Source organism: Lampetra fluviatilis, chromosome 11 (assembly GCF_964198595.1).
Source record: "Lampetra fluviatilis chromosome 11, kcLamFluv1.1, whole genome shotgun sequence".
NCBI classification, from domain to species: domain Eukaryota; kingdom Metazoa; phylum Chordata; class Hyperoartia; order Petromyzontiformes; family Petromyzontidae; genus Lampetra; species Lampetra fluviatilis.
This window is the reverse complement of record NC_136285.1, coordinates 9,456,213-9,558,871: the sequence shown is the minus strand read 5'-3', so window position 1 is coordinate 9,558,871 and position 102,659 is coordinate 9,456,213. Positions and strand designations below refer to the sequence as shown.

At 41.8% G+C, this 102,659-nt stretch overlaps 3 protein-coding genes across 5 annotated transcripts; 1 reads left to right on the top strand and 2 right to left on the bottom strand.

Annotated features, from left to right (window-relative positions):
• Window positions 1–987: 987 nt before the first annotated feature.
• On the bottom strand, window positions 988–25,428 carry LOC144934696 (cadherin-related family member 3-like). Its single transcript, XM_078860743.1, has 21 exons — window positions 25,377–25,428; window positions 25,259–25,261; window positions 24,459–24,485; window positions 23,844–24,028; window positions 20,487–20,646; window positions 19,639–19,730; window positions 18,945–19,055; window positions 17,095–17,198; window positions 16,446–16,579; window positions 15,572–15,752; window positions 15,243–15,399; window positions 14,812–14,917; window positions 13,522–13,734; window positions 11,583–11,722; window positions 8,777–8,924; window positions 6,972–7,210; window positions 4,290–4,423; window positions 2,977–3,048; window positions 1,902–1,974; window positions 1,730–1,757; window positions 988–1,162 (listed from the first exon to the last, which is right to left on the bottom strand). Exons 1-21 carry the CDS (start codon window positions 25,426–25,428, stop codon window positions 1,107–1,109), a joined length of 2,415 nt encoding a protein of 804 aa, XP_078716869.1. The 3' UTR covers window positions 988–1,106.
• A 3,543-nt stretch (window positions 25,429–28,971) lies between these two features.
• On the bottom strand, window positions 28,972–65,605 carry LOC144934899 (cadherin-related family member 4-like). The gene is made up of 24 exons (XM_078861168.1): window positions 65,489–65,605; window positions 64,401–64,520; window positions 64,143–64,252; window positions 62,254–62,399; window positions 60,156–60,341; window positions 58,826–58,917; window positions 58,548–58,667; window positions 48,363–48,472; window positions 45,837–45,982; window positions 44,520–44,705; window positions 43,719–43,810; window positions 42,937–43,059; window positions 42,343–42,455; window positions 41,933–42,078; window positions 39,855–40,035; window positions 38,395–38,551; window positions 37,061–37,166; window positions 35,486–35,701; window positions 33,568–33,713; window positions 32,642–32,783; window positions 30,733–30,986; window positions 29,808–29,941; window positions 29,219–29,284; window positions 28,972–29,047 (listed from the first exon to the last, which is right to left on the bottom strand). The coding sequence occupies exons 1-24, from the start codon at window positions 65,603–65,605 to the stop codon at window positions 28,972–28,974; spliced, it is 3,285 nt and encodes a 1,094-aa protein (XP_078717294.1).
• Window positions 39,682–100,949, top strand: LOC144934783 (semaphorin-3C-like). Of its 3 annotated transcripts, none has more exons than XM_078860928.1 (19): window positions 39,682–39,761; window positions 80,254–80,362; window positions 84,792–84,952; window positions 85,295–85,357; window positions 86,921–87,040; window positions 88,145–88,238; window positions 90,402–90,521; window positions 90,696–90,835; window positions 92,781–92,895; window positions 93,444–93,513; window positions 94,020–94,164; window positions 95,114–95,336; window positions 95,481–95,569; window positions 96,082–96,123; window positions 96,317–96,474; window positions 97,032–97,099; window positions 97,354–97,487; window positions 99,501–99,914; window positions 100,160–100,949. In XM_078860928.1, the coding sequence occupies exons 2-19, from the start codon at window positions 80,266–80,268 to the stop codon at window positions 100,214–100,216; spliced, it is 2,310 nt and encodes a 769-aa protein (XP_078717054.1). In that variant the 5' UTR covers window positions 39,682–39,761; window positions 80,254–80,265; the 3' UTR covers window positions 100,217–100,949. The 3 variants fall into 3 exon arrangements, with proteins under 3 accessions (XP_078717054.1, XP_078717053.1, XP_078717052.1); XM_078860927.1 differs by lacking the exon at window positions 39,682–39,761 and adding an exon at window positions 79,401–79,678 and having other exon boundaries at window positions 96,323–96,474; XM_078860926.1 differs by lacking the exon at window positions 39,682–39,761 and adding an exon at window positions 79,401–79,678.
• The last annotated feature ends 1,710 nt before the right edge of the window (window positions 100,950–102,659 follow it).

The following is a 102,659-nucleotide window of genomic DNA, read 5'->3' as shown; positions in this document are numbered from 1 at the left end:
GATAAGAGGAGTTGTATGTACGTGGAACTTATTTCGCACCGTACACAGCCAACCGCGGTAATCAGAGGTGCGAGTTCTACTGTCATCATCACCGTCAGCCATGATCAATCCACTGCTGGATGAAGGCCTCCACAAGCCACCGCCACCTCTCACGATTGAGCAACGCAACAATTCATCTCGCACTCGAACTGATCTCATTCCTCCATCTCCTCGGCGGACGTCCTCTTGGATGAGGTTCATTGCGTACCTGCCATGTTTATCCTGCCCAAGCCACAATTGTTTATCTAAATAGTTTTGACGATGTCATTGACATGTGTGTGCTCTCTAATCCGTGGGTTCCACCGCTTGTCTCGAATACAATTTATTGAATCTAAATGTCAACTTTTCGTGCACTGCTCGGTGTTCAAAGGTTCTGACGTCAACATGAGAAGACAAACTTGGACTCAAAGATAGCATTATTATTGTCCTTAAGTGGGTGTCTCTTAGCCATGTCTAAGAATGTTAGGGGTGTCCGTGCACCCACGCCACCCAGTGGCTATGCCCCCATCTGATAGGTCCTCCCACGACTGATGTCCGTAAAGGGAGGGGGACACAAAACTATTTAAAAATTAAATATGGACATTTGTATCATCTAATGTTAGATTACAGTGCTTTGAAGTGTTTTGTAAATTACTGTGTAGTAGTTACAGCTGATGAAAAGGTGTTTGGCTACACATTCGAAGAAAAAAATCTTATGAAAACAAAGCCATGGCAAAATAATAATTTTAATTTTAAACATGAAAAGAAGAAAATAGATTGGTCAATTTCACAAAAGTACACACACATTTCATACAGTAAAGTGCATGGGTGGTAGAAACATACATTTGTTTACAGGTGACTTTCCATCACTCGTACTTTAAATGGGGCCATATATTGGTCATTTAACTTATCTTTTTAAAATAAGTTACATTCTTTTTTGTGATTGCAGAATATGGAATTTGTGTTAAACATATTGTCAAATACCAACTGTAATTCAATCAACCATGCAAAATATTTATTAGAATGATGATATCTATGAGTCGAATCCTTTGTTTGGATTATACTTGCACACAAAAGGAATCCTAAGCTTAAATCCAGCGTCTTTGTCCAGTCACCGAGTTGAAAAGATATTCATTTCCCGTCACTGTAAATTAAGAAATGCATGTAAATAAAAGTACAGTACTTTAGTACAATGCATCATTAACACATTTCTTCCTGCATAATCTCTTTTTTCGCTGGGAATTAAATAAAAATGTTATTCTCATCAACTATATTATATATTTGTTTTGTAATTACTATATTCAAATTACAGCAATTTTTAAATCAACTGCTGAATAAAAGCCTTCTAACACTTTACAAAGCATGAAGGTGGTTGGATAATACTTCATCATTCTGGTCGGCATAGGTTAGCGAAGGGGAGGGCCCAGGACAGGTTCAGATACCACTCACCATTTACGTTAGCCAAGGCTGGATATCAAACTTACTTGACTAAAATCAAAACACAGTGGGCTAACCATAGTGCCACCACGCCACCCCCTACAATAGTTTAAGTGCTGTAATTGTAAAATGTTGTAATCCTTTACTGGATCAACAATGACTGTATTGAAATATAGTCGATTTGCAAAGTTATCGCAGCCAAACGCTGTGCCTATTATTGTGTACATGTACGCATGTTGTGTATTAAGCTTAAACTGCAAAATAATGATCTTACTTGGATCTCTTGCTCTTCCATCAAACTCCTACAGTAAAACAAAAGTGTTTTTTGTAACGTGTAAATTAAAACAATTAAATATTTAGGAGGTATATAATATACACAATATACAATGGTGTATGTGTAATCACAGGACGACATTTTGATGCTTTGCCAGGTAGACATTACTTACAGGGCTACTTAATGGTTTCAGCACGTTTTTGTGAGCTTTTTCCTTCTGAGATGAACTGGATAAGTCAGTTAACCTGTACCAAATATCACACAAACCTTCATTTTAGAAAAACATTGTTTGAAGGATAAATCACCGCAATGCCTCCTGGAAAAGTTTTGAGACTCATTGAGGTTCTCTCTGGGATAATCATTGTCATGACGCATAATATTCTCATTGCGTTGTGTTCAGTAAATGTCTCATCTTAAGTAAACTTTTCAAGGGATGATTGTAGTTTGACGTTGTAAAGCATCTAAATACTAAAAGCATGTCAACATACAAGGCAAACATACAGAGCATATGACAGACAATTAATATTACAATGCAACGCAAATGCTGTGAGACAGCTTGGATACATTGAGCAGTAGCACAATAGAAGGAGTTAACTATTCAAGTTGTAGATGCTTAGCCCGAGCCCTCATTACTCTGATAGTGCATTGTCATTGAGCTGTACGCCTTTTGGCGTCCTCTGAACTAGCACCAATTGAGACGAGGCTCAAAAGAAAGCCGTCTCTGGTGTGGACCAATCAGTTTCAAGGACAATGCATATATTATCATAGTGTGTTTTTGTTTGCATTTTGACCACAAGTATTGTGAATTATGCACACGTGATTCATTTTAAAAAGGTTTCAGTTTTCTTCCCAGAAAAAAGGGGAAACACCCTCTTCGTATAACTATTCAAGTGTTTTTTTAAATAGGTGAACAGGTAAAGGTGCAGCCCTGCCTGACATATTGGAAGGCTTCGTCATTACCCCCACGATACCCCACCACATCGACTAACTGTGGTGGACCCATTTATACTGCTGGGTGGATCGAGGCGTGCGGGATATGAGCAACTTTCCTTTTGTTCAAATGCTATGCTAGGTCAAACTGGCGACCTCTGCATTGCAGGTTCGGTGTGCTATCACAGCACGGCAACACTTCCCCAGTGTTTTTAATACAAGAGCTACATTTTGAAGGGTTTCTTTCAAAGTAGGATTTAACAGCACACGTTAGAAGTGTGGTTGTGCGAGGAACTTAAGATGTAGCAAGCACTGACTCATCGGCCTTCAGCAGCGGTGGGTCCTTTACGGATGGCGAGGGCTTGCAGAACTTCCAACAGCAGGGCATGCTGGGACACAAATATAGAACGTACAAAATAAAGAAAACAAATAAGGGAATGCACTGTCAGTGATTTGCAAGCACACAAAAGAAAGAACCACTGGCAAGTGTCAGGCTACTATTTATATGAACGTGTTTGAATTGTTTGTGCTTATGCACCAATTCCAATGCTCTATCACCAAATTATTAGTTTACCGTAAACATTAATATTATACGGCAATGTTTTTGATGGATGTATTGTGTGTTCGTGATATGTATCACTGTGGTGGCGGGAAACAGACTCTTTTGGAAGAAGCGTGTCTGTAAAACTAGACCACTGTAATATTTATGAAGGACCATTTATATAAAAAGCTTTCCACTTGATGGTGATACTTTGCGTTAATATAGATGTGAAATGTTAATATATTTTCTGGACAAGCGATGGCTTCCCTGTTCAATCATTGGCTTACCTGCTGCGAGATATTTATGAAAATATACATAGCTTACCACAGCAAATCATCCATATAATTTCTTTTGTAAAGTAATATTTTATTCAAGTTATCTAATTGTATACATCTTTAGGCATGCGTACACACAATAGTGGAGCATGCAAATGTAATTATGTTTATGGATTTTGCGTAATATATTGCTGCAATGTGAGCAGGGTCTTATACCTTGCAGTATACCTTCCAATCCATGGGAGACTTAAAGCAGGCCAGACATTAATTTCACGATCAGGAATAATTAAATGTTTGCTTTTTGGAAAACGTGAGTAAAGTCATTTGTAAAGTTGGAGACAATGCTACCATCTTCAACAATGTTCTTATATCATGTGTAACAACCATGTACAACCGTTTAATTATCAGCACTTTGCAATGCAAATTTCATGCCACAATTCCACGGCACTGTCCTCAAAATATATTTATCACAGGAGCTGATATGTCGAAATTATTACCCAGAAACCGTTTGATTTAACGGTGTTAAAAAAGTGAATGTTGTTTACTGGCTCTCAACATATAATATATGTGTGCATATGTAACAAGTACGATTTACGGAAGTTATGCTGCTCGTGCTAATATTTACAATTTACAATATTTACACTAATGGCGGTGGGAAACACAGTATTGCTGGTAAGAACATACGATTTGGGCAAGTGTGTTATAGGTATTAACAATTTGTTTTGTAAACATTCGTTCACATGTAGATCATTTATCAGTGATACTTGTACATTTTGTTACATCGTTCGAAGGTTGCACGATGGCATGCTCATACCGTTTCCAGCAGAAATATGAAATCAAACCAATGATTGCCAAGAGTGCCAGTGCAATGATTGTCATCACTGCAATAAACCAGCTTTCAGGCTTCCAGTAGTAGTCAAATATAGTAATGATTCTTGTCGTGAAAACCTGAAAATGCAACATTTTAGAGCAATCAAAAAACATAGAAGTGTCAATTGAAATATATTTATTGTAACAAATGTTATACAAATGTCATTGACTGGTGCACAAGGCTGGATGAGACTAACTTACAAATTAGACCCTAGTATTCACAGTGACATTTAAGTGGTTTCCCACTTATGTAAATGTGGGGCCAGTGCTGTTCTCCTGTTCACAATCTTGAACTGGTGGTGGAAAGTCCACATTAAGGGCTAGAGGTGTCTGTCTACAGCACGATTATCGTTGACTTCCTCCACAAAGCGGTACCAATTTTATCGACCCTTGAGGTATGAAGGGCTGTGTCAACCGTCGACCGGGATTGGAGCTTGTTCCAAATGCATTTTGAAAACTCTACTCACGTGCTATTTTGCAGCATTAGACGTTGACATTAGAAATCAAAGGTATATTAAATCGACAAAAAACGAGTGGAGACAGAAAAAGTACACTAAATACACAGGCAGAGAGAGAAACCAAAAAAAACCTCTCTGCCTGTGTATTTAGTGTACTTTTTCTGTCTCCACTCGTTTTTTGTCGTTCTTATGTTCTGCTCTGTCTGTGTGTCTCCGTTCCTCTTGTTTTATGTTTTGTCTTTCTTTGGAATTTTCACACTTAAATTCTAACTTAGCAATCTTTGAAATACGTAATCGACCAGGCTATGCGTTGTGTGTTGACCGACTCTCTGTGTTGTATTACATAACATTTCGATATTTTGCTAGGTTATTTAATTTAGTGTGTTCTTTCTCCCTCTCTCCTAATGTTCAGCTTGCGTACTTTACTACCACGCGTCGCCGTACTCATTGACATGTTAATTTCTTCTCTAACCCCTCCCTCTCTCTGCCCCCGCCCCCCTCTGTCTATTTAAGGCCTCGCCACAGAGACGATCTCCCTCTCTGTGCCTGTGTTACTCTCTCTCTCTCTATGTATCTTGGTGATATCTGTCTGCTTATATGTCTGTCTATAGTTTTCTGGTTAGATTTTTTGTTGCTATTTCATTTATACCTGATGATGATTGCTTGTGTTGCAATCGAAACGTCGTATGCAATTATTTAATTTATTATTTAATCTTTATATGTGAATTACCGAAAGAACCAAAGAGTAATTCCTGCAGTCACGAAAGCTCTAAAATTAAGACTTAAAAAAACAATGTTATAGATGATATTGGTCGCGAAAGCCTCCTACGTGTTAAACTACTCTTTTTTTTTTTGTCGCTCACATGGTGTGGATAGCCGGACTGGTTACAACCCTTTGGAGCGGTTTTGCCGGTTTCGCCGGATCGACCTGGGACTGCCGAATAATGTTGGGAGCAGCCGGGTAATCGATGATCGACTGTATGGGGTTTCCAAATGGCTTGGCACTCTACTATTTGCCTTCTCGATCTGGCACTCAGGTGTCCGATAATTTATCCAGCATGTTCACCCAGGTCTGCATAGATGGGGTGGGGGGGGTGTGTGTTTGTCAATTGGCTATGATTGTTCTCTTGGCTGTTACGTTGGGTATCACTAACGAGGGTGTTTGCACCTTTCCATATTTTTGGGACTTCCAGGCCAAGGAGAGAGAGGTGTCCAGCGAGCGGAGAGTAAATGTTGGGCCTGGTGTATGTATGGTTAAGGTAGTGGGTTATTAAATGATAGAATCTCTGAATATCGGGACATTCACAGAATGCTTTGCCTGTGTGTCTGGGATATATCTCGGGTGTATCTGGGAGGAAACTGGGTGAGTTGTTTTTTTTGTTATCATATTTAGATCGAGTGTAGTTCGTTAGATAATAATCCTGGAAATGATTAAATTGTATTTCTCTCAGTGGGGCACCTCAAATGACCCTTCTGAGCAATTCTAAGTAATTGCCAGTCAGACTGTGCTCTGCCCAGGGGAGTGATCAACGTCTGTGAGTAGTGCGAAACTATTTGAGATTGTATCCTGACTATGATTGCATTATAAGATGTCATAATACAGTTAGTTGTCAGCAGAATAGATAGCACGAAAACATTTTAAAAAATTACAGTAGTTACCAAAATATGTTTGGGATCATTATAGTACATTTCAGGAGTTATAGATATACACAGGAATATAGTACATACACGCAGGGACACAGGGTCATATTTGGAGGGACATAGAGGACTTAATGTACTCCATCGGTGTACCGATGCATCGATCTTCAGCTCATGATATACATGCATCGAATCGTCTGTGTAATTATCGATTTTCTTCAGTTCATATGAAATGGATTCTCGTGGCCACTTAGGCCACAAGAGCCAGCTACATGCACCAGAGAATTAAAAATAATATTAATGGATCAAATTTCGACCCTGATTCGCGACAATGAATTGAACAGCGAGGGGAGATAATTATTATACTCCCCACAGTCCTCACCCACAGGATCACGAAATCACAAAATCAACATTACATTAAATAAGATACAGGAACATAGTGTATTGCCATAGTGACACAGTGTAAACACGATGGGCACACAAGAACATACAGACGGCCAATAGTGCCAGTCTCTGCTGAATGGTCTTACTGTGGTCGTGATGGTAGTGGGGGCCGTTGTGATCCAGGGAACCACGTGGATGAGGACAGTGGCTGTGCTGCTCAGTCTCCTCGTCTTGTCTGCAGATAAACCTTCATCGCTGATCTTCACCAGCAGCTGGAAGTCTTGGGGGTCATTGATGCCACCAAGATTAAAGTAACTGAACGTTGAGAGAGTCAACACCGAAGGTGGCTTTGCATTGGACAGCGCGAAACGGCCGTTTGTGTTACCTGGCGTGGGACAGCGAATTTGATTAAAATACTGTATTGTGATTTGTTAATCCTTGATGCAATGGTGGGAAATGGGTCCTGAATGAAAATTCAAGTAATAAAGTACTGATTTTAATAAACCTGATATTATGAATTCATAGACAGATTTAACAAATACTGTAAGTATTTTTTAAAAATAACTTTTAATTTACGTTCATTTCCTCCATTAAAGCCGCACTAGGAGGATATACAGTATTTTATATATCATGCAAAGATAGTTCATTACTGTCTGTAAATCATATTTTCTTTCGGACAGAGCACAAATAAGCTAAATTAATTGGAAATAACAAAACACATTAACTCGACATTCATCAATAACACTGCCCTCAAAGGACACATACAATACATCACGTTACGGGCAATGTGCCTTCTTCATAAATGGCGAGGTCAGAGAGTGTTGTAGACAATGTGTGTTGAGTATTTTGTTAGTAGTATATTTTTGTGCACCAATGCCAAAGCTCGTATCATAAAATTATTCAACCATAATGATTTTTTTGGGTTAGATCGCGTAAATACGTTGGGTTAGATCGCGTAAATACGCGATCTAACCCAACGTAAATACGCGATCTAAACCAACCCCCCCCCCCTCTATTATGGATGATATTGGTCGCAAAAACCTACGTGTTAAACCAAAATAATTCAAGTAATGTGTATCAGTCAGTAACTTCAACCAGTTGACGGTAGCTGAACGTTTCCAGAGTGTATTTGATTGGTGGAAATGTAGTCACCACAAAGCATCCATTAGTGGCATTAGTGGTACCTACAGTTCACAGATCCGGTACAATCTAGGGATGCGTTTTGGAATTAAACATTACATTTTTCTGACTATCATTTTGTAGATTTGAAGCTTTCGTGACTGCAAGGATTCATATTCTTAGGTTTTTTCGGTAAAGTCACGTAGGTAAAACATCAAAATTAATAAAAATAAAATAAAATAAAAATCACGACGTTTCGGAGGCAACACAAGTCTCCGTCATCAGGTGGGACCGTCACAGCCAGATTAGCTGCATCACTTGATGACGGAGACTTGTGTTGCCTCCGAAACGTCGTGATTTTTATTTTATTTTATTTTTATTAATTTTGATGTTTTACCTACGTGACTTTACCGAAAAAAAACCTAAGAATATCATTTTGTAAAGAACTATTTAAGATATTTTCTGGATTTTAAGATTTTCGGATAATGTACATTGAGTTATCATTTCGATTGTCCTTGTGCTCACCAAGTGACACCACATTTTGGTTGGAAAAGTCAAACAGTGACACAATGTAAGTGGTGTCATATCCTGTGATGCCACAATTTGAGATCTATCCCAATCTTTTTCTTGTATCATATCAGATTCATCTTTATAAGATTAAGAATGAAATAGGCTGCTTAATGTGGATGACATTAAATGAAACATTGCAGGCTGTTGTAGAGAATCAAATATAGCTTACACATTTATCAGTGTTGTGTAGAATGGCAGAGGCCATGACTTCATATAAAAACATAAACTTCAAAATTATAAAAATGCAACAATCGCTGCTTACCACCGACAATTCCATATTCAAGTTCGCCGTCAAGAGAGTCCACATCATCACACTTAAGCTGTACAACAGATCCTCCTGCTGCCAGCGTGGAGTACATAGTGATGTCATAGAAGCCCGGGTCACACACGGGAGGCTCATCGTTCACATTCTGTGCAAGAAAACACAAAGCAAACAAAACTCGGTTCCGGGATAGGGTTTCAGGAAATTACAAAGGCTTATACTCCCAGAAACCAAATTCTGTAGATATCGTGCCAAATTTATATTCACGTGTGCCCTGATCAACACGCTGCTGAATAGTATTCAAGGAGGATTAATCATTTGTGATTAAATATAGTGTCCGATGAAAACAAGGCAAGGGATCTGTAAGGGACAAAGGTGGACTTTCAAACATTTTAAATATTTTTTTTGCATGGTCTTAAAAAACTGCTGCCATCGTTACCACACTGGAATTTAAATTCAGAGGTCGTTGGTTCAATCCCTCTGCGTGGAATTTGAAACAATGTGCTCATTGAATGAATCCATCCTACCACTGTTCACCCAGCAGGATAGCTGGGTGAATCACAGGAAGTACTTCCACCTCTTACACTAAACGCCTGGTCAGCAAGAGTAGACCAAAATACCCGATAGAGGGGCTCTGTAGAGTTTCCTCTCGTCGAGGCCTTTCCACCAGCAGTGGCATCAACAAGACATTGTTGATCTTTCATAAATAGAGCAGTGGCGTAGCTAGGATATTTTGCGCCCGGGGACGAACTATAAAATTGGCGCCTCCCCCCCCCCCGTTTAATCACATACCAAAATGTAATTACATGACATGTAGGCTGTGTGTGGCAGAATATATATCAACTTTTAGGTTGAGGTGTAGATTTGTGCAGTAGTTTCAGGCTGCCGCGCCCGCCGCAATAAGGTATAATGTAACGTTGTAAGCCTCATTTTGGCGCCCCTTTACCTTGGCGCCCGGGGACATATGTACCCCCCTGCCCCCCCCCCCCTAGCTACGCCTCTGAAATAGAGTACTGTGTTTTTTTTTACTTTGGATTTTAGTCGACATTCTCATTATGATGTAATAGTAATTTAACACAATACATATGCATAATTCTAAGCTCCTTATCAGTCTAGTACTGGATGAAGTCTTTCCCACGACATGTCTGTCTGCCATGCGAATTGTTTGACCACGATGTCGGTCAGTATATGTCGCTGAAGGGGAAGACTAGGACCAGTTCAGATGTGACTGCCACTTATTTTTATATTCCATGGCAAGGCGAAATGAGAAACGTTATCTGTGTGCACATCGAGGCTATTAAGCCATTCAGTAGCCTCTGTGGAGGCTTGGTGGATGTCGGTCATGTTGGCCATGAATGAGCGGTGCAGGCAGTGTGGGATCACGTGATCCAATGTGACTGCAGTCACATTGCCGACTGTTCTTCATTTTCCATCAATGAAGCGATTTAGAGCTGACCCCTGTTTCCTGGGTAGGTCAAACCCCATAAGTCCTTGTGTGGGGTCAGTAACCAGCTTCATGTTTGTGACGGTGGTGATGCGCCATGGTTACCGTCACTGTATTATGGCCACTGATCAACCGAGTGAGCTGAGTAATCTTCCTGGTTATAGCTACATCATTACTGCCACTGATGTTACGGCTATGAACATTGATATAACTCAGCTCACTGAGTTAGTCATGTGATGCGCAAACCACTGCACCATGTGTCCACCCCAATGCAGATAGTAGCTGTGAAATTGTTTTGCAAAGCTGCATAATTTACTGAATATATTATAAGTAGTGTTGTTTTAGTTATTAGATATTTTTATTGTTACAAGCTATCACGTTTTTTGTTTCTTCGGAATACCTTACTTGCTTTAAAATTGATAAACAAAATTAATTACTGAAATGCTGTATTTTGTCGTGCATTTAAATATGTGATGACACATTCCTATTCTGTAATCATGCCACAGCCGTTTCTATATCATTTAATATTTGGCATTGAAGAGTTTCAAACCCATACCGTTTCAGAAAAGAAAATATGTCTCTCTGAATTTGATACCTCTGCCTATAATACGGGGAAAAATATGAAATAATAGCAATATGGATTAAATTTGTAAAAGTGAATGTGATAATAAAATGCTGCATGCCATTGTACCTGAACGAGAAAGTTTCAAACAGTGCAAATGGCCTCCTGTTATGTATGAATCAAAAACATGGACACTGCCAAAGAAAATGTGACGCAAAGGAACGTTCTAAAACGTTTTCAAAGAAGCATGGATAGATGCATATCTGGAAATTCAATTAGAGATATATATATAAAAAAGAGGAGCACATGGACCAGGGAACGCACGCAAGTCACGGGTATTAAATTGGCTGTCAAGAAAAATGGGCCTGAGCAGGACACATCACTAGAATCGGATGAGGGGCGATGGACAAGACTGCGGACAGAATGTCATCCAAAGGAGAGAACACCCCAAAGAGGTTGGCCACGGGGGAGCTAAAACGACGAGGACATCAGGCAATGTCAAGGAGTGCGATGGATTGTGGCAGAGCAGGACCGCGACGACTCGGGGGAGGCCTTTGTGCATCGATATATAGACAATGGCTGATGATGAAGATGATGATGAATACCAGTACACAATGAGCTACACATTGTGTGCGTGTGGGGCAAAGTTGTGAGTGTGTGTGGTGCGTCTGCCACTCACCAAATCTAATTAACCCATACCGATTGTGACTGTTCTGTGGCCTTCTCGTGAAGTGTTACATCGTTTTACATATTTGCAAATGCGTGCGGGCGACTTTTAAAACATTCACATGTTTTCATACCAGTATTACGATTTGATAATCCTGCAAGATAGTCTTAACGTTTGTAGTATCCGTGTCTTGGTCAAAGTCCTCCACCTTAATGGTTACTCGGTATGTGGCTTTTGTCTCTCTGTCAACTGGGTTCAACAGTTTAATAATACCTGTAAAGACAAACATAGAGCGTATGCTTACTCAAGTGGCACTCGTTATAATATTCATCGTATCCGAGTGTCATTTATACAACCGAGAAGGCTCCCAATCATGATTCAGCATTTCTAATTGAATCCCATCCTCAATATGCTCTTTTGATCCACATCACGCAGCACATCCCCGTGCTTAATGCCTTTAGATGACCATTGAGGCAATGCTCATCTGCTGTTTACAAGCCTGAGCCAGTGGTGGAAATTCCACATTCCTATGAATGGGGCGAGTCTCTCCATGGGACAACAATTATTCATTTCCCCACAAAGTGGTACTCGTGTCATTCGTCCATCAGGGATAATGGGCTGGGTCTACCCCCCCCCCCAAACTTGGATTTTGAACTCACAATTCTATGATTAGGTGCCTCTCAGCCTTGCCGCCGAACCACTTGATCGGATTGAGAAGCAATGCTGAACTACATGATGAAGTTTTCTTGGTTCTTTCGGTAAAGTCACGTAGAAGGGAAGTAATAAAATAATAAAAATTAAACATAATAAAATAATATAATTAAATAATATAATAAAATAATATACGTGACTTTACCGAAAGAACCAAGAAGATGAATCCCTGCAGTCACGAAAGCTTTAAATCGAAATACATGGTGAAGTTTTACAATTAAAAAAATACTCTCTGTGCTTGTCAGGCAAGCTTTTTTATTCGGGCTAAAATGACAAGAAATCCATTGTAAATTGTGTTGTTTCTGTCGTTTCTTTTACTCCAAAAAATGACTTGCGTAGCCAAATGCACCATGAAATAAGTTCGATGAAAGACATATTTTCGACTTTCACAACTGGTTTTATTTTGACTGCTCACAGCACACAAAAGCCGAAGGCGTCATGGGCCACTCTGTTTGGTTGCTACGTTAGGCAATGTTTATGCACGCAATTGCCTTGTATGTGGAGCATTTGTACAATATAACCAACACTTCACAGTGCAAACATGACCTCAGGGTTATATAATTGGGTTCTTAAACAGCTCTGCTTGATCCTTTCATGGATGCAGCTTTGATGTCAATGGCAACCATGTGAATTCCTATTTTCACAAGTAAATTCTACAAGTGTTTGTTTTACTTGGTAGAATTGCACAACTTAATAATGAAGAGAATATTATCCATTTGAGTGGATTCAAAGTTAAAAGATTCAGGTTTAACTTCAGCGGCCTTACTTTACCAGATCTGATGCCATTGTTATGTATGAGGGGTAAGTTTATAATGTACGAGTATTAGATTTCAGATTTTCTCATTTGTTAATACAATTAGAAATATTTTTACATTTTTCACTTATTTTTAGTTAAGTACAAAAGTAAACTGTCTTCACGCTAACCATAATAGCATCACCAGATGCCACGTGACAGAAGTGATGTAATGTTCGTGACGTTACTTCTGCTTTTCAAATCAATCAGAAACAAAACATCTGATTAATCTGAAAATCACGAGCACATTCCTCTTATGCATGTTCAATTCTCTGCAGATCATCACACACAAGGCAAGTATGGCATGTATTAAAAATAACAGCAGATGCTAGTTTAGCTGACACACTCGGTAATGCTAAGACAAAGGAAGTTTAAATAGCCTATTATCATGGCCACCGACACTAACAACTTGCAATCCACCTGGCTGGTAGGTTTTCATGCAGGAATATTAGAAAATTCTCCTCATAAAATGTAAATATAAGCACTCATCTATGAATGCTCAAATAGCATGCACATTCTCACTCTTGCACATGAACACAGGTACGGAATATAATTTTAAAAAACTGACCAGTCTTGGGATCGATGTAGAAGTGGGCTGAACCATCGATCATCGAGTAGCGCAGATTATCCAATGGATAGTCCTGGTCTGTGCACGAGGGTTTGCTCGGAGAAACACTGTCACCCACCTTCTGGTCTTCGAAAATAGAAAATCTCACTGGCCCCGTACATACAGGTGAAAACTCATTCACGGGGGTCACCACTACGATCACTGTCACCGTCGCTGTGTGTGAGTGTCAGGGAGGCACAGGCATGATTGTGTTAACATGAATAACGATGTCATAATTCTCATACATAAGCATTGCATTTCCTATATTATTCATCTGTTCCATCTGTATGGGATATAGTGTTGCCCCCTCATACCCGTGGGTTTTCTCTGGGTGCTCCAGTTGCCTCGCACATGCTTAGACACTTTGGCTGAAAATATCTTAAAGTATATTCAGGACTCTTTGGTTCTTTCGGGAAAGTCACGTAGGTACAAAATATTATAAATCACGACGTTTCGGGCGCAACACAAGCGTCCGTCATCAGGTGGGAAACCATGAATTCTCATACACCTGATGACGGACGCTTGTGTTGCGCCCGAAACGTCGTGTTTTTTTTTATTTTTCTACCTACGTGACTTTACCGAAAGAACCAAAGAGTATGGATTCCTGCAGTCACGAAAGCTTCAAATCAAGATTGTATTCAGGACCACAGCGCTTGGACAATCGTCGGTGCCGGACCATCGTGCGACGACCTGTCAGCTTGTCTGTGGTTCATCGCGCCTTCTCTCTCTCTCTCTCCGAAATTAAGCAAATGCAGTACTGTGTGGCATGTGACAAGTTGATTTTAATAAATTTTCATATATATAAAATAAATTAGCCATTCAGGGTGGCTTGGGATCTTTACTCCCACTACTCTTAAACCATTTAATTCACTGAATTTTTTTATATACGAACCTTAAGAATTAGAAACATAGTCTGATGCGACCTTGGCAACTTGCAGTGACCCACGGTTTCAACTACACCGGTTGCGACGATATTTTTAATGCATTTTAAAAAGAAAATTACGATGATATCATCAGTCGTTGTATTCACTTACCTGTCACAATGTCATTTGTCACAATACCAAGTATTACATTTCACGACTTGGTGATTATCGCAATATTAGCTTCCCTAAGTTTGATCTAGATTTTCACATTTGCTCTCTATATGATCCCCAACAAAAAAATTACGTAACTCCCTGCAAAATAAACTGAAAGCAATTAAATAATTTTCAGAAGACTGATATATTTTACGTAAAAAACGAGTTTTCTTACACGTCAGTGAGATATTAACTCCAAGGTCATAAACCTCTATTTTCAGAATGTACTTGTAGTCCACAGATGCCAAATCTGCCGTGTCATAATCCAAACTTGAATTTATCTGAGAAAAGAAAACGAAACAAGGTCATGCCACCCTCCGATTAGCATGGTTTGGCTACGTATGCTGTGAAAGAAGTTCAACATACATACATACAACATGCTACTGATTGCCTTGACAAAAAATACAATTTCATGACGTCGAGAGGATACTTTAAATCATTAGCTTCCCATTACTCCCATTGAAATATCATATTTATTAAGGTGACAGAGTAATGCAGTTGATCGAAACCTAACATGACCATGCAGTGCAATCTGTTACCACTGATGTTTTGTGTTTCTCCTCCATAAATCAGTGCAGCTCAGCAACAGGCAGCTGCTGTAAATACCTTGAGAGTAGCTTCCGTCATTGCAAAGCGCCCTTCTGAGTTTGCGTCAGTGCTGAGACTATATTTCAGCACATTGTTCGGTGATGTCACATCACGATCTGTGCAGGATACATCCACGACAGCAGAATTTTCAGGCGTGGTCTCTGGAATCCGCAATCTTTACAATGGAAAAAACCACATGAGAAATAGATGTTGGTTAACACTACACAAAGGCATCCTTAAACAATTTTAGGTTTTATGTGCGTGTACAAAGCTGCAATAAAAAGAGTTCGTATATATGGGTAAGTGTTGTTCTCTCACGTGCACTATCTACGAGTCGTAATACGTACATGCGTTGGTAATAAGAGCAGACTGGCGGATTGTCATTGATGTCCATCACGTAGACTGTGAGATTGAGCGTAACGCTGCGTTCGTGAATGTAGTTTGTCGCCCGAACCAGTATATAGTTACTCTGGAGCTCAGGTTTGTCGTCTACGTCCAGCTTGAAGGCTGTTTTCACTTGCCCTGTGCCTAAAAGAGCCGCAAAACAGCCACTTAAAGCGGGCAATCAATAATTGCGATGTTAGGTCAATTAATTTTCTTAAGGAGTGTTTTTTTGCATGTGTGAGGAAAGCAAAGAGTGGGCGGGGAAAACCCACACGCATGAGGGGGCGACACTCAAAGGTCAACCACAGGTGGGGTTGACACAGATGGGTTTTCACAAACCATATTTGTATCCACGAATTAAATTGTGATCCACCAACCGTTACCCCCAATCGACTGGATTACAGACAATCTACCACTACGCCCAGCTACTTGAGCACATGAAGTGCGCTGTCAGATGGCAAAGCAAATGCAATGTATACTGCAATGGCCTTCACCTGCAGTACAGATGAGCAAGCATCTTGCACGCAGGTTACTTCTCACGAGTTCCGCCCCACGAGAATAGTCCTTAGGCCTAGGTTTTAGGCATCATTCTTTCATTACTCGATCATAATGTACATATCGGTTACTGTCTGCAAATCAGCTGCAGAAAGGGAACAGTGAGGTGGTGGGGGGGATAAGTTCTTTTCAGGCGGAAGTGGGATGTGAATGGAGATGTATGTTCTCGAAAATAAATGTTCTCATCTCTCTCTGTGTGTTGCTCAGCAAAAACATCGATAGGGCATTCTAACATTATTCTCACATTAATCTGAGAGGCGTGTTTAGTGCAGTCCGCTTCACCTGGAGTTATATAAAACCCTTCCACATGGTTCACAAATGAAAAGAACACCTCGGTATCGTTGACTGCAACTACAGTCACCAGATGGTCTTGAGGTTCTTCTTCTGAAATCCAAAAGACCCTCTCTGATGGAGCCCTAAAGAAACATCGACGCACATTCGAATGCATGTTGTGATTAAGCCGCATCTGGTTGGTAGAGGTGGAATATTCCTTTTGCTGATTTTCTTTATACATAACACCGGGATAGTGCTGTGAAAGGTTTGACTTTTAAAAGCCATATGTTGACTTTTGCTTGATGGCAATATAATTCATGTTGTGATTTGCTATAGTGGTTTTGCAATACATGATATAAAACTAAGTTTGTATGGCAGATTCAGTAAATATAATAACTTGAATGGTTTGATGTACATCAAAGGTGAACATAGAGCAATTCGAAAACATTTGTAGACACAACTCTACACGGAGATGTTGCACATATCATTGTGCATGTACGAATTATACATCTTCTTCAAAGTAACACCCAACATGAGCAATAGACTATTTTTTTATATGATCGTACAATGACGTGGGCCAAACATGACCGAGCTTCACTCCATTATTGCTTGGATCCATGAAGAAACAGTGTGTGTGTATCCGAGCTACATATCTTACGTAAAGACTAGATCGTTGTCATCCAGATTTACGACTGTAACTGTCAGGGTTAGGTTGCACGAAAGGCCGTTTTGGTCCTTGACCATAATGTCCAGCAAGAAATTCTGAAAGATAAAACGTGACAATGTTTGTGCACAATAACCAAAGTAATATTTACATTTGACTATCTCAATAAAAAAACATAATTATTTTGTTTTTTTCCTTTAATGTCAATTAAAGCATCAATGTTATCAGTTTTTGTGTTTTACGTAATTCTAGATTTTTAAATTTATTTCATAAACAGTTAGCTATATACTCAAAAAGCTTAAGATCACTCAAGATTTGTAGTATATATGCAGGCGTCCCTCGCATAACGCGCGATCATAAGTGGAATCGCGTTGTATTAAGCCTATCTTCCCATATACATGCATGTTATAAGGGGGGTTGCGTTACGGAAGTAAAATTTTATATAATTATTTTTATCCCTGGATTTACAAAACAAAGATTACATAATAAGGAGTCCATTCAAGGACTTCTTGCACGTTTCCGTGGGCTGCTTGCAGCAGCAGCACGCAATGCAAACAAAGGCAGCGGATCCAAGTTGGCTACGCCCAGCCCGTGACACTGGGGTGCTGCCGTGACGCGGTTAACGCCCTCGTGAATTTATATTTTTTTCTTTCTGTGAATTTTTATCACTGAAAATAAAAAAAATGACGATCTTTTTTTATTGAGCACGTAACTGTGAAACGAATAGCATAAGCATGAAGTATGTCCCCTAAAGATGGAACTGCGAATTCACGCCTGTATGTAAAATCCTTGTTATATAAGGAAATATGTTGCCAGCATTTCATCCATGAAGTTCAAAACAGTTGTCTAAGTGTAATTATTTTATGATGGATGATACCGTTATGTGCACCATCTACGTTTACCCTGATGAACACTTGAACATACAGCGATTCCAAAAAGCATTCCCTATTATTAAAGGATGACAACTTTTCAACAATATGAACCGCGTTGTTGCACTGTTATCAGCATATTCCTTTATATATATTGCGGCACAGACGATTTGGAAACAATCTGAGCCGAGATATTCTTTGGGTCTTTCGGTAAAGTCACGTAGATAGGTTCAAAGAAAATAACAAAAATAGCAAAAAAAACTACGTCGACTCAGCCTCAACTGAGTACCTGGTGCGGTGTGTAAACTTCGCCACTGGGGAGACAAAGGCGGCCGGGTGTGGTGCTGCCCACCCATCCCCTTGTGTGCCGTTCTGGCCTTCATAGGTGCTCACTAACAGCACTTGCCCCAACAGCCTCTTAAGGCTATAGACAGGGCGCTAAACCCCGATCTTGCTCTTAACCCTTTGCCTTTCCGATGACGTATGTTTACGTCATCTGTTTTTCTTCCGATTCTAAAATAACTTTATCGGTACCGAGGCTCCCACAAGGCCATGCGGGAGGGCGTGTGGCACAGTTTGGCACCACCTTTCATTGAGTGTGGACATGTCACTACAGTTCTATGCGGTGAGTACAATGTCTTTAAAAACAGTGGCGCTATGCCACTCAAATATAAAATTAACACTGAGCCACTTGCTTGTTCCGAGACGCAGAGGTGAACGGAATCCATAGCTCACCATTAGCCACCAATGGCATCAACATCACGTTTTATTTTTCAAATCAGGGTGAAAACCCACCCGTTTAGGTTTGATGAGCAGGTGACTGTTCACGCAGGGACTAATCACGCGAATGAAGCTTGATTTGTATGAATTGAATCCCACAACTGGGAATAATGATGACGTACAAGTGGCTAGGAGTAGGCCAGACCACACAAGTGTGGTTTTGTGAAGATGTCACGTGTGGGTGTAGTATCTCACCATGTCTGCGTTGCAGTCAAAACCAGCCAAGGACACCGTCAACATTCCTTGAGCTTCATTAAAGTTGAACTGGCTCAGGCCGGATACTGGTTCAACATTTAGCAAGGAGAACTGCAACATCAAAAATATTATAACAATAAATGTGTTCACATGCTGATGCCAATTAATGTATAAAGGAGAGTACATTCTCTGTCTTATTTGGATGCAAAACTCTCAACTGTTAATGTGAAAGTACATATCCCATTGCTTTCTTGCATGTAGCATATATTTGTTAATTATATTTGTATGTAAAACTTCCTTCGCATCGTACGTAGCCAACCATGCAAATCGGAGTTGTGGGGGAATGACAATAAACTAAACACAAAATTCAGATATAATGAAATTTGTTTAAATCTAGTGCCTAGCTCCAGTGGCTTCCTAATATCAGAAGGAAGAGCATTCCATACGGCCGCAGAAGTGCATAAAAAACCCTTTTAAATATTGGACATTCTATTGGTACATTATAATTACAGTTATAATGTGAAACAAAATACAGCCCTATTTGAATACATTTCTGAATGAAGGCCTCCTCACCCTGCGTCACAGCGGACTAACCGCAACACGGCAGCAGCGCTCTCCAGTTACAGAGGCACGGACAGAAGTGATGTTAGAAATGCACGAATCAGTGTCAGGTGCTTGGTGGGCTCTGACTTACACTGACGATGTCACCATAATCTGGATCGGTGGCTCTAACTCTGTAGACGATTGTCGCGTGTGGCGCATCCTCTAGAATGTGAATATGAGCGCCTGAGACGTTCAGTAAAAGTGAGACAAAATTTTACTTTAAAAAACAAGCATCAAATACAATTTTGTGTACACCGGCTGCAAATGCGCCATACCCATCGCAAACCATCACTCTTTTAGAGCTGAACCATGTTATAATAAACCAATTCTTGCTTTTATAAAGCTATCCAAACAAATTATAGTAATTTTTTTGTCACAAAAATCATACATATATTTTGGGTACAGTGCAGCATTGAATACAATATCATAAAAAACATTGTCATAACATACTTCGTGTTTGCATTCAGTTTGGGTTTGTTAAATGTGTCTTCCATGCCACCCATGGGAAAAAAATAACATGATTCCCATGTTGCAAATCCGAAAAACTATATCATGAATGCTACTTAAATAAGCTGAGTTTTTTACAGTTACGTAATTATCAGGAAATAAATCATATCAGTAATCTGCACCATTAATATTGCACGTAAATAAAATAAAAAGTGGAAATCAACTGGAAAACATTGGTTGTCCCTTCACTGATTGTTGTTAAATATTAAATAACAAATGCAATTGCTTTTTTCCCCTCTTACATTTGTCATTGTTGCCTTTTTCCACAATTTAATCTCAAATATGTGATCGGCCATGATTGCATGAGACGGAGAAATGCATTTGTGTCTCTTGCAGAGCGGTTGACTCGCCATGTATGAGAGATACTTCTTTACACGTGTTTTTTTTCATCATAAATTGAATCACACACGTACTGAAAAACAACACACTGACCTGCTGGGAATTGATCACTGCAGATCGGAGGCTCGTTAACATCAGTCACCTCAATGAAGAATACTTCTGAGCTGGTGCCATTGACATTTGTGACTGACACAGTCATGTTGTACTGATTCAGAGTTTCAAAGTCCAGCAGATTTACACTGATCAGGGTCACCTGGATTAAAGAATAAACCAGAGAAACCCACATCAATAGAATGCTCAATATTTAAAAGGCCTTATTTTTAAACCAACGACAAAGACAAAAGCACACTTTATTTACATTTCATTGGGTGAGAACCAATTGAGACAAGGGGCTAAATCCATATAGTAATTTTGGCCATTATTCCAACCACGTTTTGACATCAAACATGCCTCATTCTGTAGTTTGCAAATTATCTGGGGGGCAGACCATTATGCACCTACTCATTGTGCACACTTGGGATCACCAATAGTGTGTGGGGATAGGGAAAGAGCCGTTGATCGTGAACATTTTTCATGCAATTGTGGATACTCCCCACCACTGAAAGGAAATTGTGTCTTGCACAAGGAATGCAGAGAGGGCCTGGCATGCCATTCTGCTCTAATTCATGTGTGTGATTGTCAGCGCCATGCTGCAACATTTTCAGTGTCCACACAAAATGTTATCGCTGTAAAGTGTGCTACACGACAACACAGTTACCGAGGAGATGGAGCGATGAAATCAATTTGCGCGTGAGTGCTTGGTGGATTCTGTCATCGCAGAAACTGTGTTAGGCGGAAATTAGTAGGGAAGGCCATCGTATAGCAGATCATTGAACATGGCTGATGATGATGATGAAAATGTGATGAAAGTGGCAGAATGGAGGAAATCACACTCGAAGCAGATGATAAAGATGAAGAAATGGATGTTGATAATGTTAACAATGCCGTTGAATATTGGATAAAATTATGAAATATGATGTTAACGATGCTGCTGAGATTAACGATTGATGATGACATTGTTTTGCTGTTACCCCTGTTGTCGTTCCGACGGCTGCTGATGTTGCTTCTGATATTGCAATTTAAATACCCTCTCTTTTTAAATCCTTTATATTAAGTTCGCTTGCTTGCTTACGACCGTGCAAATCTTTCGGTCGTTTTTTAACCCACTTTCCGTGATCCAATCGAGCTGACATTTTCCACACAGACTCGTTGTGCGTGACAATTAATGTTCGTACATTTTTTTTCCAAAATTTTACACTTTTTAGGACAAAAATATTATATTTAATTACCAATTGCCTAATGGTGCAATGCAATCATCTGACCCATAGGTGGCAGCCATCTCAAGCCAGAGGACGAGAGGACTCTCGACGCCACGCATATAAAGGATTTATAGTGAAAAACTTTGTTTTTACGGGTTATACTTGTTTAGGCTACGTTATGAGTATATTGAGAAAAGGAATATATGCCAAGCCTCAAAAAACAACTATGCCATTCCCTTAAAAATTTGAGCACTGCACTTTAGAATCGGAATATTATTCACAAACTTAAACAAAACAACCGGGTTACATAAGTGTACGACGTAAATGTATTTTTTTTTATCATTGTTGGGAAAATATAATGTACTTGCCAAGTTGAAATTCACCTATTTACAATAATTTAAAATACAGTAGATCAAAATATAAAAACATGATACCCCGAGTTATATCAATACATGTTTAATAACTTTGGTTTTGTAAACATAACAATAATGAATAAATTTCGATTTAAAGCTTTCGTGACTGCAGGGATTCATCTTCTTGGTTCTTTCGGTAAAGTCACGTAGAAGGGAAGTAATAAAATAATAAAAATAAAACATAATAAAACAATTCTCACGACGTTTCGGCCACAACGCAAGCAGCCGTCCTCAGGCGAAGAATGAGAACATTATCAAGCTAGGAGCTTATATAGGTGTAGCGAGGAGGAGCGCCTTAACAAAAGAATGTGCATATGAAGAGGAATTTAGCATACCAATGGGCAATGCATAGGAGGTGGGCGGAGGGGTTTCAAAGTCCCATTATGCCCATGCATTATGCAGGATCAACAGCACCACGGGGGGGCGCAAGGAACAGCGTTAATAAAGGAGAGGAATGTTAGTGATATGTAGCTGCATTTGCCAAACAACCACGTAGAAAACCAAAGTGAAAACTACATAAAAAACTAAAATATAAACTGATACTTACTATACTCTACAATAAGCTGAGTTACTAACAACAAATAATAAATTACAATTCTACGTCGTAAGAAGTATATAATATACTTCCATCTAAACTTTATTCTCTTAGCATATACAGTACTATATACTGCCATAGATAAACCCAACATTAAATTATATACTGTATTGCTGTAAACCACCCTATACTTTATACATTTTAATATAACACTATGTATTATTCAACTCACCCTAATGTGTATCGAAATGGTTTATTACGTCTCAGACCGCATTCGTGAACATAAAGCTGATCTAAAACACGGTAGGACAAACACCTCAGCCGTGGCAGACCACTGTTACAACTCAGTGGGCTCACATGACATTGACTTCTCCAAGACGGAGGTTCTCTGCAAGCCATCTGGCTATCATGAGAGATTCGTTCATGAGGCGATCCACATATACAAACACAGAGACAATTTTAACCGAGAAGATGGATTCAGGCTTAGCAATCATTGGAAGGACGTAATAAACCATTTCGATACACATTAGGGTGAGTTGAATAATACATAGTGTTATATTAAAATGTATAAAGTATAGGGTGGTTTACAGCAATACAGTATATAATTTAATGTTGGGTTTATCTATGGCAGTATATAGTACTGTATATGCTAAGAGAATAAAGTTTAGATGGAAGTATATTATATACTTCTTACGACGTAGAATTGTAATTTATTATTTGTTGTTAGTAACTCAGCTTATTGTAGAGTATAGTAAGTATCAGTTTATATTTTAGTTTTTTATGTAGTTTTCACTTTGGTTTTCTACGTGGTTGTTTGGCAAATGCAGCTACATATCACTAACATTCCTCTCCTTTATTAACGCTGTTCCTTGCGCCCCCCCGTGGTGCTGTTGATCCTGCATAATGCATGGGCATAATGGGACTTTGAAACCCCTCCGCCCACCTCCTATGCATTGCCCATTGGTATGCTAAATTCCTCTTCATATGCACATTCTTTTGTTAAGGCGCTCCTCCTCGCTACACCTATATAAGCTCCTAGCTTGATAATGTTCTCATTCTTCGCCTGAGGACGGCTGCTTGCGTTGTGGCCGAAACGTCGTGAGAATTGTTTTATTATGTTTTATTTTTATTATTTTATTACTTCCCTTCTACGTGACTTTACCGAAAGAACCAAGAAGAATAATGAATAACCATTACGCTTTACCTCCACAATGTAAACTCCAGGACCAGGAACGTTTAATTGAAACCATCTCAGCTGGAAAGGTGATGTCGGGGTTAGTACAACATTGTCAATGGTTTCATTTGGGAAGCTGATTTCAAAAGTAGCCACCAACGTCTGAGCAGCGCTGTCTTCTGGTATAGTGAACACAGCTGGAATAAGATTAAAGTCTGACACGCATGCAAATGTAATGTCAGTGGCAATAACGACGTTAATTAGACATATTCCATCAAGATTCTCACGAGCCCATCACATGTATATAAACATGTTTTGACTGAGCAAAATATGTTTCACAAAAAAAAAAGTGTGAAAAGCCTGCAAGTTATTAAAGTTCATCGGCAGACAACATATTATCACCTTGTAATATACTAACCTCTGAGATAAACCCACTTTGTACATGACACATGCTTTGTTGAGGCTCTGCCTAAGGCTGTATCTGCACTAATGCACAGACTAATGCAACAACGTTTTCCGTAACTCAAGTGTTTCCAGATATAAAAACACACCTCTTGGCACCGCACGCGATAATGTGCTCGAGACATGCAAAAACACTTAACTAATGTTGTTTGTAGAGTGAATAATGTTGCATTAGAAACTCACCAGGCTTAGCAGAAGTTCCTGACCAGCCTGAACACAAAGAGAAAGAACCAATATAAAAAAAAAACATTAAAGAATAAAAAGTCACTGCCCATTATTATTTAAGAAACCTGAGAAATTATGTGTTTATATTACCATATGATGCACGCAATATTAAAATAATACAGGATGTCCATAAAAATATCACATATATGTTAAAACAATTGTAATGAGACAACAGTTCGACTTGAGCACATGAATGTTGAGCTTTGGCGAAAGATAAAGTATATGCCAAAAATAAAATGAGAATCTTGAGTGGTCTTCAACGGCACGGAACGGAAGAATTTGTAACAATCTCACCCAAAATCTTGTGAACACTTGGGACTCCCCCGACAAATCTCGATAGCGTGTCACCAACGCCATGCCAGCCATGTGGAGGCTTAAAAGCGAAATATAACTACGATGATGAAATCTCAACACGACCAGGTCTGAGGGAGTATCGTTGTTATCCACATAACTCAAACCGCAGCCCAATTATAATTCTATCATAATGAGACACTACCTTTACGAATACATTTGTATGTTCACGGCAGTGTTAACATACATGTACGGTAATTATGCAGATGCAATTGCATCGCGAATTATATGTTGTTACGATTACCCCCTCCCCATCTCCCTTTTGTTTTCTCCTTCTCCTATAGGGGTATCAGCGCTTAGGAAGACACCATGGTTGTAGAGTTTATTAAAACTGTTTTATTTAAACATGCGTTTTAGACAGGTTTCCATTGCACTGTAATACATTATACGTTTGTGCTGGTGTCAACCTCCTTTCATTTCCTCTGCGTGCACCTGATTCGTCTTGTTAATAAAAAATCCGTCTGAACAAAAATGGCTTACGATTAAGTCAGGGGAAGGGAAGACAAAACCAATGACAGTTCTTACCACAGAGTATGACGCAGCAGGAAAAGCAGAGCGATGCAATCTTCCGCTCCATGAGCGAACTCACTGGTGCCCCAATCCGCCGAATTTAAGCCTCACCACACTCACAGCTCACCTCCAAGTGCGCGCCGAGACGCGACTTTACTTAAAAAAATAAATTAAAGTCTATCCTCAACAATCACACAACCTGCCCGACGATTACTCGAGCCAACCAGATCCGACTTAGCAATGCATCCTTCAGTTCTTATAGCAACCCGAGGCTAAATTGCTTTAGAATGTATTTAACCGCAAACATTTCGTGAGGTCGGGGGGGTGGGGGCATAGATTGCTTTCTGTTTTTACTGGCCGACAACTGCTTTATGCTCTTGGGTCGGGTATTTCAACTGCTGGCTCTCATCGTGTCAATAACTATCCGTGTACATTTATATATTTTTTACGGTGTTTGAGCTCGAGGTGGGTAATGAGGAAAGATGTTCGTTACCGTGGCTGCCTCGCTTGCCATAAATGTTAATCAGGGGGACGCTGTTGCTACAGAACGAATCCAAGGGTTAACAGTTCAAGGCACACTTGCTTTATTGATGATATGTTGCAAAACAAGGAATATTCAGGGTTTGTTCTAGAACGTAATGCAGGGCACACACAATTTGAGTTTAGTTTGTTGTCCTTCCCCCGCACCTTCGATTGGCACGGTTGAATACGTACGGTGCGAACGAAGTTCAACAACAAACATGCATATGTTAATGCAAACAAAATGTACGTATATCATTAATGTACATTCTTAAAAATAAACTTCCACATTACAGCAAATAGGTGACTTTGCATATGAAGATCATCGAATTTACTGAGTCCAGAGCTACACCAATACACGCAACACAGGGGATTTGCTCACATATTGTGCTTAAAGAGAATATAGTGGTTTAGATGAATACAGTACAGCATATGAATACTGGCCTCCCAAGTTAGGATGTATCACCCCACAGCATTGCAATACTTGAATACATGGACTAAAATTGGTCGTTTATTAAGACAGGTCAACTATAACTTGGGTTATAATTATATAGATATACTGTTATATCTATTGAAATCAATAATAATCGTATGTTCCGTATTGCAAAAAAAAATGCAATTCAATATTTCTTAAATATTTTATTTCCTCCCATGTTTTTAATGAAATAGCAATTACATAACTATTATTAATTTTAATTATAGCTTGACAATGTTTTCCACACTAATGGGCAGAGGTGTGGACTCGAGTCATGTGACTTGGACTCGAGTCAGACTCGAGTCATGAATTTGATGACTTGCGACTCGACTTGGACTTGCATAACAATGACTTTGTCCCACCTATGAGATGTGGACTCGAGTCATGTGACTTGGACTCGAGTCAGACTCGAGTCATGAATTTGATGACTTGCGACTCGACTTGGACTTGCATAACAATGACTTTGTCCCACCTATGCTAATGGGTGGCATGGTGATGATATGTCATGATTTTCATAGTTTTTCGTGCAACGAGCAGAACTTCTGATATTGAAGGACATTTTGAAGTCGTGATGATAAATACCTACTGTATGGCAGTCTCTAGTGAACTGCAATTACGCTATTTTGTATTTGTGACTGTAAATACAGTAAAGCGCACTAAACACAATAGTAATTTTAAATACGATTACGAAGTTACGGGACACGTATATGAGTGCCAATCATCATATCATGAAATTTGATGTCGCATTGTATCGTGAAATATGATATCGCAGCAGTCATCATGACGACACAGCCTTTTCTCTGCGCGCATTCAAACGACTGACAAATTGATGACGTGGTCAGATTTGACAGGCCATTTCCTCGTTCAGTGAGTACATTTTGAAATGCGTGGAAGGCAAATTGTATGCATAGTGGCACGTGCAGGCCTTCAAATAATACCACGAATACGTATTTATCAAATGGTATTTAAAAATACCACAAGCCTATTAAAGCAATGCAGTATTTGTGATTGTAGCCTGGTTTAGTAGACTTAATGAACATTATGGGGGGGGGGGGGGAGAAATATACATTCACACAAGCGCAAATGGTGTGCATGCACACCGGTTATATAGCACACAAAATAAACGAAGCAATGCTGGCGTAAATGTCCTGATGAGACATTCAATACTGTTTCGTCATCGCGAAACGGAGGATGGGAATGCTTCCTTATACCCACAAACGCTTCCCATTCCAGCTGTTGAAGAGGTATTCTTTTCCTGAAACTAAACAACATAAAAAGAAGAAGCTGTGATCCTGCGTTGGTAGTGGTGCTTACGTACAAATAACAACATATTTGTCATATCTCCGTTATGAAGAAGGGCCATTGTTTGAAACCTTGCCTCATTTTTTTTGGAAATGTTATTAATGAATGTGTTTGAGGTCTTTAACAATTTCAAGATTTGCTCAACTGTCTACGACCACTTCTGACTTGAACAATGTAAATACACGCTCCATTCGAACATATACAATAACCACTTGTTAATTAATGTTGCCATTAAATCATATTTTTAAACAAAGCTCTTTGTCTAATACATGTATTGTTAAGCATACCTGGATCGACAGCACGTCCATCAAACACATTTTGATCCTGTTCATGAACCACGGTCAGGAATAGAAGAAAGATCATTAATATTAGGATTCATAATGCAAAAAGCTCATTACTTAAACGTTTAAAACGATGGTAAATTGCTGAGACGTTATATTTTGATTTAAAGCTTTCGTGACTGCAAGGATTCATAATCTTGGTTCTTTCGTGAAAGTCACGTAGAAGGGAAATAATAAAATAATTAAAATATGCAAATATGAAAATATTTTTCTTATTTTATTATTTCCCTTCTACGTGACTTTACCGAAAGAACCAAGAATATGTTGAGACATTGTGGACACGAGGGTTGCTTTGCACAAGGTTAGCTGCATACTAAACGATGGTCAAAATCTCTTCCATAGTAATTTAAATACTAGACGTGCATTGACAAATGTTGCAACACTTTTTTCATTGTTTATCTCCAAAATTGTATTCCAATTGTGCTATCGTGTCATGAGACAAAGGAACCATTCAGGACTCTCGCAAAAGCAACAAATCATCATCACCCCATGTTAGTGAAGGCTGCATGGAAGGAGATATCACCACATACACACTGGGGGGCAGTACTTTCCCACCCGCCCTATTACAGAGATAACTATTATTTGCATTCTCAAAGCTACAATTTAGCCACATTTTGCTAAATTCCAGAGATTAAAAAAAAATGTGTACGGTAACTCATGATCAAGTTGTGAATATCAACTCACCACACTTGAGATCCCGGTTTAATAAAACTTGACTGCCCAGATTCGAGCCCAGAATCTCAGAAGTGGCAGCTCAGTGCCACCAGTTGTGCTCAAAGATTCTTAGGGTTCCAAATCAAGTAAGGCTCACGCAGAGGATAATTGGAGAACACACTGTTGGGTATCAAGCTGTGACAAAATTAATCCCCCCCCCCTCATCTAGCAGTTATTTTACATAGGGTTATACGCCTTTCATTACATGTGTCAGTGGTTACAAACTTAAGAGTGTTACATAATCATTTCAGTTCATGCATCAACTTACATTTGCTGCTGCCGCAGACTCTGCAGGGCTTGGGTTATCCACATCTTCCAAACGATGCATTGCATCACTGTAGGAATGCACAACGAGACATTTGAACATTGTAATTGTATGAAATATAAGATGCACTTCATTAAATTATCCAAAAGTATCACATTTTGCAATGATGGCTGTACTTATATGTGATGCATAATTAGCTCATGTGATTTTTTTTTTATCATGAACACATTAAATACACAACCTCTCAATGGTCCCAGGTCTGGCTTTGTCATCCATCTCTGGCAAATATTTGGAGCCAGGTTGTTTGCTAAAAAAAGGAATAAGACAAAATTAGTTATTGTGATGTGTTTAGGAAAATGTCTAGGACCATTTCTGCAGTCGCTGCTGCAGAATGATGATCAGTTCAAAGCTCCTGAGTAGAAGTCAACGCAATCACAGTGGTATGGACATGCGTGGCTGAGGTCAATGGTGAAATACTCAGCTCCATAACGGGACACCGAGCACCGACAAGTATTTAGAAAGGGTATCGAGTGACTACGGTGAGCAATTGAGTCCTTTGTGAGCAAATCTTTAACTGATTGCGAGTAAAAATTGTCCACAACAGCTGCACACTTTGTTCTATCCTAATAGCACACTCTGTTCCAGCCTGGCCGCAAGATCCTTTTCTCACGCGCGTAAATTATCCAACAGCATACTTGTCCCGCAGGGTTCATAGATCGCATTGCTATGGTGCTGAGAATGGATATGAAATGGCGAACTTTGAACCCAGAGGCAAGTGCACTGACCGGCTCCCCAAGTGCAGCTCATGACGACTGTTCGCTTCTACTTACGGCCTGCAGAAACTCCAGATGATCGCTGAGCTCAGAGCCAGCAGTAGAGCACCGGTTACAACTAAGAGAGCGACGAACCAGCTGTCGGGCCTCCAGTACACCTGCCTGAAGGTCAGCACAGATGTGGTCCATAGCTGACAAAGACACAGACAAAGATCCTCCGTATAGTATTAAAAGACCGCTGGGGCAAGTGCTGTTAGCGAGCACCTATAAAGGCCGGGACGCGCACACGAGGCGTCGGTGGCCAACACCACGCCCGGCAGCCTTTGTCTCCCCAGTGGTGATGTTTACATAACACACCAGGTACTCATTTGAGGCTGAGTCGACTTAGGAGAGACCCAGGCACAGTTCAGATAATTGTCAGTGATGTTGGCCATGAGCGAGTATTTAACTCGGGTCGCCAGGTTTGTAGTGCAGCGTAGCGCTAACCGTTACGCTGAGAGCCTCAGACACAGAAGCAGCATCATTCATATGACAAACAAAAATGCACAATGTAGTCGAGGGCATTTTCATTGTTGCTCAAAGCTGTTGTACACTCTCACGTAGGTTGTGTAAGCTGTGATTACGAGCCAAAAACACCAGGTACAATAATTGATGGTGATACAAACGTAAAATCAGGTATTAAAAGGATATGTAATTACGTATAATCACGCAAATGTGCCTTCGTGAAGGATTTTATTGAATTGAATTTACAACATGCTAATACAACAATAGTATCCTGAGCGCAAACAAATACGGTAAAGCTTACACTTCGAATCATACAAGAAACATTTGTGAATTTGACATATTTTGGAAGAAGGATGTTTCGTGTGATTATTGTTTTTTGTGCGTGCGTGCGTGTGTGCGAAGCAAATATAATCATCCCAAATACACACTCACCCACCGACCCAGCCGAGTGTTAAGTTGAAGTCGCCTTCCTACTTACCGCTGTCCTTGCGGACGTCGGGGTAGCGGGAGTGGTGGTCGACCACGGCACCACGTGCACGATGACGGTTGCTGTCGCAGTCAGCTGGTGGGACTTGTCGGGGTTCAACGATTCATCAGTCACCTCCACCAGCAGCTGAAATTGGACCGGGTCTCGGATTCCGCCCAAGATTTCGTAGCGGAACGACTGGGTGGAGGCAATAGAAGGCGAGCCATTCGACGAAGGCAGCAGGATGAACCTTCCACCGTCATTGCCTGTAAGGCGAAGGCAAAAAGGGAATTTGAATGAAAGGATTGTCCGTTCATTCTTGTACACGTTATTGTTCGATTAGGAGAAACATTTGAAGTAAAAAAATAGTAGTAAATGTTTTTAAAATATATATATTTGTTTTGTTAAAAGGAGTGGTGTGCTGGGTTATAGAATTGTTCCAGGTGTGATGGAAATCGTCACAAGCAATGAAAATGTAAAACAAATCTCGCTCTCAAATGTAAAGAAGCTAACGGAAATAGAAAAGCAAGTAGCCAATCACAATGACATATCAGTAACAACAGCACTCAACATTTTCAAGGTATCCAGTTTGTAATGAAAGGCAAATTTTCCAGTCTAGACATGGATTACCATTAATATGCATGTACAGTAAAGCACGGTTATTTTGGACAAAAAATATAATAATGCAAGAGACCTTTGCATTGGTTATTCATTGCAAAATTCAAAACATGCATACATAAACATAATAAATATAGTTTTATCAGTAAATGTTTTCTAGAAAAAAAAAACCCCACTCATAATGAATGGCCCTCGAATACAATATAGATGTGTGCTGAGTAAAAATAGAGTGCGCTTTGAAGCGCTGTGACATTAAAGTGTGCATATTCCGTTAGATTTTACAATGTCCCACTCAATTTTCCACGAATTTCTAAGGTTTCAGAGCATTGACACAATGCTGTTGGAGCGTTAATTACCTCAATTCAAGCTGTTCTTATATTGACGTGACTACTGACAGCGAGTCACAGTCTCAAGTACACAGCGCCCATGACATTCAGACAGCCGCAAACATCACGCATCTAGTTTTCAGATTGTTTCTGCGGCGTAATGGTTCGCACCAGTGGCATAGCCTAGCGGTAGCACATTTACCTCTCGTTGCAGAGGTTGATGGTTCAAATCCAGCAGCTGCGCTGATTAATTATTACAAATCATTACTGTTGTGTAATAACCATCATAATAATACAGGCCATCTGCTTCACAGTGAATCCCCTGACAACATTCGCAAGTGTAGGCCATTGTGTGTCCATTTTGGAAATTCATCCACAAATGACTCAAGTTGTATTATGCATAGCATTGGCAGACATACCCCAGGTCACTCTTGCAAATAACATTATCCTTGTATCTTGAAATCGCACCTAGTTCATAAACTTGAAACTCCACCTCGATCCAGTCGGCAATATAAATGTGTATGTGCATTGCTGTTGGTCGACACCCAGGTGGAGGTAAGTGTGGATATCCCACCCCCCCCCCCTGTCCAGACATCTGGCCAGCGTGCAAGATTGGGTCAAAATACACTCCATGAGGTGTTCTCTAGAGTTCTCTCTCGAGCAGAGGCTCTTCGCCAACAGTGACCAAGCAATTGCGGAAACACACCTTCACAGGTAATGATCGGTGAGCGTGCGTTCCCCGAAAAGTGGCCGTCAATCCAAATCCCATGGAACAGGGACAAGCAATGGATATCCACTCTACGTTCTTTTTTTATTAAAACCGATAACCATATAATATATTTCATATCATGAGCACTTTACTATTTCTTTGATGGTGGAAATAATGCCAGCCTCCTTGAGAGCACAATGGCACGAGCAGCAATGTGTATTTGACAGCCATCACAACCTTGTCATTGCACGGGAACATTCGGACCTACCTCCAACTATTTTGTAAGTCAAATCGCTCTCCGACGAGTCTTTATCCGAACAGCTCAGTTTCAGAATGGGGGACTTTATGGTTGAGTACACAGTTGTCTCGTGAAAAGCAGGATGGCACAATGGAGGCTCATCGTTGACATTCTGAAACAAAAATATACACATCTCGGTCAAGGAAGATCTCTCTCTCTCTACTTATTACAATTCAGAAACACACTGCCACTGGCCAAGTGGGGGCAGCAATATCCATCAAATCTCCCCGTGCAAAGTTAAATGTCTCGACTAAGTATAGCACACAGCACACTGCAAGAATGTTTTACCGTATACTGTTCAAAGCATAATTCCGGCAAAGACAAGGCGTTCTTACATAGCATCTACAATTTGCATTGCAGCACAAAGTAGACTCATGCGTTTATCATTTGGCACTGTAAACGCGTGGATGGTGTTTGCATTTTGTTGATACAATGTACAGGTAAATTTCGATTTAAAGCTTTCGTGACTGCAGGGATTCATCTTCTTGGTTCTTTCGGTAAAGTCACGTATAAGGGAAGTAATAAAATAATAAAAATAAAACATAATAAAATGATTCTCACGACGTTTCGGCCACAACGCAAGCAGCCGTCCTCAGGTGAAGACCAGGTCTGTCGGGGAGACAACGCAAGCAGCCGTCCTCAGGTGAAGACCAGGTCTGTCGGGGAGACAGACCTGGTCATGCAAGCAGCCGTCCTCAGGTGAAGACCAGGTCTGTCGGGGAGACAGACCTGGTCATCACCTGAGGACGGCTGCTTACGTTGTGGCCGAAACGTCGTGAGAATTTTTTTTATTATGTTATATTTGTATTATTTTATTACTTCCCTTCTACGTGACTTTACCGAAAGAACCAAGAAAATGTACAAGTAGTAAGGCGCAGCAGTTGATGACGCTTTACCGAGACGATGACCGTCACAACAGCTGTTGCCGTTTTCTGCCTGGACGGATCTTTCTCTTGGTCATTATTGACGTCTACAGCTTGCACAGTGATTGTGTAACTCGACACCTTTTCTCTGTCCAGAGCATTCAAGAGATGAAGGCGGCCTGGAAACAGCATTGACGATTGCATAAATAAAAATGACAACCGTTAAGCATAATTGTGGGAAATGTAAATATCAACATATATAACGCCTCTTCCACGTATTTTACAGAACCCTTTGGCCTTCTGCGAGTAGTCCAGAGTTTACTTGCATTGAACAAATGCTGCTGATAATAATTTGCACCACTCTCAGAAGCACGTGCGGCTGATGGGTTGTTTAAACCATACTTTTCCTTCATGTGGAAGAGGCAATCATGGGAAAGAGGAGAAATATATTTTCTAAAAATCACTGAGTTTAAGGCTGTAAATGGATTATAAGCATTTCCCCGGTGCTCATTTGAGCGGACATCACTTTGCCTTAAAAAAAGCATCCAATGCGAAGTGAGGACATCTTTAGATGTCACTCACAACTGACGTTAACAAGTGGGCAGTTATCGAACTCAGTTTAACACGTATGCTTTCGCGACCAATATTATTCATAATACATGTTTATGGGTCAGATCGCGTTATTTATAAATGTGTTGCAACCCTCCACCACCCGACACGGCCAATCAGTAAAAAATGTATCACGTTGGTAATTACATCATCGGGCAATTTGCCCGATGATGTAATTACCAGCGAAACGTCGTACTCAAAAATTGTAAATGTTGTGGATTCACTCGTCAACACACCGGTGGGCTAAAGTAGTGAACTATTTGTCTTTTGTCAACTTGACACATTTTTTACTAATTGGCCGTGTCGGGTGGTGGAGGGTTGAGACACATTTATCAATAACGCGATCTAACCCAAAAAACCTTTATTATGAATCGAACTCAGGTATGAGGGTTCATGTATCACAGTGTTTACAACAACAACACCAACCCTGCACCCCCAAAAAAACTGACAGTACGGTACTATACTGTATCATACAAATGCCAGGAACAAAACTGGTAGCTCAATGCAAGACGCTATCCACACAGTGCTTTCATTGCGAGGCTAAGGTCGCATGGATTAGCATCACATACCAAAGCCAAGACTGCCATCTACAGGCAGCTTTGAAAGTTAACATTAACAATACATCATGGGACCTCTTTTGCCAGTACCAAAATATGATAATAGGTTTTTTCTGACCAGAAAAAAGGGGAAAAACGTATTATCATATCATTAACAATGCAATGCGATATCTCCGGTGACTGCTTCACAGTGGAATTCGGCAATGTGAAAAAAAAGTTTTTTTTATTTTCACGGAAGTTCTAACAACTTATGAAATGTTATACGATAAATAATCACTTTAGAAATATACAATAGCTCTGGCAAAGGCTTGAAAACTTATATAAAAACAAATGTTCATGTCCTGGAAAGCGGAATTCTTGTTGCCTTTAATCTGTCACTCTTTGGCAGAGATCATCAGCTTCATGCACCTTCGATAATCAGACGTTAAATATCCCAAAACACTCATGAAATGAATTGCCACTTGGCGCTCCATGGACACATAAACTGAATTTCTAAGACAGTACTCTGCCTCATACCCTATTGGTGCTGTTATGAGTGCTATTCCAATTAGTGTTTAATCACACATCTGAGAGTAATTGTATCACAATGAGGGCAATGCAATGGATGGTAATTTGATACGTAACAAACATGATTGCCTATTAAAAGAAGAATAAACGACTCAACACGTAAATCAAGTGAACGCATAATCACGGTGATGTTTGGTGCCGATAAAAATGCAGCGCATCGGTACACATTCTACCACTCCGGTTACTGTTATTGGAATGTCGTCTGCGCGCGCGCGCACCTGTGGTAGGTTCAATGAAGAACTTTGGCGGGCTGTCTTCATTGCCACCCACTATGGAATAACGAAGGCTGTCGAAGGGCCAGTCCTGGTCCTGGCCAATCACCGTTCCAACAAGCTCGCCCACGGGGCTGTCTTCCCGCACGGAAAACTGCACGTTCTTCGGTGACGGCTCAAACTCATTCACGGAGGTCACGCTGACCACTACCGTCACCGTGGCTGCAACATTCACATCCCATCAAGATCATCATGAGCGCAAAGACAAAGATCCCCCCCCTCCCCATAGAGCCTTAACAGGCTTTTGGGGAGAGTGCTGTTAGCGAGTAGCACCTATGACGGCCAGCACGGAATACGGGAGGGTGGGTGGCCAGCACCACGCCCGGCCGCCTTTGTCTCCCGAGGAAATGTTTACCCATCGTACTAGGTACTCATTTGAAGCTGAGTCGACCTAAGGGAGGCCCAGGACTGCAGCACCACCACCGCTAACAAGTTCCCACCACTATCACCAAATGCAGCACCATCATTATCACTACTACTGTCACCATCATCATAGCATTACCTCGACCATAACACCGCCAACAATGTCCCTCCACCATCACCATGAGCAGCAGAAGCTCCATCAATGCCACCACCATTATCATTACCAACATTAACACCATTATCTTTACCAACACCACCACCATTGCGACCATCACCACACCACCGTCAATGTCCCTCCACCATCACCACCAGCAACACCATCAATATCTTCACAATCACCACCACCGCAACAACTAGCAATGGCCTATACAATCAACAGCAGCAGCAGCACAACGAATAGGTAAAATCAGAGGTCATTAATGCATGCTGTGTCAATATTCTCGGCATGTATAAACATTAGGACAGCTCTAAATGATTGAACTTTTTTCTTTATTCTTCAAAGGAAACTATATTTAAAAGAATGCTTCATGAAAAATGATTCATCCTGACCACTTATTTTTCTCGCCACCGATGTTAACCGCAGATGAGAATCAAACTCAGGGTGCCTGGCGTATAGTGCAGTGCACTACCCATACACCACCCGCTCCATATAACATACTCTATAACATTGTTGTATATTGCAGCTGTATATACCATACGACTTTAAATAATCCTTTAAAAATGAAGTAGCCAGGAATCTTGAAGCTGGCTCATATTTAGACAGTTGCCTGTGATTGCATTGAGCTGACGGTCTCAGCTCAGTCACCAATGACTACACACACACACAATCCCATCACATACAATTTCGTTCTGCACTAAATTTGGATAATTTTCAGCCCTGAGAATTAAAATATCGCTCTGATTGTCATATTCCGAACTTTACTCTCATATGCAGTGGGGGTAACGTCCTTCTCTCTCCCACGTAGACCAGAGATCAATTGAAGGTATCTCAGAGGTAGTTCTGTAATATCCACTTCCATGGGTCATTGTCTAACACGGCATGAAGGATTGTACTGCCCTGTGGAAGATCGGAATAGATACTTCGTCTCATGCCAAAGAAAAAGCAGGATTAAATGAAGACAACATGACAAAACAAACTGAAGAAATGTGAGACATTACTGCTTAGACTGGGGTATCCTCCGTCCCGCACCACCATCAGGATAGTGTGTTTGAACTCCAGGTTGGCCACCGAAGCAGTGTCACATTGCAACCCAGCAGATCCGATCTACAAATTCAGTCAAGAATGACAAATAGGCAACACAATGCCGAATTAGTGCACGTACTGCCCTTTTGTCAACCCACTGCTCAATTACGGCCTCCCCATGCCGTGCAGGTCATGGGGGTTATTTGACCAAACACTAGCAGGCGGGTGAGTGTGGGTTGGTTAGAGCAGGGAGCATAGACATTGAGGCATAGTACAGACCAACAGTGGAATTAGATGCACTGCTGATATCTCCTTTCATCAGCCTACACCACCTGCCTTATGCAGGTTGGTCACTCACCTAAGCATAGCCCAGGCTCACCGCTACTTTGCTTCTGAAATCAGATGATTTGGTCATAGGCCCCAAATGTTATAATCGTAACTGAACGAACTGTGCTCTACATTCGTCTGAAGCGTATTTTGCATCATTGACGCAAGTGCTGTGACTACAGCAGCTCTGGGCTCTTAATTACTGCAGTTGTATTGTAATTTCAGACTATTCATATTTTACAGGATTAAAACACTCATGAGATAGTATGCATACTATTATTGCTCGTGTCGAAACCTGGATTTCTTGTCCGTGTATTGTGCGTGCATATTGTGCTGACAAAAATGCATGCATGTTTTTTTTTATTAAAATGTCAGTCGCTATTGGATGAGTGTATTATAGAGTATTGCTGCTGTTGAACAAATGTACTTAACACTGCTGGATGAAATATTAATGTCAGGATTAAACATATTCACCCATTGCTGAGACATAATTGTGACACATTATGCAGGAAACAATATACATAGAGGAACATTTTTCATTTTGCCACATCATTTAAATACAGGGCTTAATTCAAACTTTGTGAAGTGAAATAAATTGATTTATCTCTGGTGTTCTGAATCACTTTAATAAGACACGTATTGATTCTTTTTTTACACGACGAATGGGTTTCTGCACAATTCACTTTTACTTTTCTAATCACTGAAGCTTGACATTGACGTGACAAAAAGGTTCTCATAGCCTGCATCACTCACCCTTTAAGAACATTAGAATCACTGTAGAATTTCAACTAAACCAAAATCCGAATTGGAAATGCTCGCGAATTTTAAGCAGTGCCACAATTCCTCGGAACTCTCATCCGCTAAACGAGTTCCCGTGACCCTCTGAACTTCACGCGAACTCCGCTCGCGGAAAAAAGAGCGAGGTCATTCGCTCGGCCCACATTCGACATCTCTCTTTTGAAAAGGCAGCCGCGACACTCACCAATATTTCATCGCCCGAACTTTGGAAGCGATCTCTGGCGCTGACGTCAAGCTGCATGCTGTAAAGGAGCTGGTTGTTGGGGGCTGAGCCATCGCGGTCCCAACACGACAGCTGTGCCACAAGCCCCCCTACGGGCGCCGTCTCCGGGAGAGACACGCTGAGGAAATGGAAAAGATTCCTGATCACTCGTCGGCTGCACTCCACTGTAAAGAGGCACAAAGGCATTGCTTGCTTTCTCTAAATGCAGTCGCTAGTTAACGACGTTCATGCCACTTAACAAACTGTCAAGCAAGAGCTTAATTTCAGAGGGAGTTGTTGCAGGTTGATCGGCCCCTGAACAATATTCCGTGATCCAAAAATAATAAAATAAAATGTGCTTTCTCTTCAAAATTCGTGTTATGCATTTAGTTTGAGGAATATATGTGTGTGAACTGTGTTTGGATATGTTTTTGTTGCTCTAAACTTCATTTAAATGTCCTGAGTGGCCACTGAGGCGACATGTCTCTTTGGAAATTGAAACCTAGGGAAATTGCAGGCAACATGTAAGTTCAAGAATGCAGCGGATAAAATCAGCACACAACTTCAAAAACCAACGTTATAATATATTATACAGAAAATGACAGCCTCTATGGGACTAATCAGAGACAACAAATAATAAACAAAACTTGGCACACATTCGAGAGAAGGTATTTATGAACACTCATTCATTGACCGACAACAACTTAACATACAGAGGACTGCAGAGTTTGGGCGATTGTTTGCTTCGGCTCACTGCCTGGCTGCATTCCAGCTTGCCTGTGGGTCTTCAGTGGTTGTAAGATGCAATTTGCATGAACGACACTATATTAAACTAAATGTCATCATCATCATCATTTTAATTATATCATTAATGTTCAGCGACTTGCTAATCCTCTGCTGAGGACATGCGGAACTTCCTATGCTATTTTGGTCATGGGGGGTTGTTTGACCATACTTTACCACGCTGGTAAGTACTTTGCGGATTTCACTATGTTATGAAATCAACAAATGCTTAAATTCAAGTGTGTATGTAATGTCTATCGGATCTTGTGTTTTTTTAACATATGTTAACTATAAAGGTGTCGGTGCAGCCCATTCGGCCACTGCTGGCAAAAGTTAATTTTATAGAGCCAAGCTACAGGGTATTAAGCCTGCTATTCCATGCTGGTCAGACGGCTTGGAGGAGGTGGAAGTACCCGCACTGTATCCCACCACACGCAACCTGTCAATCGGCTAGCTGTGTCATACCCATTTATACTGCTGGGTGGACAGAGGCTTGCAGATTTAAGAAACCCGTTTTAACTCCTGCGCCAGGAGATTGAACAGGCGACCTCTGGATTGCAAGTCTGGTGAGCTAACCATTACACCGTGGAAGCATCCCTATACACACACACATATATGTAAATTATTATAATATAAAAAAACATGTGAATTTGACTTACTAATGCACATACTGTGAACACTGTGGGGAGTTGTTGTTGGTGTCCATGACTGAGACTGTGAGTGTGGTGGTGGCTGAATGAATTCTTCCCACATCATGGACTCGTATTCTTAGTTCATACGACTTGGGAGCGTCCAGGTTCATTCTCTCCCAGGAAGGTGCCGCTGTAATCACTCCTGATTCTGTTGTTGTGTCCAGCCGCAGAAAGAGTATCGCAAAGTTTGTGGTCGATTAGTTTAACATTGACCAGAATTGAAAACAGAAACAACACCGGATAAGGAAACTTTGTGCCCGGAATGGCCCAAACAAATCTGTAGATATAACTAAAAGCAGTATATACATCAATAGACTTAATTAAAATGTGTTAATGACATGGAATTTACCTGAAACATATATATACAAGAGCAAGCAAATATTTAAAAAAATGTGCGCTCATGTTCCTATTCGTGTTGATCTCAAATTTAACCACAAGAGTTAAGCAAGTCGTGACGCATCGATGTCATAGTTATCATCATCATTTGCCATGATCAATTAACTCTTAAATGAAGGTCACCCCAAGCCGTTGCCACCTCTCATGATCCTGCAATGCAACAATTTACCCAGCCATAATAACATTTTTGTTGGGTTAGATCACGTAAACATAAATGTGTCGTTTTCTAACCCAAAAAACAACCGTTGTTGTGGATAATATTGGTCGCGAATGCCTACGTGTTAAATCTACCCAGCCACTGCACGTGAACTGATCTCATCACTCCTTCTCCACAGTGGACGTCCCCTCTCGGTTGTGTTCTTTTCCTTGGATGCCACTCCGTCATTATTCTTGACGTTCATCCGTCGTCACTTGGAGCAATGTGCCGTGCCCAAGGCCATATACTTTTCTTAATATAGTTTTGGATGATGTCATTAAGCTGTGTGTGTTCTCTAAACCACGTGTACCTCTTCCTCTCTCAACATAATTACAAGGATACTTCTCTCTATGCGTCTACGTGCGCTTTTCAGTTTTTGTTCTATATTCTTTGTTCATGCCCATGTTTCTGAATCACTTGTCATAGCGGGTAGTATGTACTGCTTAATTAATGGTCAATTTATTTATTACAATTGAGTATTTAATTCACAATGCACACCTAATATTGCGTCAGAGAATTCTTAACAATGTTTGCAAATAATATGCCAAATATATAATATGTTTATCCTTCATGAGCATAATCTAAGACAAATGTAGTACAAACAAAACTGTTGAAATGAGAAACAATGCAAACCCAAACGTTGAATATGAGCCAAAAATGTGCTTCTATTTAAACCGAAATTGTGGCTGAATCGTTATTCAAAGAGTAACAATGCATCAAACAATGTTTATAGAAATTAACTCTATATACATAAGCAGTTTGTGTGTGTGTGTGTATATATATATGAAATGCCGGACAATGACAATCATTCTGGCGAATTGCCCGATGATGCTGGATGCAATTACCAGCGAAACGTCGTACTCAAATTGTAAATGTTGTGGTTTCACGCTTCAACACACCGGTGGGCTAAAGCAGTGAACTATTTGTCTTTTGTCAACGTGACACTTTTTTACTGATTGGCCGTGTCGGGTGGTGGAGGGTTACGACACATTTATAAATAACGCGCTCTAAACCCAAAAACGTTGATTATGGACAATCATGGAGCTAGTGCTGGAGTATCAATGTACAGTCGTTTCTCGATCCACTGCTGGATGAATGTGTACGGATCCCACGTCATTAATTAAAGGGGATGTTTTTTTCTGTTATCATGCTTCACAGCCACGCTTATCGGTGGGGGTTGCTGAACGTAGGGTTGATGTCAGCTGTGGATGGGAATCAAACTCAGGTCGTCGGGTTCATCGCTCGCTGCGCTAACAAATGTGACGACACTGCTGCGCCTACCCTCAAAGTCACCCATACTGATCCTGACTTTATATAATTCCCTCTGTGTTCGTGTATTAGCAACGAATGTCTACAATGGGACGAATATGCCGTTGTACAATGATAGTAGTCTCTTTTTTAAATTAATTTGAGGCATTGTTAAATTATTTATTTTTTGATCTGTTCTGCTCACCAGGATCAATGTTGAAGCCTTTGTATTCATCAATGAATTCAAAGAAAACACCGTCGTTTTCATCCAGGTCTACGGCTGTCACTTTGGAAATTACTTTGCCGGGAGATGTTGTGTCCGGTACGCTGACGGGGTTAGAGATGAAAGGTCTAAAAAGAAGGGGGGGGGGGGGGGAAGGCAAATTACTTGCCGAATGTATAAACATTTATCACGCAAACAGTATTTCGACAATAAATTGTTCTACGAGTTACCAGTCTTAGAAAATTCACCAATGAAATTCCCAGAAAAGGAACGCAGACTCAGACTTTATTGAGACAGGCAAGGCCCACTGAGCTAAACAGCTCTCTGGATTAATTGAGTTTATGAAAGCACCACTTATTAAGAGCCTTAAAAAAGTGAGTAAGAGGTGGCACCTAATGTTGGGTGTCTCATCGTTGATGTTATGTACAAAGATGGTTAAGGTTCCAAGGCAAAACAGAGGTATGATCTTATTTGCTTCTTCCACTCGTAGAGAGAGTTTGAAAACCTGAAAATAAAAATAGCGTAATAACAACAATACTCTGATGACACATACGGCAAATAACATTCATTGAACAGTGTTGTAGCGAAATGCTTGACCTTATATTTAAATCCATTTTATTTATAATCCAGAGATGCTGCCATGGTGCAATACCACACTGGACTCGCACAGCAGTTGATCAACGGTGCAGGTTTCTTAAATACCCCATACCTCTGTCCACCCAGCAGCATAATGGATGCACCAGTTACTCAATCGGCAGGTTGACTGCGGTGGGGAAAAGTGCGGGTTCTCCCGCCTCTTCCAAGATGCGCTAGCATGGAAGAGTAGGCCAAATATACCCTCTAGTGGAGGTCCTTAATTCAGCAGTGGCATGAGCAATGCATTGAAAGGCTGCATCCCTCCCTTCATCTTCACCTCGTTTCTAAGCAAACATATATCGCGCATTTCTATGATAAATGAGACAAGACAAAAACACACACACACACACCTTCCACCCAGTGTCGTAGTTCAATTGTTCCTTGGCAGTAAGAGCGACAATACCACTCGCCGGATCCACAGAAAAGAATCCAGACGCCGCTGTCAGGTTGGGACTTTGCTCCGTGATCTTAAACTGAAAACGATGAAAGATATAGCTGGAGGCATTGCTCAGACAGGTATGTTTTAAGCATCAGTATATTCATGAACAGATACGAAATGTCCTCTATCTATGGTAGTGCAATAAGCGCATGTGCTCTGTTGGCTGTACACTTTGTTTCTGTATGCAGGTGGGCCCCAGGAAAATAAACAATGCACATGCTTTAAATCACAACGTCTGCGCTCGGGCCCAAAGGTCTTTAACAAAAGCAGCCAGCAACAAAGGGCAGACACTATTGATAGCACAGCAGATACGAACACGTGTCTTGGACTGAGCAAGGTTATGGAAACTTTGGAAATGGGGCCATGGGATAAGGTTGCAAAGTCTGGTAGAACTAATACAGCATAAAGAGAGAAAAATAGTGCATCCCATAACATATTTGTTGAACACAGTTTGTATAAGATGAAACTAATTGGTAGAATTAGTCCTGTGCCTTCACTAATGTGGTATTCCTTTCCATCAGCACAACACATTCCATCCGTAAAAAAAACTGAATGTCATAAACACACACTGTATGTGTAGAATACACATGTACTGGGCTCCTTGGTTACGGAAATGGGCAATGTTATTGCAAATTAAACTCATCAAGAAAACAATAAACGAGTCATTCCCCGCCACAATAAAATGTTACATACGATGAGTGTGTCATCGATGTCTGGGTCTGAAGCAACGAGCTTATAAATTGGTTTGAAGATGGGATGATCTTCAAAAATGACAGTTTCTGCCCCTGAAAAAAAACACATGATACGTGTAAAACTCTTCGTGCGAAAAAAAAAATCCAGGTGTCAATAATAAATGTTTTACCACTGATGTCATGAGGCATGTGCTGACCAACAGAAACGCACATATGCATCTTTAACTGATTCCAATGTCATACACTGCACACACTATACGGATTGTAATGGATACAGCCATAACAAACCTCGAGATTGACCTGTGACAAAGAAAAACACTGCGCGCTTGTTATGGTCCCTGACATGAACACCAAAATGAAATGCTGAACAAATTTTAAAAATTCTGTGCTCCACACGAAACCTCGGTCACACCGTCTCCGTTCGCACGGAGACGCTTGCACTCGTGCGCACACAATTACACGCACGCTCGCACGCGCTCGCAGGCCACACACGAGCGCAAGCGAGGCACTGGAATGAAACCCAACACTTCGCATCTTAAAATGGAATGCATATCATGCGCAGATCCCCGGGAGTTTGGCGGCGAATTTGGTGAGGCCAGTGTCTAGCAGTGGATTGATCAAGGCTGACGGTGACGACGATTGTAACGCATTAAGCTGTTTGATTGTGATCATTGTTTTTTTACCCTTGTATCTGGCAACAAAACTGACACCTCTTTTTATCATATCAATTATCATATTTTTTACTGGCAAATGAGGTTCCAATGGTGCTGTTTGATTGTGTAATGGAGAAATAATGTTTTACCGGTGTTCTGGGAGAAGGCAGGATCACATTTTGGCGGCTCGTTAATTGGGTCCAGAATTACGGTAAGTGTGAGTGTTGCCGAGTGAGTTCGATTCTTGTCGCACGCTCGGATGCTAAGGAGGTATTCTCTAGGAGTCAGAGGATCATCGTAATTCAAACGTTTCGAAGTTGATACCGTCCCTGTACCTGAACGCAAACAAAACAAACGTCAACATGCCAAAAATGCCTCCAGTGAATTGGAATGTTATGTTCAGTAAATTCCATTTGCTGATAACAAAATAATAATAATAATAAAAACTCTGCAAGAGCACACCGTAAAAAGCCCCCAAACATGAAAAGTAGGCACATTCCAAAATTCGCATTGTAAAATTGAACATTCGCTTCACATCCACCACCATGATGCGATGATGACGGCTGACAGAGGTGCAGCCATTACCGCATCACTTGCAGTGCTTGTGCTGTTTAGCCCTGCGATGTGCTTTCAGGTTGCACCGCGTGTTGATTCGTCATAATGTAAAACGTTTTCTCCACATGCCGGATGTTTTTTTTAAGTATTGAACAACCAAATCAAATGCCATCTTCCAGAGTGTGGAGCGAAACGTCTGACATCATGCCGAATGACGTGTAGTACACATTGCAGCCTGATAACAAACACATCGGGGAGCTAGGCGCTAAAATGTTGAACAATTCATAATGGGTCTCCACACGTACTGAGGGGCTTAACCAGGTCAATTGATATTCAGCATATCACAATGGACTGTATGCATTTGAACGTATCGGCAGTACACTGGTGCGCAGTATAAAAAATAAAAATTCGCAATAATGATTTATGTTCCAGCGATTCGCAACCCCGGTCATAAAATCATGAGAGGTGCATCAAAATCAATTCTCGTGATGTCGAATCAGTCGATAGACGAATCTGACGAGCAGATGAACATGAAGTTACACAGTCTGTTGCCGTATAGCACGCAGTCTGATGCCGATTGGCTGCTCCATGTTCCAAAAGACAAATTTGACTCGTGCCCTAGACTTGATCGGTTCTTCGATTCAACGGACCCAAATCAACGGTCAATATTGACCTATTTGGCAAGTCTCAGCCCACTGAATACACCTTAGAATCGTGCCAAACTTGGCGACCAGGTCAATTAAAGACTGATACACAGATTACCTGATAATTTTTTTTATTTTCGATTGTTTTTTGAGGACCGGTGTGTCATGCTCCACCGATGTACCCGCCAATACGTCCCATTAGCTGCTGAATATTTATGGAGGGCAACACATGGAACGGGGCATTCTGACGCGCACAGTTGTTACCACCTGTCTCTATGTTGAAGGAATCCTCGTTGCCAACAAACTCAAATGTCGCGGTGTCGTCGGCGTCGCGGTCGCTTGCGTGAAGCTTGGCGACGACTGTGCCAGGGGGCTGCTCCTCAGCTATGTGAGCAACATCTGCTGGATCCGACCTGCCAATATCAGAATGACAATATTCCACAACTCGGGAGGAATCCGATGAGCCATGAAGCTCTTTTCCAAAGATGTCCCGCAGTAGGGGGGCGTGGCCAGGGACTTAGGTCAACAAACAATACAAAAGACGAGTGCAAGCTAGAGAAAAGGTGAGCGGGTTGCTAAAAAGAAGTAAATGACGATAGTGACTATGACTATAGTCATTTATTTATAGCTATAAAAGTACCGAAGTACACATTGCACAAGGACGTATACATTCCTGCCGATTTGCCAACATCAAATGCAATTAGGAGAGTTCAACATCGATGTGAGCGATACCAATTACTCCATTGGCTAAAAGCCACAAAGCAACATTGTCCTCCACCCCCTCCTGGCAGACCACAAGTCTGCGAAACTCAGCACCTTCGTGTGATAGATTGCGCTACTGTGAAATGTCACATAATGTGTACAATTATTTCCTTTTCATAACACCTTTGAGAATAAAGCAACACTGTAATGTCATGTATTCATCCAAAAGAGCCCTGGTCTCAGGGCTCTTTTGCAGGAATGTGTGTGTATGTATGTTGAACTTCTTTCGCACCATATGCAGCCAACCGCGCTTATTGGAGGCGTGTGGGAAGGACAACAAACTAAACGCAAAAAGCAGTTCTAAGGAAATGAGTTTTCAATCTAGATTTAAAAGTGCTCCAGTGCCTTCCTCATATCGGAAGGAAGAGAATTCCAGATGGCCTCAGAAGTGCATCTGAAAGTGCGCGATGCGGTGAGCGTCTTTGTTCGATGGTCAGCCAGAAGCCGCTGCTGTGAGGGTGACCGGAGTTCGTCCTGAATTGAGATGTTTGGCCAATACCAATCGAAGGAGATTGTTTTTTGTTTGTTAAATAGACAATAAATGCGTTAATTACATGGTATATGTGCATATATAAAGGCTACACGTTAATGTTATTGACCATGCATTTCGTTTTGAATGTGTGCGTGTGTGTAATAAAGTTCGGCTCTGGTCAATCCACTGCTGGATGAAGGCCTCCTCTGGCCATCCAGTCATGGGAGTTGTTTGAACATACTTCATCACACTGGTCAGTGAGGGCTGCATAAGGGAGGGAGCCCAAGACTGGCTCATGTATCAGATACCGTTGATGTTACTCAGATCGCTGGGTTCAGACCACAATGCGCTACCTCTTGGCCACTGACCGGATCCCGCCCACCCCATGCATGTGAGTTGGCACAGTAGGGGGCACAGCTGGTGCATCGGCCAATCATCTCAGCCAGTCAACCAATGGCACCTGGGCCTGTCCCGTGCAGTGGCGGCTCCTGCAAAATCTCTCAGGGGGGGCAAATGTCTGGATGATTGATAAGGATAAGGTCCACCCATGCAATGGATAAATTAACAGCTTAAGCATGTAAAGGCAACTTCACTTCTTTAATATTAATGAAAAATAAAGTGACTCTTACAATACATCTTGTTTGTTTCTATACTCACTATTAAAACAAACCACTCAAGTTTATTTTATTAAAGATTCCACTAGGTGGCGACAAATTATATTGTTGGATGAAACGTGCTTACGTATGATGACGTAAGCACGTATGATGACGTAAGCACGTTAGGGCGAGCCCTCCCGGAAGCCATAGAGAATGCATTGCAGCGCCCCCGTTCGAAAAAAAACATCTTTGAATGTAAGTCTATGGGACCACTCGGGGCGATTCTCAGCTGGAGGGAAATCGCCCAAAAAGAGGCGGTACTCCACAGAACGTAGCATGACGCTGATTGGACTATATCCAGAGGCACAGTGACGGCTAGCGTGACTCTGTGGTTGAATGACATTGGTGGTGCGTCGCCCAATCGCCCTAATGAAGAAACCGCCCCTGGTCCCGTGACCTCCTGCCAGCAGGCGTTCGACACTTCACGTGGCCTTAAAGTGCACTTAACCTGGCACAAGTGCCTTGGTGACGTCACGTGCCACTTCGTGGTGAATGGCGGTTGTTGTTATTATTTACGTGTATAATTATATATTCACATCTATATGACTGGCATGGTATGGGAGAAGCTTTCATCAAAGCAGTCGACTGACAAATTGTCGTACGTGATAATTTTTCAATTCACGTGTTCATGTACGCATGTATTGTAGCTATGGAGTTTGGCCAGAATAGAAGGCGTCATGAACGCATGTCCCCCTGGTCTCTAGCACAAGCCTGTTTTGGGTTTCCACCGCGGTGCTTTGGTAGACAAAAGCACCAAGTGGGGGGGGGGGGGGGTGACAAGCCCCTCGCGCGCACCTGGCCTGGCACAGGTGCCGTGGTGACGTCGCCGTCACTTGGTGGCGAATGGCAGGTATTTGTTGATATGGATGCATCATGCATCACCGCTTTCTACGTTCAACTCACGTTATTTGCGGCGTTTCGTCGTTTACATCTTCAATAAAAACGGTCACCATTCCCCTGCATGACTTCCGTGGTAGCCCGTTGTCCGTGACATTGACGGTAATTTGAAATACCTGTGACAACACGGCTCAATGCATCCGTTGTTTGCAAAGCATGACTGTGAGTCAATGCAACGGAAGAATAACACATGCACAATATAAATGCAGAGTAGGTAGGTGGGAAGAGCTCTGAACTCGCCCTGAAATTGATTGGATTTGCTTGAGATTTCGAGCACACACTTGCATTGGTATGTACATAATGCAAATATTCTCACTACCAGAGGCAATATTTTTTGCCGGGTACAAGAGTTAACTTATCGTGAAAAATGTTCCCCTGCTTTGGCATGTAAACTGCAAGGACTGAGCATCCAATAACGAGGACGAACATTGCGCCTTGTATGTGCGCCAACAATTAGTTTTACTAATTGTTTCCAAGGGTGCAACTCTGCGCACCTGATGGTACTCGTGTTCATTGAACAAAGGTATTACACACGGGAAAAATGGCACTGCAAGTTAAAAACATGTATGTCTATGGGAAATCATCCAGTTAATTGCGTGACACAGATCCTTCTTCCACTGGGTGGGTCAGTGCCGTAATATTAAGATGTATAGATAAAAAGTTTTCGTGACTGCAAGGATCCATATTCTTTGGTTCTTTCGGTAAAAAAAAATAAGAGATGAAAATAAAAAAATATAAGTAAATTTGCTTTAATTTTTTTCTTTTTCTTTTTCTATTTTTATGTCTCTTTTTTTATTGTATTTTTTACCTACGTGACTTTACCGAAAGAACCAAAAAATATGTATAGATAGGTTTAGGCCATTTGTGTGCTCTCAGAAACTGTATGGGTGAGAACAGGGATTTTTTAAACTCCAGTTCTTGAAACTCATTACATTGCGAATTTTAATATTTACCAATCTTCTTAATTAGAATGTTAATCGAGTTATTAGACATTGTACATGTATGATGATTGCTAAATATGTTCCCTATGACATAGTGATGACTGATACAAATGAATATAGACATGTGGAGAGCACTCACGTGAAAATCAGCGCTCTGTACTTTACGTCAGACATGTTTATGAATCACCAGGCGTGTACAGCATGGGACAACTCAATTTGTCCTTTGAGCAAGAGAGATCGGTGAACGTGGAAAGGTGGACTATGGTGGGTGACGAGGACTGTCGCAGCATCCGAGCCCACTACCCCCCCCCCCCCCCCCCCTGGTTTAAACTCAGATGCACCCTGTCCAAGACTGAGGTCTGTGGATTTTCTGTAATCCCCCTCCCCCCCACCTTGCGTCGCGGTTTGTGCTCTGTACCGGGCTGCTATTGAAATACAATAACAGAAATTTGAGAAGAAGGTTAGAGCCAGGGGTGGCCCGTCCATTTAGGTGAACTTAGCGGTCGCCTAGGGCGCCAAGTTAAGTGAGGTGCCAAATTTGAGGAAAAAAATACAAACTAAAAAAAATACCAATAAAATAACGAAGATTGAATTACTTCAATTCCCGTGGGTGCACAGACGGAATATGAATTATGATTCGTATCTCAACATGTCTGAGAATGTATTGGTTGGACATACGGACGGACGAAAAACAGAAAATATCATGGGACCTCCTTTGCCAGTACCAAAATATACTAATAGGGGTTTTTCCCCTTTTTTCTGGCAACAAAACTGACACCTTTTGCAAGGAATCATGCTTATGTAGTGGTGGTATTGACGTGCGCCGACTGTGACAGTGATGGATCACGGGGCGGCGCGGGGTGCGGGGTTGGGCACGCGTTGTGGGCGTGGTGTGGACGCGCGCGCCGGGAGTGACAGATGACGAGGCGGCGCGGAGTGAGTGGTGAGGCACGATGAGATGTGGGAAAAGAGGATCGTAGCCAGCGCCCGGCGATTGGTCGAATAAGTGGGTGCTCGCAGCGACGTCCGCAGGTGGGGTATAAAGGGGGACGCGCGAGAGCACTCGGGGAGAGTTACCCAGTTGAAGACCCGAAGACGGAGCTGAAGACCTAGTGAAGCCGAGTAGCTCAATGGCGTTAGTCGCCGAGTAGCTAAGTGGATGTTGGTCATCCGAGTAGCTCAGTGGGCGTTAGTCGCCAAGTAGCTAAGTGGGTGTTTGTCACCCGAGTACTAAGTGGATGTTGGTCATCCGAGTAGCTCAGTGGCGTTAGTCGCCAAGTAGCTAAGAGGATGTTGGTCATCCGAGTAGCTCAGTGGGCGTTAGTCGCCAAGTAGCTAAGTGGGTGTTTGTCACCCGAGTACTAAGTGGATGTTGGTCATCCGAGTAACTCAGTGGGCGTTAGTCGCCAAGTAGCTAAGTGGGTGTTTGTCACCCGAGTACTAAGTGGATGTTGGTCATCCGAGTAGCTCAGTGGGCGTTAGTCGCCAAGTAGCTAAGTGGGTGTTTGTCACCCGAGATACAAAGTAGGTGTTAGTCACCTGTAACCAAGTTTGATAAAATAAAGAGTGTGTTACCCGTGAAGTCGTCTCCCGTGGAGTTACTACATTACAACTGGCGTCAGAAGTAAACCTGTCTTCAAGAAGTATGGACACAAGGAAGACTACCCGTACCCACGAGCGAGGTCGGGATGACGACGGCGTACCGGGGACACCGACCTCGGGAGTAGAGGACGAGGAGTTGCCGCCGATGCAGCACTTCGCGGTGATGGCCGACGCTCCGCTTGCCTCCGACACCGGCCTCCAGGACGCGCACGCCCGCTTGGCGGAGTTGCTACTCGCCGCCGCCGCTGTCTTGGCCGACATCTCCGTTCCGGCGAGCGGAAAAACGGCTGCGGGGGTCGTGGAGGAAGCGACGGTGGAGGATTCCCGCCAAAGGGCGCTTCGCGCCAAAAGCCTGGAAGTTGCCGCCGTTTTTGGGGGGCCGCCACCGATTGGCGGGAAAGACGGACGCCACGTGGCCGGACACCTCCGCGCAGCGCAGCCCACGTCATCGGCGCGCGCCGGAGCCCTCCATTTTGCGCCTGACAACCGAGCCGACATTTTACACAACTCCAGCGGAGCGCGGGAAAATCTCTCCGACGTCGACGACGATCGGGTCCTCCAGCAAAGATTGCCCGCGCTGTCGGCGTTCAAGGCGGATGGGGGCGACTGGGGAGCCTTCCAACGAAGGTTCCTCGCTCATCAGGAGATGTCGGGGTGGTCCGACACCACTGCCCTGCGTGCGTTGCCAGCGATGCTTGACGACGACGCGCTTGCAGCCTTCACATCTGCTGCAAGGTCGTCCCGCTCTACGCTCCAGGCCGCACTACACCTGATGGCGAAGGTGTTCGGGCCGCCCTCCACGTGCCGCCACCAGTTCTACGATCGGCGGAAGGTGGCTGGGGAAACGACGCTAGCCTACCGCACGGCACTGCTCGCCTTGGCGGACGCGGCTTTTCCCCGCATGGATAAGGAGGGGAAGGACGCCATGGTGACGGAGCAGCTGCTGGTGTTGGCCCACGAGTTGGGAGTCCCCATCAACGTGGCAGACGAGATGGAGATCTGCTCCCTGGCGATCGCCACGAGCATTCACGCGTACGAGGTCCTCAAACGCAAGCCGGGGGTCGTCTGCAAATGGCCGGGGAATGCGGCACTGGCCGCCACGATCGCCGAACCTCAGCCAGCTGCGGTGCAGGAGCGGGGCTTCGCTGCATCGTGTCCGGGGGAGTGGAGAACGGGAGGTCGTTCGCCCACACGTTCGCCCCGCAAGCTGGAGCAACCGAAACCTACGACGTCCGTCGTCTGCTACAACTGCGGCCTTCGGGGTCACGTCGCAGCCGGGTGCCGGGCCCCGCGTCCGCGCGCCGCAGGACCACGTCGGGACGACGACCAGGGCCACAAGTCATCCCAACAAAACCCGGCAAGTCGCGGCACCTCACACGTTCGGTCCACAAACACGGCACATTCGGGTCGCCGCTTCGCGGTGGGGGGTTCGCGGCTGGGTGCCGGGGGTTCAATTCGGCGAGGGGGGTCCGTACGCGGCCCGCAAGCAGTCGAGTGGTCCGAATTGGCCCACAGGATCGTGGCTGCGTCAGCCGGGTCGTCCGTGGTAACGGGGTTCATTGACGGGGTTGAGGTCCGGGTGCTTGTTGACACGGGTGCGTCGGCCACCATCATCTCGGACCTTATTTATAACATTCTTCCCGTCCAAAGTAGACCCCTTCAGCCAGTAGACGTGCCATTTTATGCGGCGAATGGGGGATCACTGGGGATCATCGGCCAGATTCGGGCGACTATTTGCATTGGGGACATTAAATTAGCGGGCCCTATTTTTGTATCATCATCGCTGGCCGTTCCCTGTTTGCTAGGTACGGACTTTTTGTCAAAAATGCCCATCAAAATTCTTATTGATCAGGCCTGCATAGAGCTTCCGTCAGGTCGGCGGGTTGCCTTCTTGTCGAGCCCTATCAAAGTGCGCACGGTTTGTGCGACGGTGCAGGCGCTGGCGACTCACACTGTACGGGTACCCCCGGGATCGCAAATGTTAGTACCCCTTCGGTTCAGGAAGCCACTCGAGGTGGGTGCGGAGGCACAGGGGGTGCTGTTGGGGCCGTCAAACAGAGCCAGTAAGGGCCTCGACTTAGCGGTTCCTCAAACCGTGGTGAGAGGGGACAGTGAGCCGTTCGTAATGGTCCTGAATACGGGGTCGCGGCCGGCCGTAATTGCGCAGGGAACGGTGCTGGCTCACGCCGCGCCGCTGCCCGTTGAGGAACGGCTCGTGGCTCAAGCAGATTTTACTGTCGAGTCGCATCCTCAAAGTGATGAGGGGACTGAGTGGTTGGACTCGCTGTGTGCGGGTTCTGCTAACTTGTCCGGGGTGCAATTGGGAGCATTGAGGGGTTTGCTCATCGAGTTTGCTGACGTGTTCAGCAAACATAAGTACGATATCGGCTGCACTGACCTGTTGCGCCACCACATAGCTACAGGGGACGCGGCCCCTATTCGTCAGAATCCCTTCCGGCTCAGCCCGGCCGAGAAGGAACATGTGCAATCGGCGGTTAATGATATGTTGGCGGCCGATATCATTTCGCCCTCTTCTAGTCCGTGGGGTGCTCCTATTGTCCTAGTAAAGAAACAGGACGGGTCCTTGCGGTTTTGTGTCGATTTCCGCCGCTTGAACAAAATCTCGATGGCGGATGCGTATCCGCTCCCCAGGATGGATGAGTCGCTGGATGCCTTGGCGGGAGCGCAGTTTTTTTCCACACTCGATCTGCTTTCTGGATTTTGGCAATTGCCACTCGATAACGAGTCTAAACCTAAAACTGCTTTCCGGACACCTGGGGGCCTTTTTGAATTCAACCGTTTGCCCATGGGCTTACATTCCGCTCCCGCCACGTTCCAGAGACTCATGGAATTGGTTTTGTCGGGCCTCCAATGGGATACCTGTTTGATTTATCTTGACGATATTATCGTCTTTAGTCGGACTTTCGAGGAGCACCTCCAGCGACTGAGAGCGGTGTTCCTCAGGATGCGTTCCGCTAAGCTAAAATTTAAACCGGCTAAATGTTTTCTGCTTCGGGAATCGGTCAGGTATTTGGGCCATATCGTGACTCGTTCAGGGATCTCGACGGACCCTGCTAAGACGCATTGCGTCAGCTCATGGCCAACGCCAACCTCGGTCACGGAGGTTCGTAGTTTCATTGGTTTTGCCTCCTATTACCGTCGTTTTGTCAAGCAATTTGCCACCATAGCCAAGCCCCTGCACGCTTTGACGGCTAAGGGTGTGAGGTTTCACTGGGGGGCAGAGGAGGAGGATGCGTTCTGCTCCCTCCGTGACGCTTTGGTGCAGGCTCCCCCCTTGTGTTACCCCGATTTCACACAACCGTTTTTGCTTGACACGGACGCCAGCAATACGGGTATCGGGGGGGTGCTCTCACAGTTGGTCGGGGGGGTTGAACGGGTGGTCGCCTACGGTAGTAGGGTTCTTTCCCCCGCAGAACAACGCTATTGCGTAACTCGTCGTGAATTGTTAGCCATTGTGTTTTTTACACAGCAATTCAGGCCGTATCTTTACGGCCGTCATTTTACGGTCCGGACGGACCATGCGGCTCTACAATACGCTATGCGCGTGGCGCAGCCATCGGGCCAATTGTCCCGATGGTTGGAGGTCCTTCAAGACTACCAATTCACGACGATTTACCGCAAGGGGTTGCGGCACTCAAACGCGGACGCCTTGTCGCGGTTGCCGCCGTGCACGGACTGCACATGTTTGTTGGGATCAGCGCGGTGCAAACCCCCGGTCGCCGGCACCCCGGGAGTTGCGCTCGCCGCCACTGACACCCCGGGAGAGGACGCCCCCACGGGGAGGGATTCGCTGTTGTCGTTGCCCCTCATTGAGTGGGGCCGCCTCCAGATGTCCGACAGCTCCCTACTTACGCTGCGTCGGAAAGTTGGCGCTCCCGAACAAGGGGAGGCGCGGGTCGGTTCCTGGGTGTGCAGACAGGGCCTGTTGATGAGGTGGGACAACATGTCCCGGCGTCACGTGCTCATTGTGCCTGTTGCTATGCGGGGTAGGGTTGTTCTGGCAGCTCATGAACGGCTCATGCATCTGGGTTTTCACAAAACGCTCGCCCTAATCCAGCGAGACTATTATTGGCCGGGGATGGGTAACGACGTGGCGAATATTCTTAAGGGATGCGTAGGGTGCGCCAAAAGGAAACCGCCACCATTGGCAGCTAATCCACCGCTGCAATCCATTCAGGTTTCGCGTATAAACGAATTGGTAGCGTTGGACATCTTGGGGCCCTTTCCGGTTACACCAAGGGGAAATAGGTTCCTGCTGGTTGGCGTGGAATACTTCACCCGATGGCCTATGGCATGGCCGCTCGCCAACCAGTCGGCTGCGGCGGTGGCGGACGCCTTTGTCCAGGGTTATGTGTTGGACAAGGGCGCCCCCGAACGCTTGCTGACGGATCAAGGGAAGAATTTTTCGAGCGTTTTGTTGCGCGAGGTGTGCGACCTGTTGGGTACAAAGAAAGTGCGTACTTCCCCCTACCACCCGCAGACTGACGGGATGGTTGAGCGTCTGAACAGAACGATTACGTCTATGTTGTGCCAACAGGTCTGCGACGATCAGGTTGATTGGGACTTACAGGTGCCGGGGGTACTCGCGGCCTATCGAATGGCCCCTCATGCGGCGACAGGGTTTTCCCCATTTTTTCTTATGTATGGGCGGGAGGCCGATCCGGCCATGGACGTCCAACTGGGGATTTCCCAGCCACGTGCAAAATCTAAATTGGCAGACCACATCAAATTTAATATCGCCAAATTGACTGAAGCGCGGGAGGGGGCAAGGTTGAATTCGCGGTCGCGGCAAATTGCAAACGAGAAATTGCATGAGCGGAGGGTGCATACGCATGATTGGAAACCAGGCGATAAGGCCTGGCTGCATTGTCCACATGCACCGTTGGCTACGTCCCCCAAGTTGTTGAGACCTTGGAGGGGACCGGTGGAAATTGTGCGGGTTGCACGGCCCCAGAGTATACAGATTAAATGGGGGAAACGCCGTTGGTATGTGCACCCCTCCCGACTGAAGCCCTATGCGGCACCGTGTGACCCCGTTCTGTGCCGTGACGACCGGGCGTGTGATGTGACCGTCGACTCGGGGAGGGAGGTGTCGCAGGCTGATCCTCACGTGTCTCCACCTGACCCACCCCCAGGTGCCTCGGGCTTGACGGCTGCTGACCGTCGAGAGCCTGAACCCCGGGGCACGCACGAGTCCTCGATGACTGGCCGATGTCTTCCTGAACCGCCGGCACCACCGGACGTTCAACCGCGTCTGGTGCCGTACGACGGACCGGCAAGGCGGACTCGGGCTAGGTCTCAACAATTTTCATGAGGACGGTTTTTTTGTGCTCTACACCGAGCTCGCCCGGTGTTCCCCTCTGCCGGGGTAATGTCCCGTTGTAGGGACGCTCGGAAGAAAAGGGGACACTGCACGAGTCGAAAGAAAAAAAAAAAATTTGCCATTTATTTTTTTTGTATACACATTGCTATTGTCACTCGCCGGTTTGTATATATTGTTCTATTGTCGCGGTGGCATTGGTTGAGGGTTGCGGATGGTGGTGTTCGCGTCGTGTTGTGTTGTTAGCTTAGTTGTTGTTCTTGTTGTTGTGTTGTGTTACGGGGCACACAGGGAGGGTTTGTATATTTTTGTAGCAGCCGGGGCGGCTGCGAGCTATGTGGTAGGGGGTGATGTAGTGGTGGTATTGACGTGCGCCGACTGTGACAGTGATGGATCACGGGGCGGCGCGGGGTGCGGGGTTGGGCACGCGTTGTGGGTGTGGTGTGGACGCGCGCGCCGGGAGTGACAGATGACGAGGCGGCGCGGAGTGAGTGGTGAGGCACGATGAGATGTGGGAAAAGAGGATCGTAGCCAGCGCCCGGCGATTGGTCGAATAAGTGGGTGCTCGCAGCGACGTCCGCAGGTGGGGTATAAAGGGGGACGCGCGAGAGCACTCGGGGAGAGTTACCCAGTTGAAGACCCGAAGACGGAGCTGAAGACCTAGTGAAGCCGAGTAGCTCAATGGCGTTAGTCGCCGAGTAGCTAAGTGGATGTTGGTCATCCGAGTAGCTCAGTGGGCGTTAGTCGCCAAGTAGCTAAGTGGGTGTTTGTCACCCGAGTACTAAGTGGATGTTGGTCATCCGAGTAGCTCAGTGGCGTTAGTCGCCAAGTAGCTAAGAGGATGTTGGTCATCCGAGTAGCTCAGTGGGCGTTAGTCGCCAAGTAGCTAAGTGGGTGTTTGTCACCCGAGTACTAAGTGGATGTTGGTCATCCGAGTAACTCAGTGGGCGTTAGTCGCCAAGTAGCTAAGTGGGTGTTTGTCACCCGAGTACTAAGTGGATGTTGGTCATCCGAGTAGCTCAGTGGGCGTTAGTCGCCAAGTAGCTAAGTGGGTGTTTGTCACCCGAGATACAAAGTAGGTGTTAGTCACCTGTAACCAAGTTTGATAAAATAAAGAGTGTGTTACCCGTGAAGTCGTCTCCCGTGGAGTTACTACATTACACTTACATTAACCACAATACTTGCAGTCAAATGTAAACAAAAAACAATACTCTGATAATTTGTGCATTGTCTTTAAAACTGATGGTCCACCAGGCGTCATCTGGTCGAACACCATATGAGACTAGGCTCTAAAGAAAGCTGTCTCTGGTGTGGACCAATCAGTTTCAAAGACAATGCATAAATTATCAGAGTATTGTTTTTTGTTTGCATTTGACTGCAAGTATTGTGGTTAATGTAAGCATGATTCCTTACAAAAGGTGTCAGTTTTGTTGCCAGAAAAAAGGGGAAAACCCCTATTAGTAAACAGAAAATAATTATGCCTTTGTTTAAAAAAAATCCGCTTAAAAAAGATTAAACAGAAAATAGGGGCAAAATTTTTCCAGTTCACCAAAAACCTCAGCCTTGGATCTGCCCTTGGAGTTTGGGGATGAGGGCGCCGATTGTGTGGTTCGCCTAGAGGGCGTCAGTCGCTGGCAGCTCGTCTAGGGACGCCTCTGGTAAGGGGCCGTCCATAAATGACGTCACGCGATTTTGGACGATTTTTGACCCCCCCCCCTTCGTCACACGGCGTTACAAAAAGTCAGACCCCCCCCCTCAAATATAACGTCACAAAGCTCTGCCCCCCCCCCCCAAAAAAAACAAGCTTCAAATCGCTTTAAACTATTGTCATTGTAGTGCGTATTTAATGTGGCGCTGCACTCTGTTGTAGGAAAAAACATTTATAAAAAAGTATATTTAATTAAGTAGAACGTGTTGTCTATATTTATTAAAAGTTGCGCATTTTTATGTGACGTCACGTTTCTCAAACCCCCCCCCATCGTCACACATCGTCACGAATTTCTGACCCCCTCCCCCCTAGGTGCGTGACGTCATTTATGGACGGCTTTTAAGAGCATGTGGCCACATGCTAGTTATTATTGTTCTTTACTCTTTGGTTCTTCTCACGTAGGTGAAAAAAGGAAAATAAAATAAATACATTTTAATTTTAAGTTTTTTCACCGACGTGACTTTAACGAAAGAACCAAAGAGTATATGGATCCTTGCAGTCACGAAAACTTCAAATCTAGAATTATTGTTCTTGTATAATATAAACCCATTCCTCGCTCATTCAGATTGCCACTGTGTCCCATCTGCTGTGTATTTTACCTTTAACCCTGCATCAAAGTCAAGGGGGGTGAGCGAGCTTCTGTAGATGACGCCAGAGAATGAGTTTATTGAGAAATACCCAACACCTGACACATTAGGGGCCTGTGAAAGAATGTCATACTGCGAAAAAAAACATATTAAGTATGTACCTTGAAAAAGCAGATACTGATAAGTTGTGCATTTGTTAGTATGCTTACTGGTAGATTCCAGCAGACATTTCATAGAAAAGTAGTTAAAAATACAAATCGTGAAGGCAGGATTAAGAAAAAAACACTTACTTTCAGAATATCCCCATTATCGGGGTCATTGGCAGTGACTTTATAAATTGCTGTGAAAGGAAACACGTTCTCAGCTGTTCTTGTGATTGCACCTATTGAAAACACACAGAAAACACAATCGTCCTAAAGTGGATGCTGACTGTTTACATTTAGCATAGAACATTTCCAGGGTAGAGGTAGGAACACTGCAACACAGTGGCATTTTGTTGGAGCAAAGCAACTTGCAAACACAGCAGAATGTACATATTCACAGCAATTATTGAAGGTTAAACAGGATAAAAAAATGTATTAAATCAAAGAGCAAACATGGACAGGATGGGTCAATTTAGCTGAAATTATATCATGAAAGCGGCATACCACTGCCTGAATAAGAGGGGTTTCAATCAGCTATGACACGTGGATTAGACATATGGACACTGACAAACAAAATGGACCAAAATCAAAGAAGCATGGAGAAATGCATGCTCGGAATGACACTTAGAGACCGAAAGCGGAGAACAGATCAGGGAACAAAAAAAAAGTCACAGACATCACATTGTCTGATAAGAAAAGCAAGTGGTGTTTGGCCAAGACACATCGCTAGAAGTGACGACGGCTGATGGACATTACTGAATGGCAGCCAAAGGAGATAACGTGCCTGAGAGAATGGCCACTGTGAAAATGGAGCGATGAGATCAGTGCATGTGTACGAGTGAGTGAGATTGACATCGCGAGAGCACGAGGAACGCAACGGTGGAGGCTTTTATCCAGCAGTGGATTGACGACGGCTGCTGCTGCTGATGGTGGTATTAGATATCTACGCAGTCTGAAACTGCAGAGACTCAACGGTCTTGCATTCAGGAGACTCTGTGTGGTCATGTCACTCCATCAGTGGCCTCAGCTTCCCATCATGCATGTGGAGTCGCGTGTTAAAGTGTACTGAAGGTATTCACGGTTGCAAATCTCATGCCGAATCTGCGAACACACTGTGCCTTAAATGTTGCACTAGGTTGTCTATTTCGATTTAAAGCTTTCGTGACTGTAGGGATTCATCTTCTTTGTTCTTTCGGTAAAGTCACGTAGAAGGGAAATAATACAATAATAAAAATAAATTATAATAAAATAATTCTCACGACGTTTCGGCTACAACGCAAGCAGCCGTCACCTGAGGACATCACCTGAGGACATCACCTGAGGACGGCTGCTTGCGTTGTAGCTGAAACGTCGTGAGAATTATTTTATTGTTTTATTTTTATTATTTTATTATTTCCCTTCCACGTGACTTTACCGAAAGAACCAAGAAGATAGGTTTTCTATTTTAACGGTGTAAAAAAAAATGCAAAAGCGTTACCATCTTCTCGAGCAAACAGTGGATCACATGCCGGTGCCTCGTTCACCGGCTGAAGTAGTATAGTCAGATTGTAAGTGGCGACATTTTGTCTGCCACTGTCATAAGCAAAAATAATCAACACGTGCTTCTTGGGAATCTTGGCGTCATCGTAGTCCAGGCTCATCTGCGTATACACAATTCCTGAATCTAGAGCCAGAACAACAGTTGTGAAAAATTGTGCAACAACAGGGTCAATAATGCGACAATATTACCACACCGGATTTGTTTTTTATATTCTTGGCCAAAGCCCTACTTACATGTTCTGAGTAGAATTATGTATCGTTGTTTTATAATGCAAATTAGTAAAATGCTTGTCCCATACAAAGAAAACGACAATATGTTTTTGAAATGCGTGCTTCCTAAAACAATGAAAACACACGTGTCGTTGGCAAGGTTTTTTCCATGCGTTAGGATTTCAGTAGCCTCCGCATCCATTGAATAAATTACAACAAGCTTTTTTACAGCAGGATTATACAATATTGAAAATAACAAAGCTGTGTATTTAGCCTCAGGGGGGATTGTTACATGGCACAAGTTCTTACATGGCCAATGTTGATTCTGTACATTTTAGCATCATTCTGATGTATTTAGTGCGGGTTTGGAAAGTGTACTTGACACAACATTTCAAACGTCTAAGAATACATCACAAGGAAAACATAAATGCATTCCCTATAATCTACATCTCCACATGCGGTTTTGTCAGAAATTAAATATCTCTTAATGTGAACTTCATCCATAACAACATTCTTGAATATGAAAACATATTTTTAGCAACATACAGAAACCTTAATTATGATATGCATACGTCTTATTTTAAAAGCTGATCATCTTACAGGGTGACTGAACAGTTATGAGCAGATATTACCCTCTGTTAATAACTAAAACATGCATTAAACTTTACCCACACATTTAAAAAATGCATATGCTTTGGCACGTAGAGTTTCTGAAAATACGTATGTATGTTGAACTTCTTTTGCACAGTACACAGCCAACCATGTTAATCGTAGGTGCCCCTTCCCTGTGTTGTGGGTTGTGCTTTGTACTGGGCTCGTATTGAAATAATAATGCACATGTTTTGGCAATGGCATGCTGTCCGTGTCACGGTAATATTGGATTCCCACTTCAGATATGACTCAAGTCAGGACTTGTATCATCCAGGTAAAAAAAAATGGATGTTAATACTACCGTGTTGGTTTCTGTGGTTGTGCTGAATACGTTCTGTAGCTCTATTTAGGAATTGAGGAAACTGAAGAATCTCTCTGCACATAGAGAAAAACATCGCACATCATGCTGAACAATATGCAGCACAACCAAAAAACACACTGGAGAGCTATAAATGTTACGTATAATAACGTTTTTTTTTCAAATCGCCTGACGAAGCTGGCTCTAATCACCAGTAAAACGTCGTACTCAAATTGTAAATGTTGTGGGTTTACTCTCCAACACACCGGTGTGCTGAAGGAGCAACTAGTTGGCACGTTTTGTTTCTCTAACAAACCTTACTAATTGGCTGTGTTGGGTGGTGGGGGGTTAATGATACATTTCTAAATTTCGATTTAAAACTTTCGTGACTGCAGGGATTCATCTTCTTGGTTCTTTCGGTAAAGTCACGTAGAATGGAAATAATAAAATAATAAAAATAAAACATAATAAAATAATTCTCACGACGTTTCGGCCACAACGCAAGCAGCCGTCCTCGGGTGAAGAATAGGTATGTCGAGAAGACAGAGTCTGAATGTCGACATACCTATTCTTCACCTGAAGACGGCTGCTTGTGTTGTGGCCGAAACGTCGTGAGAATGATTTTATCATGTTTTATTTTTATTATTTTATTATTTCCATTCTACGTGACTTTACCGAAAGAACCAAGAAGATACATTTCTATTTATGATATCTAACCCCAAAAAACCCTTTGATATGGATAAATTGTAGATGTTATTATTACACCATCTACTTGTATAAATTCATAACCGACGTCTGGGAATTATTTCAATACAATGCTCTGTTCATGCACTTATCAATAAACTGAGGTCCCCTCGTTCTTATGTTATTGATTCACCTGCATCAACAGCAAAGGCAGTGGACGGAGAAGCCAGCTCAAATGAAACGATGTCTCCAGCATCTCTGTCTGTTGCTTTCATCTGAGTGATCACGGTGCCTGGGGGTTGGTCTTCCAAAATCTCCATTGGGTTTGGTACAACAAGTCTGGGGCAATATACAGCAATTGCAAATATATATATATCCACAAGCTTGGAAATTGGTCATGGAAGCGGCGTGGAAGTTTGTAACAAAATATGTCAATAAAGTGTTGCAGATTTAATGAGGAAGATGAGGTTTGCCATGAGATTGGCATGTGTGCAGTGTCGGGGGAGAGCAGGTAAAAACAAAACACTGGCATTGGAGTGGCGGACACAGAGGTCAGTGGATCTAGGGGAAGACCTAAAGCTGGGTGATGGTAAGAGTGTAAGAGCAGCCCTTGTAGGGCGGGAGTTGAGTTTAGATCAAGCTGTCGCACCATTCGAGCACACTACCCCCCCTGGTTTAAACTCAGATGCACCGTGCCCGGGACTGAGGTCTGTGGATTTTCTGTAACCCCCCCCCCATACCTCGTCTCGCGGTTTGTGCTCTGTGCAATAACAAAAATATTGATAAAAAAAAAGCGATGTGGTTGCATCAATAGCACTGGCAATGGTGACCTCTATACCATGAACTTGATAAGCACATTATCCATTAGGAACAATATTTCGTCATTCGTGTTTGAAGTTAAAGTTTTTCTTTCTGTTTAACCAGGTGAGAACTCAAGAGACCAGGAGTGACCTCGGTCACAAACGTGACAAAAGCCACATTTTTTTGCTAAAATACACCAAATGAGGCAAATAGAAATAGGAAAAAAATCTACTGTGTTACGTGAGAAATCTAAAACATCGTTGTTGTCTCTGGCTTATTTCAGTTCTTGTTAAATATGTTGAATTTTAACTGATTTATTTGTTTAGGACATACATCAGTATGGATGAGTGAAACATCATCGGTCGTATGTGTGTATGGCGTGACATGTTTTAAATTTTAATGCAAATTAAATGTAATACATTTATAATATAGAAGTAGACAAATACAAGCTGTCTACACTTTGAATCTTTGGCGAGTCATAATTGTGTTTAACCTTGTAATTACCACGTAATTGCACGTGCCTGCATAAAATGACAGTGCCGACACTACATCGCTATTATACGAGGTAGTTAAATAAAGTACGAGCCTTGACAGGGCATCGGTCCAATTTTCAAACAGGAGAAGGGATCAGGTTGGTTCAGCCACCCCATAAATACAATCTAGGGAATTACAAATATCTTAACCGCCGCAATTATCCCAGTGACTCTGTCAATGAAATAACTGTGTCGGTACTGATACGACGTCTATATGGTACAGAGACAATGTGTCAACAGTGTGGCATGGTTATTTTAATGAAATTACTGGGTTGTTTCAAACGCATTTCTGAAAAAAAAATCTTGCAAAGCATGCTGTTGTGGGGTGTTTTTTTCAGGCCCTGTGACGTGAACGTTTCAAGACTGGGCCGTTAAATCCTTGTACCCAATCCAAAAAGCCAAATTTGGCCTCCCCAACTGTGCTGGTCAAGGGTTGTTTGACCATACTTCACCATGCTGGTCAGTGCAGGTTGGTGAAAGTGGAGGAAGTACCCATGACTGGTTTAGAAATCACTCACCGCCGATGTTAGCCATGGCCAGGAATGAAGCTTGGGCTGTCGGGCTAATAGCGCAGTGTGCTAACCACTGTATGTCAAATAACAGTCATTCGTAAAAAATTAAGAAACGTGCCTAAGTAGCTTCAGTAACCCAGTTGTCCAGCGCAAATGGGGCAATGCACTGTCATTCAAGGCGTCTGTGGGAAAACGAAATAAGTTGACTGATTTGTGCACATGGGTTTGATACTCACTCGAAAATGGGAGGCTCATCATTGGTGTCAATAAGGTTCACTGTTATTCTTCCAGTGCAAGATCTCCTGGGTGAACCATTATCAGTAATGGTCAGTGATATCAGAAACACCTGCATGAAAAAAAATGCTTAAAGAGATAACCACGTGAAGAAAAAATGTACAGTAAAAAAGACACACAACTTAAACTTTACAGCAATGAAGTATTAACTTGAACGTTGCATGCTTTTAAGAAAACTGATACAGTTAAATTGGGCTTACCTTAAAATTTCCTTCATAATCCAAAGGAACAAGGTTGGTTCTCGATATAACCCCACTGCTCGAATCGATGTTAAAATATTCCGCAGAAGCCAATGGTGGGACTTGGTTAGAGATCGAATACTGCAATGGAAAAAGAGCACATTTTCTACATTGGAATGTGGCAACAGAGTAAAAAAGGGGTTAAAAACAACATTTCAATCACGTGTGGTACTCTCCCTTGGCTTTTTGCACTTTGGCTGTCGAGACTCTACTGGCACGCCATCACTTGCTGACCAAAATCTCCACTATCGCGGCAATCACTCTTGAAACATCTGAAGCCCGTCTATTCACCTCCCTGCCAAAGCCCCCTCTGGCTCTCAATACCCAATCATCCGGTCCAAAAAAGGCACTGATTAAAATTGCCAACATGTCACAAAAGCAGAAAAAAAATTCAGTCTGGGAGCAACAATGAGTGCCCAAAATAGCCGGCAAGTACAAACTGTGCTGCGCAAAGAAAAAAACGTACGAATTTGAAGGATGCCATGTCAATGCACTTGAATCATCCCAAATCATCCGAATTAGCAAAGACTGTCGGCCAAAATTTGCCCTAGCCTCATTTGAACTATGCATTCCGCCATTCTTCGTTCATGCTTTGAGTGGAAAGGTATTGAATAACCAAGGTTATTATAAACAATGACGAGGAAGCAATAGTTGAATAAGTGGAAAGGTATAATAATGGATACAAAGAAATCTCATGAGAAAGGTACCGAAAACAAATACATTATATGTGAAACCACACTAGGGTAACAGAGCAGACAGTATTGATTAGCAACACAAGTAAACCAACACAAAAACAACAGGATGCAGAATATTGTACTCAACAGAGGCCACATATGTAATGACCGCGCTATGAAGTGCGAATTTCCATCATAAACATCAGACGAAGATTGGCCATGAACCCACAGATCGCTAAGAGTATGTGAGATACATCAAGTATCTCTGAGACTAATATTTAATGATCCACCCAAATAAAACAACGTATACATTATTACAAGTTGGTCAAACTGAACTTTTGTTTAATCGGACTGTTTAGCATGAAGCATACTCACAGTCAACAAATCCCCAGCATCTGGGTCAACCGCTGTAACTCTAAAGATCGTCTGGGAGGGACGGAAGTTTTCTGTAATGTTTGCAACAGCTCCTGTGGAAAAGAAAAGGTAAAACATAAAAAACGATTGATATTTTAACGTTTACATGATCCATTAGGCCACATATTTTCTAAGACGATAAAACAATATGCACATCCATTTATTTAGCTGTCTGAGGACAGGTTTTCATACAAATACATCCATAAACCAATTGCTACGAAACTCACGACGGTTCGTCAATCCCATTGGTCAGATTTGGAGAGTGTTTGGGTCAGAAAGTGTCGGTGCTCCTATCTCCTCCTCGAGGTCTGACCATTGTGGATGAGTGAAGGCTCCATGTAGCTCCTTCCAGTGGAGGCTATTCTGCTGGCAGTGGCATGAGTAAGTAATTGCAGGGCTGCACCTTTAACCTTTAACCCCGTAAGATAATGGGGTAGCTTGCAAAATTAAATGCCTATACATTTTTTTCTTTGATTCATTCTGTCTGTTAATTGGAAACTGCAAGCTGGAAGAAGAATTAACTTTTAACAAATGCAAATTCAATTTATTAAATGTCATAGCAAAATGTCACAGCACATGACGAACCGTTGCCCTGAATTGGTGTGCACGTGGGGGCTTCATTCACTGGGACCAGGAACACCGATAGCGTTGCTGTTGCAGTGTTCGTCCGCCCTTTATCGTATACTCTTATTGACAAAATATAGAATTTCGGCGTCAGCGCGTCATCATAATCGAGCTTCCTCGAAGACGTGATCACACCAGATCCTGTCCAAGTGCAGAAAACAAATCAAATGAATTTCATAGCAAATACATATTGACACCATTAGCAGTAGTTTTTTTTAAGTAAGTAAAATATCGCAGCAAAACCTATTTAACACACAAGTAAGAAGAATCCATAATATAGGTGTTTTGGGTTAGATAGTATACATATAAATGCGTCATTAAACCTGCCACCACCCGACACAGCCAATTAGTAAGGTGTTTCACGTAAACAGAACATGCCAATTCGTCACGAGTACAGCATAGTATAGGTTTAACGACACATTTATATTTATGCGATCTAACCCAAAACACCTATATTAAGGATAATATTGGTCGTGAAAGCCGACGTGTTAAAGTAAGAAGAATCGTTCATTCGCACAGATTATAGAACACTTTCCTTCACGTGTTTGTGCTTGTAAGTACGTAATTCAGCACCACCACCTGATCATCATCACCAAAGTAATTGTCGAGTTGTCCTCGCCCCACCCACAACAAACCAAGGGCCACGATGTGACCACAGGGCTCAGATAGTTCCCACTGTCCGGGAGGGCGTGGCTTCTTTTAGCACTGGTTTTATATCCAATTTTTGCACAACCCTTTGATAATTTAGTCCAGTTTTTAATAGCTAAAGTCCATAATAGCAACACGGCTCAACATTAAAGATCGGTTCATATTGGATCATAGTATGAATGTTATCGTGAACAGCTCCCCACCTGCCAAAAAATAAGAAATGCTTTGAACATCATGGTGTTTGGAAAGCATTAGAGAGCAAACCACCTTCTGATGAATGCTCTTACCTGCAGCAATGGTGAACGCATCTGGCGTGGTGTCAGCAAAGGCATAGGTCTGTGTGTCACCAGCGTCACGATCCGTAGCCGTAACCTGCAGCACAGGTGTGCCTGGAGGTTGTTCTTCAGCAAAGTTCGTTTGCGTGAATGGAAGTGGACTGTCACCAGAGGGCCAACCCACAGAGTGTGGTGTTACAAGGCAGCTGCTTGCTATTCAATTCAATGTCTTTTATTTTAGCAGACGAGATCACGTGGGTTCTTTACTCTGTCTTATATTTTCGTTAAATTCATTGCATTTCCCGATACAAGATTAAAATATTGAACTGTGCATTGCACTTTAAAGTTATTGAGCAAACATTATCAACGCATATTTGTCTGCATGTTTTACCACAAGCAATGTGTGGTTAATGCAGATTTGATGCCTGGAAATAGGTGTCTATTTGGTGATGGAACATCCTATTATTATTGCCAGAAAGGGTAAAGTATTTTTTTTCATCATATTGGCAAAAAATTGTCCCATTGATAAAAAGTTATTTTGTTGAGCTGACAGCAATACAAAGTATATACACATCACAGCCAAACCGCGCCACGTTGTCTCGAGCAGGCCTTGTGCAGATACAAATAGCAAATTAAGGTCTGCCACTCCAAACATGTCTCGCTTTTGTAAAACCACACTGAGACATTAACAAAATATGTCCTATAATCTTTGATCCATTTTTTCATTACCACTGTGTTCTGAACTTGTCGACCGACAGTCTCCAATGTGGAGCACAAAGGCAGGTGAATATGTTTTATCACTTAAGGCTATGGACTGCCGTTGCAGATGACTCGCGTTATCAATCGAATGTAAACCGTACGATACGGCGGGAGGTATAATGTTACCTGATGATGGGGGGTTCATCATTCGTGTCAAGTATATTCACGGTGAGAGAGCCGGCGCACGTGAACTGCTGCTGCGTGCTCAATTCCCTCACCGTGATATTCAAATGCACCACCTGTGAGTGGCATCGTGAAGCATAGACATCGTAAAACATCAACGCAGTGGCGATTGTCAGTCACGCTGCCCTAAACGGCAACAACAAAAACGTAAATAGGTAACATTTTGGCCAATGGCCGTTCTTCAAAGCTGACAGATTTACTCAATAATAGTGGGAGACTGCACCGTACACCATGGATCCCTGACAAACATTTTATTTTATCTCGTGTTTTCGAGATGAACAGTATTACATCGGCATGTGAACGTTGCCCATTCGTAGATATATATTTAGGGCAATGTTTATCGACGGCAGTGTTATCAAAATAATGATGCTCGTGCACCACTGCCAATGTATCGCGGCAGAGCTGGACGAGATGTTCCCCCAGCGGAGGCTTCTCAGTCGAAGAGCAGAGAGCACGAGTCACTCACGCGGAGGTTTGCTTCGTAGTCTAGTGGTGACAGAGAGCTTCTCTCCACGGCGCCACTGGCGGGGTTGATTGTAAAGTAGCCCTTGGGTCCACCGGGTGGAATTTGAGAGACGATGTCAAACTGCAGAGGGCCGAAAATTATGAGAGAGATAAAAAAGTAAAATCCGAGAAATTCCGGCAAATTATAATGTCAATGGGGAATTAAGAGCCAGCTATCATACCTTGACAACACGGCTTAAACACATAATTGTGGGTGACTTTCCCCAAGACATCAAGGCATCGTCATGTGTTAACAAAACAAACCTCTTTTTTTTCAAGATAGCAATCTGTCCCTAAAGTGCACAGCTTAAAGCAAAAATTCTGAAACCATTTCACATACCCCCAAATGGTGCAGGTTTCGATTTGTGCCATCGAAATAATGACAGTGGTGAAGATATCACCACGTTCACACAAAAAAAATATATAAGATGAGAATCTGTCCGAATGTTTCAAATACGGTTTCTAAAACGCCTCTCCTTGTGCCCAAAAACAGCGCAAGTTTCCCTTTGTACCAGCCAGGTCTGTGTCATAACGATTGTATTTGCATATTAATAGAGAACAATGTGCATGGTGCTGAAGTTCCAGTGTTAAAATCAATAGTTATGACGTATTTCCAATAGAGTCCTGATTTACACTGCTGATTCAATCTGTGAACAGGGGATCTGCATCAGATAGTTATCAGAATGCAGTGTGCACTCGTCGAGAATACAAGACAATTTCGATTTAAAGCTTTCGTGACTGCAGGGATTCACCTTCTTGGTTCTTTGGGTAAAGTCACGTAGAAGGGAAATAATACAATAATACAAATAAAACATAATAAAATGCAATTATTTGACAGCGCTGTCTTTCTGACAGCTCTGTTTCTTCACCTGAGGACGGCTGCTTGTGTTGTGGCCGAAACGTCGTGATAATTTTATTTTATTATGTTTTATTTTTATCATTGTATTATTTCCCTTCTACGTGACTTTACCGAAAGAACCAAGAAGATGAATACTAGTCAATGTTTATTAATATATGGTCCAAATCTGTCTGCGTCTCTGGACTCGGTACAGAAATAGTGGGCATATTCATGTCAGAGAGAAAGGCCGTTGGCAGAAGCTGGACTTGGACATTGGCGGAGATTCAACAGCAATGATGGCTGTGGGAAGCGAGTTCCATACCCTGCTGTCTCCAGACGAAGGAGGCAGCAGACACGTCTTAGAAGAAATGTCTCAACGAAATATCTGATTTGTTGCATACATTGATATTGCGGTGCTGTACTTACAAATAGTGCATCCTTTTCTGGATCTGGCGCAACAACTTTGTAGACATTTTGTCCATTCGGAGCATTTTCAGGTATTGATACAGTTACGCCTAAACAGAACAAAAACATGCTTCATGAACATTCTAGCTGAGCTGTCAACTAAATAAATAATACGGAAGTTTGAACAATATGGTACATAATGTGTAACAAATAATGGTGAACATTTCCAGCGGTGATGACATATAAAATTCAGGTTACCACTTACCCTGCACAAAAGCATTTTCACAGCTTGGCGGTTCGTTCACATTCAGTATTCTTAGCTGAAGGGTGGCTGATTTTTGCACTGCTCCACCAGCCGCAGATATTGAAATGCTCACAGTGTACAGCTCTGATGCTTCAAAGTCAACAGTTGAGCCTGTGTCAAGGACCAGCTGTGGGCATACCAAAAGCAGTATTTTTTAACTGATTCATCAAGGCCATTATGTATGATTGATTTTACAATCGTATTTAGAGGTGGCTAGGTGGCTCAGAGGTCAGAGCACTTTGGGTACCAATTCAGACACCCCCCCCCCCATGATTAAACTATATTATCAAGCGTAATAACAAGGTCAGCAATCATTGCACAATAAAGACATTGCGGTAGGATTCTATTGTTGTTATGAATATGGATAAATTCCAGCTCTGATAATTTCTACCAAAAAATGATCAGTTTCCTTGCCATTATAGCAAAACATTTCTCTCTGTGGCAAGGTGGGTTGGTGCTGCCCCTGAGGGTGCATAAGAGGTCACTTGGAGAGATTTCAAGAGCAGTTCTATGATATCTCATTCCACGGACTGTTCTCTAGCAGGGGATGATGCACTGCTCTGCAAACATTCTGAAAAGAGTATTTTATGAAAGCATATAATTCATAGCACGTATTATGCGCACATATAATAGCCTATAATATATGTACCCTTTGAAGGCAGTTAATTGACAAATGTGTTTGCGTTTACTTTTAATTGTGCTTTGTCCACCAATGCCAATGTAGCATCACCAAATAATGTGTTTAAAAGTACATTCAGGAAATCTGTGGTAGATTTTTTTGTTACAATATTTTAATAACTGATCAAATATACGTGATGTAGTTTTAATGTGCACAGGCACTGTTAGAGGATTGAGACAGCATCTCAGTTGTGAGCCAGTTGTCTTTGTTTAATAACATTTGAGTGCGCACAAAAGTTGGCATTGGAATGTTCAGAGATCTAAGAATGAATACCACAGCATCTCCTCATATTTTACACAACGTATAAATACTAAAAATGTATTTAAATGTTGACAAATATCTAAGAACCTCACAGACAATACATAGGTATGCTTCTTTGGACCACTGATGCAGATACTTAATTTTAAAAATAGACTCAGTGATACTTATGAGATTGCATATCATGGTACATTAAAAAAAAAATTACTGTAATGTGTAGTCATTTGACAATATGCCTTCATACAAATTGTGCAGTTTACAAGTGCATTTTTTCCTCCGGTGATGGCTGTAGGTTCGTTTAAAAGTTCCAGTGACACTTAATAGCTGTGGAAGTTACGTTACCACAATTCACAAGTGTTACACTTATCGTGATGACGCAGATAATGGACAGGTGCCAGACGTACGACCATGCCGCTCTTTTAGATTATCCAAACAACACGTTACATTCTGAAACGATAATGCAACGCTGTCACTCACTCGTGCTGCACATTCTCACCTGCACATCATATGTGACCACAGAGCCAGACTTTATTGGTCCACTTATGAGCGGTTTTAAGCGGATGAACGCAGGAACGATGGCTTCAATCCGTGTGGTTAGTAGCGACTGTGCAACGCTGACATTGGCCACTACTTGGAAGGTTGCCACGGTGGTTGCTGGAGGGGAATTCTCCACCAGGTCGTAACTAGCTTTCAAGCTCTGAAATTCTACGTTTGGAAAGACATAATAATCTTAGGGGATTTTGCAGGATTTGACATTATCCATTTGTTTCTGTACACTTGTTTGAACGGCACTTTTTTTTTTATTTCAAAGCGAAATGAGTTTAAGAGTTTTGAGAGTTAACAGAAATGTATTTTTCTCAGGTGTCATATTTAGCAACTGGTGTATAGAAATGCTGATTATTTTTATATGGCTCCATACTTTTGAATGTATTTTACTGTAGTACATAAAGTTAATGTCTTTGTAACTAAACAGTTACAACAGGTATGCTTCATACACTAAAAACAACATCCTCTATTGTGAATCCAAATAGAACTTACCTAAACCATCAGCTTGAGCAGATGTTACATCTACAAAAATCACAAAAAGCAATATTATGTTATACATTTACAAGTGCCGTAATATTATTAAATGAAGTACATGATTTGTAATGTATGAAAATCATAGTTTCCTTACCTGCTACAGCACAGATGGTTAAAACAAACAGAATCACATTATTTCGATACATTTTGAAATATAATGCTAATATTTATTACTCATGAGAAACGAATTTTCAACCACAAACAAGTCTTGTCTACAAAGTAGGCACTGATGCAATGAAATTTCGGTGAGATCCCGACCTCAACAAGGCGCAAATGCTTTTTGGTCATTTTATAAGCGAGGCAGTGTCTTCATTGCCGTGACATTCAGTGACATCACTGAGTCTTGTTTTCATAAAGGTAATCTGTGTTTCTTAGCATTTCAATTCAGAGGCTATGGCAGCTGAACTTCTGCATACGCTACGTGTAAGGTCATGGAAGTTTGCAGACACTTTCGTTGATATAGCTACTTATGATCATGTGGGGTTATGGCAACAACATCTAAATATCCAATTTGGATAACTATAATTAATAAATAAAAAACATTAAAAAAACACTCAGACTGGCAGACCCAGTCTTTGTTTATTTTTCAAAATACACCCAGGTTTTAATAAGTACAGTCCAACAAAGGAGCAGATTGCAATTTACAAGCATAAAACATATTATCTCATACTACAACTCTAATTTACAACACAGGTTAGAATATGGAATAATAATTATTATTATTGAAATGATATAGTATGAAATATAATTATAATATGTGTGTATCATATTGGTGCATTTATTGGATTTTGCCTGAAACATTTGCATTAATATCCCCAAATGTGTCCATACATTTTAGACTATTTTATTTAAATAGCTAAAAGAACAATTTCCCAGGCCAATGCTGCCTTTTTGACAAATTTTTATTCAATAAACAAATATATACCGTGTATAACTCTCAAGTACTTCCATTTTTTTTATTATCCCAAAGAAAATTAAAACTCAATTAACCAGTTATATTGAGTTAATTATTGCCTTGGATTGCATGGCACGATCGCACTTGTTTGCCCAGGGATTTGTTGGCCACAATTGATCCCAGGAATGGAATGCTTGTTGCTAGCAACAGTTGTCACCCAACAAGCGCTGAGCTAACACCCTGAATATGTTTTTAAAAGGGCTTCCCGGTCACACTTATGGGGATGACTTTCTGCTTAACGCTGGCTTACGATGTGCCCTGCTTTTGGCAGTATTTAAAGCATCACAAGGCCAACGGTCGTAGCGATAGACAAAGTCATAGTTGCTTTCACAAAGACCTTGCTGAAAAATATGCAGTGCAGAGCAATATTGGTTTATCGTTTAACATTATGGCTGTTAAATGCCTACATAAATTACAGCTTCTGTGTAAGTGTACGAGTTGATTTAAATTGCGCATAATGTTGCGATGAAAATATTTATTTTATGATGGCTCAGGCTTTCTCATTTCAATATTTTGGTCAGGTTTCATGAACATTTTTTTGCAGAAATGTAATATATTTTGCTCTGTAATCACTCCAGGATTTAGCAGGGTGGAGCCTGTGTAGTGTTTGGATAGGTGACCGCCATGCATGCCAGGTTGTTCTAGGCAACTTCAGTGCTGCACCACAGTGTATTAAGCGGAAGGCAGTGCAGAATAATGTATTACAGGACCGTATGTCTAAGATTCCACGGCTACAGTCCCCACCCCATAAATCAATAATCCCCCATGATGTAAAGAGGCCCTCATCCAGCAGTGGATTGACAAAACGGCTGTACAATTACAAAACACGACTGTTTTCACTTACTCTACTTCGCTGCTGATATTGTTGTACGCGTATTTAAAAACAGCTAAATAAGTACAGACCAAATTTAAATAATGTGACGACGATCATATTGTTTTTAAAGTCATGGGTAATAGACTCGGGTGTGCAGAAGTTAATGAAAAATGTAATTTCGCCATGGATATAGATGTAATATAACATGCCCTTTACTTTTTAGTATACACTATGAGACAATCTGCATTATTTTTAGATGCTCTTGTACACAAAGGCATTGGCATCTACGTTCACAAAGCATTACTGACACATGCAGAATTAGCTATTACTTTATATGCACACCCAGATAGAATTACCAGACGCATGCACATGCAAGAGCACAAACGTGCACGCGCACACACACACACACACCGTGGCTCGAAATGCCACAGCGATAGCATTTTATAATAACTTACAACTACAGAAGATAATTTGATGTAAGAACCATACCATGCTTAGTCAAGAAACACAAACTACAACACTTGAGCAATATCTAGCATTAATGCACAATGAGTCAATACATATTGTGTTCCAAATAACCAAATGAATATGCCAAAAATATACCACCACATATTTGTCCCTCCACAATTTGGTATATATATATTTAAACATACCATCAGTCACACAGCATTCTGGGAGTGCATAATTGCAGCAGTATTGGTTTAATACCAGAAAACTTTGGACTGGATTTGACATCCAGTGTCTCATCAGCTGTCAAACACTGCCAAATTGAGGCTTATGTATATCTGTTATGTGGGTGACTGGGACTGGTGGTTTGGTCAGGTTAAGGTATGTTTTGTGTGGGGGTGCATATCGATGTATTATTGGGTCATGTAGAGAAATCAAGTCGATGATATATTAATGCACCAACCATTAAACATTTGCTAAGAATGTGGGAGTAGTTCATTTGGTTTAAATTGCCAACGTAGCATAACCTATCTTTAATAAAATGCCAACAAAATATGGACATTGGCGGGTGAAAATAATAATAAAAAAATATATGAAAAATTCCATTAGGAAACCTAACTCATGAATGTAGGTTACTGGACAAATCGCATTGGAGACGAGTATGATTGTAGGAACTCGTCATGTTTTTTTTCTCAGCTCAATAATCCCTTGAGAAAAACTTGTTAGATCCCCTAAGTTGGTAACAAAACACTGTAACTAGACCCTATAGGTCATGGGCGGCAGTGTCTGAACATCACGTTAACTGTAAGCATGCTTAAGTTTATTGCTATCTGTCTGGGCGAAGAAAGGTCATTGAAACGGTGTAATGATTTCAAACTGGAGTCTGCACCTGTTCCATTTAGTTAAACGAAACACTTGCTGTTTTGGCTGACAGGACACCGGTAATGCCCCTCATTTCATTGGCAAACTTTGTGACACATTCTGGAATCTCGCTCTGCGGTGTCCAGACTTTAAATAGTGTTCAACATCACAGGGGTGGAAAACACCGAGTCACATGTCATGTCGGCTTACTTTTTTTGTGTTTGAAAATATACTGTAACATTTACGCAATTTCATTATCTCAATGAAATTCTAAGTGAGAATAAAAGCGAATTCGTCTCGTAATTGCATCACTATATAATGAATGAAAATGTTCATGCTTGTGTTTTTTTGGTAAGAGAATGGGTGGTCTAGCGGTCACAACAAACTACTGGGCTTTTTCCCTGCAGTTGATCGTTTAACTGCAGTGTTTCCAGGGATTTTGTTTCTTACCAAAGGTCCACCATCTGTAAAGTGGAAATTAAAGCGCTTTGAGATTTCATCACTCACAAAAGAAGGCCATTTTGTTCCGGTTGAAAGTCGCTTGCAACTAAAATTACTGAAAGCATAGCCTGCACATAAAAAAACACACTTACGTCTGTGTTACTTTTAATGTGTCTCCACATTGAATCAGATGTTTAAAAAAAAGTTGTAGACAAAAGTGTAAAAGAATACGCGCAATAATGTTTTGTTCTGTACTTCTATCTACACATATCTCTTGAACGTACAGTCCCTACCGACAACGTGTGGACCAAGTGAAAAAAACAATTCAAGCACCAAATATTTTCATCAACACTCACCGACCCACTTTTTACCACGAGTGCCCATTCCGGTCACATTTACTGACACAGTTATAGTGTCGGGTTTTTTTTTCTCCCCCCCCCACCTTCCTCGAAATAGGAGTGCCCTTATAAGAAGACAGCTGCGCTAACGGCCAACACTCATTTACGCCTAGCCAGTGTCACCTGGGCAACCAACACTGAGCCTTTATTGAAGGCAACAAGCATAGGCGATGTGGAGGGCCTTTTGTACGCGAATTATAAATTGAACAGCCCACCGTGTTGTGGCATTTAAGACACAGTGAAAGCTTCACTACGGTACAAGATTAATTGACCTTTTCCGATGTAAAAAGGAAGGGCAATTGTGTGTGTCCCCCCATCCTCCACCACCCACAAGCAGGACAAAAGCCTCCAAGAAACTGAACACAGCCACAACATATATTACCAGTAAGTGGTTTCAACCCATGTTGATTGGGCACACGCAGCCCATCGCAGGAGCTGCGATTGGTTGCATGTAAGCTTTTTTCCACAATACAAAATAAAGAAATAAAGTACTTGTCAGAATGGCAGAAACAAACCAGTGATTATCTTTGGTTTAAAATACAAGCGTTTGAAACAGTTTAGCTGCGGTAAGTGAAATGTATTTGACAAATATGGCCCAATATCATGGATATGTATTTATACACTAATTTGACGTTTGCTAAGATCAGCTCACCTTACAATACCTGCGCCCATGTATAATTGGCACTATGTTCTGGATTTGTGATGTCGTAGTATCATATCACAGTTTAGTTTATGCACGTACATTATTGTGGTATGTGTGCATTGTTTAATTGAAAGTGTGAAACAGTAACAAGTGAATCAGCAACATAAGCTAGAAGATATGTTGCTGATAAAATGATGTTAATCTTGTATTTATAATTTTAAGTTGTTTTCATGTTAGTAGTGGCAGAAAGCTGTTTTGAGGTAGCAGAGTAAGTTTAGCGATGCCCCTCGATCCTATTGCCCTCCTCATAACAAATGTTTATTTCTAAAAGCTCTTCTCCAGTTTAGGTTATATATACAGAGTATTGTTGTTTTGCTGTGTTCATCATTCAACAGAAATTGTTGTTACCATCAAAACTAACTTCAGTCCCACGGTTTCCTCATGAATATAAATGTTTTGCACAACTCAACTGTGACTGTACACACGTAATGCACTATTCTTGTGCTAATCATTAATACATCAGTGCTTCATTATGAAACAAATACAATAAGTCACAGTATCGTGTACAAACATTTATATTTTAATTTGAATGTGCAAGATTGCAATGTAATCTTCACATCGCATTTTCACGATAACGACGTGACGTCAGCATCAGTAAAAAACAAAGAGAGGCATTACTTTGCCGTACTTCTTGATCATCAGGTGTGAACATTCCAGACACGTTTGCGAGCCATCAAGAATTATACCTTTAAAAAAAAAAACAGCAAAAAATTGCCTGGTAACATATGCGACTCACACTGCCGCGACCTTTTGAGTTTTGGGCATGACCTGCGCGATTTTCACCGAGTAATTTTGTTATCGGTTGCCATGACCAGAAGAATGTAGCATGCAATGCATGACACGCAGTGACCTCCACCCCGGCCCCCACCTCAAAGGCACAAAAAGCACAGAAGCATTGTGACCAAAGTCCTTTTTTTCTCTCTTTTGAGTTCATAGGACTGGTGGAATGTTTATGAAATCCACTGACTGTAAAGTCGCATTCGAACGTGCACGTTTCCACCGTGTGCCAAGGTCAGGGACAACAACAGCGCCACTTGTACACACATTGCAAGGTATACCAGCCCTGAACTGCATTTAAAATGTCCTCTCCGTAGTTCCCACAGTCGTGGGGCTTAAGTAAATGTGCAATGGGGAATTAGTATAAAATGCACGTCCAATTGCGTACGCGCAAGTTATACAACCAGCTGTTATGAAATGTATATGTTTAATTTACACATTTGAGGCCATAAGAAACAAGTACAGGAGGCGGACTTATACAGTCATTGCATATATAATAGGATTGTTACGCATTTATGGGGCTTCTCAGTAAGCCTTGTAAAAGGGGCAAATATGTATCACATTCAATCTTCTGTTATTTGTTATTTGCGCTAGAGTGGTGGCACTTTGCTCAGCGCACTGCGCTACGAAACCGGTAGGCAGGAGTGAAATTCTCAGCCATGGCTCGCGTCATATTGGTCCCGTGGCCCCTCTCTCACCAAACTGCCCTGACCAGCATCGTGAGGTATGGTCGAACAACCCCAATGATCAACACAGTGCGGAAAGGCCTTCGTCCAACACTATGTATGCACATATGTTGAACTTTTTTTGTACTGTACGTTTGGCAACCGTGCTAATCGGATGGGCATGTGAAGGACGGCAGTCCTACAGAAATGCGTTTTCAATATCGAGTTAAAAGTGCATAGCTCCAGTGGCTTCCTAATATCGGAAGGAAGAACGTTCCAGACAGCTGCAGAAGCGCATCTGAAAGTGCGCGATACAGCGACTTATTTTTTCGATGGCCAGCCAAAAGCTTGATGGCTAGCCGTCTGTCAACACTAGATCGACAAATGACAATGAAATATGATTTTTAAAAAAATATTATTCGTTTTACTTGTTGACAGTTTACAAATAAGCCTAGCATTTAGGTGACATTCGGTTGTGTTTTGGTATTTTATTACATTAAAACACAAATCCCTGTAGGTACATTTAGAATTCTGTATGGTTCAAGGTTGAAAACCGCAACAAAAACTAAAAACTCGTGTAACATGACCATCTAGAATCCCCTATCTTGGAGGATGTTGCCTTGGGTCACTGACACATTTCTTGGTGCCACACACGCGATATGAAGTCACTTGCTTGTACAACGTCAAAGCGGTATGAATCTCTTAAGCTGGTTCGGCGTGGAAACTGAAAGGCAGCGCATAGACGAGAAGAAGAATGCCGATTGGTAAGTAACCGAAACTCGTTCAAGATTTAGAGAAAGCTCATCGGCATGAGAACCACCCCGTTTGTGGGATTAAGTGGCCGAATGTATCGCGATAACCTGATCCGTGTCAAAAACACAAGACAGGCAGCCTGTTGTAATAAGGGACTACAGTCGTGGAATAATCTGCTTAGTACTAAATACCCAGTAGACTGAGTTCTCACAATTGTCGTGGACATAAACAGACGAATCATTGTTTTCCCATGAAATGTATACACTTCGTTATTTTCCCCGCGTTTAAATTTTACAGTCATAAAAAAAAACAAGCGTACACATTACACTAGCAGGAAAGCCTCCGCGTCGCTGGTTAATCATCAACTCGCCGTTTGAATATAAAAAGGGGGGTATTAGGTGGGCTAAAGAGGGACGCCTTTTCTGACAAACTTTTGCAACAAAAAAACGTAGATTTAGACTTTTACTTAAAAGCCACAGAAGACAGGTTTGTTGGTGGCCACCGGGAGAGTCGGCGGACGAATTTTGACGAAACAATTTTTTTTTCTGTGCGCCATCAAACTCCGCAAAGTGCTCTTTTAGAAAAATAATAGCCCATGGAGAGAGCGTGCGATTAGGCGTAGCTACAGAGGAAGACGGCTTGCACGTGGTGTGTGCGCTGGGTTCACAGTCGTGCTCGCTTGTTGCATGCAGCAGGTGAAAATGCCACCGGCGGTTTAGCCACACCATGAACTAACATTCGCTTTTCCGTGGGGCACCTTAAACTTTGAAGATGTGCACGGTATGTATATTATTATTATTTTTATTGTTATACTTTTTTTTGCTTTACGCCTCCAAACTCTGTCGTTTTTTTGGAATTACGTGTGCCTGTGTGTGTCATCGTGCAGTTGACATTCTAAAACCATTTTTTTTTCTCATATCATTGGTAGAGGTGTTGTATATTTGTATATATACACACGCTTATTAGCACGCCTCTCAGGGCTGGCCCTGCTGTTTAGTTTGTCTTGCTTTTAGATCTTGCGGGGCTGTCAACTGATCTGTGTAGATGTAAAAATAGAAGCGCATGATCGTATTCTGTTTAGTCACAGGCTGCGGCGTGTGCGCGGCACTGATTAGGGGCTCAGAATAATCACCATTCAGACAGGACGTGAATTAGAATTCGCTAGCAGCTGTTCACCGTAGCCGCCACCCCCCCAAAAAAAATATTTTAATAGCATTCCGTTACAGATTTCACTTTTTTGTAACAATGTTTCCGAGCATTCTGCTTCGCTCCCTAACCACCAGAGGTTTGTGGGCGCTGTGAAAAAAAACTGACCGCGGTAACTTTTTTTTTAAAACGTGTTCTGATCAAACCAGAGGTGTCAGAAAATGGATTGCATCGCGCTGCTCCTCACGCTGGCTATCGTCTGCGCCGGCGGTACGGCTCGACAGCAGAAGGTGCCAAGAATCCGCCTCTCCTTTCAAGGTACAACATCTTTCTCTTTCCGTACTCAGAGAGTTGTTGCAAAACACGTCGTGGGCGCGTGAAAAAAAAATTACAAAAACTGCTATGGTTTAAAATGAAGAACAATGATTTCCTGTCAGTGTTAGCGCATGTGAAAAAATACGATTTTTGTATTCAACTAAAAGTAAAAACAACGAGCTGTACATGTACTTTATTATTATAATATGCAAACAGAGACTGTGGGTGGGTGGGGGGAGACAGCATCTCTATATGGTAAATGAAGCAATCAAGTTTTCCTGGAGTCGTTCAGAGAAATCCAGGAACTGTGCTTTCCTTGTCACGAAACTTTAGGTTTACGCACTGTAGGTGGCTAAGTAGGATCAGCACCGACTGAGCTGAAGAAAACATTCGGCCTTAATCAGCCTCCTTTGGAAAAATATCTCCTCGCACTTGTTATTTTGTCCCCATTGTGGGAGTATTTTTTTTATTCCGCGCGAAGAGAGAAAAAAATGGGACGTGCGGGTGAAATGAATGTACGTCTTTCACGAAGAGTGCCCTCGTTAAACTTCACTGGCACACTCCCCAAAACGTCAAAAAAGCGCCTCTCCTTTAACCCACCAGTTTGGAATGCCTTTCTAAGACCAACTGCTTTTTTAAGATTCAATGGGAAATACTGGTGGTGGCTTTCATGAAATAGGAAGTCCACAGTTCAATTGTCGCCATTCACGCTAGACATTTAAAACAATTAATAGGCATGAAAAGAGCTTGAAATAATACATCTGTGAGGAACTTATGTCACTCACAGATACAGACACAACGTGATAACCGTTTGAATTAATGTCTACTTTTAATCGAATTTGTCGGGATGAAAATGTGGCTTCATACAGTAAAGGGCAATGAATGAAATTGTGAAATGCTGCTTTGCAAAAAGTTATTATCCACAGCAGTCCATTTTCGAGGTCCTAGCTCCATAAATGAAATGTAAATATTGCCTTCTGAGTTTACACTTTCCAGCACTTTAATTTTTTTCTAGAGGAATTCACACCAGTGGGAGAAAGGCCATTGCATTACATTTTATAACTTTTCTTTAAAATACAATTTGTCATTTCGAAATTTGAGGTTTTTCTTGACCTATCGCACTGAAACGTATAACTTAATAACAGTACTTGATGAATAATTACATTACATTTTGGAAATTTCCTGTGCTCAACTGCATAATACCACGTTGTATAGAGGATGTTGAGAAATTAACAAACTAAACAAGTAAAAGAAAGTTGAAACGATGTAAAAGCACGTATTTGCATTAGAATCGAGCAATAGCAGCTAAAACAAAAATACCTTTGTTCAATCGACTTGGCTCTAAATGTATGAGGAGCACATGATATTGTAAAATAACATGGTGGTACTTAAGGCTCTACCTTTGTCTAAAAAGGTCACAGTGCGGTCCAAAGTAACAAGTGCCATATACAGCCCTTCCTTAAATCGAATTCTCTCACGGTAAACACAGCTACGAATTGTACCGCTGCATGTGACTAATCCACTTCACAGGGTCAATTCATAAGTATAAAAAAAAAATGTTAAGTTCCTATTGTCAACATATCATACTGTACTGCTGATCACCCATGGTCAAGCAACTTCTGGATGAAGCACTTATGAGTTGCTGCCATATCGGATGATACTTTAGGCAAAAATAATAAGAGATTATAACTCATGATCGATTTGTTATTTTCATCAGCCATGGTCAAATCAACTTTTTGGTGAATGGCCAACCCACTACGTGTAAGTTTACATGAATTATTCGACCATACTTCACCAATCTGGAAGACTTTGCTTTTTTTTCCAAGATTTTTCTGTTGCGTGTAGTCACTTTAAGATGTTTCTTGTTCATGTTTTTGTTTTGTTGCAGTTGCACCCGAGTCAAGAGCCGCATGGCTCACAGGGTTATACCTATTAAATAAAATTAAACTGAAATCTGGTCAGTTCATGATGGGTCCAGAACATCATCCCCGATATCAATAAATAATGATAATAACCCCGGCTGGGAATAAAACTCAGGTCTGTGGGTTTCTTGTACAGCACACTAATATTCGAGCCACCGTTCCAACCCATCGTGTTTGTTGTAAAATTACTTCTTTAAAAAATATATACCAATTGTACTGTTACATACGTTGTGAAATAGCTGGCCAATGTTTAACTGCTAGATACTCGATGCCTAATGACTCACAGTGCAAGCATTAGTGCACGCTGCTTATTTACCTATTGCAATAACTTAACGTTCATTTGGCCAAATTGCCAGAGATTCTCCTGCTCCTGCTGGAGACCACCCAAGTAAAACCTGTAGTCTATCCAGTGGTCACAAGAGTTAATTAAAGTCCTTTCATTCATCTCTGCACTGGATTGAAACTCATCGTCCCACTGGATTTACACAACACTCCGGCGTACCACAAAGCTTTAGTTCACAAAGCCATCTTAACTGGTCCACAAGCAATGTCGTTTTTAGAAAGGCTTACACTTCACAGTTTAATATTATCGCTATATAGTGTTTCTTAAACGTTTCTAAATTACTTTCTTGCTGCACTACTTGTTTAAGTAAAAACTATTTAATTTTTTTTTATATATAGCTCTTTTTTCCAGGAGCGACTGGCCACAAATGAAAGCTCAACGAAGTTGATGATCACGTGGAAATGTATTGCAGCTAAATACTCTAAACGCATGTTTCGAAATGTTGAAAGAAACATCGGAAGACCTGAAAAAAAATCTACACGACTACGGGGATAACATGTAAACTCCAAATATATAGACGCCAGTGTCAGGATCGAACCTACGACCTCCTTCATACCAGGCGAGGGAGTTAACATCTCACCATCGTGGCGCCTTGAGATACTGCCGCGTTGCAATTGTTAGCACCCTGGACTTGCAATTCAGAGGTCGCGGGGTCAATCTCCTGGTGAGGCAGGACAAACAATGGGCGAGCTTCATAAATCCCCCAGCCTCTGTTCACCCAGAAGTAAAATGGGAACACCTAATTTAGTTGGGCGACTGGCACGTTGTATGTGGTGGGGTGAAGTGTGGGTATCCCCACTTCTTTTGAGATGTCTGGCCAGTGGAGGCCCTTCCGACAGCAGTGGCGTGAGAGAGTGATTTTGCTCTTCGGGTTCATTTCATGGACTTTGTCTATTTATAATAAAATTCTTGAGGATATATATATGAGCTGTGTGTGAAATGATGATGATTTTACAGGTTACCTGGAAAATTAGAAAAAGCTAAAAGTGTTGCATCAATGAGAGTTGGGAGGGTGGAGGATTAGACATTTTATGATATACAATAAACCTTACAATCAAATATTCTTCTTTTGTTGCATTCAAGTTCTGCCGGTTCTAGATGTAAGTACATGAAACGCATTTTTCCTTTTAAGCTTTTTTTTTTACTCTTTGTGACCGGATGGAATTTTATACCTTCAGTATTATGTTACACTAGTACAGTATACAAGGACCATTTATTCACAGGTACCTGCCATGGAATAACTAATGTATTTAAATAAAACAAATAGCAAGTATCTGCATTGCAGCAAGATGCATTGCATGGACATATATTACGCGTATACTGCATTCACTTTACAATTACGGTACTCTATACAACCGGTGTGTAGGTATATCCAGAAAACCAATGTGTTTTTGGATTAGTCCATCAAACTAAAAATAACAGGATAACATGTTGATGAATGGCACATACATACTGTGGTCTGTCTATGCTTGTGTGCAGTGTTGGTCTGGTCTTGTGTGGTGTGTCCACATATTTTTTTCTCTGCCCAAAGGGGTTTAACTGCGCCAATACAGAACGATAAAAAAAAACACAAGAGTGCAGAGTGGCGCCTTTGGGTGCCATTCCCATGGTTATTTGCCAACCACTCCACCTACACTATGTCAAGTTGAAGCACTACACGAATTGACACCAGGCTATTCTTTCCCTCCATGTTTTGAAAGGATGGCTAAACAACAAAAAAACTGGCTTCATCTTTAAATCATTCGGTCCACACATGGTGGGACTACATACTACGCGAGGGTTGCAAACTCATGTCCATAACATTGTTATTTGCTCAATTTGTAAGGTAATCATAATGTATAACACGTCTGTATGATCACGTAAACGTGTATATGATTCGCATAAGTGTGTTTCATAATTCTACTACACAAATGAAATCAAGATAATAATGACTAACTTTGTTTTTTTTTATCTTGGCATCTTGTTACCTGTGTTGTCGTGGGGGTTTTTTTTTTAAACAGTACACTTTCATGAAATGGTGGCTAACTTTTTGGCAGCCTTTCAAGAGGTATTAAAAGCTGCCACCGCACGCTGTGTTTCATGGCTTTGCGTCTGGGAGATCTTTAAAAAAAAGAAATGGAGTGAAAGAAGGAATAATTTTTTTTAAATGTGTTCTGCCTACGCTTAGATCTCCTGGCAACTCAGTCTTCAGAGCACTTGCACCCAATGCATGGCTCATCGGATTATCACATCCTTCTGATGGACGAAGACAAGGACAGGATCTATATCGGAGCAAAGGATTACGTCTATTCACTCGATATGAATAATATCAGCAGGACGCCTCTCAAAGTAAGCTATTTGATATCGGCTCGGGCTTTGTTTTAAATACCATCAAAGGCGTCTAAAAACGGATTTACTGCTAAGGTCCCAGATCGTCTATTGTGCGATATTCAAATCGTTAACCGTGCCTGAATCTATCTAGAGGGAGATTGAATGGGTGAACTGTCCCTGTCAATTACTCACAATCTAAAAGTCCACCACCACCTTCAAAAAAATGACCGCTTTTAAGAGCTCCTCTGCATTGGGAACCGCTCCCTGAAAGAGAAGTGAAACAGACACTAAAAGAAACGACTACCGATTGCGCAGACGTGGCTTGCTGTCGACAGCCATTAACATGTTAACACATTTCAGGTTCATTGGCCGGTTGGGCCACTGAGGGAAGAAGAATGCAAACTGGCTGGAAAAAATCCCCAAGTAAGCAAATGTGTGGGTCTCTGATTACGCGCAAACTCAACATTACGTGACGATCTCTTAATAAAAAAAAACACTGTGGCTTTTATAGGATGCAGTAGTTGGAATATGTGATTTGAATTCATATTTGTTCAGTTATTATACACGAGGAGTGGTTAAAAACAGGATTAAGATTAAGGTAATAAAGATTGCCAATATGGACATTAAATCCACCTTGCCCCGAGGGGCCATATTTGTATGGCAATAACAGTAACTTAATTCGTGTCATGGATCACTAACTACAAAACAAGTAAGCATTCGTCTGTTTAGACTTTGATGTGCAGTACTGTTAGCAAAAAGTTGTCCTTTACATGCATATACGGTACACGTTCATATTGAGCACAATGTCGCATGGATACCATTCGCTGGGAACTGTGGGATCGGTGGATATGTCAACGTTTATAAAACATGATCGTGCACAAATAGGGCACTGGACAAAAAAACCAGAGCGAATGAGGAAAACGGTTGTTGAGGGTGCTGTAGAAACACGTTAGAGTGTGTGTGAGATTAATAAAGAATACCTTGATAATTGGTTCTTTACCCTTCTATCTGGCAACAAAACTGACACCTTTTTACAAGGAGTCATGTTTGCATAGACCGCAATACCTGCAGTCATAATACAAACAAAATAACATAACTCTGATAATGTGCACTGTCCTTGAGTTGTGCGCCTTTTGTTATTTTGTTTGTATTATGACTGCAGGTATTGCGGTCTATGCAAACATGACTCCTTGTAAAAAGGTGTCAGTTTTGTTGCCAGATAGAAGGGTAAAGAACCAATTATCATGTTTTTACTGGCAAATGAGGTTCCCATAGTGTAGATGCTTGCCCCGAGCTCTCATACTCTGATGGTGCATTGTCTTTGAGTTGTGCGCCTTTTGGCGTCATCTGGTCCAACCCGTGTGAGACTAGGCTCTAAGGAAAGCTGTCTCGGGTGTGGACCAATCAACTTCAAGGACAGTGCACATTATCAGAGTTATGTTATTTTGTTTGTATTATGACTGCAGGTATTGCGGTCTATGCAAACATGACTCCTTGTAAAAAGGTGTCAGTTTTGTTGCCAGATAGAAGGGTAAAGAACCAATTATCATATTTTTACTGGCAAATGAGGTTCCCATAGTAAAGAATACCTTGTTTGAGAAGGTCAGATTTGTGAACATATCTTGAAAGTGACACATTATTTGCTGATAGTGCATTGTCAGTGGTGGACAAGCACAAACAACAACATTAAACACATTCTTCCATAACACGGCCATAAAAGTAAAGTAGATAACAGACAATGTTTCGGGCAATGACCCTTTATGTTTGGATATTTTTTAAAATAGAAAATAACAAGTCACAACATGAATAAATGCACTACTTAGTATGAGCAGCTAATTGATCAGGGCAGTTTGATATGCGACGTACTCTTCCAGTACGATGTGCAAAGCATTCATGTGCAAACTGCATGCAGTAAGGTGCATGCACGAGCAGCACTCTGCATATCCACTGAAGAACCGCGCCTCACTTTGAGGAATTTTTTTACAGGATGAATGCGGGAACTTTGTACGAGTCGTGCAGTCATTTAACAGGACGCATCTGTACATCTGCGGCACCGGGGCTTTCCAGCCCATTTGTACTTTCGTCACCCATTCGTCTCTTGCACAGGTAAGCGACTTGGTATTTATTAGCAATGTTAGTGCGTGCGTGCGTGAACGCCCTTGTGCTCTTGAGATCGCTCTGCGATGTGTTTTCATGGTTGTTTACGGTGGTGCGTTGCTCGTCATGATGTCTGACGCTTTTTTGCATCCATGTGCTGAGAGCTTCTCTTGAGTTCCTCAAAGTAAAATATTCGAACGGAACAGTGCCTGAAGAAGCTTCTAGCACGTGGAGCAAAAACGTTGGACGTAATGCTAAACAGTAGATGGTACAACCCGAGCACACATAAAGGAGTTTTATAAACAAAACTTTGCCAATGTGTGGATTATCGTTGACTTGCTTTCTGTTATTTCAACGTGCAAAAAAATGTTTAACAATACGAACGATGTGCCAACGTCACATTACATAATACACACATTATACAAAGAGGCAATCCAGAACTTATATAAAACCACGAAAGCAGGCATTTCTATTTAAATAAATACATAATAGTGGCTTAAATAAAATGGTTTCCCCCTGAAAAAAGTATTGGGGAAGTGCTAATCTCGTGCTATAGCGCTGCGCGAGTGGTGAAAATTCTACTCTCATGGTAGGGAGAGAATGTCCATAAGACAACCACCGTTGACTTCCCACAAAGGGGTTGGCTCATAATTCATCTGAGAGGGCTAAACAGCTAAGCCGACCCCTGACTGGGATTTGAACTTGCAACCTTCCAATTGCGAACTGCACGCTCTAACCACAGTGCCACCCAGTTGAATTAAAAGATGCCTATGCTGCACAATACTACATGGCTGCAGGACAACTCTTCTTATCGGTGGCGATTTGGGAGTCCAATATAGCGATCTTCTAATACGTGATTTATACTCCACGTATCCTCTGGGAAATATAGATAATTACAGATAATATGATCAATAGGGCCATAGATAATTGGGAGTTTTCACGAACAAGCCAACAGCTCCCGCGGATAACACAAATTGCGGGCAAAAGGTGACCACACAATGGGGTATGAGTTCTCATGTACATGTGCTAACCCATACTGCAAATGTAAGCGTGGTAATGTTAATTTATTCGTGATTGACTGCATTATAGTTTATGTGACGTTTCTTTATTTAGAACGTGGAACTAAAAATCCCAGTCGAGAAGGCAGACTCTGGGAGGGGGAAATGCTCCTACAGCCCTAAACTGGAGAGCATTTCTTTCATGGCAAGTAAGTTACGTGACCTTGCGGCTGTGGTAATGAAAACGAATATCTCCTTGCCACTGCAGATTATCTCACACCACGCAACAAAGTACACAAGGTACAAACTGTATAAAATACAACAAGCTCTCTCTCTCTCTCACCCTCTATGAGTGCCACGTCCTCACTCAAAGACATTGGCGATCGTGGCCTTACTTCCACTTAGCTCTGTCCATGGTATTACAAGAACAACATACGTAATTGGACACGTACCGTATTTAAAATATACTTTCGTGTGTTTTTAAAACGTTTCGTCTGCATTATTAGTAAAAAAAAAATCGAATTTAACTCATGGTAATTGCTAATCACGCGGGACTAATTGACCCCAAACACAAGTAACATGTCATTAGTGGTGAAATTAATGAGTGGCAAGCATGAGCAAATATAGACAGATATTCATAATAATTCATAACAATAATTGTTACAATCATATCGTTTTTTTTATTTCATAATCATCTCTGGCCTTCGCACAAGAAGGGCTCACAAGTGATGCCATCACATCTATCCCTCTATTTAAGGAGGATTTCTCCACAAATCTGACTGCTGCCTGATGCAGCTAGTTGTAATTACGGGCGGAACGTCGTACTCAGATTGTAAATGTTGTGGATTTACTCTCCAACACACCGGTGTTGCTGTACTAGTAACGAATTGGCACGTTCTGTTTACGTGACAAACCTTACTAATTGGCTGTGTCGTGTGGTGGCAGGTTTAACGACACATTTATACTTACCCGATCTAATCCAAAAAAACATGATTATGGATCATTATACTCTTAGGTTTTTTTTCCCGGTAAAGTCACGTAGGTAAAAATAAATAATAAAAAATAAAAATAATAAAAATAAAAATAGAAATAACTGGATACAGTAAATCTGGCTGTGACAGTCCCACCTGATGACGGAGACTTGTGTTGCCTCGGAAACGTCGTGATTTATCATTTTATTTCATCTTCTTGGTTCTTTCGGTAAAGTCACGTAGAAGGGAAATAATAAAATAATTAAAATAAAACATTATTTTTTTTTATTACATTATTTTATTTTATTATGTTTTATTTTCATTATTTTATTATTTCCCTTCTACGCAGTCACGAAAGCTTTAAATCGAAATTTTATTTCAATTATTATTTCTATTATTTTTATGATTTATTTTTACCTACGTGACTTTACCGAAAAAAATCTAAGAGTATGAATCCTTGCAGTCACGAAAGCTTCAAATCTAGAATCATGGATAATTATCTCACACCTCACAACAATCCCGCAAGGCACAAACTGTATAAAATACAACAACCTAATAATAATAATAATCGTTTTTATGTCATGAAAATGCAACCTTCAAGCAACCTTCAAGCCTTTAATTTGACAGCATTAAAAACGCGATTCTAACGCTGAATATTTTACTCTCAGGCTATGGATATGAACTTTGTGTGACTTTTGTTATTATCTTAAACCTGCAGTGTTCAGCCAGTTTTCAAATCGCTACATATCCATATTTACTTTCATAAACATATTTTTTTTAAATGTATATTCAGTTTGAATTCATGCATTTAAATATTAATGTTATGCAGAGTATCTTCAATGTGTCCAATTTCATCAGTTATAGAAAGCTAAGCAGGGCCTAGCTTGGATAGTGCTTGGATGGTTGACCAATGCACAGTAGGTTTCTATAGGCTGCAGGGCTATGTTGTGGAGAGTACAGAGCAGTAACAACATATTACATCGTTTTACTGTATATCTATGCCTCCACATCTATGCTCTTGACCTCCACCAACAGCACTGACAAGCGTGTTGACCTATGGCCAAGTATTCCCATAAACCACATTGGGGAGACTGTCTTCCAAGCAGTGTGTTAACAAAGAGCTGTACACGTGATTGCTATCAATAGATGTAAATATTTATTCAACCAATTCAATTTTTTTGACGATAATATAGCATGCATCAGTTCTGCAATGACCTGGTTGAGGTTATACGTTTGACTAAACATTCCTGTTTACTACTCATCACTCCATTCATGCTGCCTGAATAAAAAAAAAATCCCCTTTTGTTGTTAAATGGAGTAGAGGTCACAGTTGCAATAAGTGAGCGCTTTATCTTGTGATCTATTGCTCTGTTTTTTTTGTCGTCGATGTTGCGCGAACAGATGAGGAGCTTTACTCGGCGGTTTACACCGACTTCATGGCCACTGACGCAGCCATTTTCAAAACGATGGGAAGGCTTCCCCCGATACGCTCTGACCAGTACAACTCAAAGTGGCTAAACGGTTTGTTGCTCGTGTGTTTTAAAAGCGAAGTCAAGAAAGAAAAAAACTTTTGCGAAAAGCATTTACTCGTCTCACGCAATGCACGCGCTGTGCGAGAGCTATTTTTGTTGTATCCATCTTTAATTATTCACACTTGTAGAGTGCCGTGAAATGCTTGGCCATGTGTGTTTGCAGAGCCGGTGTTTTTGGCCATCCAAAGGATCCCAGAAAGCAGCGACAGGAATGACGACAAGCTTTATTTCTTTTTCCGAGAGAAATCAGCTCACGGGGGGACTGGGAAAACGTCCGTTTCTCGCATTGGGAGAATTTGCCTGGTGACGTTTTATTTCCTTGAATGTGTGAACTTTCCAGACGTATTGTACGACTAAATAATTATACCTCATTGCATTTAATTAGTACTGCAGCACTATTTATAGACAGCCGTAGGAAACTTATAATTAGACTGCGGAAACCGAATATATACTTTGTCAATTGGCCCCAAGAGGCAGATTTAACAGAAACCTGAGGAAGGATTTACATTTTTTTTATGGATGTTATTTTTAGAAACTGATCAGTGACTATATGCAGTACACTGCAAGTTAATTTTCAAGCCCTTTGTAAATATTAAGACAATTACATTTATGAAAATTAATATTCTCCACAACTTTCTACATTAAATAATACTTTTTTTTTAAATCCTCAGGAAGACAGAATTACTGTAAAAAAAAGTGCAATAGAATAGCTGTCGTTCAGACATCCACCAATTTTCCTATAGAATTTTACTTTGCAGGCATTTCTTTTCAAGTTACCTGATGACATGGTCAACTGAGATCTATTAGCACATAAGCATATTCAAAACTCAAGCTCCAGTCGCCACCTTTTGGCAGCATTAACACATGTTAAAACTTGCAATCACTACATTGTGGTCCAGTATACTCAGTGAAGCGGTGGTGCGGTGGTGAGCACACAGCACTATTAACTCAGCAACCTAAGTTCAATTCTCGACCATGAGTTCCATCAGTGGCGAGTGATATCTGAACAAGGGTCAGTGGGCGGGGCTAGAGATGAAATTTGCATGTAAATGTAAGATTGAGTAAATCTTGACAAACGAAGCTGTGGGGGTGGCCATTGTATTGTGAGAGATGTGCATGTCAATGTAAGAAATTTGCTTGTAAATGTAAGCTCGGAGAGAGCTCGGAAAGAGCCATTGCCACATGGAGGTGGAAAAGTATGGCAAGCTGCCATTTACTAACACAGCTAACGGTGGCTGTGTTAGTGAATGTAACTCAGAGAGTCGGAATCACCTACAGACGTGGCCAGATCAGAAATCGCTGCAATCCTCAAAAACACTAAGACACCTACGAGCAACATCAGCAAGGATGAGCGCCTTGAGCTTTCGCAACTAAAAAAGAGAAATGACATAGTCATCCTCTCAGCCGACAAGGGCAATGCCACTGTCATCATGGGCAAAACCACATACAATAACAAAATTCAGGACCTACTTAATGATGGCAGCTATACCAAAATCAATAGAGAGCCTACCAACCGCCTGGTTACGAAAACCAACAACACCATTGGGCTACACCCATCTCAAATCTTAATAACTCCCTGACTTAGCAGCGCTCTCGTTATATTTTTCACCTGATGACGATTGCTTGTGTTGCAATCGAAACGTCGTGATATTGTTATTATTTTTATTCATTTTATTATTTTTCTATCTACGTGGCTTTACCAACAGAGCCAAATAATATGAATTCCTGCAGTCACGAAAGCTTTAAGTCAAGATTTACACTTTTTTTTACTATTTCATTTTACCAGGAGTGGCCCACTGAGCTATATGGCTCGTTTTCAGAAGCCACCTGGCCACAAATGATAGCTCAACGAAGTTACTTATCATGTGGAAATTTATAGCAGCCATACACTCTAAATGCAAATGTGGAGGGAAAATCCGGAGGACCCAGAGAAAATCCACACGACCACGGGGAGAGAGACACGCAAACTCCAAATGTACAGCAGGCGTCATGGTCGAGATCGAACCCACGACCTCCTGTATACCAGGCGAGATAGTTAACATCTAGCCACCGTGGCCCCTGATGTGCCATTGATTGACACAAAACTACATAATGCATGCGGCAAAATAATCAATAAAAGTTGTTGATAGGAATAACACGTGAAGAGTGAAGCATGCAGGTGCCTATCTACATTAACCCGCTGCCCCTTGTGCGGAATCTTTTACCGTGAGAGCCTGATGACTGAACGACCCTGAACGGTTACTCACAGAACGATGCCGGCGGTCAGCGCAGCCTGGTCAACAAGTGGAGCACGTTTGTCAAGGCGAGGCTGGTCTGCTCGGTAACGGACAGCACAGGCATAGAGACGCACTTTGATGAGCTTCGTAAGTCGTCGTGCCTACATCCACAGCACGGGAAGCACATCAAATGAGTGAAACCTTTTGCAGATATCATCATCACAATCCCCCCCCCGATGTAACAATCCAGCCAGCGCCTGCACACGAGCTGATTTCATCGCTCCATCTCCCCAGGGGACGTGCTCTCTCGTGCGCATTCCGTTTGTCACTATTGTTGACCATCGGTCATTGTCCCTTCGAGTGACACGTACTGCGCAAGCCCAATGTCCATTCTTAATATTTTAATTCTGTCCTTAATCCATTCGCTTCTCTTTCTGCCTCTGAATGTGGTTTCAAGCATGCAGCCCTCGCACGCTTTCTATCTTGAAGAAGAATCGTATATGAGTTATCGAAGGCAGAATCAGGTCACGTGGGAGTTGCATGCGGGGTTCAACTTGTGCTAATGGGAACTCAGACGATGACGTTGTTGTTGTGTTCTATCGCAATGCAAATTATGTAGTGATGATGTAATATGGGTTATAGTCGTGTTTGAAGTAAAGTGCTAAACGACCTCTACCTGTACCTTTCCATTGCAGAGGACGTTTTCATATTAAACACAGAAGACATGAGGCAGCCCATAATATATGGATTATTCAGTACTGCTGGGTAATGAACAACTGATTTGTGTCTCACTTTATGCATTACATATACTGTACGTATCACTTTGTGTCAACATAACACATTCACATTCTATGCCTGTTCCATTACGAGTGGTAAATATATATAGGGTGCTTAAAAAAATGTTAACACGTATATGGGACTATCGTTTTTAATGGAAAAGAATGGAAAATAAATTTTAACATGACAACAAATGTACGTTAATAGCTTCAAAAAGTCTCGTTCGCCATCATTGTCAACACATGCCTGGAATCTTCTCCAGGTGGTCTCCAGAGCCCGGGGGCACATTTCTCGTGGTGTTGTTTCTTCTGAGCTGAAAAAAAAACATTCTCAGAAGTGTTAACATGTTTTAAAGCACCCTGTATATGTTATTGCTTATTGTCTATGTACTTTTCAAATGCTATAGACCTTTAGGGAAAAAAGTCCATGCAATGAGGGTAAATGAAGTGTTCCAAAATACTTAATCTCGCATACATTTTATTTTATTCCGTTAGATCTGTATTCAAGGGTTCTGCTATCTGCATATATAGCATGGCTGAAGCACGGCAAGTGTTCAACGGGCCTTTCGCACAAGTCGAAGGACCTGGCTATCAGCAGCTTCCATACCAAGGAAAGATCCCATACCCAAGGCCCGGAACAGTAAGTCATGACCTCGCATTTCCATTTGAGCATGTGCTACCGTGGTTAAACATTGAACGAATGATATGTGACAAGTGAAATTATACAGAGCAACGGGAAGGCACTGAATCTTGAAAAAAATGTTAGCTAATTAAAATAAAAAAGCATCAATAATAATAATACTCAGTATTCCAAAACGGGTTTGGGATGTTGATAAATATTTGATTCACGATGCATGCAACATTAAAGGATCACATATTTTAATGAAATGTTCTGGAAAACATATGACTGAATTGGTTGATGGATGGTGCAAAAAAAAACATGACTGCGGTCCAGTTTAATCGCTGTAATTGTATTACTTTATCATTGCCTGTGGATTGTTTTTTTGGCAAGAGTTTAAGATAAAAATCCTAACGGTAAAAATGGATATATAAATAGACAAATTGCCGCCAGCATGAAGCTAATTATGTTGAACACTAAGTGCAATTCATTGATTTATTTATACCTGCATATTTTTTTCCACAAGTTCACACGGATTTAGAAATACACGTTGACTGAAGCTGAAAATCCACTCTTACATTAATATTTGAGCGATAACCTAGCAACGCTGGCGGACATTCCACTGAGGATGCTTGTGACTGAGGCACATCGATGGTGTACGCAACAATATGTGCAAATCTTCTTGGTTCTTTCGGTAAAGTCACGTAAAATGGAAATAATAAAAATAAAACATTATAAAATATTGTATTATGGAAATAATAAAATAATAAAAATAAAGCATAATCAATTTTTATTTTATTTTATTATTTCCATTCTACGTGACTTTACCGAAAGAACCAAGAAGATGAATCCCTGCATTCACGAAAGCTTTAAATCGAAATATGTGCCAATTCCAGATTTGTTGTCTTTCTAAAAGCCAACACGATTTGCCTCTGGAGAATCAAATCTGTGTCTAATGTATCAATTGCAGTGCCCAGGAGGAACATTTACACCTTATCTGAAGTCCACCAAAGATTTCCCTGAGGAAGTGGCCAATTTCATACGGAATCACCCACTCATGTACAACCCCATCTACCCCATCGCCAAGAAGACCTTGATCATGCGAGTAAACACAGACTACAAGATCACTAAAATTGCAGTCGACCGAGTTGTGGCTGGGGATGGCACTTATGACGTCTTGTTTCTCGGAACAGGTATTTGAATTCTCTCGTCACTAATTAACACTTCCCACTCCTTGTTTTGATTTTGCCCTCACTGGATGCCAGAGGGATGCTAAACGCATACAAACATGACCATAATTTGCGCACCATTAAATGGAATACGATTTTGTTTTGCAGACATTGGAACCGTGCAAAAGATAACAGTTTTGCCAAAGCATGACGGCCTGTCCGAGGAGTTGTTTTTGGAGGAGGTAGATGCTTTCAAGGTAAGTGTCACTCAGTTTCACAAATGAATCATCAATTACCCTCGGTTGCAGTAAAGAAAATGTAATCATCCTGATGATCAGCCACGACCAATCCACTGCTGGATGAAGGCTTCCCCAAGCTTTCGCCATCCCTCACCGTCCTGCGATGCAACAATCCACCCAGCGCCCGCTCGCGAGATAATTTCATCGCTCCATCTCTCCGTTCGATGTCCTCTCAGACGCTTTCCACGCCTTGGCTTGCCACTTTCGCTATTCTTGACCAACGGGCCATAATTTCTTATCGTGACATATCCAGCTAAAATAACAGAATTTTCTTTGCAGTTTGAATGAGGTATTTAACGTGTGTTTATTCTCTAATCCATGCAATCCTCTTTCTGTCTTTTAATTTAATTCCAAGCAAGCAAAAGTAAGAGTGAATGTGGGTATCTCGATGAAATCGTTTAGGTTCTACACACTTCATATTCTGGAACAGGATATATATATGAATCCATGTAAAATTGCTTACATTACAGGTTCCAACACCAATTCTCTCCATGAAAATATCTTCGAAAAAGGTACACAAAATCACACATCACGTACAAATTTTGACTCACGTGCACAATGTAAATGACCACAGGAAGCACGTGCTAAGAAGACAATGCCATCTCACTAACTTTTTTGAGGGAAAAATAAAGCGCAAAACAAAATCAATCACGCGCTGAAGAATTGTCTTTAACAAGGACACTGCACGGCCGCTTATTTTCACAGCAACAGCTGTTCATTAGCTCGGCGAAGGGCATCACCCAGCTTGCTCTGCACCACTGTGGCATCTATGGCAAGGCGTGTGCCGAATGCTGCCTCGCAAGGGACCCATACTGTGCGTGGGATGGACAGCAGTGTTCCCGATATTACCCAACAAACAAACGGTGCGTGTCCGAATCCTCAACGCGGCCGCGTGCTGCGCAGCTGCAGCTCGCGCGCATTCCCCCGTGCGCCTTCCGATGTACCTGTGAAAGCTGAGGCAGCGTAATTGCGGGCCAACTTTTCATAGCCAGCATTTTGTGGAGTCCGTTATAATGTGCACGGTGCCTGCGCACATTGCATGCTTGCCCGGCGTGCATGTTATGAAGATAATAAACATTAAAAACTCTTTATCTTTTTGGAAATGTCACACGCCAGTTGACGCCATTACACAACGGATAATTTTAATTAAAAATGTTACATAACGAACTTTTATAAAAGGTAAAGATCCAGCCGTGCAATTGCTTGCTCGTACCACTGCTGGTGTAGATCACTAAGGGTGATCTACACAAGGAATTTGGTCTACTCTTCCACATTGACTGGATGTGTTAATAGGCAACATTAATTGATATATGTACATTAACCCATGCATTAACAACAGGATTATGTTTATCACATTGATGTAAATGTACAATGCATAGGGACAGAAATATATAATAAAATATATATTTTACATTTGCAGGAGGAGAAGGCGTCAAGACATAAGGCATGGCAATCCATTAACAGAATGTAAAGGATTTAATGTAAGATGTAAGTGCTCGTTACCAAAGTATTATTACGTACAGCATGAAGGCACAATCATGATATGGTTTACCAAACTGTAAAGTGAAGAGCTGGGTTTGGAGGTCGCCCGACACTTTTGCCGATTCCCAGTAACAACAATTCACATATTGCTCGGCCTCTACTCGTCGACCTTTCATATAGTCACACGTGACAATTAAATGTATTTACATTGGCGAATGTGATCTTTGAAGTGTGGACTAGTTCCATGGTGTTATACGCAGCATACAGGGAAGCTGTGGAATCTCGGCAGTTCGGAGTAGAGGGAAGCAGCGTGTTCTTGGAGTGCGTGCCCAGATCGGCGCAGGTGTCTGTGAAATGGATTGTGCAGCGACGTGACACGAAGAGAAAGAAAGAGGTGCGTATTTTTCGATTTAAAGCTTTCGTGACTGCAGGGATTCATCTTCTTGGTTCTTTCGGTAAAGTCACGTAGAAGGGAAGTAATAAAATAATAAAAATAAAATTAAAAACATTTATTATGAAGGGAAGTAATAAAATAATAAAAATAAAATAAAAAACATTTATTATGTTTTATTTTTATTATTTTATTACTTCCCTTCTACGTGACTTTACCGAAAGAACCAAGAAAAAAAATAGGTGCGTGTTTAACTGCACATCTCAATCGTGACATTTCACTTTTTTGCACAGCTGAGTTCAGTTTACAACTATTATGTAATGGGTGGTAAAACACTATATATATCTTCTTGGTTCTTTCGGTAAAGTCACATAAAAGGAAAATAATAAAATAATAAAAATTAAACATAATAAACTAATATTATTTTCCTTTACGTGATTTTACCGAAAGATCCAAGAAGATGAATCCCTGCAGTCACGAAAGCTTTAAATCGAAACTATATATATCTTTACCCAGAGGAAATTTCGAGTGCTTTTTTCCACCCTAAAACCCATCAATTAATCAAGAACAGTGAAATTTGCAACCAAAGCATTTTGAAGCTTGAGTAGGCCTGATCCACGCAGAATGTGTGCATACTTTAGTAGAATTCTGGCATGAGTAAGACATTCTGAAAAAGTTTTTTTCTATCCAAATTTAACGCAAGAGATTTTTGTCACGATTCACCTCACAGAAAGAGTCGAGCTGAATTGCACACGAAATTCTGCAGTTGAGGGAGTGCCAATGGGAAACATTCTTTTTCTCTCGGCATTGCAGTTTCCTCTCATGCAAAACACCCTGTGAAGTTAATATTTCTAAATCTTGATCAGAATCTTCATTTACACTGGAAGAATCCAATGAGCTATGAAGTTATTTTCACAGTTGTCCAGTAGGACTCTGCAGCAGCAAAAGAAACATCAGCAATAACAATAATATCATCATCCAAAGGATCACTACAATCGTAAATAACATCACTATCAACATAATCCTTGGCTTTGTGTTCGATATATTTATCACCATAAATTCCTGCATGCGCATTTGTCTCCATTTTGCTACTCTCTAAAATGTCGGAAAGCGCAAAAACAATGAAAGAAAAGTGGCAAAATGTGTCCATTTCTGTGTGGAGTCGACTGCTATTGAATTCATGTGCAATGGGTCTAAATAATTGCAACAATGGCCAATCCTCTAAAAGGTGGAACAATTACTGCCAAAATAGCTCCATGAATTTAGCCCACTGTCTTCTAGATTTTAAACACCAGATGAAAGACTATATTAAAAACTTTGTATTGAAGAGACAAGAATGAGAAATCAATCTTAGCACGAAATACAATGGTGAAAATGGTGTATATTCTTTGGTTCTTTCGGTAAAGTCACGTAGTTATTTTATTTGATTTCTAACTACGTGAGCATGGATTCCTGCAGTCACGAATTTTTGTTCACCTTTTTTTTTTTGAATACCCAATATATTCCAATTGTGCAATCAGCAGCATGTAATGACACTAACATTTCATTCAGAAATGTCAGCGTCATGGTGGCTAGATGTTAACTACCTCGCCTGGTATACAGGAGTTTGATCCCGACCTTGACGCCTGTACATTTGGACATTGCATGTTCTCCCTGTGGTCGCGTGGATTTTTCTCCGGGTCTTCCGGGTTTTCCCTCCAAATTTAGAAACATGCGTTTAGAGTCTGTTGCTGCTATACATTACCACATGAGCTATCATTTGTGGCCAGGTATATAGCTCCGTGAGCCTTACCTATTAATACAAACATTTATTTTGATTTTTTTAGTTTAACTGCCACTTAAGATCCCCGTTTAATCGTGGGCAGATTTTTTTATTCAAAACAAATGTCAATGTTGCCAACTCAGCGCTCTGACCTTCAAGCCATTTGGCCAGCACAGATATAAATATAGATAATAATTTTCTATTAAACTTCTGTTGTGCTCACTAACATATACGCTGACGGGATTTCATTTCAGGTTATTTACAATTCCAACATAATGCAAACGGAGCGAGGGCTCCTGTTTCGCGTGCTGCACGCAAACGACAGCGGGACGTATTACTGCCTCACCGTGGAGTACAACTTCAAGCACACCGTGGCCAAGTACAGCCTGATAGTCATGGACATTGCGATGGCCAGTGTCTTCATGGGGGAGGATCCCCACAAGCCCTGGCATCCGTCCCACCCCTCCAGCGTTGCACACGGTGCCCAGTTGCCCTACAAGGACTTCTCTCAGCTGCACGACCACCCGGGCATTTTGGCCGGCATCAGCGCTTGCCAGCAGCCACAGAGGCAGCCCGAGGCAGGGCCAGACACGCAGGCGGACGAGAGACGCCTGAAGGAGCACGAGGAGAGGACAAAGAGAAGGGACAGGAGCCAGAGGAGGGTCGTGGTAAAGAAGTCGTGATGGCATCTTCGGTGCCGTAGCCATTATTCTAGCTAACAATTCTGGGGCTTTTTTTTTTAAGATGATCTTTTATTTTTAGATGTTGTTAGTTTCATGTTAGATTTTAGATTTTTTTTTGTATAACTTGTGTAAATAATTATTAGCACATTTTCTGTTGCATTTAAAGGGTGTGATTAGGGCTACTCTATGACATTTGTAAATTAATGATATTATCGCTGTTGTTCACCCAGCAGTACAAGTGGGAAGACCACACTGAGTCGATCGACAGGCCACGTGTGGTGGGGTAGAGTCTGGGTAACTCTCACCTCTTTCAAGACGTCTGGCCATGGAAGTATGCCTAAATACCATGGAGAGCAGCTCACCAGAGGCCCTTCTGCCAGCAGTGGTGCCAACAAGCAATTGCAAGGCTGCACCTTTTACCTTTTGTTCAGCAGCCCTTTGCCAAGGCTTCTTTTTTGTTGTTGGGTTATTCACCCCATTAATGGCAGGCATCGTTCTGAAGGGATCGCCTTCGCACGCAACAGTCATGCACTGCTCGCGACGCTGATGCGGCAGCCACTGCTGCATTGCGACTGCGGCATTGTGGAGAGGACCGCACACAAAAGGCTCAGCGGTGTGCGCGTGCGCTCTTCCACTCGATTTACCAAACAGGCACTTCTTTAATTGTGTGTGTGTAGACGTCTCTCGGCAGATTGTTTTCTTTGTCTCCACACTGTGGGAGGGGACCTAAATTTATGTTAAACTTTATTCGCACCGTACGTAGCCAACCGTGCTAATTGGAGGTGCGGGGGGGGGGAACTTACACACACAAAATCAGTTCTAAAGAAATGGGTTTTCAATCTATATTTTAAAATGCATAGCCCCAGTGGCTTCCTAATATCGGAAGGAAGAGCGTTCCAGACGGCTGCAGTGACCGCCTAAATAATAGGACGTGAGAGCACCCATAGAGAGTCGTAATACTTCTCTCTAATACGATGCTCTAATGCAGAGCATCGTGTTAGAGCATCGTAATAAAGATGCCGCATGGATTAACTGTGAAATAAAATGAACTACTGTCCTGTACTCCATTTTTCTCTGATATGTTCCTTTTTCATTCGTCGATCATGCAACTAATTTTATTCGACTTGAAACCATAGATGCGCATTTGCACAACATCATTTGTACACTGACAATGATGGTCTCTTCTTCTTTTTTTACGCAAAATACCGAGGAAACGTTTTTTAACCCTTCCTTTAGAAGTGGCGTCCAAATTGTTTTGCATAGAATTTCACAAAGCTATAAAATTAAACCTGAAACAATACAAATATCAAAGGGTTTTACTGAGCAGATATTATAGTGCCCATTATGGAAACATCTCGTCATGTATGTGCAGTATGTTGATTTTCGTTCGCTCTGTACGTAGCCAACCGTGCTAATCGGAGTGGGCTATATATTTACCTTTATCGATCACTAGAGGGCGATATTCAAATGACGTCGTTTACATTCATTTTTAAACAAAGTTAGTGAAGCAATAAATCCACTGCTGGCAAACTTCATCTTGATTTATGGCAGAAATTGTATTGCCACACAATTTAAATATTTCTATTTACTGAATATGTTTCATAAACGAAACTAAAACCACATTTTTATTTTACCAGGTTAACCCCACTGAGCTGTGGGTTCCTTTTCAGAGGCGACCTGGCCACACATGATGATAGCTCGTCGCAGTGGCTCATATCATTAGATTTTGGAATGTATACGAGCACACGAAACAAAAACACGCACTTTTCTAAACTCGGAAGGAAAACATCAGAGGACCGGGAGAAAAATCCACGCGACCACCACGGGGAAAATAACACACAGACTCAACAGGCATTGTCAGGGTGGGGATCCAGGGGCGGTTTCTTCATTAGGGCGATTGGGCGACGCACCACCAATGTCATTCAACCACAGAGTCACGCTAGCCGTCACTGTGCCTCTGGATATAGTCCAATCAGCGTCATGCTACGTTCTGTGGAGTACCGCCTCTTTTTGGGCGATTTCCCTCCAGCTGAGAATCGCCCCGAGTGGTCCCATAGACTTACATTCAAAGATGTTTTTTTTCGAACGGGGGCGCTGCAATGCATTCTCTATGGCTTCCGGGAGGGCTCGCCCTAACGTGCTTACGTCATCATACGTGCTTACGTCATCATACGTAAGCACGTTTCATCCAACAATATAATTTGTTGCCACCTAGTGGAATCTTTAATAAAAGAAACTTGAGTGGTTTGTTTTAATAGTGAGTATAGAAACAAACAAGATGTATTGTAAGAGTCACTTTATTTTTCATTAATATTAAAGAAGTGAAGTTGCCTTTACATGCTTAAGCTGTTAATTTATCCATTGCATGGGTGGACCTTATCCTTATCAATCATCCAGACATTTGCCCCCCCTGAGAGATTTTGCAGGAGCCGCCACTGTGGGGATCGATTATAACCATGCTCTGCATTTACATGTCGAGCCCATGTTATCAATCCATTGTTGGATGAGGAACTCCCCCGATGTCTTGCAAGCTGTGAGAAATACGTGGCCATATTTCACCATGCTGGTCAGTGTGGGTTGAAGGTGAGAGAGGAGTGTATAACGGATGTTGTTGCACTGTCCTCTGCTGCCAACGATACCTACGACACGTGACGTTTTGTATATGGGGGCTGTGTCATCTGCCCAAGTGCTATCCAGGCCCAACCATGGTTAGCTTCCATGAGCTGATGA

Bases quoted from the DNA above. Each gene is read 5' to 3' on its own strand.
- LOC144934696 (XM_078860743.1), bottom strand. From the start codon at position 25,428: ATGGAGCGGAAGATTGCATCGCTCTGCTTTTCCTGCTGCGTCATACTC. The intron at 19,056-19,638 runs GTAAGTCAGAGC...TTGATGTTGCAG, and splicing joins ATTATGGTGACATCGTCAGT to TTCTCCTTGCTAAATGTTGA. The intron at 7,211-8,776 runs GTAAGCAGCGAT...GTCCCACGCCAG, and splicing joins TGAATATGGAATTGTCGGTG to GTAACACAAACGGCCGTTTC.
- LOC144934899 (XM_078861168.1), bottom strand. From the start codon at position 65,605: ATGTTTTACCTTTTCTTTTCCACAGGAGCTGTTGCAAACATTACAGAA. The intron at 43,060-43,718 runs GTATGTAACATT...CATCGTTTTCAG, and splicing joins ACATCGATGACACACTCATC to TTTAAGATCACGGAGCAAAG. The intron at 33,714-35,485 runs GTGCGCGCGCGC...TGCTGTTTCCAG, and splicing joins CTTCATTGAACCTACCACAG to GCCGCCTTCATCTCTTGAAT.
- LOC144934783 (XM_078860926.1), top strand. The intron at 80,363-84,791 runs GTACAACATCTT...GCCTACGCTTAG, and splicing joins AATCCGCCTCTCCTTTCAAG to ATCTCCTGGCAACTCAGTCT. The intron at 85,358-86,920 runs GTAAGCAAATGT...ATTTTTTTACAG, and splicing joins TGGCTGGAAAAAATCCCCAA to GATGAATGCGGGAACTTTGT.